This window comes from Pleurodeles waltl, chromosome 10, assembly GCF_031143425.1.
Source record: "Pleurodeles waltl isolate 20211129_DDA chromosome 10, aPleWal1.hap1.20221129, whole genome shotgun sequence".
NCBI classification, from domain to species: Eukaryota; Metazoa; Chordata; class Amphibia; order Caudata; family Salamandridae; genus Pleurodeles; species Pleurodeles waltl.
In genome coordinates, this window is record NC_090449.1 from 1,070,140,165 (window position 1) to 1,070,284,343 (window position 144,179).

The 144,179-nt window shown below is 46.3% G+C and overlaps 2 protein-coding genes across 3 annotated transcripts; both read left to right on the forward strand.

The window, feature by feature from the left end:
* Positions 1 to 58,715: 58,715 nt before the first annotated feature.
* LOC138262248 (uncharacterized) lies at positions 58,716 to 110,400 on the forward strand. 2 transcript variants are annotated; one of them, XM_069212112.1, is made up of 2 exons: positions 58,716 to 61,619; positions 99,568 to 110,400. In XM_069212112.1, exon 2 carries the CDS (start codon positions 105,349 to 105,351, stop codon positions 107,407 to 107,409), a length of 2,061 nt encoding a protein of 686 aa, XP_069068213.1. In that variant the 5' UTR covers positions 58,716 to 61,619; positions 99,568 to 105,348; the 3' UTR covers positions 107,410 to 110,400. The 2 variants fall into 2 exon arrangements, with proteins under 2 accessions (XP_069068213.1, XP_069068214.1); XM_069212113.1 differs by lacking the exon at positions 58,716 to 61,619 and adding an exon at positions 96,116 to 99,486.
* On the forward strand, positions 61,632 to 85,210 carry LOC138262249 (uncharacterized). Its single transcript, XM_069212114.1, has 2 exons — positions 61,632 to 64,109; positions 80,455 to 85,210. Exon 2 carries the CDS (start codon positions 83,418 to 83,420, stop codon positions 84,336 to 84,338), a length of 921 nt encoding a protein of 306 aa, XP_069068215.1. The 5' UTR covers positions 61,632 to 64,109; positions 80,455 to 83,417; the 3' UTR covers positions 84,339 to 85,210.
* Positions 110,401 to 144,179: the final 33,779 nt, after the last annotated feature.

Below are 144,179 nucleotides of genomic sequence, written 5' to 3' on the forward strand. Positions count from 1 at the left end.
CACAGGTTGAATTTATTGCTTTACATGGAGATAAGAATGATGCTTACGAGGAAGCAAAATGACACCAGTCAGTCAGTGAAAAAAGCAGTAATGCAAGTAGGGGGCACATAAGATTTCTGATTGCATTTACTTTTTGAGGGATCTTTCATTTAATGAGTAACAAGGCCAAAAGTGCAAGTCGTGTTCCAGATGGGTGTTGCAGGAGGTGTCTTGTTTTTCTACTCCTAGCAGGAACTTAAAGAAGTGGTGTACTCTATAAAGCGTCACCCCATAGAAGGAGACTTTAGAAGACCCAAGCAGTCCTAGTTCAGGTCTGTTGTTTTTTCAACTCGATCATTTGCAAGATTGATGGGGACTGTGACAATGCATTTCTCTTAAGCTAAATACTGTGCCTTCATAAGCCAGCTGAGAAAATTAACATGAAGCATTTGTGAAGTCTGGGAGGGTTTTGCTCTTGTATAGTAAGGGGATGGGCGGCCAAAACTTTCTTTTGTTGAGACATTTTTCAGAGCAGACGTCGAAGCGCCAAACAAGACCACAAAGAGGCAACTGTGTGTTATGGAAGATACTTTTGCAACACATTGGAATTCTGGATAAAAGTGAGCCCAAATTAAAATCAGATATCACTCAGTTGAAAAGATGCAGTGGTTTGCATTTCCAGCTAACAGTGGTGTGACTGTATAAGCTGTATGACAAATGATCAGAAAGAAATACGTGTGCCTGGTCACGATCACACAAGTTAAAACGATGAAAAGAAAGTGATGAGTGCATCAAAGTCGACATACTTTCAGCGTTATGAGTTGAGAACACTTCACCATCTATCGTTTGAATGGATACGCTCACAAAAGTGGTTGAGAGTAACTACTGCGAATGGATTAGAATCTGTGTGCAACTCTTTGCTTCTGACAGGATTGGGTACCTTTTGGCTTCTGCAAAGCACACTCCACGATTCCAAATCTAGGATATGAAAGCAGCAGTCGTAGGAGAAGAGGTAACTGTTAATAGACGGTAATGTAGTGTTCCATTTTTAGTGGCTTAACTGTGTGGCTTGCTTTCTGTCACCCTGCAAATAAAGTTGAGGGTAGTAAAGCAGATGGGTTGGGTTGATTAAATGCACTTTTGCGTTGTGTGTTTGTGCTTTTTTCTATTCCATACAGAAGCGTGAAGTAGCCCACCTTTTGAATGCTTCGTAATAGTGTGGCACACTGATACTCCATAGAACACTCAAGCCTCTTTAAGAATTGCATCCATGCACTTTTGATGTGTAGTTGAGAGACAAGCCATTTGTATGGGCTACTCGTCCCACAGCTGTACGGAGAGTAACTGGCATTGGTCTGAAAGGTTTTTCAGTGGTGGCAGTGAGTCGGCGTGCAACATGTGCCCAGATAAGTACCTCATTTCAGGGATGGAATAACAATTGCCAGCCTGTGTTAAGCGGGAAGTTGGTTGTGAATGTTTCTCCATGGGGATAGATTGAGTTGGGGGAGACATGTGGTGGGGTTACATTTTGTTCAGTGTTTTCTGTTCACAGCCTCGTGGTATTGTTTGAACTTCACCAAATGACAAGGAAGGGCCATTTGGAGCCTTTTTATTGACGCTTGAAGTAGGTACCTGTGTTCGATGGCATCTGTCGCTGTAGATACACATGGTATGCATGAGCTCGCCATCTGGTGTTGGGTCGGAGTGTTACAAGTTGTTTTTCTTCGAAGAAGTGTTTTCGAGTCACGGGACCGAGTGACTCCACCTTCTGTGCTCATTGCGCATGGGCGTCGACTCCATCTTCGATTGTTTTCTTTCCGCCATCGGGTTCGGACGTGTTCCTGTCGCTCCGAGTTTCGGAACGGAAAGTTAGCTGAAGACGGAAGATTTTCGACGGTATCGTTGCGATCCGGTTAGAGATAGACACATACGACGACGCGTTCAACATCGAAGCGCCTCGGTGCCCTTCGGGGTAGATTTCGGCACCCCGTCGGGGCCTAGTCGGCCCGACCGCGTGGAGGACAACGCCGATGGATCGGACCCCGTTTCGATTCTGCCCCGAATGCCACAACAAATATCCTTATACGGACCTACACTCGGTCTGTAATCTGTGCCTGTCACCCGAGCACAGCGAAGAATCCTGTGAGGCCTGTCGGGCGTTCCGGTCCCGAAAAACTCTGCGCGACCGTCGAGCGAGAAGACTCCAGATGGCGTCCACGCCAAAAGAGCGTCCACAGTTCGAGACAGAAGAGGAACAGGAGGAATCCTTTTCCATCCAGGATTCAGACTCCGACGAGCTACACTCTACAAGAACCGTGAGTAAGACGTCGAGATCAAACCTTAAAAAAGGAAAGAAGGCCCAGGGGACGCCACTGCCAACCGGCCATGGCTCCACCCAAATTCTCGGTGACCAACAATCGGCACCGAAAAAGGCCCATTCAGTGTCGAGATCGTCCGACTTCGGTCGAGACACCGGCACGCAGCCTCCTCGGGACCGAGAGAGTGCTAAACAGAAGCATCGACACCGAGAGTTCGGTGTCGACACCGATCGACGCCGAGACAGTGGCGCCGAAGACCATAGAGGCCAAGAATTTTCGGCACAGAAAAAGAGGAAGGTTACCTCGGAGCCGAAAAAACAATCGACAGGGCTTTCGGAGCCGAAAAAAGCGACATCAGACCCTGTTTCTGGCTCCTATACCGAAGAGCATTCTATGTCTTCTCAAATGAAGAAACATAGATTTGAACAAGAACTGCAATCCACTGACGTGGATCACACGCAAAAGCGTATCTTTATTCAGCAGGGGACTGGGAAGATCAGTACCCTCCCACCTGTCAAACGAAAGAGAACGCTTCAGTTTACTCCTCAGCAACAAACACAAAAGGTAACACCTCCTCCCTCGCCTCCACCTGTAACTCCGGCTTCGCCAACTTACACCCCGTCACATTCGCCAGCTCACACCGCCATGAGCCACGACGACCAAGATCAGGATGCGTGGGACTTGTACGACGCACCAGTGTCTGATAACAGCCCAGACACATACCCAACTAGGCCATCACCACCGGAAGACAGCACAGCCTACTCGCAAGTGGTGGCTAGAGCAGCTCTATTCCATAATGTGGAACTACACTCGGAACAAGTAGAGGATGATTTTTTATTTAACACCCTCTCCTCAACCCACAGCTCCTACCAAAGCCTGCCGATGCTCCCAGGCATGCTACGCCATGCAAAGGACATTTTCAAGGAGCCAGTTAAAAGTAGGGCAGTGACGCCTAGGGTGGACAAAAAGTATAAGGCGCCTCCTACGGACCCTGTCTTCATCACCTCTCAGCTGCCACCAGACTCTGTGGTGGTAGGGGCTGCCAGAAAACGGGCAAACTCACACACTTCTGGGGATGCACCTCCCCCAGATAAAGAAAGTAGGAAGTTCGATGCAGCCGGGAAGAGGGTTGCTGTCCAAGCAGCAAACCAGTGGCGCATCGCAAATTCACAAGCGCTGCTAGCGCGATACGACAGAGCCCACTGGGATGAGATGCAGCATCTCATTGAACATCTCCCAAAAGATCTGCAAAAAAGAGCAAAACAGGTTGTTGAGGAGGGTCAAAACATTTCCAACAATCAAATACGCTCCTCCATGGATGCAGCAGACACGGCCGCAAGAACCATTAATACGTCGGTTACCATCCGTAGGCACGCATGGCTCAGAACGTCTGGATTCAAGCCAGAAATTCAACAGGCAGTGCTTAACATGCCAGTAAACGAGAAACTTCTGTTCGGTCCGGAGGTCGACACAGCTATAGAAAAGCTCAAGAAGGACACTGACACTGCCAAGGCCATGGGCGCACTCTACTCCCCGCAGAGCAGAGGATCTTATAACACCTTCCGCAAAACACCTTTTAGAGGAGGGTTTCGGGGTCAGGCCACACAAGCTAGCACCTCACAGTCCGCACCGCCCACCTACCAGGGACAGTACAGGGGAGGTTTTCGGGGCCAGTATAGAGGGGGGCAATTCCCTAGGAATAGGGGAAGATTTCAAAGCCCCAAAACCACTACCAACAAGCAGTGACTCACATGTCACACACCCCTCCCACACAACACCAGTGGGGGGGAGGATACGTCAATATTACGAAGCATGGGACAAAATAACTACAGACACATGGGTCCTAGCAATTATCCAGCATGGTTATTGCATAGAATTCCTGCAATTCCCTCCAGACATACCACCAAAATCACAAAATTTAACAAAATACCATTCACAGCTTCTAGAGATAGAAGTTCAAGCACTACTGCAAAAAAATGCAATAGAATTAGTACCAAGCACACAAATAAACACAGGAGTTTATTCACTGTACTTCTTGATACCAAAAAAGGACGAAACACTGAGACCAATTCTAGACCTCAGAGTAGTAAACACATTCATCAAATCAGACCACTTTCACATGGTCACACTACAAGAAGTGTTACCATTGCTCAAAAAACACGACTACATGACAACCCTAGACCTCAAGGACGCATATTTCCATATACCAATACATCAATCACACAGGAAATATCTAAGGTTTGTATTCAAAGGAATACATTACCAATTCAAAGTATTGACTTTTGGTTTAACAACCGCTCCAAGAGTATTCACAAAATGCCTAGCAGTAGTCGCTGCACACATCAGAAGGCAGCAAATACATGTGTTCCCGTATCTAGACGACTGGCTAATCAAAACCAGTTCGCTCACACAATGCTCAAACCACACAAATCAAGTCATACAAACCCTCTACAAACTAGGGTTCACCGTCAACTTTGCAAAATCAAACATTCTGCCAAGCAAAGTACAGCAATATCTAGGAGCCATAATAGACACGACAAAAGGAGTAGCAACGCCAACTCCACAAAGGATCCACAATTTCAACAGGGTCATTCAACACATGTCTCCAAACCAAACAATACAAGCAAGAACAATACTACAGCTCCTAGGCATGATGTCCTCATGCATAGCCATTGTCCCAAACGCAAGACTGCACATGAGGCCCTTACAACAGTGCCTAGCCTCACAGTGGTCTCAAGCACAGGGTCACCTTCTAGATCTGGTGTTGCTATACCGCCAAACTTACCTCTCGCTTCTATGGTGGAACAGTATAAATTTAAACATAGGGCGGCCTTTCCAAGACCCAGTGCCAGAGTACGTAATAACAACAGATGCTTCCATGACAGGGTGGGGAGCACATCTCAATCAACACAACATAAGAGGACAATGGAACATACATCAAACAAAACTGCATATAAATCATCTAGAATTATTAGCAGTTTTTCAAGCACTAAAAGCTTTCCAACCAATCATAACCCACAAATACATCCTTGTCAAAACAGACAACATGACAACGATGTATTATCTAAACAAACAAGGAGGAACACATTCAACGCAGTTAAGCTTGTTAGCTCAAAAAATATGGAAGTGGGCAATCCACCATCAGATTGGTCTAATAGCACAGTTTATTCCGGGGATCCAGAATCAGCTGGCAGACAATCTCTCTCGAGATCACCAGCAAGTCCACGAATGGGAAATCCACCCACAGATTCTGTACACCTACTTCACACTCTGGGGAACACCACAAATAGACTTATTTGCAACAAAAGAGAACGCAAAATGCCAAAACTTCGCGTCCAGATACCCACACAAGCAATCCCAAGGCAATGCCCTATGGATGAACTGGTCAGGAATATTTGCTTACGCTTTTCCTCCTCTCCCTCTCCTTCCTTACCTAGTAAACAAATTGAGTCAAAACAAACTCAAACTCATTTTAATAGCACCAACTTGGGCAAGACAACCCTGGTACACAACACTGCTAGATCTGTCTGTAGTACCACACATCAAACTGCCCAACAAACCAGATCTGTTAACGCAACACAACCAACAGATCAGACACCCGGACCCAGCATCGCTGAATCTAGCAATCTGGCTCCTGAAATCCTAGAATTCGGACACTTACAACTTAGCCAAGAGTGTATGGAAGTCATAAAGCAGGCCAGAAGGCCATCCACTAGACACTGCTACGCAAGTAAGTGGAAAAGATTTGTTTGGTACTGCCATCATAATCAGATACAACCGCTAGATGCAACTCCAAAACATATAGTAAATTACTTGCTCCATTTACAAAAAGCAAAGCTAGCCTTCTCTTCTATTAAAATACACCTTGCAGCAATATCTGCATACCTGCAAACTACCTATTCAACTTCCTTGTATAGGATACCAGTTATCAAAGCATTTATAGAAGGGCTTAAAAGAATTATACCACCAAGAACACCACCTGTTCCTTCATGGAACCTAAACGTGGTTCTAACAAGACTCATGGGCCCACCTTTCGAACCCATGCACTCTTGCGGAATACAATTCCTAACCTGGAAAGTTGCCTTTCTCATCGCCATTACATCTCTAAGAAGAGTAAGTGAAATTCAAGCGTTCACAACACAAGAGCCTTTTATACAAATACATAAAAATAAGGTCGTCCTACGACCTAATCCAAAATTTTTACCAAAAGTTATTTCACCATTCCATCTAAATCAAACGGTAGAACTACCAGTATTTTTCCCACAGCCAGATTCTGTGGCTGAAAGAGCACTACATACATTAGATGTCAAAAGAGCATTAATGTACTACATTGACAGAACAAAGAACATCAGAAAAACTAAACAGCTATTTATTGCATTCCAAAAACCTCATGCAGGTAACCCAATATCAAAACAAGGTATAGCCAGATGGATAGTTAAATGCATCCAAATCTGCTACCTTAAAGCAAAAAGACAACTGCCCATTACTCCCAGGGCACATTCAACAAGGAAAAAAGGTGCTTCAATGGCCTTTTTAGGAAACATCCCAATGCAGGAAATATGTAAGGCAGCCACTTGGTCTACGCCTCACACATTCACCAAACACTACTGTATAGATGTGCTATCCGCACAACAAGCTACAGTAGGTCAAGCTGTATTAAGAACTCTATTTCAGACAACTTCTACTCCTACAGGCTAAACCACCGCTTATGGGGAACTAACTGCTTACTAGTCTATGCATACCATGTGTATCTACAGCGACAGATGCCATCGAACTGAAAATGTCACTTACCCAGTGTACATCTGTTCGTGGCATCAGTCGCTGAGATTCACATGGACCCACCCACCTCCCCGGAAGCCTGTAGCAGTTCAGAAGTTACCTTCAATTTTGTACATTTGTATATATTACTTAATCCTTTAATAGGTACATACTTACATTTTTCATTGCGCGGGCACTATTACTATAGTACAACTCCTACCTCACCCTCTGCGGGGAAAACAATCGAAGATGGAGTCGACGCCCATGCGCAATGAGCACAGAAGGTGGAGTCACTCGGTCCCGTGACTCGAAAACACTTCTTCGAAGAAAAACAACTTGTAACACTCCGACCCAACACCAGATGGCGAGCTCATGCATACCATGTGAATCTCAGCGACTGATGCCACGAACAGATGTACACTGGGTAAGTGACATTTTCATTTTCTTCCCTTCTGGTAAAGCCACAAGTTTCTAGCATCTTTTTTTTACCTTGCGATATTTGTATTTAGATTGTTCTCTCTGAGATTGCTAATTACGTGACCTCTCACATTTAATGTCTGGCTTCTTTGATAGTTGCACCTGGGTTGGGATTTTTTTTGCTTGTTTTTTGTCCTTGGTTGTTTTCCCCTTTATCTCAATAGGGAAAACACAAGGAAAGTAGAGTAAGACTTGTCCTTCACAGGTTGAATTTATTGCTTTACATGGAGATAAGAATGATGCTTACGAGGAAGCAAAATGACACCAGTCAGTCAGTGAAAAAAGCAGTAATGCAAGTAGGGGGCACATAAGATTTCTGATTGCATTTACTTTTTGAGGGATCTTTCATTTAATGAGTAACAAGGCCAAAAGTGCAAGTCGTGTTCCAGATGGGTGTTGCAGGAGGTGTCTTATTTTTCTACTCCTAGCAGGAACTTAAAGAAGTGGTGTACTCTATAAAGCGTCACCCCATAGAAGGAGACTTTAGAAGACCCAAGCAGTCCTAGTTCAGGTCTGTTGTTTTTTCAACTCGATCATTTGCAAGATTGATGGGGACTGTGACAATGCATTTCTCTTAAGCTAAATACTGTGCCTTCATAAGCCAGCTGAGAAAATTAACATGAAGCATTTGTGAAGTCTGGGAGGGTTTTGCTCTTGTATAGTAAGGGGATGGGCGGCCAAAACTTTCTTTTGTTGAGACATTTTTCAGAGCAGACGTCGAAGCGCCAAACAAGACCACAAAGAGGCAACTGTGTGTTATGGAAGATACTTTTGCAACACATTGGAATTCTGGATAAAAGTGAGCCCAAATTAAAATCAGATATCACTCAGTTGAAAAGATGCAGTGGTTTGCATTTCCAGCTAACAGTGGTGTGACTGTATAAGCTGTATGAGAAATGATCAGAAAGAAATACGTGTGCCTGGTCACGATCACACAAGTTAAAACGATGAAAAGAAAGTGATGAGTGCATCAAAGTCGACACACTTTCAGCGTTGTGAGTTGAGAACACTTCACCATCTATCGTTTGAATGGATACGCTCACAAAAGTGGTTGAGAGTAACTACTGCGAATGGATTAGAATCTGTGTGCAACTCTTTGCTTCTGACAGGATTGGGTACCTTTTGGCTTCTGCAAAGCACACTCCACGATTCCAAATCTAGGATATGAAAGCAGCAGTCATAGGAGAAGAGGTAACTGTTAATAGACGGTAATGTAGTGTTCCATTTTTAGTGGCTTAACTGTGTGGCTTGCTTTCTGTCACCCTGCAAATAAAGTTGAGGGTAGTAAAGCAGATGGGTTGGGTTGATTAAATGCACTTTTGCGTTGTGTGTTTGTGCTTTTTTCTATTCCATACAGAAGCGTGAAGTAGCCCACCTTTTGAATGCTTCGTAATAGTGTGGCACACTGATACTCCATAGAACACTCAAGCCTCTTTAAGAATTGCATCCATGCACTTTTGATGTGTAGTTGAGAGACAAGCCATTTGTATGGGCTACTCGTCCCACAGCTGTACGGAGAGTAACTGGCATTGGTCTGAAAGGTTTTTCAGTGGTGGCAGTGAGTCGGCGTGCAACATGTGCCCAGATAAGTACCTCATTTCAGGGATGGAATAACAATTGCCAGCCTGTGTTAAGCGGGAAGTTGGTTGTGAATGTTTCTCCATGGGGATAGATTGAGTTGGGGGAGACGTGTGGTGGGGTTACATTTTGTTCAGTGTTTTCTGTTCACAGCCTCGTGGTATTGTTTGAACTTCACCAAATGACAAGGAAGGGCCATTTGGAGCCTTTTTATTGACGCTTGAAGTAGGTACCTGTTTTTCTTCCCTTCTGGTAAAGCCACAAGTTTCTAGCATCTTTTTTTTACCTTGCGATATTTGTATTTAGATTGTTCTCTCTGAGATTGCTCATTACGTGACCTCTCACATTTAATGTCTGGCTTCTTTGATAGTTGCACCTGGGTTGGGATTTTTTTTGCTTGTTTTTTGTCCTTGGTTGTTTTCCCCTTTATCTCAATAGGGAAAACACAAGGAAAGTAGAGTAAGACTTGTCCTTCACAGGTTGAATTTATTGCTTTACATGGAGATAAGAATGATGCTTACGAGGAAGCAAAATGACACCAGTCAGTCAGTGAAAAAAGCAGTAATGCAAGTAGGTGGCACATAAGATTTCTGATTGCATTTACTTTTTGAGGGATCTTTCATTTAATGAGTAACAAGGCCAAAAGTGCAAGTCGTGTTCCAGATGGGTGTTGCAGGAGGTGTCTTATTTTTCTACTCCTAGCAGGAACTTAAAGAAGTGGTGTACTCTATAAAGCGTCACCCCATAGAAGGAGACTTTAGAAGACCCAAGCAGTCCTAGTTCAGGTCTGTTGTTTTTTCAACTCGATCATTTGCAAGATTGATGGGGACTGTGACAATGCATTTCTCTTAAGCTAAATACTGTGCCTTCATAAGCCAGCTGAGAAAATTAACATGAAGCATTTGTGAAGTCTGGGAGGGTTTTGCTCTTGTATAGTAAGGGGATGGGCGGCCAAAACTTTCTTTTGTTGAGACATTTTTCAGAGCAGACGTCGAAGCGCCAAACAAGACCACAAAGAGGCAACTGTGTGTTATGGAAGATACTTTTGCAACACATTGGAATTCTGGATAAAAGTGAGCCCAAATTAAAATCAGATATCACTCAGTTGAAAAGATGCAGTGGTTTGCATTTCCAGCTAACAGTGGTGTGACTGTATAAGCTGTATGACAAATGATCAGAAAGAAATACGTGTGCCTGGTCACGATCACACAAGTTAAAACGATGAAAAGAAAGTGATGAGTGCATCAAAGTCGACATACTTTCAGCGTTATGAGTTGAGAACACTTCACCATCTATCGTTTGAATGGATACGTGAGTTGAGAACACTTCACCATCTATCGTTTGAATGGATACGCTCACAAAAGTGGTTGAGAGTAACTACTGCGAATGGATTAGAATCTGTGTGCAACTCTTTGCTTCTGACAGGATTGGGTACCTTTTGGCTTCTGCAAAGCACACTCCACGATTCCAAATCTAGGATATGAAAGCAGCAGTCATAGGAGAAGAGGTAACTGTTAATAGACGGTAATGTAGTGTTCCATTTTTAGTGGCTTAACTGTGTGGCTTGCTTTCTGTCACCCTGCAAATAAAGTTGAGTGTAGTAAAGCAGATGGGTTGGGTTGATTAAATGCACTTTTGCGTTGTGTGTTTGTGCTTTTTTCTATTCCATACAGAAGCGTGAAGTAGCCCACCTTTTGAATGCTTCGTAATAGTGTGGCACACTGATACTCCATAGAACACTCAAGCCTCTTTAAGAATTGCATCCATGCACTTTTGATGTGTAGTTGAGAGACAAGCCATTTGTATGGGCTACTCGTCCCACAGCTGTACGGAGAGTAACTGGCATTGGTCTGAAAGGTTTTTCAGTGGTGGCAGTGAGTCGGCGTGCAACATGTGCCCAGATAAGTACCTCATTTCAGGGATGGAATAACAATTGCCAGCCTGTGTTAAGCGGGAAGTTGGTTGTGAATGTTTCTCCATGGGGATAGATTGAGTTGGGGGAGACGTGTGGTGGGGTTACATTTTGTTCAGTGTTTTCTGTTCACAGCCTCGTGGTATTGTTTGAACTTCACCAAATGACAAGGAAGGGCCATTTGGAGCCTTTTTATTGACGCTTGAAGTAGGTACCTGTTTTTCTTCCCTTCTGGTAAAGCCACAAGTTTCTAGCATCTTTTTTTTACCTTGCGATATTTGTATTTAGATTGTTCTCTCTGAGATTGCTCATTACGTGACCTCTCACATTTAATGTCTGGCTTCTTTGATAGTTGCACCTGGGTTGGGATTTTTTTTGCTTGTTTTTTGTCCTTGGTTGTTTTCCCCTTTATCTCAATAGGGAAAACACAAGGAAAGTAGAGTAAGACTTGTCCTTCACAGGTTGAATTTATTGCTTTACATGGAGATAAGAATGATGCTTACGAGGAAGCAAAATGACACCAGTCAGTCAGTGAAAAAAGCAGTAATGCAAGTAGGGGGCACATAAGATTTCTGATTGCATTTACTTTTTGAGGGATCTTTCATTTAATGAGTAACAAGGCCAAAAGTGCAAGTCGTGTTCCAGATGGGTGTTGCAGGAGGTGTCTTGTTTTTCTACTCCTAGCAGGAACTTAAAGAAGTGGTGTACTCTATAAAGCGTCACCCCATAGAAGGAGACTTTAGAAGACCCAAGCAGTCCTAGTTCAGGTCTGTTGTTTTTTCAACTCGATCATTTGCAAGATTGATGGGGACTGTGACAATGCATTTCTCTTAAGCTAAATACTGTGCCTTCATAAGCCAGCTGAGAAAATTAACATGAAGCATTTGTGAAGTCTGGGAGGGTTTTGCTCTTGTATAGTAAGGGGATGGGCGGCCAAAACTTTCTTTTGTTGAGACATTTTTCAGAGCAGACGTCGAAGCGCCAAACAAGACCACAAAGAGGCAACTGTGTGTTATGGAAGATACTTTTGCAACACATTGGAATTCTGGATAAAAGTGAGCCCAAATTAAAATCAGATATCACTCAGTTGAAAAGATGCAGTGGTTTGCATTTCCAGCTAACAGTGGTGTGACTGTATAAGCTGTATGAGAAATGATCAGAAAGAAATACGTGTGCCTGGTCACGATCACACAAGTTAAAACGATGAAAAGAAAGTGATGAGTGCATCAAAGTCGACATACTTTCAGCGTTATGAGTTGAGAACACTTCACCATCTATCGTTTGAATGGATACGCTCACAAAAGTGGTTGAGAGTAACTACTGCGAATGGATTAGAATCTGTGTGCAACTCTTTGCTTCTGACAGGATTGGGTACCTTTTGGCTTCTGCAAAGCACACTCCACGATTCCAAATCTAGGATATGAAAGCAGCAGTCGTAGGAGAAGAGGTAACTGTTAATAGACGGTAATGTAGTGTTCCATTTTTAGTGGCTTAACTGTGTGGCTTGCTTTCTGTCACCCTGCAAATAAAGTTGAGGGTAGTAAAGCAGATGGGTTGGGTTGATTAAATGCACTTTTGCGTTGTGTGTTTGTGCTTTTTTCTATTCCATACAGAAGCGTGAAGTAGCCCACCTTTTGAATGCTTCGTAATAGTGTGGCACACTGATACTCCATAGAACACTCAAGCCTCTTTAAGAATTGCATCCATGCACTTTTGATGTGTAGTTGAGAGACGAGCCATTTGTATGGGCTACTCGTCCCACAGCTGTACGGAGAGTAACTGGCATTGGTCTGAAAGGTTTTTCAGTGGTGGCAGTGAGTCGGCGTGCAACATGTGCCCAGATAAGTACCTCATTTCAGGGATGGAATAACAATTGCCAGCCTGTGTTAAGCGGGAAGTTGGTTGTGAATGTTTCTCCATGGGGATAGATTGAGTTGGGGGAGACGTGTGGTGGGGTTACATTTTGTTCAGTGTTTTCTGTTCACAGCCTCGTGGTATTGTTTGAACTTCACCAAATGACAAGGAAGGGCCATTTGGAGCCTTTTTATTGACGCTTGAAGTAGGTACCTGTTTTTCTTCCCTTCTGGTAAAGCCACAAGTTTCTAGCATCTTTTTTTTACCTTGCGATATTTGTATTTAGATTGTTCTCTCTGAGATTGCTAATTACGTGACCTCTCACATTTAATGTCTGGCTTCTTTGATAGTTGCACCTGGGTTGGGATTTTTTTTGCTTGTTTTTTGTCCTTGGTTGTTTTCCCCTTTATCTCAATAGGGAAAACACAAGGAAAGTAGAGTAAGACTTGTCCTTCACAGGTTGAATTTATTGCTTTACATGGAGATAAGAATGATGCTTACGAGGAAGCAAAATGACACCAGTCAGTCAGTGAAAAAAGCAGTAATGCAAGTAGGTGGCACATAAGATTTCTGATTGCATTTACTTTTTGAGGGATCTTTCATTTAATGAGTAACAAGGCCAAAAGTGCAAGTCGTGTTCCAGATGGGTGTTGCAGGAGGTGTCTTATTTTTCTACTCCTAGCAGGAACTTAAAGAAGTGGTGTACTCTATAAAGCGTCACCCCATAGAAGGAGACTTTAGAAGACCCAAGCAGTCCTAGTTCAGGTCTGTTGTTTTTTCAACTCGATCATTTGCAAGATTGATGGGGACTGTGACAATGCATTTCTCTTAAGCTAAATACTGTGCCTTCATAAGCCAGCTGAGAAAATTAACATGAAGCATTTGTGAAGTCTGGGAGGGTTTTGCTCTTGTATAGTAAGGGGATGGGCGGCCAAAACTTTCTTTTGTTGAGACATTTTTCAGAGCAGACGTCGAAGCGCCAAACAAGACCACAAAGAGGCAACTGTGTGTTATGGAAGATACTTTTGCAACACATTGGAATTCTGGATAAAAGTGAGCCCAAATTAAAATCAGATATCACTCAGTTGAAAAGATGCAGTGGTTTGCATTTCCAGCTAACAGTGGTGTGACTGTATAAGCTGTATGACAAATGATCAGAAAGAAATACGTGTGCCTGGTCACGATCACACAAGTTTAAACGATGAAAAGAAAGTGATGAGTGCATCAAAGTCGACACACTTTCAGCGTTATGAGTTGAGAACACTTCACCATCTATCGTTTGAATGGATACGCTCACAAAAGTGGTTGAGAGTAACTACTGCGAATGGATTAGAATCTGTGTGCAACTCTTTGCTTCTGACAGGATTGGGTACCTTTTGGCTTCTGCAAAGCACACTCCACGATTCCAAATCTAGGATATGAAAGCAGCAGTCATAGGAGAAGAGGTAACTGTTAATAGACGGTAATGTAGTGTTCCATTTTTAGTGGCTTAACTGTGTGGCTTGCTTTCTGTCACCCTGCAAATAAAGTTGAGGGTAGTAAAGCAGATGGGTTGGGTTGATTAAATGCACTTTTGCGTTGTGTGTTTGTGCTTTTTTCTATTCCATACAGAAGCGTGAAGTAGCCCACCTTTTGAATGCTTCGTAATAGTGTGGCACACTGATACTCCATAGAACACTCAAGCCTCTTTAAGAATTGCATCCATGCACTTTTGATGTGTAGTTGAGAGACAAGCCATTTGTATGGGCTACTCGTCCCACAGCTGTACGGAGAGTAACTGGCATTGGTCTGAAAGGTTTTTCAGTGGTGGCAGTGAGTCGGCGTGCAACATGTGCCCAGATAAGTACCTCATTTCAGGGATGGAATAACAATTGCCAGCCTGTGTTAAGCGGGAAGTTGGTTGTGAATGTTTCTCCATGGGGATAGATTGAGTTGGGGGAGACATGTGGTGGGGTTACATTTTGTTCAGTGTTTTCTGTTCACAGCCTCGTGGTATTGTTTGAACTTCACCAAATGACAAGGAAGGGCCATTTGGAGCCTTTTTATTGACGCTTGAAGTAGGTACCTGTTTTTCTTCCCTTCTGGTAAAGCCACAAGTTTCTAGCATCTTTTTTTTACCTTGCGATATTTGTATTTAGATTGTTCTCTCTGAGATTGCTAATTACGTGACCTCTCACATTTAATGTCTGGCTTCTTTGATAGTTGCACCTTAGTTGGGATTTTTTTTGCTTGTTTTTTGTCCTTGGTTGTTTTCCCCTTTATCTCAATAGGGAAAACACAAGGAAAGTAGAGTAAGACTTGTCCTTCACAGGTTGAATTTATTGCTTTACATGGAGATAAGAATGATGCTTACGAGGAAGCAAAATGACACCAGTCAGTCAGTGAAAAAAGCAGTAATGCAAGTAGGTGGCACATAAGATTTCTGATTGCATTTACTTTTTGAGGGATCTTTCATTTAATGAGTAACAAGGCCAAAAGTGCAAGTCGTGTTCCAGATGGGTGTTGCAGGAGGTGTCTTGTTTTTCTACTCCTAGCAGGAACTTAAAGAAGTGGTGTACTCTATAAAGCGTCACCCCATAGAAGGAGACTTTAGAAGACCCAAGCAGTCCTAGTTCAGGTCTGTTGTTTTTTCAACTCGATCATTTGCAAGATTGATGGGGACTGTGACAATGCATTTCTCTTAAGCTAAATACTGTGCCTTCATAAGCCAGCTGAGAAAATTAACATGAAGCATTTGTGAAGTCTGGGAGGGTTTTGCTCTTGTATAGTAAGGGGATGGGCGGCCAAAACTTTCTTTTGTTGAGACATTTTTCAGAGCAGACGTCGAAGCGCCAAACAAGACCACAAAGAGGCAACTGTGTGTTATGGAAGATACTTTTGCAACACATTGGAATTCTGGATAAAAGTGAGCCCAAATTAAAATCAGATATCACTCAGTTGAAAAGATGCAGTGGTTTGCATTTCCAGCTAACAGTGGTGTGACTGTATAAGCTGTATGAGAAATGATCAGAAAGAAATACGTGTGCCTGGTCACGATCACACAAGTTAAAACGATGAAAAGAAAGTGATGAGTGCATCAAAGTCGACATACTTTCAGCGTTATGAGTTGAGAACACTTCACCATCTATCGTTTGAATGGATACGCTCACAAAAGTGGTTGAGAGTAACTACTGCGAATGGATTAGAATCTGTGTGCAACTCTTTGCTTCTGACAGGATTGGGTACCTTTTGGCTTCTGCAAAGCACACTCCACGATTCCAAATCTAGGATATGAAAGCAGCAGTCGTAGGAGAAGAGGTAACTGTTAATAGACGGTAATGTAGTGTTCCATTTTTAGTGGCTTAACTGTGTGGCTTGCTTTCTGTCACCCTGCAAATAAAGTTGAGGGTAGTAAAGCAGATGGGTTGGGTTGATTAAATGCACTTTTGCGTTGTGTGTTTGTGCTTTTTTCTATTCCATACAGAAGCGTGAAGTAGCCCACCTTTTGAATGCTTCGTAATAGTGTGGCACACTGATACTCCATAGAACACTCAAGCCTCTTTAAGAATTGCATCCATGCACTTTTGATGTGTAGTTGAGAGACGAGCCATTTGTATGGGCTACTCGTCCCACAGCTGTACGGAGAGTAACTGGCATTGGTCTGAAAGGTTTTTCAGTGGTGGCAGTGAGTCGGCGTGCAACATGTGCCCAGATAAGTACCTCATTTCAGGGATGGAATAACAATTGCCAGCCTGTGTTAAGCGGGAAGTTGGTTGTGAATGTTTCTCCATGGGGATAGATTGAGTTGGGGGAGACGTGTGGTGGGGTTACATTTTGTTCAGTGTTTTCTGTTCACAGCCTCGTGGTATTGTTTGAACTTCACCAAATGACAAGGAAGGGCCATTTGGAGCCTTTTTATTGACGCTTGAAGTAGGTACCTGTTTTTCTTCCCTTCTGGTAAAGCCACAAGTTTCTAGCATCTTTTTTTTACCTTGCGATATTTGTATTTAGATTGTTCTCTCTGAGATTGCTAATTACGTGACCTCTCACATTTAATGTCTGGCTTCTTTGATAGTTGCACCTGGGTTGGGATTTTTTTTGCTTGTTTTTTGTCCTTGGTTGTTTTCCCCTTTATCTCAATAGGGAAAACACAAGGAAAGTAGAGTAAGACTTGTCCTTCACAGGTTGAATTTATTGCTTTACATGGAGATAAGAATGATGCTTACGAGGAAGCAAAATGACACCAGTCAGTCAGTGAAAAAAGCAGTAATGCAAGTAGGTGGCACATAAGATTTCTGATTGCATTTACTTTTTGAGGGATCTTTCATTTAATGAGTAACAAGGCCAAAAGTGCAAGTCGTGTTCCAGATGGGTGTTGCAGGAGGTGTCTTATTTTTCTACTCCTAGCAGGAACTTAAAGAAGTGGTGTACTCTATAAAGCGTCACCCCATAGAAGGAGACTTTAGAAGACCCAAGCAGTCCTAGTTCAGGTCTGTTGTTTTTTCAACTCGATCATTTGCAAGATTGATGGGGACTGTGACAATGCATTTCTCTTAAGCTAAATACTGTGCCTTCATAAGCCAGCTGAGAAAATTAACATGAAGCATTTGTGAAGTCTGGGAGGGTTTTGCTCTTGTATAGTAAGGGGATGGGCGGCCAAAACTTTCTTTTGTTGAGACATTTTTCAGAGCAGACGTCGAAGCGCCAAACAAGACCACAAAGAGGCAACTGTGTGTTATGGAAGATACTTTTGCAACACATTGGAATTCTGGATAAAAGTGAGCCCAAATTAAAATCAGATATCACTCAGTTGAAAAGATGCAGTGGTTTGCATTTCCAGCTAACAGTGGTGTGACTGTATAAGCTGTATGACAAATGATCAGAAAGAAATACGTGTGCCTGGTCACGATCACACAAGTTTAAACGATGAAAAGAAAGTGATGAGTGCATCAAAGTCGACATACTTTCAGCGTTATGAGTTGAGAACACTTCACCATCTATCGTTTGAATGGATACGCTCACAAAAGTGGTTGAGAGTAACTACTGCGAATGGATTAGAATCTGTGTGCAACTCTTTGCTTCTGACAGGATTGGGTACCTTTTGGCTTCTGCAAAGCACACTCCACGATTCCAAATCTAGGATATGAAAGCAGCAGTCATAGGAGAAGAGGTAACTGTTAATAGACGGTAATGTAGTGTTCCATTTTTAGTGGCTTAACTGTGTGGCTTGCTTTCTGTCACCCTGCAAATAAAGTTGAGGGTAGTAAAGCAGATGGGTTGGGTTGATTAAATGCACTTTTGCGTTGTGTGTTTGTGCTTTTTTCTATTCCATACAGAAGCGTGAAGTAGCCCACCTTTTGAATGCTTCGTAATAGTGTGGCACACTGATACTCCATAGAACACTCAAGCCTCTTTAAGAATTGCATCCATGCACTTTTGATGTGTAGTTGAGAGACAAGCCATTTGTATGGGCTACTCGTCCCACAGCTGTACGGAGAGTAACTGGCATTGGTCTGAAAGGTTTTTCAGTGGTGGCAGTGAGTCGGCGTGCAACATGTGCCCAGATAAGTACCTCATTTCAGGGATGGAATAACAATTGCCAGCCTGTGTTAAGCGGGAAGTTGGTTGTGAATGTTTCTCCATGGGGATAGATTGAGTTGGGGGAGACATGTGGTGGGGTTACATTTTGTTCAGTGTTTTCTGTTCACAGCCTCGTGGTATTGTTTGAACTTCACCAAATGACAAGGAAGGGCCATTTGGAGCCTTTTTATTGACGCTTGAAGTAGGTACCTGTTTTTCTTCCCTTCTGGTAAAGCCACAAGTTTCTAGCATCTTTTTTTTACCTTGCGATATTTGTATTTAGATTGTTCTCTCTGAGATTGCTAATTACGTGACCTCTCACATTTAATGTCTGGCTTCTTTGATAGTTGCACCTTAGTTGGGATTTTTTTTGCTTGTTTTTTGTCCTTGGTTGTTTTCCCCTTTATCTCAATAGGGAAAACACAAGGAAAGTAGAGTAAGACTTGTCCTTCACAGGTTGAATTTATTGCTTTACATGGAGATAAGAATGATGCTTACGAGGAAGCAAAATGACACCAGTCAGTCAGTGAAAAAAGCAGTAATGCAAGTAGGTGGCACATAAGATTTCTGATTGCATTTACTTTTTGAGGGATCTTTCATTTAATGAGTAACAAGGCCAAAAGTGCAAGTCGTGTTCCAGATGGGTGTTGCAGGAGGTGTCTTATTTTTCTACTCCTAGCAGGAACTTAAAGAAGTGGTGTACTCTATAAAGCGTCACCCCATAGAAGGAAACTTTAGAAGACCCAAGCAGTCCTAGTTCAGGTCTGTTGTTTTTTCAACTCGATCATTTGCAAGATTGATGGGGACTGTGACAATGCATTTCTCTTAAGCTAAATACTGTGCCTTCATAAGCCAGCTGAGAAAATTAACATGAAGCATTTGTGAAGTCTGGGAGGGTTTTGCTCTTGTATAGTAAGGGGATGGGCGGCCAAAACTTTCTTTTGTTGAGACATTTTTCAGAGCAGACGTCGAAGCGCCAAACAAGACCACAAAGAGGCAACTGTGTGTTATGGAAGATACTTTTGCAACACATTGGAATTCTGGATAAAAGTGAGCCCAAATTAAAATCAGATATCACTCAGTTGAAAAGATGCAGTGGTTTGCATTTCCAGCTAACAGTGGTGTGACTGTATAAGCTGTATGAGAAATGATCAGAAAGAAATACGTGTGCCTGGTCACGATCACACAAGTTAAAACGATGAAAAGAAAGTGATGAGTGCATCAAAGTCGACATACTTTCAGCGTTATGAGTTGAGAACACTTCACCATCTATCGTTTGAATGGATACGCTCACAAAAGTGGTTGAGAGTAACTACTGCGAATGGATTAGAATCTGTGTGCAACTCTTTGCTTCTGACAGGATTGGGTACCTTTTGGCTTCTGCAAAGCACACTCCACGATTCCAAATCTAGGATATGAAAGCAGCAGTCATAGGAGAAGAGGTAACTGTTAATAGACGGTAATGTAGTGTTCCATTTTTAGTGGCTTAACTGTGTGGCTTGCTTTCTGTCACCCTGCAAATAAAGTTGAGTGTAGTAAAGCAGATGGGTTGGGTTGATTAAATGCACTTTTGCGTTGTGTGTTTGTGCTTTTTTCTATTCCATACAGAAGCGTGAAGTAGCCCACCTTTTGAATGCTTCGTAATAGTGTGGCACACTGATACTCCATAGAACACTCAAGCCTCTTTAAGAATTGCATCCATGCACTTTTGATGTGTAGTTGAGAGACAAGCCATTTGTATGGGCTACTCGTCCCACAGCTGTACGGAGAGTAACTGGCATTGGTCTGAAAGGTTTTTCAGTGGTGGCAGTGAGTCGGCGTGCAACATGTGCCCAGATAAGTACCTCATTTCAGGGATGGAATAACAATTGCCAGCCTGTGTTAAGCGGGAAGTTGGTTGTGAATGTTTCTCCATGGGGATAGATTGAGTTGGGGGAGACATGTGGTGGGGTTACATTTTGTTCAGTGTTTTCTGTTCACAGCCTCGTGGTATTGTTTGAACTTCACCAAATGACAAGGAAGGGCCATTTGGAGCCTTTTTATTGACGCTTGAAGTAGGTACCTGTTTTTCTTCCCTTCTGGTAAAGCCACAAGTTTCTAGCATCTTTTTTTTTACCTTGCGATATTTGTATTTAGATTGTTCTCTCTGAGATTGCTAATTACGTGACCTCTCACATTTAATGTCTGGCTTCTTTGATAGTTGCACCTGGGTTGGGATTTTTTTTGCTTGTTTTTTGTCCTTGGTTGTTTTCCCCTTTATCTCAATAGGGAAAACACAAGGAAAGTAGAGTAAGACTTGTCCTTCACAGGTTGAATTTATTGCTTTACATGGAGATAAGAATGATGCTTACGAGGAAGCAAAATGACACCAGTCAGTCAGTGAAAAAAGCAGTAATGCAAGTAGGTGGCACATAAGATTTCTGATTGCATTTACTTTTTGAGGGATCTTTCATTTAATGAGTAACAAGGCCAAAAGTGCAAGTCGTGTTCCAGATGGGTGTTGCAGGAGGTGTCTTATTTTTCTACTCCTAGCAGGAACTTAAAGAAGTGGTGTACTCTATAAAGCGTCACCCCATAGAAGGAAACTTTAGAAGACCCAAGCAGTCCTAGTTCAGGTCTGTTGTTTTTTCAACTCGATCATTTGCAAGATTGATGGGGACTGTGACAATGCATTTCTCTTAAGCTAAATACTGTGCCTTCATAAGCCAGCTGAGAAAATTAACATGAAGCATTTGTGAAGTCTGGGAGGGTTTTGCTCTTGTATAGTAAGGGGATGGGCGGCCAAAACTTTCTTTTGTTGAGACATTTTTCAGAGCAGACGTCGAAGCGCCAAACAAGACCACAAAGAGGCAACTGTGTGTTATGGAAGATACTTTTGCAACACATTGGAATTCTGGATAAAAGTGAGCCCAAATTAAAATCAGATATCACTCAGTTGAAAAGATGCAGTGGTTTGCATTTCCAGCTAACAGTGGTGTGACTGTATAAGCTGTATGAGAAATGATCAGAAAGAAATACGTGTGCCTGGTCACGATCACACAAGTTAAAACGATGAAAAGAAAGTGATGAGTGCATCAAAGTCGACATACTTTCAGCGTTATGAGTTGAGAACACTTCACCATCTATCGTTTGAATGGATACGCTCACAAAAGTGGTTGAGAGTAACTACTGCGAATGGATTAGAATCTGTGTGCAACTCTTTGCTTCTGACAGGATTGGGTACCTTTTGGCTTCTGCAAAGCACACTCCACGATTCCAAATCTAGGATATGAAAGCAGCAGTCATAGGAGAAGAGGTAACTGTTAATAGACGGTAATGTAGTGTTCCATTTTTAGTGGCTTAACTGTGTGGCTTGCTTTCTGTCACCCTGCAAATAAAGTTGAGTGTAGTAAAGCAGATGGGTTGGGTTGATTAAATGCACTTTTGCGTTGTGTGTTTGTGCTTTTTTCTATTCCATACAGAAGCGTGAAGTAGCCCACCTTTTGAATGCTTCGTAATAGTGTGGCACACTGATACTCCATAGAACACTCAAGCCTCTTTAAGAATTGCATCCATGCACTTTTGATGTGTAGTTGAGAGACAAGCCATTTGTATGGGCTACTCGTCCCACAGCTGTACGGAGAGTAACTGGCATTGGTCTGAAAGGTTTTTCAGTGGTGGCAGTGAGTCGGCGTGCAACATGTGCCCAGATAAGTACCTCATTTCAGGGATGGAATAACAATTGCCAGCCTGTGTTAAGCGGGAAGTTGGTTGTGAATGTTTCTCCATGGGGATAGATTGAGTTGGGGGAGACATGTGGTGGGGTTACATTTTGTTCAGTGTTTTCTGTTCACAGCCTCGTGGTATTGTTTGAACTTCACCAAATGACAAGGAAGGGCCATTTGGAGCCTTTTTATTGACGCTTGAAGTAGGTACCTGTTGTTCGATGGCATCTGTCGCTGTAGATACGCATGTTCTGCAATAGCTCGCCATCTGGTGTTGGGCCGGAGTGTTACAAGTTGTTTTTCTTCGAAGAAGTCTTTCGAGTCACGGGACCGAGTGACTCCTCCTTTTGTCTCCATTGCGCATGGGCGTCGACTCCATCTTCGATTGTTTTTTTTCCGCCATCGGGTTCGGACGTGTTCCTGTCGCTCCGAGTTTCGGAACGGAAAATTAGCTAATTTCGGAAGATTTTCGTCGGTATTGTTGCGTTCGGGATCGGCGTACTTAGATTCCACACCGCATCGAAGATCGAAGAGCTCCGGTGCCCTTCGGGGTAGTTTTTCGATCTCCGTCGGGGCCTGGTCGGCCCGACCGCGTGCTGAAGAACGCCGATGGAACGGACCCCGTTTCGTTTCTGCCCCAAATGCCACAATAAATACCCCTACACAGACCAACACTTGGTCTGCAACCTGTGCCTGTCACCTGAGCACAGCGAAGACACCTGCGAGGCCTGTCGTGCGTTCCGGTCCCGAAAAACACTCCGAGACCGTCGAGCCAGAAGACTTCAAATGGCGTCCGCACCGACAGCCCAACGGGAGTTCGAGGAACAGGAAGAAGAAGGTACCTTCTCGATCCAAGACTCAGACTCCGAAGGATTCGACGATACACAAACCGTGAGTAAGACGTCGAAAACCACACAGAGAAACATTTACAAGGCCCAGGGGACGCCACTGCCACCAGGCCATGGCTCGACCCATAAATTCGGTGACCGACCGTCGGCACCGAAAAAGGCCAAAACAGTGCCGAGATCGTCCGACTCCGGTCGAGACACCGGCACGCAGCCTTCTCGGGACCGAGAAAGTGCTGGAGACAAGCCTCGACACCGAGATGCCGGTGTGGACACGGCTCGACGCCGAGACAGCGGCACCGAAACAGATCGACGCCGAGAGGTTTCGGCCCCGAAAAGGAAAAAAGTCACCTCGGAGCCGAAAAAACACGCAGACAAAGTTTCAACGCCGAAACAAACTGCAAGCGACCCAGCTTCAGGCTCTTATACAGAAGAGCACTCGCTAACCTCCCAAATGCAAAAGCATAGGTTTGAGGAAGAGCTACAAGCAACTGATGTGGACCATACGCAAAAGCGTATCTTCATTCAGCAGGGGACAGGAAAAATAAGCACCCTTCCCCCCATTAGGAGAAAGAGAAGGTTGGAGTTCCAGACGGAACAAGCACCACAACCAAAAGTGGTTAAAAGAATTACACCACCACCCTCTCCTCCGCCCGTGATTAACGTTTCACCAGCACAAACTCCATCTCACTCCCCAGCTCACACCACCATGAGCCAGGGTGACCAAGATCAGGACGCATGGGACCTATACGACGCCCCAGTGTCAGATAACAGCCCGGAGGCCTACCCTACAAAGCCATCTCCACCAGAAGACAGCACCGCGTACTCTCAGGTGGTGGCTAGAGCAGCACAATTTCATAACGTAAGCCTCCACTCAGAACAGGTCGAGGATGATTTCTTGTTCAACACACTCTCCTCCACCCACAGCTCCTACCAAAGCCTGCCTATGCTCCCTGGTATGCTCCGGCACGCAAAAGACATATTTAAGGAGCCGGTCAAAAGTAGGGCAATCACACCAAGGGTGGAAAAGAAGTATAAGCCGCCTCCTACGGACCCGGTTTTCATCACTACACAGCTGCCACCAGACTCTGTTGTTGTAGGAGCAGCTAGGAAAAGGGCCAACTCTCACACATCTGGAGATGCACCACCCCCAGATAAAGAAAGCCGCAAGTTCGATGCAGCTGGTAAAAGAGTCGCAGCACAAGCTGCAAACCAGTGGCGCATCGCGAACTCCCAGGCACTACTTGCGCGCTATGACAGAGCCCACTGGGACGAGATGCAACATCTCATTGAACATCTGCCCAAGGACTTCCAAAATAGGGCGAAACAAGTGGTTGAGGAGGGACAGACCATCTCCAACAACCAGATACGTTCCTCCATGGACGCTGCAGATACAGCTGCACGGACAATTAATACATCTGTAACTATCAGACGGCATGCATGGCTCCGAACGTCTGGATTTAAACCAGAGATTCAACAAGCAGTTCTCAATATGCCTTTTAATGAAAAAGAACTGTTCGGTCCAGAAGTGGACACAGCGATTGAGAAACTCAAAAAAGATACGGACACTGCCAAAGCCATGGGCGCACTCTACTCCCCGCAGAGCAGAGGGAATTACAGCACATTCCGTAAAACGCCCTTTCGAGGGGGGTTTCGGGGTCAAAGCACACAAGCCAGCACCTCACAAGCAACACCGTCCACTTACCAGGGACAGTATAGAGGAGGTTTTCGGGGACAATATAGAGGAGGGCAATTCCCTAGAAATAGAGGGAGATTTCAAAGCCCCAAAACCCCTACTACTAAACAATGACTCACATGTCACTCACCCCCTCCACACAACACCAGTGGGGGGAAGAATAGGTCATTATTACAAAGCATGGGAGGAAATCACTACAGACACTTGGGTTCTAGCAATTATCCAACATGGTTATTGCATAGAATTTCTACAATTCCCTCCAAACATACCACCAAAAGCACAAAATTTAACAACACACCATTCCAATCTCCTGGAGATAGAAGTGCAGGCACTATTGCAAAAGAATGCAATCGAATTAGTGCCAAACACACAAATAAACACAGGAGTTTACTCACTGTACTTTCTGATACCAAAGAAGGACAAAACGCTGAGACCAATCCTAGACCTCAGAGTAGTGAACACTTTCATCAAATCAGACCACTTCCACATGGTCACACTACAAGAAGTATTGCCATTGCTAAAACTACACGACTACATGGCAACTTTAGACCTCAAGGATGCTTATTTCCATATACCAATACACCCATCTCACAGGAAATACCTAAGGTTTGTATTCAAAGGAATACATTACCAATTCAAGGTACTGCCTTTCGGATTAACAACCGCACCAAGAGTCTTTACCAAATGTCTAGCGGTAGTCGCTGCACACATAAGAAGGCAGCAAATACATGTGTTCCCATATTTGGACGACTGGCTAATCAAGGCCCATTCGTTCATACAGTGCTCAAATCACACAAATCAGATCATACAAACCCTCTTCAAACTCGGGTTCACCGTCAATTTCACAAAATCCAAAATTCTGCCACGCAAGGTACAACAATACCTGGGAGCCATAATAGACACATCAAAGGGAGTAGCCACTCCAAGTCCACAAAGAATTCAAAATTTCAACACCATCATACAACGCATGTATCCAACACAAAAGATACAGGCAAAGATGGTATTACAACTCCTAGGCATGATGTCATCATGCATAGCCATTGTCCCAAACGCAAGACTGCACATGAGGCCCTTACAACAATGCCTAGCATCACAGTGGTCTCAAGCACAGGGTCACCTTCTAGATCTGGTGTTAATAGACCGCCAAACTTACCTCTCGCTTCTGTGGTGGAACAACATAAATTTAAACAAGGGGCGGCCTTTCCAAGACCCAGTGCCACAATACGTAATAACAACAGATGCTTCCATGACAGGGTGGGGAGCACACCTCGATCAACACAGCATACAAGGACAATGGAACGTACATCAAACAAAACTGCATATCAATCACCTAGAACTTCTAGCAGTTTTTCAAGCACTAAAAGCTTTCCAACCAATAATAGTTCACAAATACATTCTCGTCAAAACAGACAACATGACAACAATGTATTATCTAAACAAGCAGGGAGGGACGCACTCCACGCAGTTAAGCCTGCTAGCACAAAAAATTTGGCATTGGGCAATTCACAACCAAATTCGCCTAATTGCACAGTTTATACCAGGGATACAAAATCAACTCGCAGACAATCTCTCTCGCGATCACCAACAGGTCCACGAATGGGAAATTCACCCCCAAATTCTGAACACTTATTTCAAACTCTGGGGAACACCTCAGATAGACTTGTTTGCGACAAGGGAGAACGCAAAATGCCAAAACTTCGCATCCAGGTACCCACACAAACAATCCCAAGGCAATGCCCTATGGATGAACTGGTCAGGGATATTTGCTTACGCTTTTCCTCCTCTCCCTCTCCTTCCTTACCTGGTAAACAAACTCAGTCAAAGCAAACTCAAACTCATATTGATAGCACCAACTTGGGCAAGGCAACCCTGGTACACAACGCTGCTAGACCTATCAGTGGTACCCTGCATCAAATTGCCCAACAGGCCAGATCTGTTGACACAGCACAACCAAAAGATCAGACACCCAGATCCAGCATCGCTGAATCTAGCAATCTGGCTCCTGAAATCCTAGAATTCGGGCACTTACAACTTACCCAAGAATGTATGGAAGTCATAAAACAAGCAAGAAGGCCATCCACCAGGCACTGCTATGCAAGTAAATGGAAGAGGTTTGTTTGCTACTGCCATATTAATCAAATACAACCATTACACACAACTCCAGAACATGTAGTGGGTTACTTGCTTCACTTACAAAAATCTAACCTAGCTTTCTCTTCCATTAAGATTCACCTTGCTGCAATATCTGCATACCTGCAGACTACCTATTCAACTTCCCTATATAAAATACCAGTCATTAAAGCATTCATGGAGGGCCTTAGGAGAATTATACCACCAAGAACACCACCTGTTCCTTCATGGAACCTAAATGTTGTCCTAACTAGACTTATGGGTCCACCTTTTGAACCCATGCACTCCTGCGACATACAGTTCCTAACCTGGAAGGTGGCATTTCTCATCGCCATTACTTCCCTGAGAAGAGTAAGCGAGATTCAGGCGTTTACTATACAGGAACCTTTTATACAACTACACAAAAATAAAGTCGTCCTAAGGACCAATCCTAAATTTTTGCCAAAGGTTATTTCACCGTTCCATCTAAATCAAACAGTGGAACTTCCAGTGTTCTTTCCACAGCCAGATACCGTAGCTGAAAGGGCACTACATACATTAGATGTCAAAAGAGCATTAATGTATTACATTGACAGAACAAAAAACATCAGAAAGACTAAACAACTCTTTATTGCATTTCAAAAACCTCACGCAGGAAACCCAATTTCAAAACAAGGTATAGCCAGATGGATAGTTAAATGCATCCAAATCTGCTACCTTAAAGCTAAACGACAGCTGCCCATTACACCAAGGGCACACTCAACCAGAAAGAAAGGTGCTACCATGGCCTTTCTAGGAAACATCCCAATGCAAGAAATATGTAAGGCAGCCACATGGTCTACGCCTCACACATTCACCAAGCACTACTGTGTAGACGTGTTATCCGCACAACAAGCCACAGTAGGTCAAGCCGTATTAAGGACATTATTTCAGACTACTTCCACTCCTACAGGCTGATCCACCGCTTTTGGGGAAATAACTGCTTACTAGTCTATTGCAGAACATGCGTATCTACAGCGACAGATGCCATCGAACTGAAAATGTCACTTACCCAGTGTACATCTGTTCGTGGCATCAGTCGCAGTAGATTCGCATGTGCCCACCCGCCTCCCCGGGAGCCTGTAGCAGTTTGGAAGTTACCTTCAATTATTTCTATATGTATCATCTCAACCTTAAATAGGTGCATACTTAGTCACTCCATTGCATGGGCACTATTACTACAATTCAACTCCTACCTCACCCTCTGCGGGGAAAAACAATCGAAGATGGAGTCGACGCCCATGCGCAATGGAGACAAAAGGAGGAGTCACTCGGTCCCGTGACTCGAAAGACTTCTTCGAAGAAAAACAACTTGTAACACTCCGGCCCAACACCAGATGGCGAGCTATTGCAGAACATGCGAATCTACTGCGACTGATGCCACGAACAGATGTACACTGGGTAAGTGACATTTTCATTTCTTCCCTTCTGGTAAAGCCACAAGTTTCTAGCATCTTTTAATTACCTTGCGATATTTGTATTTAGATTGTTCTCTCTGAGATTGCTAATTACGTGACCTCTCACATTTAATGTCTGGCTTCTTTGATAGTTGCACCTGGGTTGGGATTTTTTTTGCTTGTTTTTTGTCCTTGGTTGTTTTCCCCTTTATCTCAATAGGGAAAACACAAGGAAAGTAGAGTAAGACTTGTCCTTCACAGGTTGAATTTATTGCTTTACATGGAGATAAGAATGATGCTTACGAGGAAGCAAAATGACACCAGTCAGTCAGTGAAAAAAGCAGTAATGCAAGTAGGTGGCACATAAGATTTCTGATTGCATTTACTTTTTGAGGGATCTTTCATTTAATGAGTAACAAGGCCAAAAGTGCAAGTCGTGTTCCAGATGGGTGTTGCAGGAGGTGTCTTATTTTTCTACTCCTAGCAGGAACTTAAAGAAGTGGTGTACTCTATAAAGCGTCACCCCATAGAAGGAGACTTTAGAAGACCCAAGCAGTCCTAGTTCAGGTCTGTTGTTTTTTCAACTCGATCATTTGCAAGATTGATGGGGACTGTGACAATGCATTTCTCTTAAGCTAAATACTGTGCCTTCATAAGCCAGCTGAGAAAATTAACATGAAGCATTTGTGAAGTCTGGGAGGGTTTTGCTCTTGTATAGTAAGGGGATGGGCGGCCAAAACTTTCTTTTGTTGAGACATTTTTCAGAGCAGACGTCGAAGCGCCAAACAAGACCACAAAGAGGCAACTGTGTGTTATGGAAGATACTTTTGCAACACATTGGAATTCTGGATAAAAGTGAGCCCAAATTAAAATCAGATATCACTCAGTTGAAAAGATGCAGTGGTTTGCATTTCCAGCTAACAGTGGTGTGACTGTATAAGCTGTATGACAAATGATCAGAAAGAAATACGTGTGCCTGGTCACGATCACACAAGTTTAAACGATGAAAAGAAAGTGATGAGTGCATCAAAGTCGACACACTTTCAGCGTTATGAGTTGAGAACACTTCACCATCTATCGTTTGAATGGATACGCTCACAAAAGTGGTTGAGAGTAACTACTGCGAATGGATTAGAATCTGTGTGCAACTCTTTGCTTCTGACAGGATTGGGTACCTTTTGGCTTCTGCAAAGCACACTCCACGATTCCAAATCTAGGATATGAAAGCAGCAGTCATAGGAGAAGAGGTAACTGTTAATAGACGGTAATGTAGTGTTCCATTTTTAGTGGCTTAACTGTGTGGCTTGCTTTCTGTCACCCTGCAAATAAAGTTGAGGGTAGTAAAGCAGATGGGTTGGGTTGATTAAATGCACTTTTGCGTTGTGTGTTTGTGCTTTTTTCTATTCCATACAGAAGCGTGAAGTAGCCCACCTTTTGAATGCTTCGTAATAGTGTGGCACACTGATACTCCATAGAACACTCAAGCCTCTTTAAGAATTGCATCCATGCACTTTTGATGTGTAGTTGAGAGACAAGCCATTTGTATGGGCTACTCGTCCCACAGCTGTACGGAGAGTAACTGGCATTGGTCTGAAAGGTTTTTCAGTGGTGGCAGTGAGTCGGCGTGCAACATGTGCCCAGATAAGTACCTCATTTCAGGGATGGAATAACAATTGCCAGCCTGTGTTAAGCGGGAAGTTGGTTGTGAATGTTTCTCCATGGGGATAGATTGAGTTGGGGGAGACATGTGGTGGGGTTACATTTTGTTCAGTGTTTTCTGTTCACAGCCTCGTGGTATTGTTTGAACTTCACCAAATGACAAGGAAGGGCCATTTGGAGCCTTTTTATTGACGCTTGAAGTAGGTACCTGTTTTTCTTCCCTTCTGGTAAAGCCACAAGTTTCTAGCATCTTTTTTTTACCTTGCGATATTTGTATTTAGATTGTTCTCTCTGAGATTGCTAATTACGTGACCTCTCACATTTAATGTCTGGCTTCTTTGATAGTTGCACCTGGGTTGGGATTTTTTTTGCTTGTTTTTTGTCCTTGGTTGTTTTCCCCTTTATCTCAATAGGGAAAACACAAGGAAAGTAGAGTAAGACTTGTCCTTCACAGGTTGAATTTATTGCTTTACATGGAGATAAGAATGATGCTTACGAGGAAGCAAAATGACACCAGTCAGTCAGTGAAAAAAGCAGTAATGCAAGTAGGTGGCACATAAGATTTCTGATTGCATTTACTTTTTGAGGGATCTTTCATTTAATGAGTAACAAGGCCAAAAGTGCAAGTCGTGTTCCAGATGGGTGTTGCAGGAGGTGTCTTATTTTTCTACTCCTAGCAGGAACTTAAAGAAGTGGTGTACTCTATAAAGCGTCACCCCATAGAAGGAAACTTTAGAAGACCCAAGCAGTCCTAGTTCAGGTCTGTTGTTTTTTCAACTCGATCATTTGCAAGATTGATGGGGACTGTGACAATGCATTTCTCTTAAGCTAAATACTGTGCCTTCATAAGCCAGCTGAGAAAATTAACATGAAGCATTTGTGAAGTCTGGGAGGGTTTTGCTCTTGTATAGTAAGGGGATGGGCGGCCAAAACTTTCTTTTGTTGAGACATTTTTCAGAGCAGACGTCGAAGCGCCAAACAAGACCACAAAGAGGCAACTGTGTGTTATGGAAGATACTTTTGCAACACATTGGAATTCTGGATAAAAGTGAGCCCAAATTAAAATCAGATATCACTCAGTTGAAAAGATGCAGTGGTTTGCATTTCCAGCTAACAGTGGTGTGACTGTATAAGCTGTATGAGAAATGATCAGAAAGAAATACGTGTGCCTGGTCACGATCACACAAGTTAAAACGATGAAAAGAAAGTGATGAGTGCATCAAAGTCGACATACTTTCAGCGTTATGAGTTGAGAACACTTCACCATCTATCGTTTGAATGGATACGCTCACAAAAGTGGTTGAGAGTAACTACTGCGAATGGATTAGAATCTGTGTGCAACTCTTTGCTTCTGACAGGATTGGGTACCTTTTGGCTTCTGCAAAGCACACTCCACGATTCCAAATCTAGGATATGAAAGCAGCAGTCATAGGAGAAGAGGTAACTGTTAATAGACGGTAATGTAGTGTTCCATTTTTAGTGGCTTAACTGTGTGGCTTGCTTTCTGTCACCCTGCAAATAAAGTTGAGTGTAGTAAAGCAGATGGGTTGGGTTGATTAAATGCACTTTTGCGTTGTGTGTTTGTGCTTTTTTCTATTCCATACAGAAGCGTGAAGTAGCCCACCTTTTGAATGCTTCGTAATAGTGTGGCACACTGATACTCCATAGAACACTCAAGCCTCTTTAAGAATTGCATCCATGCACTTTTGATGTGTAGTTGAGAGACAAGCCATTTGTATGGGCTACTCGTCCCACAGCTGTACGGAGAGTAACTGGCATTGGTCTGAAAGGTTTTTCAGTGGTGGCAGTGAGTCGGCGTGCAACATGTGCCCAGATAAGTACCTCATTTCAGGGATGGAATAACAATTGCCAGCCTGTGTTAAGCGGGAAGTTGGTTGTGAATGTTTCTCCATGGGGATAGATTGAGTTGGGGGAGACATGTGGTGGGGTTACATTTTGTTCAGTGTTTTCTGTTCACAGCCTCGTGGTATTGTTTGAACTTCACCAAATGACAAGGAAGGGCCATTTGGAGCCTTTTTATTGACGCTTGAAGTAGGTACCTGTTTTTCTTCCCTTCTGGTAAAGCCACAAGTTTCTAGCATCTTTTTTTTACCTTGCGATATTTGTATTTAGATTGTTCTCTCTGAGATTGCTAATTACGTGACCTCTCACATTTAATGTCTGGCTTCTTTGATAGTTGCACCTGGGTTGGGATTTTTTTTGCTTGTTTTTTGTCCTTGGTTGTTTTCCCCTTTATCTCAATAGGGAAAACACAAGGAAAGTAGAGTAAGACTTGTCCTTCACAGGTTGAATTTATTGCTTTACATGGAGATAAGAATGATGCTTACGAGGAAGCAAAATGACACCAGTCGGTCAGTGAAAAAAGCAGTAATGCAAGTAGGTGGCACATAAGATTTCTGATTGCATTTACTTTTTGAGGGATCTTTCATTTAATGAGTAACAAGGCCAAAAGTGCAAGTCGTGTTCCAGATGGGTGTTGCAGGAGGTGTCTTATTTTTCTACTCCTAGCAGGAACTTAAAGAAGTGGTGTACTCTATAAAGCGTCACCCCATAGAAGGAAACTTTAGAAGACCCAAGCAGTCCTAGTTCAGGTCTGTTGTTTTTTCAACTCGATCATTTGCAAGATTGATGGGGACTGTGACAATGCATTTCTCTTAAGCTAAATACTGTGCCTTCATAAGCCAGCTGAGAAAATTAACATGAAGCATTTGTGAAGTCTGGGAGGGTTTTGCTCTTGTATAGTAAGGGGATGGGCGGCCAAAACTTTCTTTTGTTGAGACATTTTTCAGAGCAGACGTCGAAGCGCCAAACAAGACCACAAAGAGGCAACTGTGTGTTATGGAAGATACTTTTGCAACACATTGGAATTCTGGATAAAAGTGAGCCCAAATTAAAATCAGATATCACTCAGTTGAAAAGATGCAGTGGTTTGCATTTCCAGCTAACAGTGGTGTGACTGTATAAGCTATATGAGAAATGATCAGAAAGAAATACGTGTGCCTGGTCACGATCACACAAGTTAAAACGATGAAAAGAAAGTGATGAGTGCATCAAAGTCGACATACTTTCAGCGTTATGAGTTGAGAACACTTCACCATCTATCGTTTGAATGGATACGCTCACAAAAGTGGTTGAGAGTAACTACTGCGAATGGATTAGAATCTGTGTGCAACTCTTTGCTTCTGACAGGATTGGGTACCTTTTGGCTTCTGCAAAGCACACTCCACGATTCCAAATCTAGGATATGAAAGCAGCAGTCATAGGAGAAGAGGTAACTGTTAATAGACGGTAATGTAGTGTTCCATTTTTAGTGGCTTAACTGTGTGGCTTGCTTTCTGTCACCCTGCAAATAAGGTTGAGTGTAGTAAAGCAGATGGGTTGGGTTGATTAAATGCACTTTTGCGTTGTGTGTTTGTGCTTTTTTCTATTCCATACAGAAGCGTGAAGTAGCCCACCTTTTGAATGCTTCGTAATAGTGTGGCACACTGATACTCCATAGAACACTCAAGCCTCTTTAAGAATTGCATCCATGCACTTTTGATGTGTAGTTGAGAGACAAGCCATTTGTATGGGCTACTCGTCCCACAGCTGTACGGAGAGTAACTGGCATTGGTCTGAAAGGTTTTTCAGTGGTGGCAGTGAGTCGGCGTGCAACATGTGCCCAGATAAGTACCTCATTTCAGGGATGGAATAACAATTGCCAGCCTGTGTTAAGCGGGAAGTTGGTTGTGAATGTTTCTCCATGGGGATAGATTGAGTTGGGGGAGACATGTGGTGGGGTTACATTTTGTTCAGTGTTTTCTGTTCACAGCCTCGTGGTATTGTTTGAACTTCACCAAATGACAAGGAAGGGCCATTTGGAGCCTTTTTATTGACGCTTGAAGTAGGTACCTGTTGTTCGATGGCATCTGTCGCTGTAGATACGCATGTTCTGCAATAGCTCGCCATCTGGTGTTGGGCCGGAGTGTTACAAGTTGTTTTTCTTCGAAGAAGTCTTTCGAGTCACGGGACCGAGTGACTCCTCCTTTTGTCTCCATTGCGCATGGGCGTCGACTCCATCTTCGATTGTTTTTTTTCCGCCATCGGGTTCGGACGTGTTCCTGTCGCTCCGAGTTTCGGAACGGAAAATTAGCTAATTTCGGAAGATTTTCGTCGGTATTGTTGCGTTCGGGATCGGCGTACTTAGATTCCACACCGCATCGAAGATCGAAGAGCTCCGGTGCCCTTCGGGGTAGTTTTTCGATCCTCCGTCGGGGCCTGGTCGGCCCGACCGCGTGCTGAAGAACGCCGATGGAACGGACCCCGTTTCGTTTCTGCCCCAAATGCCACAATAAATACCCCTACACAGACCAACACTTGGTCTGCAACCTGTGCCTGTCACCTGAGCACAGCGAAGACACCTGCGAGGCCTGTCGTGCGTTCCGGTCCCGAAAAACACTCCGAGACCGTCGAGCCAGAAGACTTCAAATGGCGTCCGCACCGACAGCCCAACGGGAGTTCGAGGAACAGGAAGAAGAAGGTACCTTCTCGATCCAAGACTCAGACTCCGAAGGATTCGACGATACACAAACCGTGAGTAAGACGTCGAAAACCACACAGAGAAACATTTACAAGGCCCAGGGGACGCCACTGCCACCAGGCCATGGCTCGACCCATAAATTCGGTGACCGACCGTCGGCACCGAAAAAGGCCAAAACAGTGCCGAGATCGTCCGACTCCGGTCGAGACACCGGCACGCAGCCTTCTCGGGACCGAGAAAGTGCTGGAGACAAGCCTCGACACCGAGATGCCGGTGTGGACACGGCTCGACGCCGAGACAGCGGCACCGAAACAGATCGACGCCGAGAGGTTTCGGCCCCGAAAAGGAAAAAAGTCACCTCGGAGCCGAAAAAACACGCAGACAAAGTTTCAACGCCGAAACAAACTGCAAGCGACCCAGCTTCAGGCTCTTATACAGAAGAGCACTCGCTAACCTCCCAAATGCAAAAGCATAGGTTTGAGGAAGAGCTACAAGCAACTGATGTGGACCATACGCAAAAGCGTATCTTCATTCAGCAGGGGACAGGAAAAATAAGCACCCTTCCCCCCATTAGGAGAAAGAGAAGGTTGGAGTTCCAGACGGAACAAGCACCACAACCAAAAGTGGTTAAAAGAATTACACCACCACCCTCTCCTCCGCCCGTGATTAACGTTTCACCAGCACAAACTCCATCTCACTCCCCAGCTCACACCACCATGAGCCAGGGTGACCAAGATCAGGACGCATGGGACCTATACGACGCCCCAGTGTCAGATAACAGCCCGGAGGCCTACCCTACAAAGCCATCTCCACCAGAAGACAGCACCGCGTACTCTCAGGTGGTGGCTAGAGCAGCACAATTTCATAACGTAAGCCTCCACTCAGAACAGGTCGAGGATGATTTCTTGTTCAACACACTCTCCTCCACCCACAGCTCCTACCAAAGCCTGCCTATGCTCCCTGGTATGCTCCGGCACGCAAAAGACATATTTAAGGAGCCGGTCAAAAGTAGGGCAATCACACCAAGGGTGGAAAAGAAGTATAAGCCGCCTCCTACGGACCCGGCTTTCATCACAACACAGCTGCCACCAGACTCTGTTGTTGTAGGAGCAGCTAGGAAAAGGGCCAACTCTCACACATCTGGAGATGCACCACCCCCAGATAAAGAAAGCCGCAAGTTTGATGCAGCTGGTAAAAGAGTCGCAGCACAAGCTGCAAACCAGTGGCGCATCGCGAACTCCCAGGCACTACTTGCGCGCTATGACAGAGCCCACTGGGACGAGATGCAACATCTCATTGAACATCTGCCCAAAGACTTCCAAAATAGGGCAAAACAAGTGGTTGAGGAGGGACAAGCCATCTCCAACAACCAGATCCGCTCCTCCATGGACGCTGCAGATACAGCTGCACGGACAATTAATACATCTGTAACTATCAGAAGGCATGCATGGCTCCGAACGTCTGGATTTAAACCAGAGATTCAACAAGCAGTTCTCAATATGCCTTTTAATGAAAAAGAACTGTTCGGTCCAGAAGTGGACACAGCGATTGAGAAACTCAAAAAAGATACGGACACTGCCAAAGCCATGGGCGCACTCTACTCCCCGCAGAGCAGAGGGAATTACAGCTCATTCCGTAAAACGCCCTTTCGAGGGGGGTTTCGAGGTCAAAGCACACAAGCCAGCACCTCACAAGCCACACCGTCCAGTTACCAAGGACAGTATAAAGGAGGTTTTCGGGGACAATATAGAGGAGGGCAATTCCCTAGAAATAGAGGAAGATTCCAAAGCCCCAAAACCCCTACTACTAAACAGTGACTCACATGTCACTCACCCCCTCCACACAACACCAGTGGGGGGACGAATAGGTCATTATTACAGAGCATGGGAGAAAATCACTACAGACACTTGGGTTCTAGCAATTATCCAACATGGTTACTGCATAGAATTTCTACAGTTCCCTCCAAACATACCACCAAAAGCACAAAATTTAACAACACACCATTCCAATCTCCTAGAGATAGAAGTGCAGGCACTATTGCAAAAGAATGCAATCGAATTAGTGCCAAACACACAAATAAACACAGGAGTTTACTCACTGTACTTTCTGATACCAAAGAAGGACAAAACACTGAGACCAATCCTAGACCTCAGAGTAGTCAACACTTTCATCAAATCAGACCACTTCCACATGGTCACACTACAAGAAGTATTGCCATTGCTAAAGCTGCACGACTACATGGCAACTTTAGACCTCAAGGATGCTTATTTCCATATACCAATTCACCCATCGCACAGGAAATACCTAAGGTTTGTATTCAAAGGAATACATTACCAATTCAAGGTACTGCCTTTCGGATTAACAACCGCACCAAGAGTCTTTACCAAATGTCTAGCGGTAGTCGCTGCACACATCAGAAGGCAGCAAATACATGTGTTCCCATATCTAGACGACTGGCTAATCAAGGCCCATTCGTTAATAGAGTGCTCAAATCACACAAATCATATCATACAAACCCTCTTCAAACTAGGGTTCACCGTCAATTTCACAAAATCCAAAATTCGGCCACGCAAGGTACAACAATACCTGGGAGCCATAATAGACACATCAAAAGGAGTAGCCACTCCAAGTCCACAAAGAATTCAAAATTTCAACACCATCATACAACGCATGTATCCAACACAAAAGATACAAGCAAAGATGGTATTACAACTCCTAGGCATGATGTCATCATGCATAGCCATTGTCCCAAACGCAAGACTGCACATGAGGCCCTTACAACAATGCCTAGCATCACAGTGGTCTCAAGCACAGGGTCACCTTCTAGATCTGGTGTTAATAGACCGCCAAACTTACCTCTCGCTTCTGTGGTGGAACAACATAAATTTAAACAAGGGGCGGCCTTTCCAAGACCCAGTGCCACAATACGTAATAACAACAGATGCTTCCATGACGGGGTGGGGAGCACACCTCGATCAACACAGCATACAAGGACAATGGAACGTACATCAAACAAAACTGCATATCAATCACCTAGAACTTCTTGCAGTTTTTCAAGCACTAAAAGCTTTCCAACCAATAATAGTTCACAAATACATTCTCGTCAAAACAGACAACATGACAACAATGTATTATCTAAACAAGCAGGGAGGGACGCACTCCACGCAGTTAAGCATGTTAGCACAAAAAATTTGGCATTGGGCAATTCACAACCAAATTCGCCTAATTGCACAGTTTATACCAGGGATACAAAATCAACTCGCAGACAATCTCTCTCGAGATCACCAACAGGTCCACGAATGGGAAATTCACCCCCAAATACTGAACACTTATTTCAAACTCTGGGGAACACCTCAGATAGACTTGTTTGCGACAAGGGAGAACGCAAAATGCCAAAACTTCGCATCCAGATACCCACACAAACAATCCCAAGGCAATGCCCTATGGATGAACTGGTCAGGGATATTTGCTTACGCTTTTCCTCCTCTCCCTCTCCTTCCTTACCTGGTAAACAAACTCACTCAAAGCAAACTCAAACTCATATTGATAGCACCAACTTGGGCAAGGCAACCCTGGTACACAACGCTGCTAGACCTATCAGTGGTACCCTGCATCAAATTGCCCAACAGGCCAGATCTGTTGACACAGCACAACCAAAGGATCAGACACCCAGATCCAGCATCGCTGAATCTAGCAATCTGGCTCCTGAAATCCTAGAATTCGGGCACTTACAACTTACCCAAGAATGTATGGAAGTCATAAAACAAGCAAGAAGGCCATCCACCAGGCACTGCTATGCAAGTAAATGGAAGAGGTTTGTTTGCTACTGCCATATTAATCAAATACAACCATTACACACAACTCCAGAACATGTAGTGGGTTACTTGCTTCACTTACAAAAATCTAACCTAGCTTTCTCTTCCATTAAGATTCACCTTGCAGCAATATCTGCATACCTGCAGACTACCTATTCAACTTCCCTATATAAAATACCAGTCATTAAAGCATTCATGGAGGGCCTTAGGAGAATTATACCACCAAGAACACTACCTGTTCCTTCATGGAACCTAAATGTTGTCCTAACTAGACTTATGGGTCCACCTTTTGAACCCATGCACTCCTGCGACATACAGTTCCTAACCTGGAAGGTGGCATTTCTCATCGCCATTACTTCCCTGAGAAGAGTAAGCGAGATTCAGGCGTTTACTATACAGGAACCTTTTATACAACTACACAAAAATAAAGTCGTCCTAAGGACCAATCCTAAATTTTTGCCAAAGGTTATTTCACCGTTCCATCTAAATCAAACAGTGGAACTTCCGGTGTTCTTTCCACAGCCAGATACCGTAGCTGAAAGGGCACTACATACATTAGATGTCAAAAGAGCATTAATGTATTACATTGACAGAACAAAGAACATCAGAAAGACTAAACAACTCTTTATTGCATTTCAAAAACCTCATGCAGGAAACCCAATTTCAAAACAAGGTATAGCCAGATGGATAGTTAAATGCATCCAAATCTGCTACCTTAAAGCTAAACGACAGCTGCCCATTACACCAAGGGCACACTCAACCAGAAAGAAAGGTGCTACCATGGCCTTTCTAGGAAACATCCCAATGCAAGAAATATGTAAGGCAGCCACATGGTCTACGCCTCACACATTCACCAAGCACTACTGTGTAGACGTGTTATCCGCACAACAAGCCACAGTAGGTCAAGCTGTATTAAGGACATTATTTCAGACTACTTCCACTCCTACAGGCTGATCCACCGCTTTTGGGGAAATAACTGCTTACTAGTCTATTGCAGAACATGCGTATCTACAGCGACAGATGCCATCGAACTGAAAATGTCACTTACCCAGTGTACATCTGTTCGTGGCATCAGTCGCAGTAGATTCGCATGTGCCCACCCGCCTCCCCGGGAACCTGTAGCAGTTTGGAAGTTACCTTCAATTATTTATATATGTATCATCTCAACCTTAAATAAGTGCATACTTAGTCACTCCATTGCATGGGCACTATTACTACAATTCAACTCCTACCTCACCCTCTGCGGGGAAAAACAATCGAGGATGGAGTCGACGCCCATGCGCAATGGAGACAAAAGGAGGAGTCACTCGGTCCCGTGACTCGAAAGACTTCTTCGAAGAAAAACAACTTGTAACACTCCGGCCCAACACCAGATGGCGAGCTATTGCAGAACATGCGAATCTACTGCGACTGATGCCACGAACAGATGTACACTGGGTAAGTGACATTTTCAGTTCGGTCCAGAAGTGGACACAGCGATTGAGAAACTCAAAAAAGATACGGACACTGCCAAAGCCATGGGCGCACTCTACTCCCCGCAGAGCAGAGGGAATTACAGCACATTCCGTAAAACGCCCTTTCGAGGGGGGTTTCGGGGTCAAAGCACACAAGCCAGCACCTCACAAGCAACACCGTCCACTTACCAGGGACAGTATAGAGGAGGTTTTCGGGGACAATATAGAGGAGGGCAATTCCCTAGAAATAGAGGGAGATTTCAAAGCCCCAAAACCCCTACTACTAAACAATGACTCACATGTCACTCACCCCCTCCACACAACACCAGTGGGGGGAAGAATAGGTCATTATTACAAAGCATGGGAGGAAATCACTACAGACACTTGGGTTCTAGCAATTATCCAACATGGTTATTGCATAGAATTTCTACAATTCCCTCCAAACATACCACCAAAAGCACAAAATTTAACAACACACCATTCCAATCTCCTGGAGATAGAAGTGCAGGCACTATTGCAAAAGAATGCAATCGAATTAGTGCCAAACACACAAATAAACACAGGAGTTTACTCACTGTACTTTCTGATACCAAAGAAGGACAAAACGCTGAGACCAATCCTAGACCTCAGAGTAGTGAACACTTTCATCAAATCAGACCACTTCCACATGGTCACACTACAAGAAGTATTGCCATTGCTAAAACTACACGACTACATGGCAACTTTAGACCTCAAGGATGCTTATTTCCATATACCAATACACCCATCTCACAGGAAATACCTAAGGTTTGTATTCAAAGGAATACATTACCAATTCAAGGTACTGCCTTTCGGATTAACAACCGCACCAAGAGTCTTTACCAAATGTCTAGCGGTAGTCGCTGCACACATAAGAAGGCAGCAAATACATGTGTTCCCATATTTGGACGACTGGCTAATCAAGGCCCATTCGTTCATACAGTGCTCAAATCACACAAATCAGATCATACAAACCCTCTTCAAACTCGGGTTCACCGTCAATTTCACAAAATCCAAAATTCTGCCACGCAAGGTACAACAATACCTGGGAGCCATAATAGACACATCAAAGGGAGTAGCCACTCCAAGTCCACAAAGAATTCAAAATTTCAACACCATCATACAACGCATGTATCCAACACAAAAGATACAGGCAAAGATGGTATTACAACTCCTAGGCATGATGTCATCATGCATAGCCATTGTCCCAAACGCAAGACTGCACATGAGGCCCTTACAACAATGCCTAGCATCACAGTGGTCTCAAGCACAGGGTCACCTTCTAGATCTGGTGTTAATAGACCGCCAAACTTACCTCTCGCTTCTGTGGTGGAACAACATAAATTTAAACAAGGGGCGGCCTTTCCAAGACCCAGTGCCACAATACGTAATAACAACAGATGCTTCCATGACAGGGTGGGGAGCACACCTCGATCAACACAGCATACAAGGACAATGGAACGTACATCAAACAAAACTGCATATCAATCACCTAGAACTTCTAGCAGTTTTTCAAGCACTAAAAGCTTTCCAACCAATAATAGTTCACAAATACATTCTCGTCAAAACAGACAACATGACAACAATGTATTATCTAAACAAGCAGGGAGGGACGCACTCCACGCAGTTAAGCCTGCTAGCACAAAAAATTTGGCATTGGGCAATTCACAACCAAATTCGCCTAATTGCACAGTTTATACCAGGGATACAAAATCAACTCGCAGACAATCTCTCTCGCGATCACCAACAGGTCCACGAATGGGAAATTCACCCCCAAATTCTGAACACTTATTTCAAACTCTGGGGAACACCTCAGATAGACTTGTTTGCGACAAGGGAGAACGCAAAATGCCAAAACTTCGCATCCAGGTACCCACACAAACAATCCCAAGGCAATGCCCTATGGATGAACTGGTCAGGGATATTTGCTTACGCTTTTCCTCCTCTCCCTCTCCTTCCTTACCTGGTAAACAAACTCAGTCAAAGCAAACTCAAACTCATATTGATAGCACCAACTTGGGCAAGGCAACCCTGGTACACAACGCTGCTAGACCTATCAGTGGTACCCTGCATCAAATTGCCCAACAGGCCAGATCTGTTGACACAGCACAACCAAAAGATCAGACACCCAGATCCAGCATCGCTGAATCTAGCAATCTGGCTCCTGAAATCCTAGAATTCGGGCACTTACAACTTACCCAAGAATGTATGGAAGTCATAAAACAAGCAAGAAGGCCATCCACCAGGCACTGCTATGCAAGTAAATGGAAGAGGTTTGTTTGCTACTGCCATATTAATCAAATACAACCATTACACACAACTCCAGAACATGTAGTGGGTTACTTGCTTCACTTACAAAAATCTAACCTAGCTTTCTCTTCCATTAAGATTCACCTTGCAGCAATATCTGCATACCTGCAGACTACCTATTCAACTTCCCTATATAAAATACCAGTCATTAAAGCATTCATGGAGGGCCTTAGGAGAATTATACCACCAAGAACACCACCTGTTCCTTCATGGAACCTAAATGTTGTCCTAACTAGACTTATGGGTCCACCTTTTGAACCCATGCACTCCTGCGACATACAGTTCCTAACCTGGAAGGTGGCATTTCTCATCGCCATTACTTCCCTGAGAAGAGTAAGCGAGATTCAGGCGTTTACTATACAGGAACCTTTTATACAACTACACAAAAATAAAGTCGTCCTAAGGACCAATCCTAAATTTTTGCCAAAGGTTATTTCACCGTTCCATCTAAATCAAACAGTGGAACTTCCAGTGTTCTTTCCACAGCCAGATACCGTAGCTGAAAGGGCACTACATACATTAGATGTCAAAAGAGCATTAATGTATTACATTGACAGAACAAAAAACATCAGAAAGACTAAACAACTCTTTATTGCATTTCAAAAACCTCACGCAGGAAACCCAATTTCAAAACAAGGTATAGCCAGATGGATAGTTAAATGCATCCAAATCTGCTACCTTAAAGCTAAACGACAGCTGCCCATTACACCAAGGGCACACTCAACCAGAAAGAAAGGTGCTACCATGGCCTTTCTAGGAAACATCCCAATGCAAGAAATATGTAAGGCAGCCACATGGTCTACGCCTCACACATTCACCAAGCACTACTGTGTAGACGTGTTATCCGCACAACAAGCCACAGTAGGTCAAGCCGTATTAAGGACATTATTTCAGACTACTTCCACTCCTACAGGCTGATCCACCGCTTTTGGGGAAATAACTGCTTACTAGTCTATGCAGAACATGCGTATCTACAGCGACAGATGCCATCGAACTGAAAATGTCACTTACCCAGTGTACATCTGTTCGTGGCATCAGTCGCAGTAGATTCGCATGTGCCCACCCGCCTCCCCGGGAGCCTGTAGCAGTTTGGAAGTTACCTTCAATTATTTCTATATGTATCATCTCAACCTTAAATAGGTGCATACTTAGTCACTCCATTGCATGGGCACTATTACTACAATTCAACTCCTACCTCACCCTCTGCGGGGAAAAACAATCGAAGATGGAGTCGACGCCCATGCGCAATGGAGACAAAAGGAGGAGTCACTCGGTCCCGTGACTCGAAAGACTTCTTCGAAGAAAAACAACTTGTAACACTCCGGCCCAACACCAGATGGCGAGCTATTGCAGAACATGCGAATCTACTGCGACTGATGCCACGAACAGATGTACACTGGGTAAGTGACATTTTCATTTCTTCCCTTCTGGTAAAGCCACAAGTTTCTAGCATCTTTTTTTTACCTTGCGATATTTGTATTTAGATTGTTCTCTCTGAGATTGCTAATTACGTGACCTCTCACATTTAATGTCTGGCTTCTTTGATAGTTGCACCTGGGTTGGGATTTTTTTTGCTTGTTTTTTGTCCTTGGTTGTTTTCCCCTTTATCTCAATAGGGAAAACACAAGGAAAGTAGAGTAAGACTTGTCCTTCACAGGTTGAATTTATTGCTTTACATGGAGATAAGAATGATGCTTACGAGGAAGCAAAATGACACCAGTCAGTCAGTGAAAAAAGCAGTAATGCAAGTAGGTGGCACATAAGATTTCTGATTGCATTTACTTTTTGAGGGATCTTTCATTTAATGAGTAACAAGGCCAAAAGTGCAAGTCGTGTTCCAGATGGGTGTTGCAGGAGGTGTCTTATTTTTCTACTCCTAGCAGGAACTTAAAGAAGTGGTGTACTCTATAAAGCGTCACCCCATAGAAGGAGACTTTAGAAGACCCAAGCAGTCCTAGTTCAGGTCTGTTGTTTTTTCAACTCGATCATTTGCAAGATTGATGGGGACTGTGACAATGCATTTCTCTTAAGCTAAATACTGTGCCTTCATAAGCCAGCTGAGAAAATTAACATGAAGCATTTGTGAAGTCTGGGAGGGTTTTGCTCTTGTATAGTAAGGGGATGGGCGGCCAAAACTTTCTTTTGTTGAGACATTTTTCAGAGCAGACGTCGAAGCACCAAACAAGACCACAAAGAGGCAACTGTGTGTTATGGAAGATACTTTTGCAACACATTGGAATTCTGGATAAAAGTGAGCCCAAATTAAAATCAGATATCACTCAGTTGAAAAGATGCAGTGGTTTGCATTTCCAGCTAACAGTGGTGTGACTGTATAAGCTGTATGAGAAATGATCAGAAAGAAATACGTGTGCCTGGTCACGATCACACAAGTTAAAACGATGAAAAGAAAGTGATGAGTGCATCAAAGTCGACATACTTTCAGCGTTATGAGTTGAGAACACTTCACCATCTATCGTTTGAATGGATACGCTCACAAAAGTGGTTGAGAGTAACTACTGTGGATGGATTAGAATCTGTGTGCAACTCTTTGCTTCTGACAGGATTGGGTACCTTTTGGCTTCTGCAAAGCACACTCCACGATTCCAAATCTAGGATATGAAAGCAGCAGTCATAGGAGAAGAGGTAACTGTTAATAGACGGTAATGTAGTGTTCCATTTTTAGTGGCTTAACTGTGTGGCTTGCTTTCTGTCACCCTGCAAATAAAGTTGAGGGTAGTAAAGCAGATGGGTTGGGTTGATTAAATGCACTTTTGCGTTGTGTGTTTGTGCTTTTTTCTATTCCATACAGAAGCGTGAAGTAGCCCACCTTTTGAATGCTTCGTAATAGTGTGGCACACTGATACTCCATAGAACACTCAAGCCTCTTTAAGAATTGCATCCATGCACTTTTGATGTGTAGTTGAGAGACAAGCCATTTGTATGGGCTACTCGTCCCACAGCTGTACGGAGAGTAACTGGCATTGGTCTGAAAGGTTTTTCAGTGGTGGCAGTGAGTCGGCGTGCAACATGTGCCCAGATAAGTACCTCATTTCAGGGATGGAATAACAATTGCCAGCCTGTGTTAAGCGGGAAGTTGGTTGTGAATGTTTCTCCATGGGGATAGATTGAGTTGGGGGAGACATGTGGTGGGGTTACATTTTGTTCAGTGTTTTCTGTTCACAGCCTCGTGGTATTGTTTGAACTTCACCAAATGACAAGGAAGGGCCATTTGGAGCCTTTTTATTGACGCTTGAAGTAGGTACCTGTTTTTCTTCCCTTCTGGTAAAGCCACAAGTTTCTAGCATCTTTTTTTTACCTTGCGATATTTGTATTTAGATTGTTCTCTCTGAGATTGCTAATTACGTGACCTCTCACATTTAATGTCTGGCTTCTTTGATAGTTGCACCTGGGTTGGGATTTTTTTTGCTTGTTTTTTGTCCTTGGTTGTTTTCCCCTTTATCTCAATAGGGAAAACACAAGGAAAGTAGAGTAAGACTTGTCCTTCACAGGTTGAATTTATTGCTTTACATGGAGATAAGAATGATGCTTACGAGGAAGCAAAATGACACCAGTCAGTCAGTGAAAAAAGCAGTAATGCAAGTAGGTGGCACATAAGATTTCTGATTGCATTTACTTTTTGAGGGATCTTTCATTTAATGAGTAACAAGGCCAAAAGTGCAAGTCGTGTTCCAGATGGGTGTTGCAGGAGGTGTCTTATTTTTCTACTCCTAGCAGGAACTTAAAGAAGTGGTGTACTCTATAAAGCGTCACCCCATAGAAGGAAACTTTAGAAGACCCAAGCAGTCCTAGTTCAGGTCTGTTGTTTTTTCAACTCGATCATTTGCAAGATTGATGGGGACTGTGACAATGCATTTCTCTTAAGCTAAATACTGTGCCTTCATAAGCCAGCTGAGAAAATTAACATGAAGCATTTGTGAAGTCTGGGAGGGTTTTGCTCTTGTATAGTAAGGGGATGGGCGGCCAAAACTTTCTTTTGTTGAGACATTTTTCAGAGCAGACGTCGAAGCGCCAAACAAGACCACAAAGAGGCAACTGTGTGTTATGGAAGATACTTTTGCAACACATTGGAATTCTGGATAAAAGTGAGCCCAAATTAAAATCAGATATCACTCAGTTGAAAAGATGCAGTGGTTTGCATTTCCAGCTAACAGTGGTGTGACTGTATAAGCTGTATGAGAAATGATCAGAAAGAAATACGTGTGCCTGGTCACGATCACACAAGTTAAAACGATGAAAAGAAAGTGATGAGTGCATCAAAGTCGACATACTTTCAGCGTTATGAGTTGAGAACACTTCACCATCTATCGTTTGAATGGATACGCTCACAAAAGTGGTTGAGAGTAACTACTGCGAATGGATTAGAATCTGTGTGCAACTCTTTGCTTCTGACAGGATTGGGTACCTTTTGGCTTCTGCAAAGCACACTCCACGATTCCAAATCTAGGATATGAAAGCAGCAGTCATAGGAGAAGAGGTAACTGTTAATAGACGGTAATGTAGTGTTCCATTTTTAGTGGCTTAACTGTGTGGCTTGCTTTCTGTCACCCTGCAAATAAAGTTGAGTGTAGTAAAGCAGATGGGTTGGGTTGATTAAATGCACTTTTGCGTTGTGTGTTTGTGCTTTTTTCTATTCCATACAGAAGCGTGAAGTAGCCCACCTTTTGAATGCTTCGTAATAGTGTGGCACACTGATACTCCATAGAACACTCAAGCCTCTTTAAGAATTGCATCCATGCACTTTTGATGTGTAGTTGAGAGACAAACCATTTGTATGGGCTACTCGTCCCACAGCTGTACGGAGAGTAACTGGCATTGGTCTGAAAGGTTTTTCAGTGGTGGCAGTGAGTCGGCGTGCAACATGTGCCCAGATAAGTACCTCATTTCAGGGATGGAATAACAATTGCCAGCCTGTGTTAAGCGGGAAGTTGGTTGTGAATGTTTCTCCATGGGGATAGATTGAGTTGGGGGAGACGTGTGGTGGGGTTACATTTTGTTCAGTGTGTTCGATGGCATCTGTCGCTGTAGATACACATGGTCTGCATAGCTCGCCATCTGGTGTTGGGTCGGAGTGTTACAAGTTGTTTTTCTTCGAAGAAGTGTTTTCGAGTCACTGGACCGAGTGACTCCTCCTTCTGTGCTCATTGCGCATGGGCGTCGACTCCATCTTCGATTGTTTTCTTTCCGCCATCGGGTTCGGACGTGTTCCTGTCGCTCCGAGTTTCGGAACGGAAAGATAGCTGAAAACGGAAGATTTTCGACGGTATCGTTGCGATCCGGTTCGAGATAAGCACATACGACGACGCATTGAACATCGAAGCGCTTCGGTGCCCTTCGGGGTAGATTTCGGCACACCGTCGGGGCCTAGTCGGCCCGACCGCGTGGAGAACAACGCCGATGGAACGGACCCCGTTTCGATTCTGCCCTGAATGCCACAACAAATATCCCTATACGGACCAACACTCGGTCTGTAACCTGTGCCTGTCACCCGAGCACAGCGAAGAATCCTGTGAGGCCTGTCGGGCGTTCCGGTCCCGAAAAACTCTGCGCGACCGTCGAGCGAGAAGACTGCAGATGCCGTCCACGCCAAAAGAGCATCGTCAGTTCGAGACAGAAGAGGAACAGGAGGAATCCTTTTCCATCCAGGATTCAGACTCCGACGAACTCGACAATACAAAAACTGTGAGTAAGACGTCGAGATCAGAAATTAAAAAAGGCAAAAAGGCCCAGGGGACGCCACTGCCAACCGGCCATGGCTCAACCCAAATTCACGGTGACCAACAATCGGCACTGAAAAAGGCCCATTCAGTGTCGAGATCGTCCGACTCCGGTCGAGACACCGGCACGCAGCCTCCTCGGGACCGAGAGAGTGCTAAAGAGAAGCATCGACACCGAGAGTTCGGTGTCGACACGGATCGACGCCGAGACAGTGGCGCCGAAGACCATAGAGGCCAAGATTTTTCGGCACAGAAGAAGAGGAAGGTTACCTCGGAGCCGAAAAAACAAACAACAGGGTTTTCGGAGCCGAAAAAAGCACCAACAGACCCAGTTTCAGGCTCCTATACTGAAGAACATTCTATGTCTTCACAAATGAAAAGACACAGATTCGAACAAGAACTGCAATCCACTGAAGTGGATCACACGCAAAAGCATATCTTTATTCAGCAGGGGACAGGGAAGATCAGTACCCTTCCACCTGTAAAAAGAAAGAGAACACTTCAGTTTGGAGCACGAGAGGCTCCTCAGCAACAAACAGCAAAGACGGTAACACCTCCTCCCTCGCCTCCACCTGTAACTCCGGCTTCGCCAACTTACACCCCGTCACATTCGCCAGCTCACACCGCCATGAGCCACGACGACCAAGATCAAGACGCGTGGGACTTGTACGATGCACCAGTGTCTGATAACAGCCCAGACACATACCCAACTAGGCCATCACCACCTGAGGACAGCACAGCCTATTCACAAGTGGTGGCTAGAGCAGCTCAGTTCCATAATGTGGAACTACACTCTGAACAAGTAGAGGATGACTTTTTATTTAACACCCTCTCCTCCACCCACAGCTCCTACCAAAGCCTGCCTATGCTCCCAGGCATGCTACGCCATGCAAAGGAGATCTTCAAGGAGCCAGTTAAAAGTAGGGCAGTAACGCCTAGAGTGGACAAAAAGTATAAGGCGCCTCCTACGGACCCTGTATTCATCACCTCTCAGCTGCCACCAGATTCTGTGGTGGTAGGGGCTGCCAGAAAACGGGCAAATTCACACACTTCTGGGGATGCACCTCCCCCAGATAAAGAAAGCAGAAAGTTCGATGCAGCCGGGAAGAGGGTCGCTGTCCAGGCAGCAAACCACTGGCGCATCGCAAACTCACAAGCGCTGCTAGCGCGATACGACAGAGCCCACTGGGATGAGATGCAGCATCTCATTGAACATTTCCCAAAAGATCTACAAAAAAGAGCAAAACAGGTTGTTGAGGAGGGTCAAAACATCTCCAACAATCAAATACGCTCCTCTATGGATGCAGCAGACACAGCCGCAAGGACCATTAATACGTCGGTTACCATCCGTAGGCACGCATGGCTCAGAACGTCTGGATTCAAGCCAGAAATTCAGCAGGCAGTACTTAACATGCCAGTAAACGAAAAACTTCTGTTCGGTCCGGAGGTCGACACAGCCATAGAAAAGCTCAAAAAGGACACTGACACTGCCAAGGCCATGGGCGCACTCTACTCCCCGCAGAGCAGAGGATATTATACCACCTTCCGCAAAACACCTTTTAGAGGAGGGTTTCGGGGTCAGGCCACACAAGCTAGTACCTCACAGTCCGCACCGTCCACCTACCAGGGACAGTACAGGGGAGGCTTTCGGGGCCAGTATAGAGGAGGGCAATTCCCTAGGAATAGAGGAAGATTTCAAAGCCCCAAAACCACTACCAACAAGCAGTGACTCACACGTCACTCACCCCCCCCACACAACACCAGTGGGGGGAAGGATAGGTCAATATTACGAAGCATGGGAGGAAATAACTACAGACACTTGGGTCCTAGCAATTATCCAACATGGTTATTGCATAGAATTCCTGCAATTCCCTCCAGACATACCACCAAAATCACAAAATTTATCAAAACACCATTCACAGCTTCTAGAGATAGAAGTTCAAGCACTACTGCAAAAAGATGCAATAGAATTAGTACCAAGCACACAAATAAACACAGGAGTTTATTCACTGTACTTCTTGATACCAAAAAAGGACAAAACACTGAGACCAATTCTAGACCTCAGAGTAGTAAACACATTCATCAAATCAGACCACTTTCACATGGTCACACTACAAGAAGTGTTACCATTGCTCAAAAAACACAACTACATGACAACCCTAGACCTCAAAGACGCATATTTCCATATACCAATACATCAATCACACAGAAAATATCTAAGGTTTGTATTCAAAGGAATACATTACCAATTCAAAGTATTGCCTTTCGGTTTAACAACCGCTCCAAGGGTATTCACAAAATGCCTAGCAGTAGTCGCTGCACACATCAGAAGGCAGCAAATACATGTATTCCCGTATCTAGACGACTGGCTAATCAAAACCAGTTCGCTCATACAATGCTCAAACCTCACAAATCAAGTCATACAAACCCTCTACAAACTAGGGTTCACTGTCAACTTTGCAAAATCCAACATTCAGCCAAGCAAAGTACAGCAATATCTAGGAGCCATAATAGACACGACAAAAGGAGTAGCAACGCCAACTCCACAAAGAATTCACAATTTCAACAGAGTCATTCAACACATGTCTCCAAATCAAACAATACAAGCAAGAACAATACTACAGCTCCTAGGCATGATGTCCTCATGCATAGCAATTGTCCCAAACGCAAAACTGCACATGAGGCCCTTAAAACAGTGCCTAGCCTCACAGTGGTCTCAAGCACAGGGTCACCTTCTAGATCTGGTGTTAATAGACCGCCAAACTTACCTCTCGCTTCTATGGTGGAACAGTATAAATTTAAACAAAGGGCGGCCTTTCCAAGACCCAGTGCCACAGTACATAATAACAACAGATGCTTCCATGACAGGGTGGGGAGCACATCTCAATCAACACAACATAAGAGGACAATGGAACATACATCAAACAAAACTGCATATAAATCATCTAGAATTATTAGCAGTTTTTCAAGCACTAAAAGCTTTCCAACCAATCATAACCCACAAATACATCCTTGTCAAAACAGACAACATGACAACGATGTATTATCTAAACAAACAAGGAGGAACACATTCAACGCAGTTAAGCTTATTAGCTCAAAACATATGGAAGTGGGCAATCCACCATCAAATTCGCCTAGTAGCACAGTTAATTCCAGGGATCCAGAATCAACTGGCAGACAATCTCTCTCGAGATCACCAGCAAGTCCACGAATGGGAAATCCACCCACAAATTCTGAACACCTACTTCACACTCTGGGGAACACCTCAAATAGACTTATTTGCAACAAAAGAGAACGCAAAATGCCAAAACTTCGCGTCCAGATACCCACACAAGCAATCCCAAGGCAATGCCCTATGGATGAACTGGTCAGGAATATTTGCTTACGCTTTTCCTCCTCTCCCTCTCCTCCCTTATCTAGTAAACAAATTGAGTCAAAACAAACTCAAACTCATTTTAATAGCACCAACGTGGGCAAGACAACCCTGGTACACAACACTGCTAGATCTATCTGTAGTACCCCACATCAAACTGCCCAACAAACCAGATCTGTTAACGCAACACAACCAACAGATCAGACACCCAGATCCAGCATCGCTGAATCTAGCAATCTGGCTCCTGAAATCATAGAATTCGGTCACTTACAACTTAACCAAGAGTGTATGGAAGTCTTAAAGCAGGCCAGAAGGCCATCCACTAGACACTGCTACGCAAGTAAGTGGAAAAGATTTGTTTGGTACTGCCATCATAATCAGATACAACCACTAGACGCAACTCCAAAACATATAGTAAATTACTTGCTCCATTTACAAAAAGCAAAGCTAGCCTTCTCTTCTATTAAAATACACCTTGCAGCAATATCTGCATACCTGCAGACTACCTATTCAACTTCCTTGTATAGGATACACCAGTCATCAAAGCATTCATAGAAGGTCTTAAAAGAATTATACCACCAAGAACACCACCTGTTCCTTCATGGAACCTAAACGTGGTCCTAACAAGACTCATGGGCCCACCTTTCGAACCCATGCACTCTTGCGGAATACAATTCCTAACCTGGAAAGTTGCCTTTCTCATCGCCATTACATCTCTGAGAAGAGTAAGTGAAATTCAAGCGTTCACAACACAGGAACCTTTTATACAAATACATAAAAATAAGGTCGTCCTACGACCTAATCCAAAATTTTTACCAAAAGTTATTTCACCGTTCCATCTAAATCAAACGGTAGAACTACCAGTTTTTTTCCCACAGCCAGATTCTGTGGCTGAAAGAGCACTACATACATTAGATGTCAAAAGAGCATTAATGTACTACATTGACAGAACGAAGTACATCAGAAAGACTAAACAGCTATGTTCGATGGCATCTGTCGCTGTAGATACGCATGTTCTGCAATAGCTCGCCATCTGGTGTTGGGCCGGAGTGTTACAAGTTGTTTTTCTTCGAAGAAGTCTTTCGAGTCACGGGACCGAGTGACTCCTCCTTTTGTCTCCATTGCGCATGGGCGTCGACTCCATCTTCGATTGTTTTTTTTCCGCCATCGGGTTCGGACGTGTTCCTGTCGCTCCGAGTTTCGGAACAGAAAAAATAGTTAATTTCGGAAGATTTTCGTCGGTATTGTTGCGTTCGGGATCGGCGTACTTACATTCAACACCGCATCGAAGATCGAAGAGCTCCGGTGCCCTTCGGGGTAGTTTTTCGATCCTCCGTCGGGGCCTGGTCGGCCCGACCGCGTGCTGAGGAACGCCGATGGAACGGACCCCTTTCCGTTTCTGCCCCAAATGCCACAATAAATACCCCTACACAGACCAACACTTGGTCTGCAACCTGTGCCTGTCACCTGAGCACAGCGAAGACACCTGCGAGGCCTGTCGTGCGTTCCGGTCCCGAAAAACACTCCGAGACCGTCGAGCCAGAAGACTTCAAATGGCGTCCGCACCGACAGCCCGACGGGAGTTCGAGGAACAGGAAGAGGAAGGTACCTTCTCGATCCAAGACTCAGACTCCGAAGGATTCGACGATACACAAACCGTGAGTAAGACGTCGAAAACCACACAAAGAAACATTTACAAGGCCCAGGGGACGCCACTGCCACCAGGCCATGGCTCAACCCATAAAATCGGTGACCGACCGTCGGCACCGAAAAAGGCCCAAACGGTGCCGAGATCGTCCGACTCCGGTCGAGACACCGGCACGCAGCCTTCTCGGGACCGAGAAAGTGCTGGAGACAAGCCTCGACACCGAGATGCCGGTGTGGACACGGCTCGACGCCGAGACAGCGGCACCGAAACAGATCGACGCCGAGAGGTTTCGGCCCCGAAAAGGAAAAAAGTCACCTCGGAGCCGAAAAAACACGCAGACAAAGTTTCGATGCCGAAACAAACTGCAAGCGACCCAGCTTCAGGCTCTTATACAGAAGAGCACTCGCTAACCTCCCAAATGCAGAAGCATAGGTTTGAGGAAGAGCTACAAGCAACTGATGCGGACCATACGCAAAAGCGTATCTTCATTCAGCAGGGGACAGGGAAAATAAGCACCCTTCCCCCCATTAGGAGAAAGAGAAGGTTGGAGTTCCAGACGGAACAAGCACCACAACCAAAAGTGGTGAAAAGAGTTACACCACCACCCTCTCCTCCGCCCGTGATTAACGTTTCACCAGCACAAACGCCATCACACTCCCCAGCTCACACCACCATGAGCCAGGGTGACCAAGACCAGGACGCATGGGACCTATACGACGCCCCAGTGTCAGATAACAGCCCAGAGGCATACCCTACAAAACCATCTCCACCAGAAGACAGCACCGCGTACTCTCAGGTGGTGGCTAGAGCAGCACAATTTCACAACGTAAGCCTCCACTCAGAACAGGTCGAGGATGATTTCTTGTTCAACACACTCTCCTCCACCCACAGCTCCTACCAAAGCCTGCCTATGCTCCCTGGTATGCTCCGGCACGCAAAAGACATATTTAAGGACCCGGTCAAAAGTAGGGCAATCACACCAAGGGTGGAAAAAAAGTATAAGCCGCCTCCTACGGACCCGGCTTTCATCACAACACAGCTGCCACCAGACTCTGTTGTTGTAGGAGCAGCTAGAAAAAGGGCCAACTCTCACACATCTGGAGATGCACCACCCCCAGATAAAGAAAGCCGCAAGTTTGATGCAGCTGGTAAGAGAGTCGCAGCACAAGCTGCAAACCAGTGGCGCATCGCGAACTCCCAGGCACTACTTGCGCGCTATGACAGAGCCCACTGGGACGAGATGCAACATCTCATTGAACATCTGCCCAAAGACTTCCAAAATAGGGCAAAACAATTGGTTGAGGAGGGACAGGCCATCTCCAACAACCAGATCCGCTCCTCCATGGACGCTGCAGATACAGCTGCACGGACAATTAATACATCTATAACTATCAGAAGGCATGCATGGCTCCGAACGTCTGGATTTAAACCAGAGATTCAACAAGCAGTTCTCAATATGCCTTTTAATGAAAAAGAACTGTTCGGTCCAGAAGTGGACACAGCAATTGAGAAACTCAAAAAAGATACGGACACTGCCAAAGCCATGGGCGCACTCTACTCCCCGCAGAGCAGAGGGAATTACAGCTCATTCCGTAAAACGCCCTTTCGAGGGGGGTTTCGGGGTCAAAGCACACAAGCCAGCACCTCACAAGCCACACCGTCCAGTTACCAAGGACAGTATAGAGGAGGTTTTCGGGGACAATATAGAGGAGGGCAATTCCCTAGAAATAGAGGAAGATTCCAAAGCCCCAAAACCCCTACTACTAAACAGTGACTCACATGTCACTCACCCCCTCCACACAACACCAGTGGGGGGACGAATAGGTCATTATTACAGAGCATGGGAGAAAATCACTACAGACACTTGGGTTCTAGCAATTATCCAACATGGTTACTGCATAGAATTTCTACAGTTCCCTCCAAACATACCACCAAAAGCACAAAATTTAACAACACACCATTCCAATCTCCTAGAGATAGAAGTGCAGGCACTATTGCAAAAGAATGCAATCGAATTAGTGCCAAACACACAAATAAACACAGGAGTTTACTCACTGTACTTTCTGATACCAAAGAAGGACAAAACACTGAGACCAATCCTAGACCTCAGAGTAGTCAACACTTTCATCAAATCAGACCACTTCCACATGGTCACACTACAAGAAGTATTGCCATTGCTAAAGCTGCACGACTACATGGCAACTTTAGACCTCAAGGATGCTTATTTCCATATACCAATACACCCATCGCACAGGAAATACCTAAGGTTTGTATTCAAAGGAATACATTACCAATTCAAGGTACTGCCTTTCGGATTAACAACCGCACCAAGAGTCTTTACCAAATGTCTAGCGGTAGTCGCTGCACACATCAGAAGACAGCAAATACATGTGTTCCCATATCTAGACGACTGGCTAATCAAGGCCCATTCGTTAATAGAGTGCTCAAATCACACGAATCATATCATACAAACCCTCTTCAAACTAGGGTTCACCGTCAATTTCACAAAATCCAAAATTCTGCCACGCAAGGTACAACAATACCTGGGAGCCATAATAGACACATCAAAAGGAGTAGCCACTCCAAGTCCACAAAGAATTCAAAATTTCAACACCCTCATACAACGCATGTATCCAACACAAAAGATACAAGCAAAGATGGTATTACAACTCCTAGGCATGATGTCATCATGCATAGCCATTGTCCCAAACGCAAAACTGCACATGAGGCCCTTACAACAATGCCTAGCATCACAGTGGTCTCAAGCACAGGGTCACCTTCTAGATCTGGTGTTAATAGACCGCCAAACTTACCTCTCGCTTCTGTGGTGGAACAACATAAATTTAAACAAGGGGCGGCCTTTCCAAGACCCAGTGCCACAATACGTAATAACAACAGATGCTTCCATGACAGGGTGGGGAGCACACCTCGATCAACACAGCATACAAGGACAATGGAACGTACATCAAACAAAACTGCATATCAATCACCTAGAACTTCTTGCAGTTTTTCAAGCACTAAAAGCTTTCCAACCAATAATAGTTCACAAATACATTCTCGTCAAAACAGACAACATGACAACAATGTATTATCTAAACAAGCAGGGAGGGACGCACTCCACGCAGTTAAGCCTGTTAGCACAAAAAATTTGGCATTGGGCAATTCACAACCAAATTCGCCTAATTGCACAGTTTATACCAGGGATACAAAATCAACTCGCAGACAATCTCTCTCGAGATCACCAACAGGTCCACGAATGGGAAATTCACCCCCAAATACTAAACACTTATTTCAAACTCTGGGGAACACCTCAGATAGACTTGTTTGCGACAAGGGAGAACGCAAAATGCCAAAACTTCGCATCCAGATACCCACACAAACAATCCCAAGGCAATGCCCTATGGATGAACTGGTCAGGGATATTTGCTTACGCTTTTCCTCCTCTCCCTCTCCTTCCTTACCTGGTAAACAAACTCAGTCAAAGCAAACTCAAACTCATATTGATAGCACCAACTTGGGCAAGGCAACCCTGGTACACAACGCTGCTAGACCTATCAGTGGTACCCTGCATCAAATTGCCCAACAGGCCAGATCTGTTGACACAGCACAACCAAAAGATCAGACACCCAGATCCAGCATCGCTGAATCTAGCAATCTGGCTCCTGAAATCCTAGAATTCGGGCACTTACAACTTACCCAAGAATGTATGGAAGTCATAAAACAAGCAAGAAGGCCATCCACCAGGCACTGCTATGCAAGTAAATGGAAGAGGTTTGTTTGCTACTGCCATATTAATCAAATACAACCATTACACACAACTCCAGAACATGTAGTGGGTTACTTGCTTCACTTACAAAAATCTAACCTAGCTTTCTCTTCCATTAAGATTCACCTTGCAGCAATATCTGCATACCTGCAGACTACCTATTCAACTTCCCTATATAAAATACCAGTCATTAAAGCATTCATGGAGGGCCTTAGGAGAATTATACCACCAAGAACACTACCTGTTCCTTCATGGAACCTAAATGTTGTCCTAACTAGACTTATGGGTCCACCTTTTGAACCCATGCACTCCTGCGACATACAGTTCCTAACCTGGAAGGTGGCATTTCTCATCGCCATTACTTCCCTGAGAAGAGTAAGCGAGATTCAGGCGTTTACTATACAGGAACCTTTTATACAACTACACAAAAATAAAGTCGTCCTAAGGACCAATCCTAAATTTTTGCCAAAGGTTATTTCACCGTTCCATCTAAATCAAACAGTGGAACTTCCGGTGTTCTTTCCACAGCCAGATACCGTAGCTGAAAGGGCACTACATACATTAGATGTCAAAAGAGCATTAATGTATTACATTGACAGAACAAAGAACATCAGAAAGACTAAACAACTCTTTATTGCATTTCAAAAACCTCATGCAGGAAACCCAATTTCAAAACAAGGTATAGCCAGATGGATAGTTAAATGCATCCAAATCTGCTACCTTAAAGCTAAACGACAGCTGCCCATTACACCAAGGGCACACTCAACCAGAAAGAAAGGTGCTACCATGGCCTTTCTAGGAAACATCCCAATGCAAGAAATATGTAAGGCAGCCACATGGTCTACGCCTCACACATTCACCAAGCATTACTGTGTAGACGTGTTATCCGCACAACAAGCCACAGTAGGTCAAGCTGTATTAAGGACATTATTTCAGACTACTTCCACTCCTACAGGCTGATCCACCGCTTTTGGGGAAATAACTGCTTACTAGTCTATTGCAGAACATGCGTATCTACAGCGACAGATGCCATCGAACTGAAAATGTCACTTACCCAGTGTACATCTGTTCGTGGCATCAGTCGCAGTAGATTCGCATGTGCCCACCCGCCTCCCCGGGAGCCTGTAGCAGTTTGGAAGTTACCTTCAATTATTTATATATGTATCATCTCAACCTTAAATAAGTGCATACTTAGTCACTCCATTGCATGGGCACTATTACTACAATTCAACTCCTACCTCACCCTCTGCGGGGAAAAACAATCGAAGATGGAGTCGACGCCCATGCGCAATGGAGACAAAAGGAGGAGTCACTCGGTCCCGTGACTCGAAAGACTTCTTCGAAGAAAAACAACTTGTAACACTCCGGCCCAACACCAGATGGCGAGCTATTGCAGAACATGCGAATCTACTGCGACTGATGCCACGAACAGATGTACACTGGGTAAGTGACATTTTCATTATTGCATTCCAAAAACCTCATGCAGGTAACCCAATATCAAAACAAGGTATAGCCAGATGGATTGTTAAATGCATCCAAATCTGCTACCTTAAAGCAAAAAGACAACTGCCCATTACTCCCAGGGCACATTCAACAAGGAAAAAAGGTGCTTCAATGGCCTTTTTAGGAAACATCCCAATGCATGAAATATGTAAGGCAGCCACATGGTCTACGCCTCACACATTCACCAAACACTACTGTATAGATGTGCTATCCGCACAACAAGCTGCAGTAGGTCAAGCTGTATTAAGAACTCTATTTCAGACAACTTCTACTCCTACAGGCTAAACCACCGCTTATGGGGAAATAACTGCTTACTAGTCTATGCAGACCATGTGTATCTACAGCGACAGATGCCATCGAACTGAAAATGTCACTTACCCAGTGTACATCTGTTCGTGGCATCAGTCGCTGAGATTCACATGGGCCCACCCACCTCCCCGGAAGCCTGTAGCAGTTCAGAAGTTACCTTCAATTTTGTACATTTGTATATATATTATTTAAACCTTTAAACCTTTAATAGGTACATACTTACACATTTCATTGCGCGGGCACTATTACTATAGTACAACTCCTACCTCACCCTCTGCGGGGAAAACAATCGAAGATGGAGTCGACGCCCATGCGCAATGAGCACAGAAGGAGGAGTCACTCGGTCCAGTGACTCGAAAACACTTCTTCGAAGAAAAACAACTTGTAACACTCCGACCCAACACCAGACACCAGATGGCGAGCTATGCAGACCATGTGAATCTCAGCGACTGATGCCACGAACAGATGTACACTGGGTAAGTGACATTTTCATTTCTGTTCACAGCCTCGTGGTATTGTTTGAACTTCACCAAATGACAAGGCTAATTACGTGACCTCTCACATTTAATGTCTGGCTTCTTTGATAGTTGCACCTGGGTTGGGATTTTTTTTGCTTGTTTTTTGTCCTTGGTTGTTTTCCCCTTTATCTCAATAGGGAAAACACAAGGAAAGTAGAGTAAGACTTGTCCTTCACAGGTTGAATTTATTGCTTTACATGGAGATAAGAATGATGCTTACGAGGAAGCAAAATGACACCAGTCAGTCAGTGAAAAAAGCAGTAATGCAAGTAGGTGGCACATAAGATTTCTGATTGCATTTACTTTTTGAGGGATCTTGCATTTAATGAGTAACAAGGCCAAAAGTGCAAGTCGTGTTCCAGATGGGTGTTGCAGGAGGTGTCTTATTTTTCTACTCCTAGCAGGAACTTAAAGAAGTGGTGTACTCTATAAAGCGTCACCCCATAGAAGGAGACTTTAGAAGACCCAAGCAGTCCTAGTTCAGGTCTGTTGTTTTTTCAACTCGATCATTTGCAAGATTGATGGGGACTGTGACAATGCATTTCTCTTAAGCTAAATACTGTGCCTTCATAAGCAAGCTGAGAAAATTAACATGAAGCATTTGTGAAGTCTGGGAGGGTTTTGCTCTTCTATAGTAAGGGGATGGGCGGCCAAAACTTTCTTTTGTTGAGACATTTTTCAGAGCAGACGTCGAAGCGCCAAACAAGACCACAAAGCGGCAACTGTTTGTTATGGAAGATACTTTTGCAACACAATGGAATTCTGGATAAATGTGAGCCCAAATTAAAATCAGATATCACTCAGTTGAAAAGATGCAGTGGTTTACATTTCCAGCTAACAGTGGTGTGACTGTATAAGCTGTATGACATGATCAGAAAGAAATACGTGTGCCTGGTCACGATCACACAAGTTAAAACGATGAAAAGAAAGTGATGAGTGCATCAAAGTCGACACACTTTCAGCGTTATGAGTTGAGAACACTTACGCGATCTATCGTTTGAATGGATACGCTCACAAAAGTGGTTGAGAGTAACTACTGCGAATGGATTAGAATCTGTGTGCAACTCTTTGCTTCCGACAGGATTGGGTACCTTTTGGCTTCTGCAAAGCACACTCCACGATTCCAAATCTAGGATATGAAAGCAGCAGTCATAGGAGAAGAGGTAACTATTAATAGTCGGTATTGTAGTGTTCCATTTTTAGTGGCTTAACTGTGTGGCTTGCTTTCTGTCACCCTGCAAATAAAGTTGAGGGTAGTAAAGCAGATGGGTTGGGTTGATTAAATGCACTTTTGCGTTGTGTGTTTGTGCTTTTTTATATTCCATACAGAAGCGTGAAGTAGCCCACCTTGTGAATGCTTCGTAATAGTGTGGCACACTGATACTCCATAGAACACTCAAGCCTCTTTAAGAATTGCATCCATGCACTTTTGATGTGTAGTTGAGAGACAAACCATTTGTATGGGCTACTCGTCCCACAGCTGTACGGAGAGTAACTGGTATTGGTCTGAAAGGTTTTTCAGTGGTGGCAGTGAGTCGGCGTGCAACATGTGCCCAGATAAGTACCTCATTTCAGGGATGGAATAACAATTGCCAGCCTGTGTTAAGCGGGAAGTTGGTTGTGAATGTTTCTCCATGGGGATAGATTGAGTTGGGGGAGAAGTGTGGTGGGGTTACATTTTGTTCAGTGTTTTCTGTTCACAGCCTCGTGGTATTGTTTGAACTTCACCAAATGACAAGGAAGGGCCATTTGGAGCCTTTTTATTGACGCTTGAAGTAGGTACCTGTTTTTCTTCCCTTCTGGTAAAGCCACGAGTTTCTAGCATCTTTTTTTTACCTTGCGATATTTGTATTTAGATTGTTCTCTCTGAGATTGCTAATTACGTGACCTCTCACATTTAATGTCTGGCTTCTTTGATAGTTGCACCTGGGTTGGGATTTTTTTTGCTTGTTTTTTGTCCTTGGTTGTTTTCCCCTTTATCTCAATAGGGAAAACACAAGGAAAGTAGAGTAAGACTTATCCTTCGAGGAAGCAAAATGACACCAGTCACTCAGTGAAAAAAGCAGTAATTTGTATTTAATGAGTAACAAGGCCAAAAGTGCAAGTCGTGTTCCAGATGGGTGTTGCAGGAGGTGTCTTATTTTTCTACTCCTAGCAGGAACTTAAAGAAGTGGTGTACTCTATAAAGCGTCACCCCATAGAAGGAGACTTTTGAAGACCCAAGCAGTCCTAGTTTAGGTCTGTTGTTTTTTCAACTAGTACAACTTCAAGATTAGTGGGGACTGTCACAATGCATTTCTCTTAAGCTAAATACTGTGCCTTTTTGAGCAAACTGAGAAAATTAACATTGGGCATTTGTGAAGTCGGGATTACAATCCTTGTGCAACTATTAATTTTGGTTTCTGCAAAGCACATAGCAAGATTACAAATCTTGGGTGTGAAAGCTACAACTTGGAAATTAAGTAAATATTAATACGTCATCAGTATTCAACAGTGCTGATTGTGTCCCACAGATACGCAAATAATTTTTCTAGCTAACATGTCATGATTTTTCAACAGAGGGGATTATGCTTCTCAGTCTTCACTATTGAAATCACAACAGCCAGTGAACACATTACAGTGTAATAAACTGTTTCCCGTGAACATGCGGTCATCATGGCCCTATCCACCAATCAGGATACCTTCAGTCACTGGTGTATGACACACCATAATGCCACCTCTTTTTGTTTGCTGCCCAGCAGCTGATGTAAGTACTTAAGTTGAAATGTTTTCCTTTGTAGTTGTTTTAACGTTTATTGTGTTAATATGTTTTCTGCTATGTTTCAACAACCTTAATACCATAGTAATTGTTTGATTCATTGTTTGTCTTTTTCCAGAGTGTTTGGACATGTTTTACTTAACAGGCACAAGTGTGGGTCTGTATTGGCACTCGTCGTGCTTGCATTTGTCTTTGAATCAAAATTGCTTAGTGGAGCCTGTACGGCCTTGGAGTGGGAAAATCATCTAAGCCTCTGATCCTCACCATCATTATAAAGAAATGTTTGGTGTGATTTACTGTAACAAGTGTGTATGTTCTCTGATCAACTGTCTGCCTGGGAAGATAAATTAAGTATGCTTAAATGAATATCAGTGTATTTGGTAATTCACTTTGAAATTTAGTAGTCGTGTGAAAGAATGCAATGTTTTTTTTTGTTGGATGGCTTGCTTTCTACTAGCACCTTGCACATAAGGTTGATGGCAGTAAAGCATATTGATTGGGCCTCAAAACGCCTCCCACTCAGTTAATATCTGAAAGTGGCTAGTGTTTGGCTAAATGCAATTCTCCAGTATTGGGGTATCTTTCATAGATTCACATGCTTGAATCATTCCCCGTCGTCGAAGTGGGAGTCCCACGGTACATAGAAAGCAATAAATAGAGAAAAATGTTTTGTTTTTTTTCCATTGAAGTCAATAGGAAAAAACACATTCAATTCTATAACTATCAGCCTCATTAGAAAAAGCCCAAACTTCAGCCAATCAGGCGAGACCACCCCTTTAGAATCCTCAGCACAGAGGCTCAGTCTCTCAGATTTTCTACTGCACGTCGTGTGTAAGGGAGTCTCCCTGAGCTCTGCTCAGTTTTCTTTCTCTTCAAGAGATATTCTTCAATTTTCACTTTTGTTCTTACTGTAGTATTTTTTCCATCATGTCTACAGCAAGAAAAGGTTTGTTTAGACCTTGTGGGACCTGTGGAAAGTTAAGGCTTCACTGTGAGGACCCTCATAAGGAATGCATATACTGTCTCCATCCAGAGCATAAGGTCAAAGACTGTAAGATCTGCAGGACCTTTCCCAACAAGACTCTGAGAGACAGAGAAGCCAGGCTCTTACTTTGGCTTCAGAAAAGAAAGGCCAGAGAAGCTCTTTCTGAGGAGGAGGACAGCGACACATCAGTGGCCTCAAAGAAGAGGAAGAGGTCTGTGGAGAGCTCCCCCAAGAGCAGTAAGTCAGCCAAGAAGCTGCATGCATTTAAGGACAGGCCTGAGGAACAAGCTTCAACATCCAGAGAAATTGGTGGTAAGGTTCGCTCAGAGCCATCTACACCTGCTTCCTCCTCAAAGAAGCTCAAAAGACCTTCGAGTTCCCTGCCACCGTCGACGTCCAGGAGATCCACACCGTCGACGACAGGCCTTCCTTCATCGACAACAGCGACGGCCACGTTTACGGCTCCATCGTCGCCAATGATTGTTACCTCGTCTCCACTGTCATCTACGACTATAACGTCGGTGAGCTTGAAATACGGTCCATCGTCGGCTCACACCTTGAAGATTACAAAGAAACCGCCAACGAGTAAGAAGATGAAATCTCTACCGTCGACGCATTCATCGACGGGTAAATTCAGAGGTTCTTCGTCGACGATCTCACCGACGAAAGCAGCGACGGCGAAACACTCGTTGACGGCAACCCTGTTGCAGCAGCCCCGTCGATGGAAACCTTGTCGACATTAGCACCGTTGACGGCAACTTCGTCGACGCTCGCATCACCGATAACGGCTCCGTCGACGCCTACACCGTCGACAAGAACACCATCGACGGACGCACCGACGACGGCTCAATACCCTGATCCGATACCCAAGCATTTTGGAGCGTCTCCTTACCTGCCTCAGAGAATTCTACCAATAAAGAGCAAGTCTTCTCTCCTACTTCCATCACATACATCACCCAGTAAAGTCACACCAGTACCTCCGCAACATCTCTTTGCTCACGAGGAGGAAGAAGATGATATATATTCGGATGATGGTTTCTTCCCGGTGGCACGTAGCCCCTCTGAACTACGGATTAAGTGTCAGGAGGAGGATGAAGAAGAAAGTGACCAGCCTTAGTCAGATCAGCAGAGACAGAGTCACCTGCAGCCTCAAGAGCAGCAGGAGCAGACGGTTCAGATGCCTGTCTCGTTGATAGCTAACCTACAGCAGATGATGCAGGACTATTATTCTAGATTTCCTCCACCTGGCTCCTCTACCCTGGTGCAACCTCCGCATACACCAGTGTCCACCCCTGCTCGACCATCTGAATTTCCTGATCCTACCCCAGCTCCTTCATCTGGACAGGATATTGCTCCACCTTCACCTGAGGACGAGCAGGAAGAAGGTGAAATTCAGGACACTGACTCAATCATTCCAGAATGGGATGAATATCAAATTCAAACACCATCTTCTTCTACGCCTCTGCCAGTAGACTCTCCACCGCAGGATATTGGTGGTGTAAGGAAATGCCTCCTTGGCATGGTTGCCCCCTGACTTTTTGCCTTTGCTGATGCTATGTTTACAATTGAAAGTGTGCTGAGGCCTGCTAACCAGGCCCCAGCACCAGTGTTCTTTCCCTAACCTGTACTTTTGTATCCACAATTGGCAGACCCTGGCATCCAGATAAGTCCCTTGTAACTGGTACTTCTAGTACCAAGGGCCCTGATACCAAGGAAGGTCTCTAAGGGCTGCAGCATGTCTTATGCCACCCTGGAGACCTCTCACTCAGCACAGACACACTGCTTGCCAGCTTGTGTGTGCTAGTGAGGACAAAACGAGTAAGTCGACATGGCACTCCCCTCAGGGTGCCATGCCAGCCTCTCACTGCCTATGCAGTATAGGTAAGACACCCCTCTAGCAGGCCTTACAGCCCTAAGGCAGGGTGCACTATACCATAGGTGAGGGTACCAGTGCATGAGCATGGTACCCCTACAGTGTCTAAACAAAACCTTAGACATTGTAAGTGCAGGGTAGCCATAAGAGTATATGGTCTGGGAGTCTGTCAAACACGAACTCCACAGCACCATAATGGCTACACTGAAAACTGGGAAGTTTGGTATCAAACTTCTCAGCACAATAAATGCACACTGATGCCAGTGTACATTTTATTGTAAAATACACCCCAGAGGGCACCTTAGAGGTGCCCCCTGAAACCTATCCGACTATCTGTGTAGGCTGACTGGTTCCAGCAGCCTGCCACACTAGAGACATGTTGCTGGCCCCATGGGGAGAGTGCCTTTGTCACTCTGAGGCCAGTAACAAAGCCTGCACTGGGTGGAGATGCTAACACCTCCCCCAGGCAGGAGCTGTAACACCTGGCGGTGAGCCTCAAAGGCTCACCCCTTTGTCACAGCCCAGCAGGGCACTCCAGCTTAGTGGAGTTGCCCGCCCCCTCCGGCCACGGCCCCCACTTTTGGCGGCAAGGCTGGAGGGAACAAAGAAAGCAACAAGGAGGAGTCACTGGCCAGTCAGGACAGCCCCTAAGGTGTCCTGAGCTGAGGTGACTCTGACTTTTAGAAATCCTCCATCTTGCAGATGGAGGATTCCCCCAATAGGGTTAGGATTGTGACCCCCTCCCCTTGGGAGGGGGCACAAAGAGGGTGTACCCACCCTCAGGGCTAGTAGCCATTGGCTACTAACCCCCCAGACCTAAACACGCCCTTAAATTTAGTATTTAAGGGCTACCCTGAACCCTAGAAAAATTAGATTCCTGCAACTACAAGAAGAAGGACTGCCTAGCTGAAAAACCCCTGCAGAGGAAGACCAGAAGACGACAACTGCCTTGGCTCCAGAAACTCACCGGCCTGTCTCCTGCCTTCCAAAGATCCTGCTCCAGCGACGCCTTCCAAAGGGACCAGCGACCTCGACATCCTCTGAGGACTGCCCCTGCTTCGAAAAGACAAGAAACTCCCGAGGACAGCGGACCTGCTCCAAAGAAAAGCTGCAACTTTGTTTCCAGCAGCTTTAAAGAACCCTGCAAGCTCCCCGCAAAAGGCGTGAGACTTGCAACACTGCACCCGGCGACCCCGACTCGGTTGGTGGCGATCCAACACCTCAGGAGGGACCCCAGGACTACTCTAAGACTGTGAGTACAAAAACCTGTCCCCCCTGAGCCCCCACAGCGCCGCCTGCAGAGGGAATCCCGAGGCTTCCCCTGACCGCGACTCTTTGAAACCAAAGTCCCGACACCTGGGAGAGACCCTGCACCCGCAGCCCCCAGGACCTGAAGGACCGGACTTTCACTGGAGGAGTGACCCCCAGGAGTCCCTCTCCCTTGCCCAAGTGGAGGTTTCCCCGAGGAACCCCCCCCTTGCCTGCCTGCAGCGCTGAAGAGATCCCTAGATCTCCCATTGACTTCCATTACAAACCCGACGCTTGTTTCTACACTGCACCCGGCCGCCCCCGCGCTGCTGAGGGTGAAATTTCTGTGTGGACTTGTGTCCCCCCCGGTGCCCTACAAAACCCCCCTGGTCTGCCCTCCGAAGACGCGGGTACTCACCTGCAAGCAGACCGGAACCGGGGCACCCCCTTCTCTCCATTCTAGCCTATGTGTTTTGGGCACCACTTTGAACTCTGCACCTGACCGGCCCTGAGCTGCTGGTGTGGTGACTTTGGGGTTGCTCTGAACCCCCAACGGTGGGCTACCTTGGACCAAGAACTAAGCCCTGTAAGTGCCTTACTTACCTGGTAAAACTAACAAATACTTACCTCCCCTAGGAACTGTGAAAATTGCACTAAGTGTCCACTTTTAAAACAGCTATTTGTGAATAACTTGAAAAGTATACATGCAATTTTGATGATTTGAAGTTCCTAAAGTACTTACCTGCAATACCTTTCGAATGAGATATTACATGTAGAATTTGAACCTGTGGTTCTTAAAATAAACTAAGAAAAGATATTTTTCTATATAAAAACCTATTGGCTGGATTTGTCTCTGAGTGTGTGTACCTCATTTATTGTCTATGTGTATGTACAACAAATGCTTAACACTACTCCTTGGATAAGCCTACTGCTCGACCACACTACCACAAAATAGAGCATTAGTATTATCTATTTTTTCCACTATTTTACCTCTAAGGGGAACCCTTGGACTCTGTGCATGCTATTCCTTACTTTGAAATAGCACATACAGAGCCAACTTCCTACATTGGTGGATCAGCGGTGGGGTACAAGACTTTGCATTTGCTGGACTACTCAGCCAATACCTGATCACACGACAAATTCCAAAATTGTCATTAGAAATTGATTTTTGCAATTTGAAAAGTTTTCTAAATTCTTAAAAGACCTGCTAGGGCCTTGTGTTAGATCCTGTTTAGCATTTCTTTTAGAGTTTAAAAGTTTGGTAAAAGTTTGAATTAGATTCTAGAACCAGTTTTAGTTTCTTAAAAAGTATTCCAACTTTTAGAAGCATAATGTCTAGCACAGATGTGAATGTGGTGGAACTCGACACCACACCTTACCTCCATCTACAGATGAGAGAGCTAAGGTCACTCTGTAAACTAAAGAAAATAGCAATGGGCCCCAAACCTACCAAAGTACAGCTCCAGGAGCTTTTGGCAGAGTTTGAAAAGGCCAACCCCTCTGAGGATGGCAACTCAGAGGATGAAGATAGTGACTTGGAGGGAAATTCCCCCCCTCCAGTCCTACTTAGGGAGAGCAGGGCTTCTCAAGCCCTGACTCCACAAATAATAGTCAGAGATGCTGGTTCCCTCACAGGAGGGACCAACAACTCTGAAATCACTGAGGATAACTCCAGTGAAGAGGACATCCAGTTAGCCAGGATGGCCAAAAGATTGGCTTTGGAAAGACAGATCCTAGCCATAGAGAGGGAAAGACAAGAGATGGGCCTAGGACCCATCAATGGTGGCAGCAACATAAATAGGGTCAGAGATTCTCCTGACATGTTGAAAATCCCCAAAGGGATTGTAACTAAATATGAAGATGGTGATGACATCACCAAATGGTTCACAGCTTTTGAGAGGGCTTGTGTAACCAGAAAAGTGAACAGATCTCACTGGGGTGCTCTCCTTTGGGAAATGTTCACAGGAAAGTGTAGGGATAGACTCCTCACACTCTCTGGACAAGATGCAGAATCTTATGACCTCATGAAGGGTACCCTGATTGAGGGCTTTGGATTCTCCACTGAGGAGTACAGGATTAGGTTCAGGGGGGCTCAAAAATCCTCGAGCCAGACCTGGGTTGACTTTGTTGACTACTCAGTGAAAACACTAGATGGTTGGATTCAAGGCAGTGGTGTAAGTAATTATGATGGGCTGTACAATTTATTTGTGAAAGAACACCTGTTAAGTAATTGTTTCAATGATAAACTGCATCAGCATCTGGTAGACCTAGGACCAATTTCTCCCCAAGAATTGGGAAAGAAGGCGGACCATTGGGTCAAGACAAGGGTGTCCAAGACTTCAACAGGGGGTGACCAAAAGAAAGGGGTCACAAAGACTCCCCAGCAGAAGGGTGATGAGACAACCAAAACTAAAAATAGTAAAGAGTCTTCTACAGGCCCCCAAAAACCTGCACAGGAGGGTGGGCCCAGAGCCTCTTCACAAAACAATGGGTACAAGGGTAAAAACTTTGATCCCAAAAAGGCCTGGTGTCATAGCTGTAAACAGCATGGACACCAAACTGGAGACAAGGCCTGTCCCAAGAAAGGTTCCACTCCAAACTCCCATCCAGGTAACACTGGTATGGCTAGTCTCCAAGTGGGATCAACAGTGTGCCCAGAGCAAATCAGGGTCCACACTGAAGCTACTCTAGTTTCTGAGGGTGGGGTGGATTTAGCCACACTAGCTGTCTGGCCGCCTAACATGCAAAAATACAGACAGCAACTCTTAATTAATGGGACTAGAATAGAGGGCCTGAGGGATACAGGTGCCAGTGTCACCATGGTGACAGAGAAACTGGTTTCCCCTGGCCAATACCTGACTGGAAAAACTTACACAGTCACCAACGCTGACAATCAGAGAAAAGTACATCCCATGGCAATGGTTACTTTAGAATGGGGAGGGGTCAATGGCCTGAAACAGGTGGTGGTCTCCTCAAATATCCCAGTGGACTGTCTGCTTGGAAATGACCTGGAGTCCTCAGCATGGGCTGAGGTAGAGCTAAAAACCCATGCAGCAATGCTGGGTATCCCTGAACTGGTGTGTGTGAAAACAAGAGCACAATGCAAGGCACAGGGTGAAAAAGTAGAGCTGGAGTCTGGAAAAATGGCCCAGCCTACCAAGAGAACAGGAAAGTCAGTTGGGAAACCAACTGCAACACAGCAAAAGAAAGGGAACCTCTCTTCTCAGGAAGAAGTTCTGCCCTCTGAGGGAACTGAGCCTTTGGAGCTTGAACCTTATCAGGTTGAGCTCTTAGGCCCAGGGGGACCCTCAAGGGAAGAGCTGTGTAAGGGACAAGAAACCTGTCCCTCTCTTGAAGGCCTTAGGCAGCAAGCTGCTGAAGAGTCCAAAGGCAAGAAAAATGGAACACATAGGGTCTATTGGGAAGATGGGCTCCTGTACACTGAGGCCAGAGACCCCAAACCTGGTGCCACTAGGAGAGTGGTAGTGCCTCAGCTGTTCAGAGAGTTCATCCTAACATTGGCCCATGACATTCCCCTTGCTGGACATTTGGGACAAACCAAGACGTGGGAGAGGTTAGTCAACCACTTCTACTGGCCCAATATGTCCAACATGGTTAAGGAGTTTTGCCTCTCCTGCCCCACCTGTCAAGCCAGTGGTAAGACAGGTGGGCATCCAAAGGCCCCCCTCATTCCACTTCCAGTGGTGGGGGTGCCCTTTGAAAGAGTGGGTGTGGACATAGTTGGTCCACTGGAACCTCCCACAGCCTCAGGAAATATGTGTTCGATGGCATCTGTCGCTGTAGATACACATGGTATGCATGAGCTCGCCATCTGGTGTTGGGTCGGAGTGTTACAAGTTGTTTTTCTTCGAAGAAGTGTTTTCGAGTCACGGGACCGAGTGACTCCACCTTCTGTGCTCATTGCGCATGGGCGTCGACTCCATCTTCGATTGTTTTCTTTCCGCCATCGGGTTCGGACGTGTTCATGTCGCTCCGAGTTTCGGAACGGAAAGATAGCTGAAGACGGAAGATTTTCGACGGTATCGTTGCGATCCGGTTACAGATAGACACATACGACGACGCGTTGAACATCGAAGCGCTTCGGTGCCCTTCGGGGTAGATTTCGGCACCCCGTCGGGGCCTAGTCGGCCCGACCGCGTGGAGGACAACGCCGATGGATCGGACCCCGTTTCGATTCTGCCCCGAATGCCACAACAAATATCCTTATACGGACCTGCACTCGGTCTGTAATCTGTGCCTGTCACCCGAGCACAGTGAAGAATCCTGCGAGGCCTGTCGGGCGTTCCGGTCCCGAAAAACTCTGCGCGACCGTCGAGCGAGAAGACTGCAGATGGCGTCCACGCCAAAAGAGCGTCGACAGTTCGAGACAGAAGAAGAACAGGAGGAATCCTTTTCCATCCAGGATTCAGACTCCGACGAGCTACACTCTACAAGAACTGTGAGTAAGACGTCGAGATCAAACCCTAAAAAAGGAAAGAAGGCCCAGGGGACGCCACTGCCAACCGGCCATGGCTCCACCCAAATTCTCGGTGACCAACAATCGGCACCGAAAAAGGCCCATACAGTGTCGAGATCGTCCGACTTCGGTCGAGACACCGGCACGCAGCCTCCTCGGGACCGAGAGAGTGCTAAACAGAAGCATCGACACCGAGAGTTCGGTGTCGACACCGATCGACGCCGAGACAGTGGCGCCGAAGACCATAGAGGCCAAGAATTTTCGGCACAGAAAAAGAGGAAGGTTACCTCGGAGCCGAAAAAACAATCGACAGGGCTTTCGGAGCCGAAAAAAGCGACATCAGACCCTGTTTCTGGCTCCTATACCGAAGAGCATTCTATGTCTTCTCAAATGAAGAAACATAGATTTGAACAAGAACTGCAATCCACTGACGTGGATCACACGCAAAAGCGTATCTTTATTCAGCAGGGGACTGGGAAGATCAGTACCCTTCCACCTGTCAAACGAAAGAGAACGCTTCAGTTTACTCCTCAGCAACAAACAACACAAAAGGTAACACCTCCTCCCTCGCCTCCACCTGTAACTCCGGCTTCGCCAACTTACACCCCGTCACATTCGCCAGCTCACACCGCCATGAGCCACGACAACCAAGATCAGGATGCGTGGGACTTGTACGACGCACCAGTGTCTGATAACAGCCCAGACACATACCCAACTAGGCCATCACCACCGGAAGACAGCACAGCCTACTCACAAGTGGTGGCTAGAGCAGCTCTATTCCATAATGTGGAACTACACTCGGAACAAGTAGAGGATGATTTTTTATTTAACACCCTCTCCTCAACCCACAGCTCCTACCAAAGCCTGCCGATGCTCCCAGGCATGCTACGCCATGCAAAGGACATTTTCAAGGAGCCAGTTAAAAGTAGGGCAGTGACGCCTAGGGTGGACAAAAAGTATAAGGCGCCTCCTACGGACCCTGTCTTCATCACCTCTCAGCTGCCACCAGACTCTGTGGTGGTAGGGGCTGCCAGAAAACGGGCAAACTCGCACACTTCTGGGGATGCACCTCCCCCAGATAAAGAAAGTAGGAAGTTCGATGCAGCCGGGAAGAGGGTTGCTGTCCAAGCAGCAAACCAGTGGCGCATCGCAAATTCACAAGCGCTGCTAGCGCGATACGACAGAGCCCACTGGGATGAGATGCAGCATCTCATTGAACATCTCCCAAAAGATCTGCAAAAAAGAGCAAAACAGGTTGTTGAGGAGGGTCAAAACATTTCCAACAATCAAATACGCTCCTCCATGGATGCAGCAGACACGGCCGCAAGAACCATTAATACGTCGGTTACCATCCGTAGGCACGCATGGCTCAGAACGTCTGGATTCAAGCCAGAAATTCAGCAGGCAGTGCTTAACATGCCAGTAAACGAGAAGCTTCTGTTCGGTCCGGAGGTCGACACAGCTATAGAAAAGCTCAAGAAGGACACTGACACTGCCAAGGCCATGGGCGCACTCTACTCCCCGCAGAGCAGAGGATCTTATAACACCTTCCGCAAAACACCTTTTAGAGGAGGGTTTCGGGGTCAGGCCACACAAGCTAGCACCTCACAGTCCGCACCGCCCACCTACCAGGGACAGTACAGAGGAGGTTTTCGGGGCCAGTATAGAGGGGGGCAATTTCCTAGGAATAGAGGAAGATTTCAAAGCCCCAAAACCACTACCAACAAGCAGTGACTCACACGTCACTCACCCCTCCCACACAACACCAGTGGGGGGGAGGATACATCAATATTACGAAGCATGGGACAAAATAACTACAGATACATGGGTCCTAGCAATTATCCAACATGGTTATTGCATAGAATTCATGCAATTCCCTCCAGACATACCACCAAAATCACAAAATTTATCAAAATACCATTCACAACTTCTAGAGATAGAAGTTCAAGCACTACTGCAAAAAAAAATGCAATAGAATTAGTACCAAGCACACAAATAAACACAGGAGTTTATTCACTGTACTTCTTGATACCAAAAAAGGACGAAACACTGAGACCAATTCTAGACCTCAGGGTAGTAAACACATTCATCAAATCAGACCACTTTCACATGGTCACACTACAAGAAGTGTTACCATTGCTCAGAAAACACGACTACATGACAACCCTAGACCTCAAGGACGCATATTTCCATATACCAATCCATCAATCACACAGGAAATATCTAAGGTTTGTATTCAAAGGAATACATTACCAATTCAAAGTATTGCCTTTTGGTTTAACAACCGCTCCAAGAGTATTCACAAAGTGCCTAGCAGTAGTCGCTGCACACATCAGAAGGCAGCAAATACATGTGTTCCCGTATCTAGACGACTGGCTAATCAAAACCAGTTCGCTCACACAATGCTCAAACCACACAAATCAAGTCATACAAACCCTCTACAATTTAGGGTTCACCGTCAACTTTGCAAAATCAAACATTCTGCCAAGCAAAGTACAGCAATATCTAGGAGCCATAATAGACACGACAAAAGGAGTAGCAACGCCAACTCCACAAAGGATCCACAATTTCAACAGGGTCATTCAACACATGTCTCCAAACCAAACAATACAAGCAAGAACAATACTACAGCTCCTAGGCATGATGTCCTCATGCATAGCCATTGTCCCAAACGCAAGACTGCACATGAGGCCCTTACAACAGTGCCTAGCCTCACAGTGGTCTCAAGCACAGGGTCACCTTCTAGATCTGGTGTTGCTAGACCGCCAAACTTACCTATCGCTTCTATGGTGGAACAGTATAAATTTAAACATAGGGCGGCCTTTCCAAGACCCAGTGCCACAGTACGTAATAACAACAGATGCTTCCATGACAGGGTGGGGAGCACATCTCAATCAACACAACATAAGAGGACAATGGAACATACATCAAACAAAACTGCATATAAATCATCTAGAATTATTAGCAGTTTTTCAAGCACTAAAAGCTTTCCAACCAATCATAACCCACAAATACATCCTTGTCAAAACAGACAACATGACAACGATGTATTATCTAAACAAACAAGGAGGAACACATTCAACGCAGTTAAGCTTGTTAGCTCAAAAAATATGGAAGTGGGCAATCCACCATCAAATTGGTCTAATAGCACAGTTTATTCCGGGGATCCAGAATCAGCTGGCAGACAATCTCTCTCGAGATCACCAGCAAGTCCACCAATGGGAAATCCACCCACAAATTCTGAACACCTACTTCACACTCTGGGGAACACCACAAATAGACTTATTTGCAACAAAAGAGAACGCAAAATGCCAAAACTTCGCGTCCAGATACCCACACAAGCAATCCCAAGGCAATGCCCTATGGATGAACTGGTCAGGAATATTTGCTTACGCTTTTCCTCCTCTCCCTCTCCTTCCTTACCTAGTAAACAAATTGAGTCAAAACAAACTCAAACTCATTTTAATAGCACCAACGTGGGCAAGACAACCCTGGTACACAACACTGCTAGATCTGTCTGTAGTACCACACATCAAACTGCCCAACAAACCAGATCTGTTAACGCAACACAACCAACAGATCAGACACCCGGACCCAGCATCGCTGAATCTAGCAATCTGGCTCCTGAAATCCTAGAATTCGGACACTTACAACTTAGCCAAGAGTGTATGGAAGTCATAAAGCAGGCCAGAAGGCCATCCACTAGACACTGCTACGCAAGTAAGTGGAAAAGATTTGTTTGTTACTGCCATCATAATCAGATACAACCACTAGAGGCAACTCCAAAACATATAGTAGATTACTTGCTCCATTTACAAAAAGCAAAGCTAGCCTTCTCTTCTATTAAAATACACCTTGCAGCAATATCTGCATACCTGCAAACTACATATTCAACTTCCTTGTATAGGATACCAGTTATCAAAGCATTCATAGAAGGGCTTAAAAGAATTATACCACCAAGAACACCACCTGTTCCTTCATGGAACCTAAACGTGGTTCTAACAAGACTCATGGGCCCACCCTTCGAACCCATGCACTCTTGCGGAATACAATTCCTCACCTGGAAAGTTGCCTTTCTCATCGCCATTACATCTCTAAGAAGAGTAAGTGAAATTCAAGCGTTCACAACACAAGAGCCTTTTATACAAATACATAAAAATAAGGTCGTCCTACGACCTAATCCAAAATTTTTACCAAAAGTTATTTCTCCATTCCATCTAAATCAAACGGTAGAATTACCAGTATTCTTCCCACAGCCAGATTCTGTGGCTGAAAGAGCACTACATACATTAGATGTCAAAAGAGCATTAATGTACTACATTGACAGAACGAAGAACATCAGAAAAACTAAACAGCTATTTATTGCATTCCAAAAACCTCATGCAGGTAACCCAATATCAAAACAAGGTATAGCCAGATGGATAGTTAAATGCATCCAAATCTGCTACCTTAAAGCAAAAAGACAACTGCCCATTACTCCCAGGGCACATTCAACAAGGAAAAAAGGTGCTTCAATGGCCTTTTTAGGAAACATCCCAATGCAAGAAATATGTAAGGCAGCCACTTGGTCTACGCCTCACACATTCACCAAACACTACTGTATAGATGTGCTATCCGCACAACAAGCTACAGTAGGTCAAGCTGTATTAAGAACTCTATTTCAGACAACTTCTACTCCTACAGGCTAAACCACCGCTTATGGGGAACTAACTGCTTACTAGTCTATGCATACCATGTGTATCTACAGCGACAGATGCCATCGAACTGAAAATGTCACTTACCCAGTGTACATCTGTTCGTGGCATCAGTCGCTGAGATTCACATGGACCCACCCACCTCCCCGGAAGCCTGTAGCAGTTCAGAAGTTACCTTCAATTTTGTACATTTGTATATATATTACTTAATCCTTTAATAGGTACATACTTACATTTTTCATTGCGCGGGCACTATTACTATAGTACAACTCCTACCTCACCCTCTGCGGGGAAAACAATCGAAGATGGAGTCGACGCCCATGCGCAATGAGCACAGAAGGTGGAGTCACTCGGTCCCGTGACTCGAAAACACTTCTTCGAAGAAAAACAACTTGTAACACTCCGACCCAACACCAGATGGCGAGCTCATGCATACCATGTGAATCTCAGCGACTGATGCCACGAACAGATGTACACTGGGTAAGTGACATTTTCAATATCCTGGTAGTAGTGGATCATGCTACCAGATATCCTGAAGCTATTCCCCTTAGGTCGACTACTGCCCCTGCAGTAGCCAAGGCCCTCATTGGTATCTTTACCAGAGTGGGTTTCCCTAAGGAGGTGGTGTCTGACAGAGGTACCAACTTCATGTCAGCATACCTAAAGCACATGTGGAATGAGTGTGGAGTGACTTATAAATTCTCTACCCCTTACCATCCACAAACTAATGGCTTAGTTGAGAGATTCAACAAGACATTAAAGGGCATGATCATGGGGCTCCCAGAAAAACTCAAAAGGAGATGGGATGTCCTCCTGCCATGTCTGCTTTTCGCTTACAGGGAGGTACCACAGAAGGGAGTAGGGTTCTCACCCTTTGAACTTCTGTTTGGTCATCCTGTAAGGGGACCACTTGCCCTTGTTAAAGAAGGCTGGGAGAGACCTCTCCATGAGCCTAAACAAGACATAGTGGACTATGTACTTGGCCTTCGCTCTAGAATGGCAGAGTACATGGAAAAGGCAACCAAAAACCTTGAGGCCAGCCAACAACTCCAGAAGTTTTGGTATGACCAAAAGGCTGCACTGGTTGAGTTCCAACCAGGGCAGAAAGTCTGGGTTCTGGAGCCTGTGGCTCCCAGGGCACTCCAGGACAAATGGAGTGGCCCTTACCCAGTACTAGAAAGGAAGAGTCAGGTCACCTACCTGGTGGACCTGGGCACAAGCAGGAGCCCCAAGAGGGTGATCCATGTGAACCGCCTTAAGCTCTTCCATGACAGAGCTGATGTGAATCTGTTGATGGTAACAGATGAGGATCAGGAGGCAGAGAGTGAACCTCTCCCTGATCTTCTGTCATCAGACCCAAAAGATGGCACAGTAGATGGAGTGATCTACTCAGACACCCTCTCTGGCCAACAGCAGGCTGATTGTAGGAGAGTCCTACAACAGTTTCCTGAGCTTTTCTCCCTAACCCCTGGTCAGACACACCTGTGTACCCATGATGTGGACACAGGAGACAGCATGCCTGTCAAGAACAAAATCTTCAGACAGTCTGACCATGTTAAGGAAAGCATCAAGATGGAAGTCCACAAGATGCTGGAATTGGGAGTGATTGAGCGCTCTGACAGCCCCTGGGCTAGCCCAGTGGTCTTAGTCCCCAAACCTCACACCAAAGATGGAAAGAAAGAGATGAGGTTTTGTGTGGACTACAGAGGGCTCAACTCTGTCACCAAGACAGATGCCCATCCAATTCCAAGAGCTGATGAGCTCATTGATAAGTTAGGTGCTGCCAAATTTCTAAGTACCTTTGACTTGACAGCAGGGTACTGGCAAATAAAAATGGCACCTGGAGCAAAAGAAAAGACAGCATTCTCCACACCTGATGGGCATTATCAGTTTACTGTTATGCCCTTTGGTTTAAAGAATGCCCCTGCCACCTTCCAAAGGTTGGTGAATCAAGTCCTTGCTGGCTTGGAGTCCTTTAGCACAGCTTATCTTGATGATATTGCTGTCTTTAGCTCCACCTGGCAGGATCACCTGGTCCACCTGAAGAAGGTTTTGAAGGCTCTGCAATCTGCAGGCCTCTCTATCAAGGCATCCAAATGCCAGATAGGGCAGGGAACTGTGGTTTACTTGGGCCACCTTGTAGGTGGAGGCCAAGTTCAGCCACTCCAACCCAAGATCCAGACCATTCTGGACTGGGTAGCTCCAAAAACCCAGACTCAAGTCAGGGCATTCCTTGGCTTGACTGGGTACTACAGGAGGTTTGTGAAGGGATATGGATCCATTGTGACAGCCCTCACTGAGCTCACCTCCAAGAAAATGCCCAAGAAAGTGAACTGGACTGTGGACTGCCAACAGGCCTTTGACACCCTGAAACAAGCAATGTGCTCAGCACCAGTTCTCAAAGCTCCAGATTATTCTAAGCAGTTCATTGTGCAGACTGATGCCTCTGAACATGGGATAGGGGCAGTTTTGTCCCAAACAAATGATGATGGCCTTGACCAGCCTGTTGCTTTCATTAGCAGGAGGTTACTCCCCAGGGAGCAGCGTTGGAGTGCCATTGAGAGGGAGGCCTTTGCTGTGGTTTGGTCCCTGAAGAAGCTGAGACCATACCTCTTTGGGACTCACTTCCTAGTTCAAACTGACCACAGACCTCTCAAATGGCTGATGCAAATGAAAGGTGAAAATCCTAAACTGTTGAGGTGGTCCATCTCCCTACAGGGAATGGACTTTATAGTGGAACACAGACCTGGGACTGCCCATGCCAATGCAGATGGCCTTTCCAGGTTCTTCCACTTAGAAAATGAAGACTCTCTTGGGAAAGGTTAGTCTCATCCTCTTTCGTTTGGGGGGGGGTTGTGTAAGGAAATGCCTCCTTGGCATGGTTGCCCCCTGACTTTTTGCCTTTGCTGATGCTATGTTTACAATTGAAAGTGTGCTGAGGCCTGCTAACCAGGCCCCAGCACCAGTGTTCTTTCCCTAACCTGTACTTTGTATCCACAATTGGCAGACCCTGGCATCCAGATAAGTCCCTTGTAACTGGTACTTCTAGTACCAAGGGCCCTGATACCAAGGAAGGTCTCTAAGGGCTGCAGCATGTCTTATGCCACCCTGGAGACCTCTCACTCAGCACAGACACACTGCTTGCCAGCTTGTGTGTGCTAGTGAGGACAAAACGAGTAAGTCGACATGGCACTCCCCTCAGGGTGCCATGCCAGCCTCTCACTGCCTATGCAGTATAGGTAAGACACCCCTCTAGCAGGCCTTACAGCCCTAAGGCAGGGTGCACTATACCATAGGTGAGGGTACCAGTGCATGAGCATGGTACCCCTACAGTGTCTAAACAAAACCTTAGACATTGTAAGTGCAGGGTAGCCATAAGAGTATATGGTCTGGGAGTCTGTCAAACACGAACTCCACAGCACCATAATGGCTACACTGAAAACTGGGAAGTTTGGTATCAAACTTCTCAGCACAATAAATGCACACTGATGCCAGTGTACATTTTATTGTAAAATACACCCCAGAGGGCACCTTAGAGGTGCCCCCTGAAACCTATCCGACTATCTGTGTAGGCTGACTGGTTCCAGCAGCCTGCCACACTAGAGACATGTTGCTGGCCCCATGGGGAGAGTGCCTTTGTCACTCTGAGGCCAGTAACAAAGCCTGCACTGGGTGGAGATGCTAACACCTCCCCCAGGCAGGAGCTGTAACACCTGGCGGTGAGCCTCAAAGGCTCACCCCTTTGTCACAGCCCAGCAGGGCACTCCAGCTTAGTGGAGTTGCCCGCCCCCTCCGGCCACGGCCCCCACTTTTGGCGGCAAGGCTGGAGGGAACAAAGAAAGCAACAAGGAGGAGTCACTGGCCAGTCAGGACAGCCCCTAAGGTGTCCTGAGCTGAGGTGACTCTGACTTTTAGAAATCCTCCATCTTGCAGATGGAGGATTCCCCCAATAGGGTTAGGATTGTGACCCCCTCCCCTTGGGAGGGGGCACAAAGAGGGTGTACCCACCCTCAGGGCTAGTAGCCATTGGCTACTAACCCCCCAGACCTAAACACGCCCTTAAATTTAGTATTTAAGGGCTACCCTGAACCCTAGAAAAATTAGATTCCTGCAACTACAAGAAGAAGGACTGCCTAGCTGAAAAACCCCTGCAGAGGAAGACCAGAAGACGACAACTGCCTTGGCTCCAGAAACTCACCGGCCTGTCTCCTGCCTTCCAAAGATCCTGCTCCAGCGACGCCTTCCAAAGGGACCAGCGACCTCGACATCCTCTGAGGACTGCCCCTGCTTCGAAAAGACAAGAAACTCCCGAGGACAGCGGACCTGCTCCAAAGAAAAGCTGCAACTTTGTTTCCAGCAGCTTTAAAGAACCCTGCAAGCTCCCCGCAAAAGGCGTGAGACTTGCAACACTGCACCCGGCGACCCCGACTCGGTTGGTGGCGATCCAACACCTCAGGAGGGACCCCAGGACTACTCTAAGACTGTGAGTACAAAAACCTGTCCCCCCTGAGCCCCCACAGCGCTGCCTGCAGAGGGAATCCCGAGGCTTCCCCTGACCGCGACTCTTTGAAACCAAAGTCCCGACACCTGGGAGAGACCCTGCACCCGCAGCCCCCAGGACCTGAAGGACCGGACTTTCACTGGAGGAGTGACCCCCAGGAGTCCCTCTCCCTTGCCCAAGTGGAGGTTTCCCCGAGGAACCCCCCCCTTGCCTGCCTGCAGCGCTGAAGAGATCCCTAGATCTCCCATTGACTTCCATTACAAACCCGACGCTTGTTTCTACACTGCACCCGGCCGCCCCCGCGCTGCTGAGGGTGAAATTTCTGTGTGGACTTGTGTCCCCCCCGGTGCCCTACAAAACCCCCCTGGTCTGCCCTCCGAAGACGCGGGTACTCACCTGCAAGCAGACCGGAACCGGGGCACCCCCTTCTCTCCATTCTAGCCTATGTGTTTTGGGCACCACTTTGAACTCTGCACCTGACCGGCCCTGAGCTGCTGGTGTGGTGACTTTGGGGTTGCTCTGAACCCCCAACGGTGGGCTACCTTGGACCAAGAACTAAGCCCTGTAAGTGCCTTACTTACCTGGTAAAACTAACAAATACTTACCTCCCCTAGGAACTGTGAAAATTGCACTAAGTGTCCACTTTTAAAACAGCTATTTGTGAATAACTTGAAAAGTATACATGCAATTTTGATGATTTGAAGTTCCTAAAGTACTTACCTGCAATACCTTTCGAATGAGATATTACATGTAGAATTTGAACCTGTGGTTCTTAAAATAAACTAAGAAAAGATATTTTTCTATATAAAAACCTATTGGCTGGATTTGTCTCTGAGTGTGTGTACCTCATTTATTGTCTATGTGTATGTACAACAAATGCTTAACACTACTCCTTGGATAAGCCTACTGCTCGACCACACTACCACAAAATAGAGCATTAGTATTATCTATTTTTTCCACTATTTTACCTCTAAGGGGAACCCTTGGACTCTGTGCATGCTATTCCTTACTTTGAAATAGCACATACAGAGCCAACTTCCTACAGGTGGTTTTCATAATGTGATGGAAAGAGCTGCAAAAAGATTCCAACTGCCAATAACATCAAAGCAGTCAGACTGTTTTCTATATGACTTCAAGGAGGATTGTAGGAAGTCAGTAAGGGCTATACCCATTGTTGACTTCATTTGGGAAGAGGGCCTTAAGGTCATGCAGACTCCATCCTCCATACCCGCAGTCTTACCGAGACTTGAGAAAAAATATAAAGCACCGGACAATTCTCCAACATGTTTGGTTAGTCACCCTAAACCAGACTCGGTCATATCGCAGGCAGCTCAGAGAAGGTCCAGGAATCCATCTGCATCTCTGACTGCCCCCCAGACCAAGAAGGACGTCGGTTGGATTTGATTGGGAAAAAGTTCTCAACGATGGCGGCCACTACAGTTAGAGCAGCAAATTCCCTAGCAATCCTAGGAAGGTACGACCGCCAGATGTGGTCCGATATGTCGCAGTTTATAGACGTGTTACCTGAAGATAGTAGAGCAGAAGCGCGCAAGATTCTACAGGAGGATGAAAAGATCTCAGCTGAGATCATAGACTGTGCCATAGACGTCTCGTCTACAGGTTTCCGCCAGTTAGCTGGAGCTGCCGTACTCGGGCATCAAGGGTGGCTGAAAGCTACTTCTTTTAGACCAGAGGTACAATTAAAGATCCTGGGCATGCCGTATGATGGTGAACTCTTGTTCGGCAAGCATGTGGATGATGCGTTGCAATCCATTAAAGCAGACACTGAGACAGCCAGATCTCTGGCAACATTGCAATACAAGAGACAGCCCTTTCGGAGAGGGAGAGGGGCCTTTTCTTATAGAGGCGGCGCACATCAGTACAGTCAATACTCCTCTTACCAGGGACAGTTTCGTTCCACCTTTGGCCAGCAACAACCACATTCCTTTCGACAGTCATCCACGCATTTCAGACAGCAAGCGAGAGGAAAGTCGACTTACAAAACCAAAGAGACGGCAAGAAAGCACTGACATTCATTGGATGCCTGCACCCAACCACTATATCAACACTCTAATAGGGGGCAGAATTTCCAAGTTCCTCCACCAGTGGTCCAAAATTACTTCAGACAAATGGGTACTCGATATTGTCAACCGAGGACATACACTAGAATTCAACCAGCCTCCCCCTCATGTACCACCAAGAGGTCCCCCGCCAGCCCATCTCAACGAACTTCTGGCACAGATTACTATCTTAATGAAGAAGGGAGCAATAGAGATCATACCAAGGAGCCAGAGGGGAACAGGTTTTTACTCCTGCTTCTTCCTTATAAGGAAAAAGACAGGAGACTGGAGACCTATTTTATATCTTCGTTCTCTCAACAAATACCTCAAGAAGCAATCTTTTCGCATGATCTCCCTTCAAGACGTCCTGCGCCTACTCAACCAAGGGGACTTTATGACATCCTTAGATCTCCAGGACGCATATGTTCGATGGCATCTGTCGCTGTAGATACGCATGTTTTGCAATAGCTCGCCATCTGGTGTTGGGCCGGAGTGTTACAAGTTGTTTTTCTTCGAAGAAGTCTTTCGAGTCACGGGACCGAGTGACTGCTCCTTTTGTCTCCATTGCGCATGGGCGTCGACTCCATCTTCAATTGTTTTTTTTTTCCGCCATCGGGTTCGGACGTGTTCCTGTCGCTCCGAGTTTCGGAACGGAAAGATAGCTAATTTCTGAAGATTTTCGTCGGTATTGTTGCGTTCGGGATCGGCGTAGTTAGATTCAACACCGCGTCGAAGGATCGAAGAGCTCCGGTGCCCTTCGGGGATAGTTTTTTCGATCCCCCATCGGGGCCTGGTCGGCCAGACCGCGTGCTGAAGAACGCCGATGGAACGAACCCCGTTCCGTTTCTGCCCCAAATGCCACAATAAATACCCCTATACAGACCAACACTTGGTCTGTAACCTGTGCCTGTCACCTGAGCACAGTGAAGACACCTGCGAGGCCTGTCGTGCGTTCCGGTCCCGAAAGACACTCCGAGACCGTCGAGCCAGAAGACTTCAGATGGCGTCCGCGCCGACAGCCCACCGAGAGTTCGAGGAACAAGAAGAGGAGGGAACCTTTTCGATCCAAGAATCGGACTCCGAAGGATTCGACGATACACAAACCGTGAGTAAGACGTCGAAGACCACTCAGAAGAAGATTTACAAGGCCCAGGGGACGCCACTGCCACCAGGCCATGGCTCCACCCATAAATTCGGTGACCGACCGTCGGCACCGAAAAAGGCCCAAACAGTGCCGTGATCGTCCGACTCCGGTCGAGACACCGGCACGCAGCCTTCTCGGGACCGAGAAAGTGCTGGAGACAAGCATCGACACCGAGATGCCGGTGTAGACACGGCTCGACGCCGAGACAGCGGCCCCGAAGAAGATCGGCGCCGACAGGTTTCGGCCCCGAAAATGAAAAAAGTCACCTCGGAGCCGAAAAAGGACGCAGACAGGGTTTCGGTTCCGAAACAAACTGCAACCGACCCAGCTTCAGGCTCTTATACAGAAGAGCACTCGCTAACCTCCCAAATGCAAAAGCATAGGTTTGAGGAAGAGCTACAATCAACTGATGTGGACCATACGCAAAAGCGTATTTTCATACAGCAGGGGACAGGAAAAATAAGCACCCTTCCCCTATTAGAAGAAAGAGAAGGTTGGAGTTCCAAACTGAACAGACACCACAACCAAAAGTAGTGAAAAGAGTTACCCCACCACCCTCTCCTCCGCCCGTGATTAACGTCTCACCAGCACAAACTCCATCACACTCCCCAGCTCACACCACCATGAGCCAGGGTGACCAAGATCAAGACGCATGGGACCTATACGACGCCCCAGTGTCAGATAACAGTCCGGAGGCATACCCTACGAAGCCATCTCCACCAGAGGACAGCACCGCGTATTCTCAAGTGGTGGCTAGAGCAGCACAATTTCACAACGTAAGCCTCCACTCAGAACAGGTCGAGGATGATTTTTTATTCAACACACTCTCCTCCACCCACAGCTCATACCAAAGCCTGCCTATGCTCCCTGGTATGCTCCGGCACGCAAAAGAAATCTTTAAGGAGCCGGTCAAAAGTAGGGCAATCACACCAAGGGTGGAAAAAAAAGTATAAGGCGCCTCCTACAGACCCGGTTTTCATCACTACACAGCTGCCGCCAGACTCTGTCGTTGTAGGAGCAGCTAGGAAAAGGGCCAACTCCCACACATCTGGAGATGCACCACCCCCAGATAAAGAAAGCCGCAAGTTTGATGCAGCTGGTAAGAGAGTCGCAGCACAAGCTGCAAACCAGTGGCGCATCGCGAACTCCCAGGCACTACTTGCGCGCTACGACAGAGCCCATTGGGACGAGATGCAACATCTCATTGAACATCTGCCCAAGGACTTACAAAATAGGGCAAAACAAGTGGTTGAGGAGGGACAGACCATTTCCAACAACCAGATCCGCTCCTCCATGGACGCTGCAGATACAGCTGCACGGACAATTAATACATCTGTAACTATCAGAAGGCATGCATGGCTCCGAACGTCTGGATTTAAACCAGAGATTCAACAAGCAGTTCTCAATATGCCTTTTAACGAAAAAGAACTGTTCGGTCCAGAAGTGGACACAGCGATTGAGAAACTCAAAAAAGACACAGACACTGCCAAAGCCATGGGCGCACTCTACTCCCCGCAGAGCAGAGGGAATTACAGCACATTCCGTAAAACACCCTTTAGAGGGGGGTTTCGGGGTCAGAGCACACAAGCCAGCACCTCGCAAGCAACACCGTCCAGTTACCAGGGACAGTATAGAGGAGGTTTTCGGGGACAATATAGAGGAGGGCAATTCCCTAGGAATAGAGGAAGATTTCAGATCCCCAAAACCCCTACTACTAAACAGTGACTCACATGTCACTCACCCCCTCCACACAACACCAGTGGGGGGAAGAATAAGTCATTATTACAAAGCATGGGAGGAAATCACTACAGACACTTGGGTTCTAGCAATTATCCAACATGGTTATTGCATAGAATTTCTACAATTCCCTCCAAACATACCACCAAAAGCACAAAATTTAACAAAACATTCCAATCTCCTGGAGATAGAAGTACAGGCACTGTTGCAAAAGAATGCAATCGAATTAGTGCCAAACACACAAATAAACACAGGAGTTTACTCACTGTACTTTCTGATACCAAAGAGGGACAAAACGCTGAGACCAATCCTAGACCTCAGAGTAGTGAACACTTTCATCAAATCAGACCACTTTCACATGGTCACACTACAAGAAGTATTGCCATTGCTAAAACTACACGACTACATGGCAACTTTAGACCTCAAGGATGCTTATTTCCATATACCAATACACCCATCGCACAGGAAATACCTAAGGTTTGTATTCAAGGGAATACATTACCAATTCAAGGTACTGCCTTTCGGATTAACAACCGCACCAAGAGTCTTTACCAAATGTCTAGCGGTAGTCGCTGCACACATAAGAAGGCAGCAAATACATGTGTTCCCATATCTAGACGACTGGCTAATCAAGGCCCATTCGTTAATAGAGTGCTCAAATCACACAAATCATATCATACAAACCCTCTTCAAACTAGGGTTCACCGTCAACTTCACAAAATCCCAAATTCTGCCGCGCAAGGTACAACAATACCTAGGAGCCATAATAGACACATCAAAAGGAGTAGCCACTCCAAGTCCACAAAGAATTCAAAATTTCAACACCATCATACAACGCATGTATCCAACACAAAGGATACAAGCAAAGATGGTACTACAACTCCTAGGCATGATGTCTTCATGCATAGCCATTGTCCCAAACGCAAGACTGCACATGAGGCCCTTACAACAGTGCCTAGCATCACAGTGGTCTCAAGCACAGGGTCATCTTCTAGATCTGGTGTTAATAGACCGCCAAACTTACCTCTCGCTTCTGTGGTGGAACAACATAAATTTAAACAAAGGGCGGCCTTTCCAAGACCCAGTGCCACAATACGTAATTACAACAGATGCTTCCATGACAGGGTGGGGAGCACACCTCGATCAACACAGCATACAAGGACAATGGAACGTACATCAAACAAAACTGCATATAAATCACCTAGAACTTCTAGCAGTTTTTCAAGCACTAAAAGCTTTCCAACCAATAATAGTTCACAAATACATTCTCGTCAAAACAGACAACATGACAACAATGTATTATCTAAACAAGCAAGGGGGGACGCACTCCACGCAGCTAAGCCTGCTAGCACAAAAGATTTGGCGTTGGGCAATTCACAACCAAATTCGCCTAATAGCACAATTTATACCAGGGATCCAAAATCAACTCGCAGACAATCTCTCTCGAGATCACCAACAGGTCCACGAATGGGAAATTCACCCCCAAATTCTGAACACTTATTTCAAGCTCTGGGGAACACCTCAGATAGACTTGTTTGCGACAAAGGAGAACGCAAAATGCCAAAACTTCGCATCCAGATACCCACACAAACAGTCCCAAGGCAATGCCCTATGGATGAACTGGTCAGGGATATTTGCTTACGCTTTTCCTCCTCTCCCTCTCCTTCCTTACCTGGTAAACAAACTCAGTCAAAACAAACTCAAACTCATATTAATAGCACCAACTTGGGCAAGACAACCTTGGTACACAACGCTGCTAGACCTATCAGTAGTACCCTGCATCAAATTGCCCAACAGGCCAGATCTGTTGACACAACACAACCAAAAGATCAGACACCCAGATCCAGCATCGCTGAATCTAGCAATCTGGCTCCTGAAATCCTAGAATTCGGGCACTTACAACTTACCCAAGAATGTATGGAAGTCATAAAACAAGCCAGAAGGCCATCCACCAGGCACTGCTATGCAAGTAAATGGAAGAGGTTGTTTGCTACTGCCATATTAATCAACTACAACCATTACACACAACTCCAGAACATGTAGTGGGTTACTTGCTTCACTTACAAAAATCTAACCTGGCTTTCTCTTCCATTAAAATACACCTTGCAGCAATATCTGCATACCTGCAGACTACCTATTCAACTTCCCTATATAAGATACCAGTCATTAAAGCATTCATGGAGGGCCTTAGGAGAATTATACCACCAAGAACACCACCGGTTCCTTCATGGAACCTAAATGTTGTCCTAACTAGACTTATGGGTCCACCTTTTGAACCCATGCACTCCTGCGAAATACAGTTCCTAACCTGGAAGGTGGCATTTCTCATCGCCATTACTTCCCTAAGAAGAGTAAGCGAGATTCAGGCGTTTACAATACAGGAACCTTTTATACAACTACACAAGAATAAGGTCGTCCTAAGGACCAATCCTAAATTTTTGCCAAAGGTTATTTCACCGTTCCATCTAAATCAAACAGTGGAACTTCCAGTGTTCTTTCCACAGCCAGATACCGTAGCTGAAAGGGCACTACATACATTAGATGTTAAAAGAGCATTGATGTATTACATTGACAGAACAAAGAACATCAGAAAGACTAAACAACTATTTATTGCATTTCAAAAACCTCATGCAGGAAACCCAATATCAAAACAAGGTATAGCCAGATGGATAGTTAAATGCATCCAAATCTGCTACCTTAAAGCTAAACGACAGCTGCCCATTACACCAAGGGCACACTCAACCAGAAAGAAAGGTGCTACCATGGCCTTTCTAGGAAACATCCCAATGCAAGAAATATGTAAGGCAGCCACATGGTCTACGCCTCACACATTCACCAAGCACTACTGTGTAGACGTGTTGTAGGAAGTTGGCTCTGTATGTGCTATTTCAAAGTAAGGAATAGCATGCACAGAGTCCAAGGGTTCCCCTTAGAGGTAAAATAGTGGTAAAAAGAGATAATACTAATGCTCTATTTTGTGGTAGTGTGGTCGAGCAGTAGGCTTATCCAAGGAGTAGTGTTAAGCATTTGTTGTACATACACATAGACAATAAATGAGGTACACACACTTAGAGACAAATCCAGCCAATAGGTTTTGTTATAGAAAAATATCTTTTCTTAGTTTATTTTAAGAACCACAGGTTCAAATTTAACATGTAATATCTTGTTTGAAAGGTATTGCAGGTAAGTACATTAGGAACTTTGAATCATTTCAATTGCATGTATACTTTTCAAGTTATTGACAAATAGCTATTTCAAAAGTGGACACAGTGCAATTTTCACAGTTCCTGGGGGAGGTAAGTTTTTGTTAGTTTTACCAGGTAAGTAAGACACTTACAGGGTTCAGTTCTTGGTCCAAGGTAGCCCACCGTTGGGGGTTCAGAGCAACCCCAAAGTTACCACACCAGCAGCTCAGGGCCGGTCAGGTGCAGAGTTCAAAGTGGTGCCCAAAACGCATAGGCTTGAATGGGGAGAAGGGGGTGCCCCGGTTCCGGTCTGCTTGCAGGTAAGTACCCGCGTCTTCGGAGGGCAGACCAGGGGGGTTTTGTAGGGAACCGGGGGGGACACAAGCCCACACAGAAATTTCACCCTCAGCAGCGCGGGGGCGGCCGGGTGCAGTGTAGAAACAAGCGTCGGGTTTGCAATGTTAGTCTATGAGAGATCAACGGATCTCTTCAGCGCTGCAGGCAGGCAAGGGGGGGCTTCCTCGGGGAAACCTCCACTTGGGCAAGGGAGAGGGACTCCTGGGGGTCACTTCTCCAGTGAAAGTCCGGTCCTTCAGGTCCTGGGGGCTGCGGGTGCAGGGTCTTTTCCAGGCGTCGGGACTTAGGTTTCAGAGAGTCGCGGTCAGGGGAAGCCTCGGGATTCCCTCTGCAGGCGGCGCTGTGGGGGCTCAGGGGGGACACGTTTTGGTACTCACAGTCGGAGAGTAGTCCGGGGGTCCTCCCTGAGGTGTTGGTTCTCCACCAGCCGAGTCGGGGTCGCCGGGTGCAGTGTTGCAAGTCTCACGCTTCTTGCGGGGAGTTGCAGGGGTCTTTAAAGCTGCTCCTTGAAACAAAGTTGCAGTCTTTTTGGAGCAGGTCCGCTGTCCTCGGGAGTTTCTGGTCGTTGTCGAAGCAGGGCAGTCCTCAGAGGATTCAGAGGTCGCTGGTCCCTTTGGAAGGCGTCGCTGGAGCAGAGTTCTTTGGAAGGCAGGAGACAGGCCGGTGAGTTTCTGGAGCCAAGGCAGTTGTTGTCTTCTGGTCTTCCTCTGCAGGGGTTTTCAGCTGGGCAGTCCTTCTTCTTGTTGTCGCAGGAATCTAATTTATTAGGGTTCAGGGTAGCCCTTAAATACTAAATTTAAGGGCGTGTTTAGGTCTGGGGGGTTAGTAGCCAATGGCTACTAGCCCTGAGGGTGGGTACACCCTCTTTGTGCCTCCTCCCAAGGGGAGGGGGTCACAATCCTAACCCTATTGGGGGAATCCTCCATCTGCAAGATGGAGGATTTCTAAAAGTTAGAGTCACCTCAGCTCAGGACACCTTAGGGGCTGTCCTGACTGGCCAGTGACTCCTCCTTGTTATTCTCATTATTTTCTCCGGCCTTGCCGCCAAAAGGGGGGGCCGGGGCCGGAGGGGGCGGGCAACTCCACTAGCTGGAGTGTCCTGCGGTGCTGTGACAAAGGGGTGAGCCTTTGAGGCTCACCGCCAGGTGTTACAGCTCCTGCCTGGGGGAGGTGTTAGCATCTCCACCCAGTGCAGGCTTTGTTACTGGCCTCAGAGTGACAAAGGCACTCTCCCCATGGGGCCAGCAACATGTCTCTAGTGTGGCAGGCTGCTGGAACTAGTCAGCCTACACAGATAGTCGGTTAAGTTTCAGGGGGCACCTCTAAGGTGCCCTCTGGGGTGTATTTTGCAATAAAATGTACACTGGCATCAGTGTGCATTTATTGTGCTGAGAAGTTTGATACCAAACTTCCCAGTTTTCAGTGTAGCCATTATGGTGCTGTGGAGTTCGTGTAAAACAGACTCCCAGACCATATACTCTTTATGGCTACCCTGCACTTACAATGTCTAAGGTTTTGCTTAGACACTGTAGGGGTACAGTGCTCATGCACTGGTACCCTCACCTATGGTATAGTGCACCCTGCCTTAGGGCTGTAAGGCCTGCTAGAGGGGTGTCTTACCTATACTGCATAGGCAGTGAGAGGCTGGCATGGCACCCTGAGGGGAGTGCCATGTCGACTTACTCGTTTTGTCCTCACTAGCACACACAAGCTGGCAAGCAGTGTGTCTGTGCTGAGTGAGAGGTCTCCAGGGTGGCATAAGACATGCTGCAGCCCTTAGAGACCTTCCTTGGCATCAGGGCCCTTGGTACTAGAAGTACCAGTTACAAGGGACTTATCTGGATGCCAGGGTCTGCCAATTGTGGATACAAAAGTACAGGTTAGGGAAAGAACACTGGTGCTGGGGCCTGGTTAGCAGGCCTCAGCACACTTTCAATTGTAAACATAGCATCAGCAAAGGCAAAAAGTCAGGGGGCAACCATGCCAAGGAGGCATTTCCTTACACGTGTTATCCGCACAACAAGCCACAGTAGGTCAAGCCGTATTAAGAACATTATTTCAGACTACTTCCACTCCCACAGGCTGATCCACCGCTTTTGGGGAGATAACTGCTTACTAGTCTATGCAAAACATGCGTATCTACAGCGACAGATGCCATCGAACTGAAAATGTCACGTTCTATGGCATCTGTCGCTGTAGATACGCATGTTCCGCAATAGCTCGCCATCTGGTGTTGGGCCGGAGTGTTACAAGTTGTTTTTCTTCGAAGAAGTCTTTCGAGTCACGGGACCGAGTGACTCCTCCTTTTGTCTCCATTGCGCATGGGCGTCGACTCCATCCTCGATTGTTTTTTTTCCGCCATCGGGTTCGGACGTGTTCCTGTCGCTCCGAGTTTCGGAACAGAAAAAATAGTTAATTTCGGAAGATTTTCGTCGGTATTGTTGCGTTCGGGATCGGCATACTTACATTCAACACCGCATCGAAGATCGAAGAGCTCCGGTGCCCTTCGGGGTAATTTTTCGATCCTCCGTCGGGGCCTGGTCGGCCCGACCGCGTGCTGAAGAACGCCGATGGAACGGACCCCGTTCCGTTTCTGCCCCAAATGCCACAATAAATACCCCTACACAGACCAACACTTGGTCTGCAACCTGTGCCTGTCACCTGAGCACAGCGAAGACACCTGCGAGGCCTGTCGTGCGTTCCGGTCCCGAAAAACACTCCGAGACCGTCGAGCCAGAAGACTTCAAATGGCGTCCGCACCGACAGCCCGACGGGAGTTCGAGGAACAGGAAGAGGAAGGTACCTTCTCGATCCAAGACTCAGACTCCGAAGGATTCGACGATACACAAACCGTGAGTAAGACGTCGAAAACCACACAAAGAAACATTTACAAGGCCCAGGGGACGCCACTGCCACCAGGCCATGGCTCAACCCATAAAATCGGTGACCGACCGTCGGCACCGAAAAAGGCCCAAACAGTGCCGAGATCGTCCGACTCCGGTCGAGACACCGGCACGCAGCCTTCTCGGGACCGAGAAAGTGCTGGAGACAAGCCTCGACACCGAGATGCCGGTGTGGACACGGCTCGACGCCGAGACAGCGGCACCGAAACAGATCGACGCCGAGAGGTTTCGGCCCCGAAAAGGAAAAAAGTCACCTCGGAGCCGAAAAAACACGCAGACAAAGTTTCGACGCCGAAACAAACTGCAAGCGACCCAGCTTCAGGCTCTTATACAGAAGAGCACTCGCTAACCTCCCAAATGCAGAAGCATAGGTTTGAGGAAGAGCTACAAGCAACTGATGCGGACCATACGCAAAAGCGTATCTTCATTCAGCAGGGGACAGGAAAAATAAGCACCCTTCCCCCCATTAGGAGAAAGAGAAGGTTGGAGTTCCAGACGGAACAAGCACCACAACCAAAAGTGGTGAAAAGAGTTACACCACCACCCTCTCCTCCGCCCGTGATTAACGTTTCACCAGCACAAACGCCATCACACTCCCCAGCTCACACCACCATGAGCCAGGGTGACCAAGACCAGGACGCATGGGACCTATACGACGCCCCAGTGTCAGATAACAGCCCAGAGGCATACCCTACAAAACCATCTCCACCAGAAGACAGCACCGCGTACTCTCAGGTGGTGGCTAGAGCAGCACAATTTCACAACGTAAGCCTCCACTCAGAACAGGTCGAGGATGATTTCTTGTTCAACACACTCTCCTCCACCCACAGCTCCTACCAAAGCCTGCCTATGCTCCCTGGTATGCTCCGGCACGCAAAAGACATATTTAAGGACCCGGTCAAAAGTAGGGCAATCACACCAAGGGTGGAAAAAAAGTATAAGCCGCCTCCTACAGACCCGGCTTTCATCACAACACAGCTGCCACCAGACTCTGTTGTTGTAGGAGCAGCTAGGAAAAGGGCCAACTCTCACACATCTGGAGATGCACCACCCCCAGATAAAGAAAGCCGCAAGTTTGATGCAGCTGGTAAAAGAGTCGCAGCACAAGCTGCAAACCAGTGGCGCATCGCGAACTCCCAGGCACTACTTGCGCGCTATGACAGAGCCCACTGGGACGAGATGCAACATCTCATTGAACATCTGCCCAAAGACTTCCAAAATAGGGCAAAACAAGTGGTTGAGGAGGGACAAGCCATCTCCAACAACCAGATCCGCTCCTCCATGGACGCTGCAGATACAGCTGCACGGACAATTAATACATCTGTAACTATCAGAAGGCATGCATGGCTCCGAACGTCTGGATTTAAACCAGAGATTCAACAAGCAGTTCTCAATATGCCTTTTAATGAAAAAGAACTGTTCGGTCCAGAAGTGGACACAGCGATTGAGAAACTCAAAAAAGATACGGACACTGCCAAAGCCATGGGCGCACTCTACTCCCCGCAGAGCAGAGGGAATTACAGCTCATTCCGTAAAACGCCCTTTCGAGGGGGGTTTCGAGGTCAAAGCACACAAGCCAGCACCTCACAAGCCACACCGTCCAGTTACCAAGGACAGTATAGAGGAGGTTTTCGGGGACAATATAGAGGAGGGCAATTCCCTAGAAATAGAGGAAGATTCCAAAGCCCCAAAACCCCTACTACTAAACAGTGACTCACATGTCACTCACCCCCTCCACACAACACCAGTGGGGGGACGAATAAGTCATTATTACAGAGCATGGGAGAAAATCACTACAGACACTTGGGTTCTAGCAATTATCCAACATGGTTACTGCATAGAATTTCTACAGTTCCCTCCAAACATACCACCAAAAGCACAAAATTTAACAACACACCATTCCAATCTCCTAGAGATAGAAGTGCAGGCACTATTGCAAAAGAATGCAATCGAATTAGTGCCAAACACACAAATAAACACAGGAGTTTACTCACTGTACTTTCTGATACCAAAGAAGGACAAAACACTGAGACCAATCCTAGACCTCAGAGTAGTCAACACTTTCATCAAATCAGACCACTTCCACATGGTCACACTACAAGAAGTATTGCCATTGCTAAAGCTGCACAACTACATGGCAACTTTAGACCTCAAGGATGCTTATTTCCATATACCAATTCACCCATCGCACAGGAAATACCTAAGGTTTGTATTCAAAGGAATACATTACCAATTCAAGGTACTGCCTTTCGGATTAACAACCGCACCAAGAGTCTTTACCAAATGTCTAGCGGTAGTCGCTGCACACATCAGAAGGCAGCAAATACATGTGTTCCCATATCTAGACGACTGGCTAATCAAGGGCCATTCGTTAATAGAGTGCTCAAATCACACAAATCATATCATACAAACCCTCTTCAAACTAGGGTTCACCGTCAATTTCACAAAATCCAAAATTCGGCCACGCAAGGTACAACAATACCTGGGAGCCATAATAGACACATCAAAAGGAGTAGCCACTCCAAGTCCACAAAGAATTCAAAATTTCAACACCATCATACAACGCATGTATCCAACACAAAAGATACAAGCAAAGATGGTATTACAACTCCTAGGCATGATGTCATCATGCATAGCCATTGTCCCAAACGCAAGACTGCACATGAGGCCCTTACAACAATGCCTAGCATCACAGTGGTCTCAAGCACAGGGTCACCTTCTAGATCTGGTGTTAATAGACCGCCAAACTTACCTCTCGCTTCTGTGGTGGAACAACATAAATTTAAACAAGGGGCGGCCTTTCCAAGACCCAGTGCCACAATACGTAATAACAACAGATGCTTCCATGACAGGGTGGGGAGCACACCTCGATCAACACAGCATACAAGGACAATGGAACGTACATCAAACAAAACTGCATATCAATCACCTAGAACTTCTTGCAGTTTTTCAAGCACTAAAAGCTTTCCAACCAATAATAGTTCACAAATACATTCTCGTCAAAACAGACAACATGACAACAATGTATTATCTAAACAAGCAGGGAGGGACGCACTCCACGCAGTTAAGCATGTTAGCACAAAAAATTTGGCATTGGGCAATTCACAACCAAATTCGCCTAATTGCACAGTTTATACCAGGGATACAAAATCAACTCGCAGACAATCTCTCTCGAGATCACCAACAGGTCCACGAATGGGAAATTCACCCCCATATACTGAACACTTATTTCAAACTCTGGGGAACACCTCAGATAGACTTGTTTGCGACAAGGGAGAACGCAAAATGCCAAAACTTCGCATCCAGATACCCACACAAACAATCCCAAGGCAATGCCCTATGGATGAACTGGTCAGGGATATTTGCTTACGCTTTTCCTCCTCTCCCTCTCCTTCCTTACCTGGTAAACAAACTCACTCAAAGCAAACTCAAACTCATATTGATAGCACCAACTTGGGCAAGGCAACCCTGGTACACAACGCTGCTAGACCTATCAGTGGTACCCTGCATCAAATTGCCCAACAGGCCAGATCTGTTGACACAGCACAACCAAAGGATCAGACACCCAAATCCAGCATCGCTGAATCTAGCAATCTGGCTCCTGAAATCCTAGAATTCGGGCACTTACAACTTACCCAAGAATGTATGGAAGTCATAAAACAAGCAAGAAGGCCATCCACCAGGCACTGCTATGCAAGTAAATGGAAGAGGTTTGTTTGCTACTGCCATATTAATCAAATACAACCATTACACACAACTCCAGAACATGTAGTGGGTTACTTGCTTCACTTACAAAAATCTAACCTAGCTTTCCCTTCCATTAAGATTCACCTTGCAGCAATATCTGCATACCTGCAGACTACCTATTCAACTTCCCTATATAAAATACCAGTCATTAAAGCATTCATGGAGGGCCTTAGGAGAATTATACCACCAAGAACACTACCTGTTCCTTCATGGAACCTAAATGTTGTCCTAACTAGACTTATGGGTCCACCTTTTGAACCCATGCACTCCTGCGACATACAGTTCCTAACCTGGAAGGTGGCATTTCTCATCGCCATTACTTCCCTGAGAAGAGTAAGCGAGATTCAGGCGTTTACTATACAGGAACCTTTTATACAACTACACAAAAATAAAGTCGTCCTAAGGACCAATCCTAAATTTTTGCCAAAGGTTATTTCACCGTTCCATCTAAATCAAACAGTGGAACTTCCGGTGTTCTTTCCACAGCCAGATACCGTAGCTGAAAGGGCACTACATACATTAGATGTCAAAAGAGCATTAATGTATTACATTGACAGAACAAAGAACATCAGAAAGACTAAACAACTCTTTATTGCATTTCAAAAACCTCATGCAGGAAACCCAATTTCAAAACAAGGTATAGCCAGATGGATAGTTAAATGCATCCAAATCTGCTACCTTAAAGCTAAACGACAGCTGCCCATTACACCAAGGGCACACTCAACCAGAAAGAAAGGTGCTACCATGGCCTTTCTAGGAAACATCCCAATGCAAGAAATATGTAAGGCAGCCACATGGTCTACGCCTCACACATTCACCAAGCACTACTGTGTAGACGTGTTATCCGCACAACAAGCCACAGTAGGTCAAGCTGTATTAAGGACATTATTTCAGACTACTTCCACTCCTACAGGCTGATCCACCGCTTTTGGGGAAATAACTGCTTACTAGTCTATTGCAGAACATGCGTATCTACAGCGACAGATGCCATCGAACTGAAAATGTCACTTACCCAGTGTACATCTGTTCGTGGCATCAGTCGCAGTAGATTCGCATGTGCCCACCCGCCTCCCCGGGAGCCTGTAGCAGTTTGGAAGTTACCTTCAATTATTTATATATGTATCATCTCAACCTTAAATAAGTGCATACTTAGTCACTCCATTGCATGGGCACTATTACTACAATTCAACTCCTACCTCACCCTCTGCGGGGAAAAACAATCGAGGATGGAGTCGACGCCCATGCGCAATGGAGACAAAAGGAGGAGTCACTCGGTCCCGTGACTCGAAAGACTTCTTCGAAGAAAAACAACTTGTAACACTCCGGCCCAACACCAGATGGCGAGCTATTGCGGAACATGCGAATCTACTGCGACTGATGCCACGAACAGATGTACACTGGGTAAGTGACATTTTCATTACCCAGTGTACATCTGTTCGTGGCATCAGTCGCAGTAGATTCGCATGTGCCCACCCGCCTCCCCGGGAGCCTGTAGCAGTTTGGAAGTTACCTTCAACTATTTGTATATGTATCATCTCAACCTTAAATAGGTGCATACTTAGTCACTCCATTGCATGGGCACTATTACTACAATTCAACTCCTACCTCACCCTCTGCGGGGAAAAACAATCGAAGATGGAGTCGACGCCCATGCGCAATGGAGACAAAAGGAGGAGTCACTCGGTCCCGTGACTCGAAAGACTTCTTCGAAGAAAAACAACTTGTAACACTCCGGCCCAACACCAGATGGCGAGCTATTGCAAAACATGCGAATCTACTGCGACTGATGCCACGAACAGATGTACACTGGGTAAGTGACATTTTCATTCCACATCCCCAGTCATTGGAAATTCTTACGATTCAGGGTTGCAGGCACTCACTACCAGTTCAGAGTGTTGCCCTTTGGCCTCAGGTCGGCCCCAAGAGTATTCACCAAAGTTTTGGCACCAGTTGCAGCCCACCTCAGGCAACTAGGAATACAGGTGTTCCCGTATTTAGACGACTGGCTAATAAAGGCACGAACAGCGTCAAAAGCTGCCAGGGACACGAAGACGTGTCTATCTCTTTTCGGAACACTAGGCTTGACAGTCAATTACCCCAAGTCTCATCTACATCCTTCCCAGAACATCACCTTTCTAGGAGCCGTCTTGGACACAGTCCAAGCAAAAGCCTTTGCTTCACACGACAGACGAAAGAGACTTCGAGATTTAGCAGCATGTCTCAGCAAAAGAAGGTCCGCTTCTGTTCGGACTTACAAGTCTTTTCTGGGGATGCTTTCGTCTTGCATTCCATTGATAGAAAACTGTCGTCTGCACATGAGAACACTTCAACAGCAGTTAGACAATCAATGGAAACAAATAGAAGGTTCTTTCAACAATGTAATTCGGATAACCCCATCAGCAAAACAAGCTCTCAAATGGTGGAAGGATACGCCCCTCATCTCGGAAGGTCTCTCATTCCTGAAACACAAGCCAGTGCACATTATAACAACAGATGCATCCTTAGAGGGATGGGGCGCACATTTGCAGGATCTTTCAGTGAGAGGGAAATGGTCCACTCAGGAGTCGACTTCACATAAACGTATTGGAGTTAAGGGCAGTTTCCTTGGCACTCAAGTCCTTCCTCACAAACATCAGGGGTTCCTCATTCTTGATAAGAACAGACAATACCACAGTCCTGCATTACCTCAACAAACAGGGGGGCACAAGATCGCAAGCATTATCACTAGAAACGCTGAAGCTGTGGCATTGGGTGATTCAACATCGGATATCCATCAGAGCAGAGCATCTCCCGGGGATCACCAACACCTGGGCAGATGCCTTAAGCAGGACTCGAACCAGCTACCACGAGTGGGAACTCAATCAGTCAGTTCTCGACCGCCTCTTTCGTCATTGGGGCAAACCCAGTCTGGATCTGTTCGCGACCAGAGACAACAATAAATGCCAACACTTCGCAAGCTGGCGACCGCAGAACGGATCAAAGGGGAATGCGTTTTTGATCAGATGGTCAGGGATTTATGCGTACACTTTTCCCCCGCTTCCACTTATCCAGAGACTTCTGCAGAAAACGAAGAGGGAGCCATGCAGACTTCTATTAATTGCTCCCAAATGGCCACGCCAGTTTTGGTTCACAGAACTTCTATTACTCTCGGAGCAGCCTCACATTCGACTGAGAACACTACCGGATTTGTTAACAACGAATCAGGGTCAGGTCCGTCATCCCAACCCGACGTCTCTTCGTTTATCAGCCTGGCTCCTGAATTCTATGAATTTGACGGCCTAGATATTTCTCCGGATTGCAGGGAGGTATTTGCCTGTGCCAGGGCTCAGTCTACAAACAGAACATATAAGTTCAACTGGAAGAGATTTTGCATATGGTGTTCGACTTTAAACGTGCATCCTCTAAAGTCCTCTCCTGAACAGATTCTGCCATATCTGTTGCATTTAGCTAAGTCAGGCCTTTCACATTCGTCTATTAGGGTGCACTTTGCTGGTATATCCCGTTTCCGACGAACATCTCAGTCACCATCTTTATGGTCATCTAGAATAATAAAACAATTTCTTAAGGGCTTGTTCAGGATGTTTCCGCAGATTCACTGTCCTCCACCTCCGTGGCATTTGAATATTGTGCTCTCCCAATTAATGAAGCATCCGTTTGAACCCATTCATAAGGTAGACCTCAAATTCATTTCTTTTAAAACAGCCCTCCTTCTGGCCTTGACATCAGCGAAGAGGGTTAGCGATATCCAGGCTTTTACAATCTCACCACCTTTCCTCCAATTCAAATCAGAGGTGGTCATTTTGAGAACTAATCCAAAATTTATAACTAAGGTTCCATCGTCTTTTCATCTAAATGAGCCGGTGGTTTTGAGAGTGTTCTTTCCAAATCCGCAAACTACAGCGGAGCGCGCATTACATTCTCTAGACATTAAACGATGTTTAAAATTCTATATACAAAGGACTAGCAATTTCCGTAAATCTGAGCAACTGTTTATTAGTTACGGACGGATCAATAAAGGCAAGGCCGTTACTAAGCAGACCATAGCGCGCTGGATCTCTTCTGCCATACAGCTCTGCCACCAGTTAGCAGGGAAACCGTTATCATCCAATGTCAGAGCGCACTCCACTAGAGCGGTATCCACTTGGGCAGCTCTATTCGCAGGAGTCCCTCTGAGCCAGATCTGCAGAGCGGCAACGTGGACGCGTACCCACACCTTCACCCAGCACTACTGCCTGGAAGCTACTGACAGAATGGATGCCGCGGTAGGACAAGCAGTGTTACGTAATTTATTTGCATAAGGTGAGCCAATAATCTCTTTACCCTCCATCCTCTACATATTACCAGACTAATATTTTTTCATGTAAATATATCTATGTGTAGATGTATATATTCATGTATATAATCTTTTAGGAGGTTGATTTGCAAATTTTAATTACCTATATGAGTCCTTATAGGATAAATTATGCTCAGGCATGCTTCTGGTGTTTCAGAACTCAACCATCTTTCTTACTGCTGACTACTCTGATTCAAGCATGTGAATCTATGAAAGATACCCCAATACTGGAGAAGAAAATAAGTTACTTACCTGTAACTGTGGTTCTTCAGTATTGGTATCTTTCATAGATTCACATGCGACCCACCCTCCTCTCCATAGGGGCTCACCTCTTTTACTTTCCTGTAATCACTAGTGCGGAGAAATCTGAGAGACTGAGCCTCTGTGCTGAGGATTCTAAAGGGGTGGTCTCGTCTGATTGGCTGAAGTTTGGGCTTTTTCTAATGAGGCTGATAGTTATAGAATTGAATGTTTTTTCCTATTGACTTCAATGAAAAAAAAAAAAAAATCTCTATATATTGCTTTCTATGTACCGTGGGACTCCCACTTTGACGACGGGGGAAGCATGTGAATCTATGAAAGATACCAATACTGGAGAACCACAGTTACATGTAAGTAACTTATTTTCTTTTACATCGTTTTATACATTTATGATGATAGTCACCAATTTAAACCTTGTTCCTTCATGGCAGGCTTTGAGGCTTAACAGTCTACAACCAGTTATCACCGCAATGTTCAAGAGACCTTCTGCAGAGGGCGGTGCTCAGAGATAGAAATGTTGCCTTGTAGTCCATGAACAGTGGATAAAGGAAAGTGTGGCTGAGATGCAGAAATCACCAAGCAAGGTTCATGTACAAAAAGTTATTTCAATATAATCCAGATGTGAGCCTGATTTCCAAAACATGTACTGAAGCAAATATTATTGGAAGACTTTTTTTACAAGGAAGAAGTTGAGTGATGGATGTGATTGCTGGAAACCAAATTACCTGAAACACTATCATTAGCAGCATAGTTCATGAATCTGCATTGGTGATACTGAAAAACAAAAGTGGTGCTAACAGGTTTGGCTTTGGAGTGCACAGAATGATGATAGCAGCTGCAACTGACAGAGCGAAAAGACTATTAGTGGTTTAATGGCAAATATCCCTGTTTGAGGAGCTAAAGATTCTCAACATTGTGTTGCTAGTGGTGTGGTTGAACACTTCTGTGTTGTCTGTTCAAGAAATCGATGACCAGACAGCTAGAGGACCAGCAAATATGACTTTAAGCTCCTTGAGGCCATAAAAAATGTGATAGTCTCAGAAGAGCACTCTATATCACAAATTGATAAAGTATAAACATTTCTGTGGCAAAAATGTTCATCCTATTCTTCAGTTTCCGATTAGTAACATCAACAAAGCATAAAAGACTGCATGGGTGATAGTAAATATGACTGTTTGTAATGCTGATGCTTTTGCTCCTGCCGTTAAAGATATAAACACTGCCATTGAGCTGTACCATGTGGAAAAGGTTATGTTGACATAAAATGGTCCATCTGTGATGCTGAGTAAGGATAATGGTTTTGCTACTCACCTTAAATAATCCATCCACATCTAGTACATCAGTATTATCACCCACCAAGAAGATTTGAGTGATGATGTCTGGAAGAAGATACTAATGTTCAAAGAGATTGATACCTTATTGAGGAATGTCTACACTTTGTCTTCCCAACCTTTTGCAAGGAAGTACAAGCTGGGTAAAATTGCATTGATATTGAATTTTGCCCATTTCATGAAGTGTGGTGACTTTCTAGACATTTTGCTGTTGGTGCACTAATGCATGATTAAGAGGTTGTTCTGAAGTACTTTAAGCATGAGAAAGTTGAAGAGAATGACCCAGTGCTAAATATTGCTACAACAAGCTATTGGACTTAACCACCCTATTTCCGTTGCAGTACTTAATGACATTCAGGGTGAATTTGCATCTTTCTGTAAATTGTACCCAAAAAAAACTTTGGTCGCTGTTTGGAAGCTGTATAGTATGCGAGAGGAGAGATTGGCCAAATTAAGTAACAGGACTTGGGCAACACTATCTTTTGGGGCAACACAGTCAAAGATCTGATGGCTTTGTACAACGAAGACCAAGAGTTTGAGAGGGGGACTTTTTTGGTCTTTTCTAGTCTTTGTGAGCACATGCAAAAAAGGTCCCCGAAGATGAACTAAATGGATGACGTATATGGTGGAAAAACATGTAAAGGTTGGGTTTCAAAATATGCTGATTTTCACTTTGAGAAGTGCTGATCAATATAATGTGGTGTCTCAGCTTGTAGATGTCTGTGCAATACTTCAGGCATCAGGTGCAGATTGTGAGTAAGGATTCAGTTTTATGAACACTATCAAGTCTGAGTCATAGACTAGACAAGAAGCCTTTGGATGTGCCTATGAGGACAAAGACCTATCACTTGAATGGGAAAGTTGACCTTGACAGAGTTTATCAACACTGGAGAAATGGCGAGAACCAATCTTGCATATCTAGTGACGGCACTTGATTTGTCTGAACTCTTCCCTTCTCCTACACCTCATGTTGGCCTATATGTCATACAGTTCACAAACTACCTCACAGCAGCTCAGCAAGGAGACTGTCATTACATAGAAAGTGCATCAAATTGTAAATGTGTTTTGCAGTTGTGTGCATCAAATTGTAAATGTGTTATGCAGTTGTGCAGATTACTTTGTGTGGTCTTCTAAGGGTTCCCAACATTTCCTTACCTATTTAATTAAGAATGTTTAGAAAAATCTTATAATGGTATAACCTTCGGTGTCCTGTCCTTTTCTAAATCTGGAGTGTACGTGCCTGTGTAAACAATTTGTCCTGTATTTACATGGAACTGTATGTGTGGAAATGCGCCATTTTCACTTGTGTTGTAAACAAATGTTTAGAGTAGTATTTACCACTGATTGTTGGAACAGTGTTCTCTTGGATGGTCGATTTCTTGAGGCACATAGGTGGGGCTGCAGTGCACAGAGACCTTACACTGCTGCACACAGAGGGAAAAATTAAAAGGAACATTGGTAAAAAGCACTGAAGTCCATTACACAAATGAGGCGGTCAAGAAATAAAAACAGCTTCAACAATCACCCTAAAAGGTTCCTTAAAGAAGCCAGCCCTTCTTGAGTATCTGCTCTGGAGTCTGAATCCAGACAATGTTGTATGTCTATCAGGGGAGGGGCTTATATACAGTCCATCTAGATATGGGCTTCTTTATTGACAGTAACTATTTTTTGCTGACGTGTAATTTGTGGAAAGATGATCTGATTGTCTTAATTCTTTTATCTAGGTGAAATGTTAACTTTATTGCATTTAGTGAATGTAAAGATCTCTGTTGGAGCTGACGATTTGGAAAGAACATAGGCAAAGTGAATGTTTAGCTTATTTGAAAATCTGAAACTACAATGGAAAGAAAATGTAGAAGAGTTCTTAATAAATGTTTGTTACTATAAAATGTTGTGTATGGTTTAGTAGAGCATAAGCCATAAATTTCACTGACTGCATGCAGATGTAATGTTAGCTAAGAAGGCAGCTTTCAGAGTAACACATGGTAATGTAGGTGTGTGAATGAGTTCAAAGCAAGGGCCCAACAATTTAGAATGTAGGTGCACTGTTGAATACCCAAGGAGACTGAACAAGAGGGAAACCCTTCTTAATATCGTCTATAAATTCCTTAATCCCAGACTTCCTTAAGGGATGTTGGAAATTTGCCCTTTCTAAAGGGTTACCTCAAAGTGTTTTTTTTTTTTTTTTTTTTTTTTTTTTTTTGGCCTTCTGGCTGAACCCTGTTTTTGCTGGCTGTAGAATTCTGTGCAACTTTCCCCTGCTAACCAGTGGTAATGGGCTTGTGTACTGCCTTCCAACATGATGAAATTAGCATACCCTGGATTAATGCATTTAACTTACCTATGTCACTAGTATATGATTCTCACAGAGTACCTAGGGCTTGTAAGTTAGCTGTTACCAGTGAGCTTAAGCACTCACTGTGCCAACCACTGCTGTGGCAGTCCAAACATTACTGCAGGTCTAAAACTGCAAATTCGACCTGTCAAAATTGCCCCTTTTGATAAGTTTAAAACCTTACTGCCCATTAAGGCAGAGTGCATGGTATTTAAAAGTAGGACATGTAAAGGATTTCTGGTAAACGTTTCATTACAATGAAAAGGCCCTAATAGCCATTTTCACTATAGCCGTGTTTGCTGTTCCGTAGGAGAATATTTAATGGTTTAAGAGTCCTTCAAATATTTCTCTAGCGGGTTCCTTGGTAGTGAACATTTATTAGTTAAACAAAACATGATTAGTAAAGTTAAATTTGATCTATTAGGAAAAGATACATTAGAAAAGTTAGCGTTTGCCTTTCTAAAGTCTCTGCAGGCATTTCTGCAAGTATTCAACTGTCACCTAGCAGTTTGATGGCTCCCCTGTTGTAAGATGTGAACTGCTCCCAGCATCAGACAGTGACATCAGTTCTTTTCTTTCCGTGCCACACGCTGATCCGGAGAAGAGCTACCCTGGCTAGTTGTTGGCCGAATTCAACTGTTTTGTCGAGATTTTCTGTGAAAATTTGGTGCGTCCAGGATGTCCCCGAAGACTGGTTCCAAGCCGTGCGAGGACTGTCATCGTGCGATGTCGATGACGGATCCTCATCGGGTTTTATCTGTGGTGTCTTGAGCGCGACCCCGACCCAAAGCCATGCTCCAAGTGCCGGACCATGCACCCAAAGGCTTTGAGGGAGAGGTCCCTAAAGCTCATGGCGGCCCAGCCCTTAACTCCTCGTAGGTCCCGGTCTTGCTCAAGAGGAAGTCTTGAGATCGGTTGCGAAGTCAAGACCACTTGTCTTCTTCCAAATCCTCTGGTCAAGGTAAGAAGAATTAGAAGAAGTCCCTTCGTTCTCCGACTTCGCCCCTTCGCTCGGCCGACATGATGCGGGACAAGTGTCCAAGCACAAAGCCTCCATCCTCGGAGCCAGCGCCTTGGTCGGTTCCGCGCTTCCCTGAGTTTCCCAGAGCCGGAGCGATCCCCGCCCAGCTTAAAGAGTTTTGAGGCCATGCGCCTCATCTTTGGGCTGTCCGACCATGATACGGCACCTTCGGGCCCAAGGGGTTCGGCTGAGGGGCCTTCAGGTTCCGTGCCCTTGAGACCTTCCTCGGCGCCAGGTCGTTTGTCGACGCTCCTGACATCGGTAGTGCCCACTATCGACGTCGACCCAGTTCTTATCCCCCGATGAGTTGGAGCGATGTAGTCTGACGCCGTCTTCGACTTTGATGGGGCCTATTCGCCCCAGGTCGGATTCTGACCCTTTTTCTTATGGGTACAAATATGGGGAGGGATTAGAGGGATCCTTGGACCCTTATGAATACCAGGATGACCTTTCTATGGACTGGGCTCAGGAATTGGGCTAAGCCAGTGGTGTGGATACTTCTCCTGGCGCTGGCATGCTGTCTCCTCCTACCGTGGCTACAGCGGAGGGAGCAACTTATGGTATGGGGGTCAGTAGGGCAGCTGAGGTCCTTGGTCTCGCTTCCCCACTGTAGAGGTCAGGTCTAATCTCCTGACGGAGGTGCTTAAGCCTGGGGCTTCTACTTTTTCCGTTTAAATGAAGCCCTCACTGATGTCCTTTTTGGGTACCTGGTCCAAACCCAACACAGGGGCTCCTGTGAATAGGACTGTTGCACTCTGCCATCGGCCTGTTCCGAACGACCCTAAATTCCTGTCCCAACACCCCACGCCCGAGAGTCTTGTTATCCAGGCTTCCTCTTCTGCAGGCGCATTCCCTTCGGCACCTGCAGATAGGGAATCCAAAAGTCTGGAACAGTTTGGCAAAAAGTTGTTTTTTTTCCTCCAGTCTCGAGCTGCGGTCTGTGAACGCCGCTATACCCACTCTTTGTGGGATACGGTTGTGAAGGTCCTTCGACGGTGGCCTTACGAAGCCATGCCTGGTTGTGTACTTCTGTTTTTTCTGGGGATGTCCAACAGCCACTCATGGACATGCCCTTTGATGGCTCACATCTCTTTGGCGATAAAGCGGACTCTGCCTTGGAGAGATTCAAGGAGTTCGATGGCATCTGTCGCTGTAGATACACATGGTCTGCATAGCTCGCCATCTGGTGTTGGGTCGGAGTGTTGCAAGTTGTTTTTCTTCGAAGAAGTGTTTTCGAGTCACTGGACCGAGTGACTCCTCCTTCTGTGCTCATTGCGCATGGGCGTCGACTCCATCTTCGATTGTTTTCTTTCCGCCATCGGGTTCGGACGTGTTCCTGTCGCTCCGAGTTTCGGAACGGAAAGATAGCTGAAAACGGAAGATTTTCGACGGTATCGTTGCGATCCGGTTCGAGATAAACACATACGACGACGCATTGAACATCGAAGCGCTTCGGTGCCCTTCGGGGTAGATTTCGGCACACCGTCGGGGCCTAGTCAGCCCGACCGCGTGGAGAACAACGCCGATGGAACGGACCCCGTTTCGATTCTGCCCTGAATGCCACAACAAATATCCCTATACAGACCAACACTCGGTCTGTAACCTGTGCCTGTCACCCGAGCACAGCGAAGAATCCTGTGAGGCCTGTCGGGCGTTCCGGTCCCGAAAAACTCTGCGCGACCGTCGAGCGAGAAGACTGCAGATGGCGTCCACGCCAAAAGAGCATCGGCAGTTCGAGACAGAAGAGGAACAGGAGGAATCCTTTTCCATCCAGGATTCAGACTCCGACGAACTCGACAATACAAAAACTGTGAGTAAGACGTCGAGATCAGAAATAAAAAAAGGCAAAAAGGCCCAGGGGACGCCACTGCCAACCGGCCATGGCTCAACCCAAATTCACGGTGACCAACAATCGGCACCGAAAAAGGCCCATTCAGTGTCGAGATCGTCCGACTCCGGTCGAGACACCGGCACGCAGCCTCCTCGGGACCGAGAGAGTGCTAAAGAGAAGCATCGACACCGAGAGTTCGGTGTCGACACGGATCGACGCCGAGACAGTGGCGCCGAAGACCATAGAGGCCAAGATTTTTCGGCACAGAAGAAGAGGAAGGTTACCTCGGAGCCGAAAAAACAAACAACAGGGTTTTCGGAGCCGAAAAAAGCACCAACAGACCCAGTTTCAGGCTCCTATACTGAAGAACATTCTATGTCTTCACAAATGAAAAGACACAGATTCGAACAAGAACTGCAATCCACTGAAGTGGATCACACGCAAAAGCGTATCTTTATTCAGCAGGGGACAGGGAAGATCAGTACCCTTCCACCTGTAAAAAGAAAGAGAACACTTCAGTTTGGAGCACGAGAGGCTCCTCAGCAACAAACAGCAAAGACGGTAACACCTCCTCCCTCGCCTCCACCTGTAACTCCGGCTTCGCCAACTTACACCCCGTCACATTCGCCAGCTCACACCGCCATGAGCCACGACGACCAAGATCAAGACGCGTGGGACTTGTACGATGCACCAGTGTCTGATAACAGCCCAGACACATACCCAACTAGGCCATCACCACCTGAGGACAGCACAGCCTATTCACAAGTGGTGGCTAGAGCAGCTCAGTTCCATAATGTGGAACTACACTCTGAACAAGTAGAGGATGACTTTTTATTTAACACCCTCTCCTCCACCCACAGCTCCTACCAAAGCCTGCCTATGCTCCCAGGCATGCTACGCCATGCAAAGGAGATCTTCAAGGAGCCAGTTAAAAGTAGGGCAGTAACGCCTAGAGTGGACAAAAAGTATAAGGCGCCTCCTACGGACCCTGTATTCATCACCTCTCAGCTGCCACCAGATTCTGTGGTGGTAGGGGCTGCCAGAAAACGGGCAAATTCACACACTTCTGGGGATGCACCTCCCCCAGATAAAGAAAGCAGAAAGTTCGATGCAGCCGGGAAGAGGGTCGCTGTCCAGGCAGCAAACCAGTGGCGCATCGCAAACTCACAAGCGCTGCTAGCGCGATACGACAGAGCCCACTGGGATGAGATGCAGCATCTCATTGAACATCTCCCAAAAGATCTACAAAAAAGAGCAAAACAGGTTGTTGAGGAGGGTCAAAACATCTCCAACAATCAAATACGCTCCTCTATGGATGCAGCAGACACAGCCGCAAGGACCATTAATACGTCGGTTACCATCCGTAGGCACGCATGGCTCAGAACGTCTGGATTCAAGCCAGAAATTCAGCAGGCAGTACTTAACATGCCAGTAAACGAAAAACTTCTGTTCGGTCCGGAGGTCGACACAGCCATAGAAAAGCTCAAAAAGGACACTGACACTGACACTGACACTGCCAAGGCCATGGGCGCACTCTACTCCCCGCAGAGCAGAGGATCTTATACCACCTTCCGCAAAACACCTTTTAGAGGAGGGTTTCGGGGTCAGGCCACACAAGCCAGTACCTCACAGTCCGCACCGTCCACCTACCAGGGACAGTACAGGGGAGGCTTTCGGGGCCAGTATAGAGGAGGGCAATTCCCTAGGAATAGAGGAAGATTTCAAAGCCCCAAAACCACTACCAACAAGCAGTGACTCACACGTCACTCACCCCCCCCACACAACACCAGTGGGGGGAAGGATAGGTCAATATTACGAAGCATGGGAGGAAATAACTACAGACACATGGGTCCTAGCAATTATCCAACACGGTTATTGCATAGAATTCCTGCAATTCCCTCCAGACATACCACCAAAATCACAAAATTTATCAAAACACCATTCACAGCTTCTAGAGATAGAAGTTCAAGCACTACTGCAAAAAGATGCAATAGAATTAGTACCAAGCACACAAATAAACACAGGAGTTTATTCACTGTACTTCTTGATACCAAAAAAGGACAAAACACTGAGACCAATTCTAGACCTCAGAGTAGTAAACACATTCATCAAATCAGACCACTTTCACATGGTCACACTACAAGAAGTGTTACCATTGCTCAAAAAACACAACTACATGACAACCCTAGACCTCAAAGACGCATATTTCCATATACCAATACATCAATCACACAGAAAATATCTAAGGTTTGTATTCAAAGGAATACATTACCAATTCAAAGTATTGCCTTTCGGTTTAACAACCGCTCCAAGGGTATTCACAAAATGCCTAGCAGTAGTCGCTGCACACATCAGAAGGCAGCAAATACATGTATTCCCGTATCTAGACGACTGGCTAATCAAAACCAGTTCGCTCATACAATGCTCAAACCACACAAATCAAGTCATACAAACCCTCTACAAACTAGGGTTCACCGTCAACTTTGCAAAATCCAACATTCAGCCAAGCAAAGTACAGCAATATCTAGGAGCCATAATAGACACGACAAAAGGAGTAGCAACGCCAACTCCACAAAGAATTCACAATTTCAACAGAGTCATTCAACACATGTCTCCAAATCAAACAATACAAGCAAGAACAATACTACAGCTCCTAGGCATGATGTCCTCATGCATAGCCATTGTCCCAAACGCAAGACTGCACATGAGGCCCTTACAACAGTGCCTAGCCTCACAGTGGTCTCAAGCACAGGGTCACCTTCTAGATCTGGTGTTAATAGACCGCCAAACTTACCTCTCGCTTCTATGGTGGAACAGTATAAATTTAAACAAAGGGCGGCCTTTCCAAGACCCAGTGCAACAGTACATAATAACAACAGATGCTTCCATGACAGGGTGGGGAGCACATCTCAATCAACACAACATAAGAGGACAATGGAACATACATCAAACAAAACTGCATATAAATCATCTAGAATTATTAGCAGTTTTTCAAGCACTAAAAGCTTTCCAACCAATCATAACCCACAAATACATCCTTGTCAAAACAGACAACATGACAACGATGTATTATCTAAACAAACAAGGAGGAACACATTCAACGCAGTTAAGCTTATTAGCTCAAAACATATGGAAGTGGGCAATCCACCATCAAATTCGCCTAGTAGCACAGTTTATTCCAGGGATCCAGAATCAACTGGCAGACAATCTCTCTCGAGATCACCAGCAAGTCCACGAATGGGAAATCCACCCACAAATTCTGAACACCTACTTCACACTCTGGGGAACACCTCAAATAGACTTATTTGCAACAAAAGAGAACGCAAAATGCCAAAACTTCGCGTCCAGATACCCACACAAGCAATCCCAAGGCATTGCCCTATGGATGAACTGGTCAGGAATATTTGCTTACGCTTTTCCTCCTCTCCCTCTCCTCCCTTATCTAGTAAACAAATTGAGTCAAAACAAACTCAAACTCATTTTAATAGCACCAACGTGGGCAAGACAACCCTGGTACACAACACTGCTAGATCTATCTGTAGTACCCCACATCAAACTGCCCAACAAACCAGATCTGTTAACGCAACACAACCAACAGATCAGACACCCAGATCCAGCATCGCTGAATCTAGCAATCTGGCTCCTGAAATCATAGAATTCGGACACTTACAACTTAACCAAGAGTGTATGGAAGTCTTAAAGCAGGCCAGAAGGCCATCCACTAGACACTGCTACGCAAGTAAGTGGAAAAGATTTGTTTGTTACTGCCATCATAATCAGATAAAACCACTAGACGCAACTCCAAAACATATAGTAAATTACTTGCTCCATTTACAAAAAGCAAAGCTAGCCTTCTCTTCTATTAAAATACACCTTGCAGCAATATCTGCATACCTGCAGACTACCTATTCAACTTCCTTGTATAGGATACCAGTCATCAAAGCATTCATAGAAGGTCTTAAAAGAATTATACCACCAAGAACACCACCTGTTCCTTCATGGAACCTAAACGTGGTCCTAACAAGACTCATGGGCCCACCTTTCGAACCCATGCACTCTTGCGGAATACAATTCCTAACCTGGAAAGTTGCCTTTCTCATCGCCATTACATCTCTGAGAAGAGTAAGTGAAATTCAAGCGTTCACAACACAGGAACCTTTTATACAAATACATAAAAATAAGGTCGTCCTACGACCTAATCCAAAATTTTTACCAAAAGTTATTTCACCGTTCCATCTAAATCAAACGGTAGAACTACCAGTTTTTTTCCCACAGCCAGATTCTGTGGCTGAAAGAGCACTACATACATTAGATGTCAAAAGAGCATTAATGTACTACATTGACAGAACGAAGAACATCAGAAAGACTAAACAGCTATTTATTGCATTCCAAAAACCTCATGCAGGTAACCCAATATCAAAACAAGGTATAGCCAGATGGATTGTTAAATGCATCCAAATCTGCTACCTTAAAGCAAAAAGACAACTGCCCATTACTCCCAGGGCACATTCAACAAGGAAAAAAGGTGCTTCAATGGCCTTTTTAGGAAACATCCCAATGCATGAAATATGTAAGGCAGCCACATGGTCTACGCCTCACACATTCACCAAACACTACTGTATAGATGTGCTATCCGCACAACAAGCTGCAGTAGGTCAAGCTGTATTAAGAACTCTATTTCAGACAACTTCTACTCCTACAGGCTAAACCACCGCTTATGGGGAAATAACTGCTTACTAGTCTATGCAGACCATGTGTATCTACAGCGACAGATGCCATCGAACTGAAAATGTCACTTACCCAGTGTACATCTGTTCGTGGCATCAGTCGCTGAGATTCACATGGGCCCACCCACCTCCCCGGAAGCCTGTAGCAGTTCAGAAGTTACCTTCAATTTTGTACATTTGTATATATATTATTTAAACCTTTAATAGGTACATACTTACACAGTTCGATGGCATCTGTCGCTGTAGATACGCATGTTCTGCAATAGCTCGCCATCTGGTGTTGGGCCGGAGTGTTACAAGTTGTTTTTCTTCGAAGAAGTCTTTCGAGTCACGGGACCGAGTGACTCCTCCTTTTGTCTCCATTGCGCATGGGCGTCGACTCCATCCTCGATTGTTTTTTTTCCGCCATCGGGTTCGGACGTGTTCCTGTCGCTCCGAGTTTCGGAACAGAAAAAATAGTTAATTTCGGAAGATTTTCGTCGGTATTGTTGCGTTCGGGATCGGCATACTTAGATTCAACACCGCATCGAAGATCGAAGAGCTCCGGTGCCCTTCGGGGTAGTTTTTCGATCCTCCGTCGGGGCCTGGTCGGCCCGACCGCGTGCTGAAGAACGCCGATGGAACGGACCCCGTTCCGTTTCTGCCCCAAATGCCACAATAAATACCCCTACACAGACCAACACTTGGTCTGCAACCTGTGCCTGTCACCTGAGCACAGCGAAGACACCTGCGAGGCCTGTCGTGCGTTCCGGTCCCGAAAAACACTCCGAGACCGTCGAGCCAGAAGACTTCAAATGGCGTCCGCACCGACAGCCCGACGGGAGTTCGAGGAACAGGAAGAGGAAGGTACCTTCTCGATCCAAGACTCAGACTCCGAAGGATTCGACGATACACAAACCGTGAGTAAGACGTCGAAAACCACACAAAGAAACATTTACAAGGCCCAGGGGACGCCACTGCCACCAGGCCATGGCTCAACCCATAAAATCGGTGACCGACCGTCGGCACCGAAAAAGGCCCAAACAGTGCCGAGATCGTCCGACTCCGGTCGAGACACCGGCACGCAGCCTTCTCGGGACCGAGAAAGTGCTGGAGACAAGCCTCGACACCGAGATGCCGGTGTGGACACGGCTCGACGCCGAGACAGCGGCACCGAAACAGATCGACGCCGAGAGGTTTCGGCCCCGAAAAGGAAAAAAGTCACCTCGGAGCCGAAAAAACACGCAGACAAAGTTTCGATGCCGAAACAAACTGCAAGCGACCCAGCTTCAGGCTCTTATACAGAAGAGCACTCGCTAACCTCCCAAATGCAGAAGCATAGGTTTGAGGAAGAGCTACAAGCAACTGATGCGGACCATACGCAAAAACGTATTTTCATTCAGCAGGGGACAGGAAAAATAAGCACCCTTCCCCCCATTAGGAGAAAGAGAAGGTTGGAGTTCCAGACGGAACAAGCACCACAACCAAAAGTGGTGAAAAGAGTTACACCACCACCCTCTCCTCCGCCCGTGATTAACGTTTCACCAGCACAAACGCCATCACACTCCCCAGCTCACACCACCATGAGCCAGGGTGACCAAGACCAGGACGCATGGGACCTATACGACGCCCCAGTGTCAGATAACAGCCCAGAAGCATACCCTACAAAACCATCTCCACCAGAAGACAGCACCGCGTACTCTCAGGTGGTGGCTAGAGCAGCACAATTTCACAACGTAAGCCTCCACTCAGAACAGGTCGAGGATGATTTCTTGTTCAACACACTCTCCTCCACCCACAGCTCCTACCAAAGCCTGCCTATGCTCCCTGGTATGCTCCGGCACGCAAAAGACATATTTAAGGACCCGGTCAAAAGTAGGGCAATCACACCAAGGGTGGAAAAAAAGTACAAGGCGCCTCCTACGGACCCAGCTTTCATCACAACACAGCTGCCACCAGACTCTGTTGTTGTAGGAGCAGCTAGGAAAAGGGCCAACTCTCACACATCTGGAGATGCACCACCCCCAGATAAAGAAAGCCGCAAGTTTGATGCAGCTGGTAAGAGAGTCGCAGCACAAGCTGCAAACCAGTGGCGCATCGCGAACTCCCAGGCACTACTTGCGCGCTATGACAGAGCCCACTGGGACGAGATGCAACATCTCATCGAACATCTGCCCAAAGACTTCCAAAATAGGGCAAAACAAGTGGTTGAGGAGGGACAAGCCATCTCCAACAACCAGATCCGCTCCTCCATGGACGCTGCAGATACAGCTGCACGGACAATTAATACATCTGTAACTATCAGAAGGCATGCATGGCTCCGAACGTCTGGATTTAAACCAGAGATTCAACAAGCAGTTCTCAATATGCCTTTTAATGAAAAAGAACTGTTCGGTCCAGAAGTGGACACAGCGATTGAGAAACTCAAAAAAGATACGGACACTGCCAAAGCCATGGGCGCACTCTACTCCCCGCAGAGCAGAGGGAATTACAGCTCATTCCGTAAAACGCCCTTTCGAGGGGGGTTTCGGGGTCAAAGCACACAAGCCAGCACCTCACAAGCCACACCGTCCAGTTACCAAGGACAGTATAGAGGAGGTTTTCGGGGACAATATAGAGGAGGGCAATTCCCTAGAAATAGAGGAAGATTCCAAAGCCCCAAAACCCCTACTACTAAACAGTGACTCACATGTCACTCACCCCCTCCACACAACACCAGTGGGGGGACGAATAGGTCATTATTACAGAGCATGGGAGAAAATCACTACAGACACTTGGGTTCTAGCAATTATCCAACATGGTTACTGCATAGAATTTCTACAGTTCCCTCCAAACATACCACCAAAAGCACAAAATTTAACAACACACCATTCCAATCTCCTAGAGATAGAAGTGCAGGCACTATTGCAAAAGAATGCAATCGAATTAGTGCCAAACACACAAATAAACACAGGAGTTTACTCACTGTACTTTCTGATACCAAAGAAGGACAAAACACTGAGACCAATCCTAGACCTCAGAGTAGTCAACACTTTCATCAAATCAGACCACTTCCACATGGTCACACTACAAGAAGTATTGCCATTGCTAAAGCTGCACAACTACATGGCAACTTTAGACCTCAAGGATGCTTATTTCCATATACCAATTCACCCATCGCACAGGAAATACCTAAGGTTTGTATTCAAAGGAATACATTACCAATTCAAGGTACTGCCTTTCGGATTAACAACCGCACCAAGAGTCTTTACCAAATGTCTAGCGGTAGTCGCTGCACACATCAGAAGGCAGCAAATACATGTGTTCCCATATCTAGACGACTGGCTAATCAAGGCCCATTCGTTAATAGAGTGCTCAAATCACACAAATCATATCATACAAACCCTCTTCAAACTAGGGTTCACCGTCAATTTCACAAAATCCAAAATTCGGCCACGCAAGGTACAACAATACCTGGGAGCCATAATAGACACATCAAAAGGAGTAGCCACTCCAAGTCCACAAAGAATTCAAAATTTCAACACCATCATACAACGCATGTATCCAACACAAAAGATACAAGCAAAGATGGTATTACAACTCCTAGGCATGATGTCATCATGCATAGCCATTGTCCCAAACGCAAGACTGCACATGAGGCCCTTACAACAATGCCTAGCATCACAGTGGTCTCAAGCACAGGGTCACCTTCTAGATCTGGTGTTAATAGACCGCCAAACTTACCTCTCGCTTCTGTGGTGGAACAACATAAATTTAAACAAGGGGCGGCCTTTCCAAGACCCAGTGCCACAATACGTAATAACAACAGATGCTTCCATGACAGGGTGGGGAGCACACCTCGATCAACACAGCATACAAGGACAATGGAACGTACATCAAACAAAACTGCATATCAATCACCTCGAACTTCTTGCAGTTTTTCAAGCACTAAAAGCTTTCCAACCAATAATAGTTCACAAATACATTCTCGTCAAAACAGACAACATGACAACAATGTATTATCTAAACAAGCAGGGAGGGACGCACTCCACGCAGTTAAGCCTGTTAGCACAAAAAATTTGGCATTGGGCAATTCACAACCAAATTCGCCTAATTGCACAGTTTATACCAGGGATACAAAATCAACTCGCAGACAATCTCTCTCGAGATCACCAACAGGTCCACGAATGGGAAATTCACCCCCAAATACTGAACACTTATTTCAAACTCTGGGGAACACCTCAGATAGACTTGTTTGCGACAAGGGAGAACGCAAAATGCCAAAACTTCGCATCCAGATACCCACACAAGCAATCCCAAGGCAATGCCCTATGGATGAACTGGTCAGGGATATTTGCTTACGCTTTTCCTCCTCTCCCTCTCCTTCCTTACCTGGTAAACAAACTCAGTCAAAGCAAACTCAAACTCATATTGATAGCACCAACTTGGGCAAGGCAACCCTGGTACACAACGCTGCTAGACCTATCAGTGGTACCCTGCATCAAATTGCCCAACAGGCCAGATCTGTTGACACAGCACAACCAAAAGATCAGACACCCAGATCCAGCATCGCTGAATCTAGCAATCTGGCTCCTGAAATCCTAGAATTCGGGCACTTACAACTTACCCAAGAATGTATGGAAGTCATAAAACAAGCAAGAAGGCCATCCACCAGGCACTGCTATGCAAGTAAATGGAAGAGGTTTGTTTGCTACTGCCATATTAAACAAATACAACCGTTACACACAACTCCAGAACATGTAGTGGGTTACTTGCTTCACTTACAAAAATCTAACCTAGCTTTCTCTTCCATTAAGATTCACCTTGCAGCAATATCTGCATACCTGCAGACTACCTATTCAACTTCCCTATATAAAATACCAGTCATTAAAGCATTCATGGAGGGCCTTAGGAGAATTATACCACCAAGAACACTACCTGTTCCTTCATGGAACCTAAATGTTGTCCTAACTAGACTTATGGGTCCACCTTTTGAACCCATGCACTCCTGCGACATACAGTTCCTAACCTGGAAGGTGGCATTTCTCATCGCCATTACTTCCCTGAGAAGAGTAAGCGAGATTCAGGCGTTTACTATACATGAACCTTTTATACAACTACACAAACATAAAGTCGTCCTAAGGACCAATCCTAAATTTTTGCCAAAGGTTATTTCACCGTTCCATCTAAATCAAACAGTGGAACTTCCGGTGTTCTTTCCACAGCCAGATACCGTAGCTGAAAGGGCACTACATACATTAGATGTCAAAAGAGCATTAATGTATTACATCGACAGAACAAAGAACATCAGAAAGACTAAACAACTCTTTATTGCATTTCAAAAACCTCATGCAGGAAATTAATTTCAAAACAAGGTATAGCCAGATGGATAGTTAAATGCATCCAAATCTGCTACCTTAAAGCTAAACGACAGCTGCCCATTACACCAAGGGCACACTCAACCAGAAAGAAAGGTGCTACCATGGCCTTTCTAGGAAACATCCCAATGCAAGAAATATGTAAGGCAGCCACATGGTCTACGCCTCACACATTCACCAAGCACTACTGTGTAGACGTGTTATCCGCACAACAAGCCACAGTAGGTCAAGCTGTATTAAGGACATTATTTCAGACTACTTCCACTCCTACAGGCTGATCCACCGCTTTTAGGGAAATAACTGCTTACTAGTCTATTGCAGAACATGCGTATCTACAGCGACAGATGCCATCGAACTGAAAATGTCACTTACCCAGTGTACATCTGTTCGTGGCATCGGTCGCAGTAGATTCGCATGTGCCCACCCGCCTCCCCGGGAGCCTGTAGCAGTTTGGAAGTTACCTTCAATTATTTATATATGTATCATCTCAACCTTAAATAAGTGCATACTTAGTCACTCCATTGCATGGGCACTATTACTACAATTCAACTCCTACCTCACCCTCTGCGGGGAAAAACAATCGAGGATGGAGTCGACGCCCATGCGCAATGGAGACAAAAGGAGGAGTCACTCGGTCCCGTGACTCGAAAGACTTCTTCGAAGAAAAACAACTTGTAACACTCCGGCCCAACACCAGATGGCGAGCTATTGCAGAACATGCGAATCTACTGCGACCGATGCCACGAACAGATGTACACTGGGTAAGTGACATTTTCATTTCATTGCGCGGGCACTATTACTATAGTACAACTCCTACCTCACCCTCTGCGGGGAAAACAATCGAAGATGGAGTCGACGCCCATGCGCAATGAGCACAGAAGGAGGAGTCACTCGGTCCAGTGACTCGAAAACACTTCTTCGAAGAAAAACAACTTGTAACACTCCGACCCAACACCAGATGGCGAGCTATGCAGACCATGTGAATCTCAGCGACTGATGCCACGAACAGATGTACACTGGGTAAGTGACATTTTCATTACCAGGCTATGGCTCGATTTCTTGTTCGTTCCTCTTCCCCTCGCCCCCCCAGTCTGCTTTTTGACCCTTTCTGGGCCGCAGAAGATGCTCTCTGTCGCGTCCTCCACCCAGCCACTGTGCCGCCCGGGGACACGGAATCCCACATGGCCGTGGAAAAGGGAACCAGAGGTCTGCCCAGTCCACCTCTGCCCCCACTGCAGCCTCCAAACCCTCCTAGTCCGTCCCCTCACTGCCGTCCAGTTGGTGGCATGATTCGCCATCACCTGCCACACTGGGAAAACATCACCACGGACAGGTGGGTTTTGCAGATAGTTTGAAAGGGCTACTCCCTCCCTTTTTGAATCTGCTCAACCAACCATGCCATCATCCTTCATTCGCCTTCCAGAGGATCATTTGGCGCTTCTCCGCCAGGAAGTCGCAGCTCTCTTGGCCAAGGGATCTATAGAAAAGGTCCCTGTGCGAGAAGTAGGTTGTGGTTGTTATTCCCGCTACTTTCGGATACCAAAAAAAGGACAGGGGCTTACGTCCTATCCTAGACCTCCGGGGCCTTAAACTACTTCTTCAAGAAGGAGAAATTCAAAATGCTCACCCTGCCTCAGGTTCTGTCTGCCTTGGACCCAGGAGACTGGATGGTAGCGTTGGACTTGCAGGACGCTTATTTCCACATCCCCGCCCTCCCTGCCCACAGACGTTACCTACGATTCGTGGTAGGTCACAAGCAATTTCAGTTTACCGTGCTCCCCTTCGGCCTTACCAGCGCCCCTCGGGTGTTCACGAAAGTGATGGCGGTGGTTGCAGCTCATCTGCGCAGGTTAGGGATCTCAGTCTTCCCCTACCTTGACGACTGGCTGTTGAAGGCTAACTCACCCCAGAAAGTCGTCTCCCACCTTCAGACTATGGCGATCCTCCTGCACACGCTGGGGTTCACTATAAATGTGCCGGTCACACCTGACTCCCTCTCAGACGCTCCCTTTCATCGGAGCGGTTCTGGACACAGTGCAGTTTCAAGCTTATCCACCCAACAAGTGAGTCCAAGACATTCAGGCTATGAGTCCGATCTTTCGGTCTTGGGTTTCGGGGAGACTGCCTCTGAGGCTGCCGGGCCTCATGGCCTCCTGCATCCTGCTAGTAACAGATGGCATAAGGCAGGCTCTGCAGTGGGACCTGAAGTTCCAGTGGGCGCAGCATCAGGGGATTCTCTCTAACATGGTCCAGATCTCGGAGGGGACCTGCAGTGGTGGCTTTCAAATCCACATTGGGTCCACCGCAGAGCTCTCTCCCTTCCTCAACCAGATCTCTCTCCCTGCCTCAACCAGATCACTATAGTGACAGATGCATCACTTCTGGGTTGGGGTGGCCACATGGGGGAGGCGGAGATTAGAGGACTCTGGTCTTCGGCGGAGTCTGGGCTCCATATCAACCTTCAGGAGCTCCAGGCGATCAAGCTTGCGTTGAAAGCATTCCTTCCCTCTCTCTGGTATCCAGAGCTATTGAGCAGGTCCATCGATCCTCCATTCAGACTGCCTCTTCGGGTGGATCTTCTGTCGTAGCAATGGGGGATGGTTCTTCACCCAAACCTGTCCAACCTCCACCTTCATGTGTGGAGATTGAGTGGCGACAGTTGACGGCTTTTGAACTTCCACCGAAGTCTGCGATGTTATCTTGGCAGCCAGGCGTCCCTCAACCAAAACTGTTTACACCTGTTGTTGGAATAAAGTTGTGGCATGGTGAACCAACAAATCTGTTGATTTTCCCCTTTCTACCCCTCTTTCATACGTTCTTCTGTTCATTCTTTCTTTGGCTCAGCAGGGCTCTGCTTTGGGCACCCTTAAAGGGTACTTATCTGCCATTTTGGCTTTTCTTAGGCTACCTGATGAGACCTGACTCTTTAAATCTCCCATTGTGAGTAGATTCCTAAAAGGACTCACCCATTTATTTCCTCCCACTCCATTTATCATGCCTCAGTGGGTCCTTAATATTGTACTTACTTATTTGATGTGTACTCCTTTTGAGCCAATGCATAATTGTCCCCTGCGGCTCCTCACCTTCAAAACTGTCTTTCTTGTTGCTATCACCTCTGCTCGCAGGGTGATTGGGCTTCAGGCCCTTTCCTCAAAACCTCCATACTTGTCTGTGCACCCTGACAAGGTAGTGTTGTGAACTAAGGCTTCCTTCCTAAAGTGGACACACGTTTTCATGTAGACCAGTCCATCACTCTGCCTACTTTCTATGCACCCCCACATCCTTCCCATGAGGATGAGAGACTCCACCGTCTGGACCCAAAAAGAGCATTGGCGTTCTACATCAATCGTACTACAGATTTCCAGGTGGACGATCAACTCTTCGTGGGTGCGAAAAAAGGGAAGGGGGTGCAAAAGCATACCATCTCTCGATGGGTGCTTCTTTGCATCAAAATGTGCTATTCTTTGGCCAAGAGGCAACCTCCTGAGGGTTTGCATGCTCATTCCACCAGAGCAACTGCTGCTTCCACTGCATTAGCACGCGGAGTTCCTTTCCTGGATATCTGCCAGGCAGCTACATGGGCGTCCTTGCACATGTTTCTAAGCACTACTGTCTGGACATTCAGATCCGTCAGGGCGGCTACTTTGGTTGTTCGGTCCTGCAGGACTTCCTAGTATAATCTTGGTTCGCTGCTCACCATCAAAGATGGTATTGCTTGGGTATCTATTCTAGGGTAAGGAATCTGCTACTAGTATCTATCAGATGTACAGGTTACTTACCTTCGGTAAAAAAATATTTGGTAGAGACCTATTCTAGTTGCAGATTCCTTACCTCCCACCCATCCTCCTCGCTTGCAAACTGATTTCTAGGGAACCCTTTTCAAGTCCTTAGCTCTGGCGCACCAATCTCAATGTTCTTAGCGGCTCTGCGCTTTGGCGTGGAAAGTCGTTAAAAGAAACTGACATCACTGCGCGAGGGCGGCGTCTATGTACTACTCCTGATGTCATCACGGTGACTACGACGCCTGCAGAGTCGACCAACGCCACCTACTGACGCGCAAGGGTATTGCTCGAAGGAAAATCTCCGGATCCAGTCTGACACCTGGGGGAAATTCTAAGGTAAGGAATCTCCAACTCGAATATGTCTCTATCAGATATTTTGTTACCAACGGTAAGTAACTTGTATGTCGGAATCATACCCCAATATAGTTGCCAGTGTTAGTTGTATGATCCTTGGAGGACCCCCAGCATTGCTCCTACCAGCTTTCTGGGGTTATCCGGGCAGCCCATGCTGCTGCCACCCCTCAGACGGGTTTCTGCCCCCCTGCTGTTTAAACAGCTCAAGCCCAGGAAGGCAGAATAAAGGATTTCCTTTGAGAGAGAGAGACTCAATACCCTCTCCCTTTGCAAAATAGGTGTTACATGGCTTGGAAGGGGTGGCCTCCCCTGGCCACTGGTATGCTTTGAAGGGCACATTTGGTGCCCTCATTGCCTAAACCAGTATGCACTGTTTCAGGGACCTCCAGTCCCTGCTCTGGTGCAAAACTGGACAATGGAAAGGGGAATGAGCACTTCCCTGTCCATCACTACCACAGGGGTGGTACCCAGAGTTCCTCCAGATGGCCCCTTGATTCTGCCACCTTGAATCCAGTGTGGGCAGAGGCCTCTGGGAGCATCTAAGTGGCCAGGTCAAGCAGGTGATGTCACAGCCCCCTCATGATACGTGGTCACCTGGCTGGGTGACCAATCCCCCTTCCAGGGCTATTTAGGGTCTCCCTTTTGGGTGGGTCCTCAGATCCGAAGTGCAACACTCAAGCAGGAATCCTCTGTAAGGTTTACATCAACTTCTGGCCACTGGAACCGCAACTGGACTCCACAAGAACCTACAGTGTGCAGCAACAGCGACAACTCTTGTCTGCAACATTATTTACTCCAGTATTGGAACTTTCATAGATTCACATGCTTGAATCATTCCCCGTCGTCGAGATGGAAGTCTCTGGTGTGTTACAATAGCAATGTTATAACTAAAGTGAATACAGGCCTAAAGCCCATTACATTACTAGTCTATCCATGTCTTTTTGAGGAAAAAAGACCCAAACCAGGTTTCAGCCAATCAGGCTAACCCTAACCCTAGAACACTCCTGTGCGAAGCTCCAGTGCCTCAGATTTTCCCCTGTACGTCATGCTAGGGAGTCTCCACTGAGCTCTGCTCAGTCACACCTTTCTAGAATTTATTGTAGTATTTTTTTTCTCCTCAGAAATTGCTATTTCTAGTCAAAGATTTCCAGGTTTCCTCTCCACACTGCTTTACACTCAATTTGTGTGAATTTTCAGCATGTCTGACAAAGAGAGGAAGAGTCTCTTCAGAGCCTGCAAAACCTGTGGGAAAAAAGAGGCTTCACTTTGAGGACCCCCACAAAGACTGCATTTACTGTCTTTATCCACAACACTCTGCCAAGGACTGTAAGGTATGCAGAACCTTTTCTAACAAGACCCGTAAAGACAGAGAGAGAGTAGGTGTCTTATTTGGCTCCAGATTATTGTATTGTATTGTATTGTTTGTAAATCTTGAACCTGTGGTTCTTAAAATAAACTAAGAAAAGATATTTTTCTATATAAAAACCTATTGGCCTGGAATTTGTCTTTGAGTGTGTGTTCCTCATTTATTGCCTGTGTGTGTACAACAAATGCTTAACACTACCCTCTGATAAGCCTAATGTTCGACCACACTACCAAAAAATAGAGCATTAGAATTATCTCTTTTTGCCACTATCTTACCTCTAAGGGGAACCTTTGGACTCTGTGCACACTGTTTCTTACTTTGAAATAGTATATACAGAGCCAACTTCCTACAGGCACCTATGGAGAACAGGGGTGCTCCGGTTCCAGTCTGCCAGCAGGTAAGTACCTGCGTCCTCTGGGGCAGACCAGGGCTGTTTTGTAGAGCACTGGGGGGGACACAAGTAGGCACACAAAACACACCCTCAGCAGCACAGGGACGGCCGGGTGCAGTGTGCAAAGCAGGCGTTGGGTTTCAGGTAGAAAACAATGGTGGGACCCGGGGGGTCACTCTAGCAGTGCAGGCAAGCACAGGGGGGCTTCTCAGGACAGCCACCACCTGGGCAAGGCAGAGGGTCACCTGAAGGTCACTCCTGCGCTGAAGTTCGGTTCCTTCAGGTCCTGGGGGCTGCGGGTGCATTTTTGGTTCCACGCGTCGGGTCCATTGTTACAGGTAGTCGCGGGCAGGGGAAGCCTCTGGATTCTCTCTGCAGGTGTCGCTGTGGGGGCTCAGGGGGGGTCGTCTTTGGTTACTCACGGGCTCTCAGTCGCCGGGTAGTCATCCCCGAGGTGTTTGTTCTCTAGATCTCGAGCTGGGGGTGTCGGGTGCAGAGTGTGAAGTCTCGCGTTTCCGGCGGGAAACATGCAGTCTTTGAAAGTTGCTTATTTGTTGCAAAGAAGTAGCTGGTTTTGAGCAGGGCCACTGCTCACGGGAGTTTCTTGGTCCTTTAGTCCAGGGCAGTCCTCTGAGGCTTCAGAGGTCGCTGGTCCCTGTCGGATGCGTCGCTGGTTGCAGGTTTTCGAAGTTGGAGACAGGCATGTAGGGCTGGGGCCAAAGCAGTTGTCGTCTTCCTCCTTCGCTGCAGGCTTGTAGGTCAGCAGTCCTTGTTTCTTGAGGTTGCAGGAATCTGATTTCCTGGGATCTGGGGTGCCCCTAAATACTGAATTTTGGGGTGTGTTTATGTCTGGGAGGGTAGTAGCCAATGGCTACTGTCCTTGAGGGTGGCTACACCCTCATTGTGCCTTCTCCCTGTAGGGAGGGGGGCACATCCCTAATCCTATTGGGGGAATCTTCCAAACTCAAGATGGAGGATTTCTAAAGGCAGGGGTAACCTCTGCTCAGGACACCTTAGGGGCTGTCCTGACTGGTGGGTGTCTCCTTCTTGTTTTTCCTCATTATCTCCTCCAGCCTTGCCGCCAAAAGTGGGGGCAGGGGCCGGAGGGGCCGGAGGGGCAGGCATCTCCACTAGCTGGGATGCCTGGGGCGCTGTAACAAAAGGGATGAGCCTTTGAGGCTCACTGCCAGATGGTGCAGTTCCTGCAGGGAGAGGTGAGAAGCACCTTCGCCCAGTACAGGCTTTGTTCCTAGCCACAGAGTGACAAAGGCACTCTCCCCATGTGGCCAGCAACTTGTCTGGTGTGTGGTATGCTGGCAGGAACTGGTCAGCCCACACTAGAAGTCGGATTTGTATTCAGGGGGCATCTCTGAATGCCCTCTGGGTGCATGTTATAATAAGTTACACACTGGCATAAGTACGCATTTATTGTGCTGAGAAGTGTGATACCAAACTTCCCAGATTTCAGTGTAGCCATTATGGAACTGTGGAGTTCATGTTTGACAAACTCCCAGACCATATACTCTTATGGCTACCCTGCACTTACAGTGTCTAAGGTTTTGCTTAGACATTGTAGGGGCATAGCGCTCATGCACATATGGCCTCACCTGTGGTATAGTGCAACCGGCCTTAGGGCTGTAAGGCCTGCTAGAGGGGTGACTTACCTATGCCACAGGCAGTGTGAGGTTGGCATGGCACGCTGAGGGGAGTGCCATGACTTAGGTGGTCATTCCGACCTAGGCGGGCGGCGGTTGCCGCCCGCCCGTCGGAATCCGCCTGAATACCGCCCCGCGGTCAATTGACCGCGAGGGGTATTCTGACTTTCCCGCTGGGCCGGCGGGCGATCTGATTCAGATCGCCCGCCGGCCCAGCGGGAAAGCACCTTCCACAAGGAAGCCGGCTCGGAATCGAGCCGGCGGAGTGGAAGGCGTGCGACGGGTGCAGCAGCACCCGTCGCGCTTTTCAGTGTTTGCATCGCAGACACTGAAAAGCCTAGTTGGGCCCTGTTAGGGGGCCCCTGCCGTGCCCATGCCATGGGCATGGGCACGGCAGGGGCCCCCAGGGGCCCCGCGACCCCCCCTACTGCCATCCTGTTCATGGCGGCTTTCCCGCCATGAACAGGATGGCGGTAGGGGGGGTCAGAATCCCCTCGGCGGCGCAGCGAGCTGCGCCGCCTTGGAGGATTCTAAGGGTCAGTGGAAAACCGGCGGGAGACCGCCGGTTTTCCCGTTCTGACTGCGGCCAAAGCGCCGCGGTCAGAATGACCAAGGGAGCACCGCCGGCCTGTCGGCGGTGCTCCCGCCCCCGTTGGCCCTGGCGGTAGGGAACCGCCAGGGTCAGAATGAGGGCCTTAGTCTTTTTCTCCCCACCAGCACACACAAGCTGTGAGGCAGTGTGCATGTGCTGAGTGAGGGGTCCCCAGGGTGGCAAAAGACATGCTGCAGCCCTTAGAGACCTTCCCTGGTATCAGGGCCCTTGGTACCAGGAGTACCAGTTACAAGGGACTTATCTGAATGCCAGGGCTGTGCCAGTTATGGAAGCAAAGGTACAGTTTAGGGAAAGAACCCTGCTGCTGGGGCCTGGTTAGCAGGCTCCCAGCACACTTTCAATCAAAACTTATCATCAGCAAAGGCAAAACGTTAGGTGGTAACCATGCCAAGGAGGCATTTCCTTACAGATGCACTACCCGAACAAGAGGGGGAAACAGATCCCTGCTGTTACCTCGAGAATCTCAACGTATCTGGTCCATTCTACATGGTGTGCATCTTCGAGCAGAACACGTTCCAGGCTCTCTGAACGTCATTGCAGATTCTCTCAGCAGACCGAAATCATCCAATCATGAATGGGAACTAAATCAAAATGTGCTGGATCGCATCTTCTCTCAGTGGGGAAAACCAAACTCAATCTTTTTGCCACTCCCCAGAATGCAAAATGTCTGTATTATGCAAGTCGGGATCACCATCCGGGTTCTTGGGGGAATTCATTTTCAATAGCATGGTCAGGAATTTATGCTTCCGCTTTTCCTCCCATTCCCCTCATTCCAAGAGTCCTGGCCAAGATCAAGAACGAGAACTGAAGGATGCTTCTTATAGCTCCAGCATGGCCTCGGCAGGAATGGTTTACGGAGTTACTTCTCCTGTCAGAGAGGCGCGGCATACCTCAGCCAGTGATACCTCGTCTGTTAACAATGGACGATGGTCAGGTTCTCCACCTGGATCCAGCATCGCTTCACTTGACTGCCTGGCTCCTGAACACCATGAATTCAAACATGTGAATATTCCTTCCAACTGTAGAGTCATTCTGGCCAGAGCGGCAGCTGATAGCACCATTAAATCATATCTACTTAAATGGAGAAGATTTTGCTTGTGGTGAAAACAAGCACAGGTTCATCGTTTTTCCTCATCACCAGAGCAAGTGTTACCTTATCTCATTCTTTAAGTGAGCCAAGTTTGACAAACTCTTCAATAAGGGTCCACTTAGCTGCTATTTCACGTTCTAGGCGATCAGGAAATTCACCATCCTTGACGAAGCCCATAGTGGAAAATTTGCCCTCGTCAGATGATGACACAGAAGACCGCGAAATCAGAGAAAGAGTTGGATGACTACCTTGTTCCTGCTCCACCATAGGCAGCACCAGTGGATTCTCCACGGATGGATATTGGGGACTTCCGCAATTTGATGGACCGTGCAGCTAAGAGATTTGAACTGCCATTGTTAACGAAAGAAACGCTGTTTTCTTTAGGACTTTAAAGAACAAGCAAGAAAGTTTGTAAGGGCCATAGCTATAGTGGATTTTATCTGGCAGGAGGGTCCAAAAGCCATGAAGAACCCAGCCACTGCGCCTCCACGCATTCCATGTCTGCAGAAAAAAATACAAGGCCTCAGACAATTTCCATCTTGCCTAATAGGTCAGCCAAAACCAGATTCTGTAGTGTTGCAGGCTGCACAGCGACGCTCAAAAAACCCTTCTACGCCAATTACATAGCCTCAGGACAAAGATGGTCGTAGACTGGATAGCATTGGAAAGAGATTTTCCACGATGGCAGCCACTACAGTTAAGGCAGCAAATTCGCTGGCCATTCTAGCCCCCTATGACCACCATATGCGATTGGATATAGCACGGTAAATCGTCTTCCTGCCTAAAGCTGCTAAATCGGAAGCACGTAAGATCTTGCAGGAGGGGGAGGGAGTCTCAGCAGAGATGATTGACTGCACCATAGACATCTCCACTACAGGTTTGAAATAATTAGCAGGATCTGCAGTATTGCGCAGGCAGGGATGGTTAAAATCTACATCCTTTCGCCCTGAGGTCCAAACAAGAATCCTGGATGTGCCATTCGATGGAGAGTCGTTGTTTGGCAAACTTAGATGACGCCCTACAGTCAATAAAAGCAGACACTGACATGGCCAGATCCCTAGGTACACTGCAGTTTCGTAAACAGCCCTTTCGGGGAGCAAGAGGAAGGGGAAATTATTAATTTTGAGCAGGCTATCAACAACACAGGCAGTTCCAGTCTCCACAGTACCCCAGTACAGACAACAGCAGCAGTATTTACTAACCGCCTCCACACAGTATCAGATTGAAGGACGCATTATACATCATCTCCAACAATGGTCCAGTATAACTTCAGACAGGTGGGTTCTGGATGTAATTTTGAGAGGACACTCACTAGAATTTCTTCAGAAACCCCCAAACATCCCACCTTCAAGCCCACCACCGCCTTGATTGAAACAGCTGTTAAAGGAATTATCCAGCATAATAAAGGAAGGAGTGATTGAGACCGTTCCAAAACATCAGAGGAATAGAATTCTACTTGCATTTTTTTCTTGTCAGGAAGCCCTCGGGAGAATGGCGTCCAATACTAGACCTTTGGTAGTTCAACAGTTTTCTAAAGAAGCAAACTTTTTGTATGGTTATGCTACAGGACATATTACAACTCCTGAACCACAGGGATTAAATGGCGTCATTAGATCTCCAGGATGCGTATTTCCATGTACCAATATACCCGGCTCATCGCAGATTCCTACATTTCCAGATAGCAGGAATACACTTTCAGTTCCAAGTATTCCTTTCGGGCTTAAATTTGCCCCCAGAATTTTCACAAAGATGTTGACCCCGGTGGAGGCTCATCTCAGGCAACATGGGATCCAAGTATTACCGTACTTGGATGATTGGCTGATAAAAGCACCTACTTCAAGACAAACAGCGCATGCAACAGCCACCTGACTTTCGTTATTCAACATTCTGGGCCTCACAACAAATTATCAAACGTCACAGCTGAAACCAACAACACGGTTGAATTTCTTGGGAGCCATTCTGGACACAATGCAGGACAAAGCCTTTCCCTTTGAGAACAGACAGGCAAAGATTCTCCAACTTACAACCAAACTTTCCAAAAGAAAGTCAGTTTCTGTCTCAATATACAAATCGTTTATGGGAATGATTTCCTCATGCATTCCCTTGGTCCCAAACTGTTGCTTATGCATGAGGCCCCTTCAACAACAACTCGACGAGCAATGGATCCAGACACAAGGCTCGTTCGACGATCCTATTCACACTACTCCAACAATGAAATCGGAGATATTATGGTGGGCACAACCTCTCAACCTAACGGAGGGTCTCGGATACTTACAAACTATACCAGATTTTGTAATAACAACGGATGCGTTGCTAGAAGGTTTGGGAGCACACCTCCACAAATTGAGGATAAGTGGAAAATGGTCCACAGAAGAGAGAAAACTCCATATCAACCAACTGGAACTCCGGGCTGTTGCCTTAGCATTGAAGGCCTTTCTTCCCATCATCACAGACTGTTCGGTCCTCATTTGAACAGACAATACAACCAGTATGTTCTATCTGAACAAACAGGGAGGAACGGGTTCCCAGACACTATTGACTCAACCTCAAGACATCTGGAACTGGGCGCTTCAACACCGCATATTATTAAAAACGGAACATGTACCAGGAGTACACAATCTCCTTGCCGATTCATTAAGCAGTATCACCATTCCATACCACAAATGGGAATTAAATCAATGGAGGACAAAGGAAATGTTCCATCTCTGGGGAAGACCGAAGCTCGACCTGTTTGCAACGAAAGAGAACAAGAAATACCTGTACCTTGCGAGCTGCCATTCCCAAGAGGGATCATGGGTGTAGGAAGCTGGCCTGGTGTGTGGTGGTGGTATGGTACTTACACCTTATACAAGGTATCCCCTCTCAGTGAAGTGTAGGCAGCGTCTAGAAGCCAGGCTCTCTAGAAGTAGCTGTGGATGAGCAGCCAAGGCTTATCTAGGAGACATGCACAGCTCATGCAATACCACTACAGTCAAACACTACTTACAAGAAAGAAAACGCTTGGTTGTACAAATATATATATATGTGTATATATATATATATATATATATATATATATGTTCGATGGCATGTGTAGCTGCAGATACACATGCTGTGCATTATCCTGCCATCTAGTGTTGGGCTCGGAGTGTTACAAGTTGTTTTTCTTTGAAGAAGTCTTTTCGAGTCACGAGACCGAGGGACTCCTCCCTTTTGCCTCCATTGCGCATGGGCGTCGACTCCATCTTAGATTGTTTTCTTTCCGCCATTGGGTTCGGACGTGTTCCTCTTCGCTCCGTATTTCGAATCGGGAAAGTTAGCTAATCATCGAAAAATCGATGGTATTGTTCGCGCTCGGTACCGGTTTAGTGTTAGGACATCGACGCTGATAGAAGCGCTCTGGCGGCCCTTCGGGGCTTCCACTCTTCAGCGGGGCCTGGTCGGCGCGTCCGTCGTCGAAACTCATGGACCGGACCCCCTTCCGCTTCTGCCCGAATTGCCACGCCAAGTATCCTTATATGGACCAACACTTGGTCTGTAACCTGTGTCTATCACCGGAACACAGGGAGGATACCTGCGAGGCCTGCCGGGCATTTCGATCGAAAAAGACCATACGCGATTGAAGAGCTAGAAGACTTCAGATGGCGTCGACACCGGCCGAACAGATCGACGTCGAGGAGGAGGAGAGAATCTCCATACAAGAATCTGACTATGACGACTCCGAAAGTGAGCTACCGACGGCACAGCAAAAAACTGTGGGTAAAACTACCCCGGCCAAGACTCACTCCAAAATCATAAAGGCCAAAGGGATGCCACCGCCATCAGGCCATGGCTTAACCCGAAAACACGGTGACCAACCATCGGCACCGAAAAAGGCCTCCCAACAGCCAAAGACATCCGACTCTGGTCGAGATACCGGCTCCGAACCATCTCGACACTCAAAGTAAAAAAGGTCTCCTCGGAGCTGAAAATCGGCTCCTACACAGAAGAGCACGGACTTTTCCACTCAAATGCAAGAGCACAGATTTGAGCAGGAATTAAGTATGGGAGAGTCATGCCATACTCAAAGGAGGCTGCACATCCAGAAAGAGACTGGTAAAATTAAAACTCTTCCTCCAATAAAAAGAAAGCAAGCATTTCAGGAGTCGGAAATGCAGCCAAAGGCAAAGGTGGCAAGAGACAAAACACCACCACCAAGGTTTTCGCCACAGCTTTCTCCACTGCACTCACCACAGCTGTCCCCGTTAGCAATACCCCCAAGGCAGTCACCAACACACACAGGGATGACACAGGATGACCCGGATGCATGAGACTTGTATGATGCACCGGTCTCCGACAACAGTCCCGATTTTTACCCGGCAAGGCCGTCACCACCAGAGGACAGCACTGCATATATGCAGGTGTTATCAAGGGCAGCTACTTTCCACAATGTGGCAATGCATGCCGAGCCAATAGAAGATGACTTCTTATTTAACACCTTGGCATCCACTCACAGCTCTTTTCAAAGTTTGCCAATGCTCCCAGGCATGCTAAAGCACGCCAAACCGATGTTCCAGGACCCACTGAAAGGCAGAGCTATCACGCCTAGGGTGGAGAAGAAATATAAACCTCCCCCAAAGGACCCTGTGTTTATAACACAGCAACTGACACCAGATTCGGTAGTCGTGGGAGCGGCCAGGAAAAGGGCAAACTCCCAATCATCTGGAGACGCACCACAGCCCGACAAGGAAAGTCGGAAGTTCGATGCTGCGGGCAAACGGGTGGCAGCCCAGGCAGCCAATCAATGGCGGATTGCCAATTCACAGGCGCTACTGGCTCGCTACGACAGGGCACACTGGGACGAGATGCAATATATAATACAGCACTTGCCCAAGGAACACCAGAAATGTGCCCAACAGGTTGTTGAGGAAGGACAGGCGATTTCCAACAACCAGATATGCTCAGCACTGGCCTCGGCAGACACAGCAGCACGGACAGTGAACACTGCGGTAACCATTCGCAGGCATGCATGGTTACGAAGCTCAGGTTTTAAACCGGAAATCCAGCAAGCTGTGCTCAATATGCCGTTTAACCAGGAACAATTGTTTGGGCCGGAGGTGGACACGGCAATCGAAAAACTAAAAAAGGACACAGACACGGCCAAAGCCATGGGCGCGCTCTACTCCCCACGAAGCAGAGGCACTTTTAGAAGACCACAGTTTAGATGGGGGTTTCGTTCCCAAACTGCAGAGCCTTTCACCTCACAAGCCAAACCCACCTATCAGGGGCAATGTAAGGAAATGGCTCCCTGTTGCAGTTACCCCCCACTTTTTGCCTGATACTGATGCTGACTTGACTGAGAAGTGTGCTGGGACCCTGCTAACCAGGCCCCAGCACCAGTGTTCTTTCACCTAAAATGTACCATTGTCTCCACAATTGGCACAACCCTGGCACCCAGGTAAGTCCCTTGTAACTGGTACTCCTGGTACCAAGGGCCCTGATGCCAGGGAAGGTCTCTAAGGGCTGCAGCATGTCTTATGCCACCCTAGGGACCCCTCACTTAGCACAGACACAATGCTTGCCAGCTTGTGTGTGCTGGTGGGGAGAAAATGACTAAGTCGACATGGCACTCCCCTCAGGGTGCCATGCCAACGTCACACTGCCTGTGGCATAGGTAAGTCAGCCCTCTAGCAGGCCTTACAGCCCTAAGGCAGGGTGCACTATACCACAGGTGAGGGCATAGGTGCATGAGCAATATGCCGCTACAGTGTCTAAGCAAAACCTTAGACATTGTAAGTGCAGGGTAGCTATAAGAGTATATGGTCTGGGAGTCTGTCAAAAACGAACTCCACAGCTCCATAATGGCTACACTGAATACTGGGAAGTTTGGTATCAAACGTCTCAGAATAATAAACCCACACTGATGCCAGTGTTGGATTTATAAAAAAATGCACACAGAGGGCATCTTAGAGATGCCCCCTGTATTTTACCCAATTGTTCAGTGCAGGACTGACTGGTCTGTGCCAGCCTGCTGCTGAGAGACTATTTTCTGACCCCATGTGGTGAGGGCCTTTGTGCTCTCTGAGGACAGAAACAAAAGCCTGCTCTGGGTGGAGGTGCTTCACACCTTCCCCCTGCAGGAACTGTAACACCTTTCAGTGAGCCTCAAAGACTCAGGCTTCGTGTTACAATGACCCAGGGCACTCCATCTAGTGGAGATGCCCGCCCCCTGAACACAGCCCCCACTTTGGCGGCAAGTCCAGGGGAGATAATGAGAAAAACAAGGAGGAGTCACGCACCAGTCAGGACAGCCCCTAAGGTGTCCTGAGCTGAGGTGAACCCTGCCTTCAGAAATCCTCCATCTTGCAGATGGAGGATTCCCCCAATAGGATTAGGGATGTGCCCCCTCCCCTCAGGGAGGAGGCACAAAGAGGGTGTAGCCACCCTCAGGGCTAGTAGCCATTGGCTACTAACCCCCCCCCCCCCAGACCTAAACACGCCCCTAAATCGAGTATTTAGGGGCTCCCAGAACCTAAATAACTAGATTCCTGCAACCTAAGACGAAGAAGGACTGCTGAGCTGAAAAACCTGCAGAGAAGACGGAGACACCAACTGCTTTGGCCCCGGCTCTACCGGCCTGTCTCCCCACTTCAAGAAAAACTGCAACAGCAACGCGTTCCACAGGGTCCAGCGACCTCTGAAGCCTCAGAGGACTACCCTGCATCTAAAAGGACCAAGAAATCCTGAGGACAGCGGCTCTGCTCCAAAGAAGAAACATCTTTGCAACAAAGAAGCAACTTTGAAAGAACACACGTTTCCCGACGGAAGCGTGAGACTTTGCACTCTGCACCCGACGTCCCCGGCTCGACTTGTGGTGAACCAACACTACAGGGAGGACTCCCCGGCGACTGCGAGCTCGTGAGTAGCCAGAGTTGACCCCCCCTGATCCCCCACAGCAACGCCTGCAGAGGGAATCCAGAGGCTCCCCCTGACTGCGACTGTCTGCTTCTAAGAACCCGACGCCTGGTAAGGACACTGCACCCGCAGCCCCCAGGACCTGAAGGATCCGACCTCCAGTGCAGGAGCGACCCCCAGGTGGCCCTCTCCCTTGTCCAGATGGTGGCTAGCCCGGGGAGCCCGCCCCCCCTTGCCTGCCTGCATCGCTGAAGAGACCCCTAGGTCTCCCATTGAACTACTTTGCAAACCTGACGCCTGTTTGCACAGTGCTCCCGGCCACCCCCGTGCCGCTGAGGGTGTACTTTTTGTGCTGACTTGTGTCCACCCCCCCCGGTGCCCTACAAAACCCCCTGGTCTGCCCTCCGAAGACGCAGGTACTTACCTGCTGGCAGACTGGAACCGGGGCACCCCCTTCTCCATTGAAGCCTATGTGTTTTGGGCACCACTTTGACCTCTGCACCTGAGCTGCTGGTGTGGTAACTTTGGGGTTGCTCTGAACCCCCAACGGTGGGCTACCTTGGACCCAACTTTGAACCTTGTAGGTGGTTTACTTGCCTGCAAAACTAACAAACACTTACCTCCCCCTTGGAACTGTTGAAAATTGCACAGTGTCCAGTTTTAAAATAGCGTATTGCCATTGGTGTGAAAACTGTATATGCTATTTTGCTAATTCAAAGTTCCTAAGTGAAATACCTTTCATTTAAAGTATTGTTTGTAAATCTTGAACCTGTGGTTCTTAAAATAAACTAAGAAAATATATTTTTCTATATAAAAACCTATTGGCCTGGAATTGTCTTTGAGTGTGTGTTCCTCATTTATTGCCTGTGTGTGTACAACAAATGCTTAACACTACCCTCTGATAAACCTACTGCTCAACCACACTACCACAAAATAGAGCATTAGAATTATCTCATTTTGCCACTATCTTACCTCTAAGGGGAACCCTTGGACTCTGTGCATGCTATTTCTTACTTTGAAATAGTACATACAGAGCCAACTTCCTACATTGGTGGATCAGCGGTGGGGTACAAGACTTTGCATTTGCTGGACTACTCAGCCAATACGTGATCACACGACTAAATTCCAAAAATTGTCATTACAAAACTGATTTTTGAAATTTGAGCTATTTTTCTAAATTTTTTAAAGTCCTGCTAGGGCCTTGTGTTAGCCCCTGTTAGCATTTCTTTTAGAGTTTAAAAGTTTGGTAAAAGTTTGAATTAAGTTCTAGAGATAGTTTTAGATTCTTAAAAAGTATTCCAACTTTTAGAAACAAAATGTCTGCTGCAGAAGAGATAGTGATGGAACTCAACCTCACCCTTTACCTGCATCTTAGGATGTCAGAGTTAAGGTCTCTCTGCAAAATCAAAAAGATAAAAACTGCTTCTTACCCTACCAAAGTACAGCTCCAGGAGCTTTTGGCAGAGTTTGCTAAAAACAACCCCTCTGATGATGGCCTCACAGAGGGGGACACTAGTGATGTGGAGCATCTCCCACCTCCAGTTCTAGATAGGGAGCACAGGGTTTCTCCAACCCTGACTCCAGAAGTGATAGTCAGAAATGTTGCTTCTCTCACAGGAGAGTCCAACAGCTCTGGAAGCATTGAGAGCAGTCTCAATGAAGATGACCTCCTGCTAGCCAGAATGGCCAAAAGATTGGCTTTAGAGAGACAGCTCCTAGCCATAGAAAGGGAAAGACAAGAGATGGGCTTAGGTCCCATCAATGGTGGCAGCAATCTAAATAGGGTCAGAGATACTCCTGACATCTTAAAAATCCCCAAAGGGATTGTAACAAAATATGAAGATGGTGATGACATCACCAAATGGTTCACAGCGTTTGAGAGGGCTTGTGCAACCAGAAAAGTAAACAGATCTCACTGGGGAGCTCTCCTTTGGGAAATGTTCACTGTAAAGTGTAGGGATAGACACCTCACACTCTCTGGAATAGATGCAGAATCCTATGACCTCATGAAGGCTACCCTGATTGATGGCTTTGAATTCTCCACTGAGGAGTACAGTATTAGGTTCAGGAGGGCTCAGAAATCCCCGAGCCAGACCTGGGTTGATTTTGTAGACTACTCAGTGGATGGTTGGGTAACTGGAAATGAAGTGCATGACTATGTTGGGCTTTACAATTTGTTTATGAAAGAACACATTTTAAGTAACTGCTTCAATGAAAAGTTGCATCAGTATCTGGCAGACCTAGGTCCAATTTCTCCCCAAGAATTGGGAAAGAAGGCAGACCACTGGGTCAAGACTAGGGTAACCAAAACTTCCACTGGGGGTGACCAAAAGAAAGGGGTTACAAAGCCTCCCCAGGAGAAAGTGGGTGACACTAGAAACAAAGAAAAAGAGTCCTCTGTAGGCCCCCAAAAACCAGACCAGGTGGGCCCCAAGACACAACCCAAAACAAAGGTGGGTCCCAGGGTAAGAACTGGGATGCCACTAAGGCATGGTGCCAAAACTGTAGACAGACAGGGCACCACACCAAGGACAATTCTTGTCCCAAAAACAAAACCCCTAGCAAAATCCCAGGGGTGACCACTGTAGCCATTGGGGATGACTCCTCAGATGAGGAGGACTTCATAGCCTTCAACTGGAAGAAGGGCCGAACAGGTGAGTTAGAGATTCCAGAGGGAAATGGACACTTCCACCACCTACTGGTGAATGGAATCCCAGCCACTGCCCTGAGAGAGACTTGTGCCAGTCACACTATTGTGCATGACAGGCTGGTATTCTCAAACCAGTACATCCCAGGTGAGACTGCCAGAGTAAGAGTTAGCCCAGACAGGGTCACTGATAGGCCTGTGGATTTTGTGCCCATAGAAGTGGGTGGGACTTTTAGCTGGAGAAGGGTGGTAGTCAGTACAGACCTCCCCCTTGATTTTCTCCTTGGAAATGACTACCCAGAGGTTAGTCAGAGCCCAAGAGAGGAAATGGTCCAGTGCCAGTCCTCTCCCAAGGACTCTGGAGGTGCTACCTCTGCAGTAACTGCAAGTAGGCACCAGAAGAAAAAGGAAGGAAAACAGAGTAGGAAAGGTGGACAACCTTTAGCCAAGGTTCCAGCAAGCCAAGGAGATTCTGCTCCAGTAGGGGAGAACTCCAAAAATTGGCACTGGTAAAGTCCAACCTGACCCACAAGAAGTCCTGGCTAGTCAGGCAACTGTTAAACCTGAGTGGGTGTCCCCTCAGTTAACAGAAGAAAGAGTGGAAGACAGGTGTTTACTACAAGAGGTAGTAACCCCCCACTCTTACACAGCAGACATGCACCCTGAACCCAAAGAAGCCTGTAACTTAGCTCCTTCCCTTGCAGGTGAAGAGCTAAAGGTGAGGTTCTTGGCACTGATAGCTGTCAGTGGCCTCTGCTGGGTGTTAGCCTTTATGGCTGCACTATCCTTGGCATGGTGGTCTGACCCCATGCCAAATAGCAAGTTAGGTCCCCTGACCCTGTTGGTCATGGTGGGGTTCCTTCAGCTCTGGGTAACCTCTTTGGGTATGCTAGGGGTGACCCTGGCTAAGATAAGATTAGCAGAGGTGGATACCTCTAACCCCAAAATAGAGAGAATGGGTGAAGACATTAAAGGCACAGACAAGAGGCAATTCAGACTAGGTCCTATCACTGTGGAAGTGGGTCAGTTCCCCAGAGGGAATGACCTTAACAGGAGGATGTACGGCAGAGTAGGCCCTGCAACAAACCAGCCTATTTCCTCTACTCTTCCTCGCCTGACAGACTAGGAAGACTCTCCCAGCTTTGGCTGAGTCTCCTGGCCTGTGGGCTGGGGGGGTGGGGGGGGGGGGGGGGGGGGGAAGGCTTTGTGTAAGGAAATGGCTCCCTGTTGCAGTTACCCCCAACTTTTTGCCTGATACTGATGCTGACTTGACTGAGAAGTGTGCTGGGACCCTGCTAACCAGGCCCCAGCACCAGTGTTCTTTCACCTAAAATGTACCATTGTCTCCACAATTGGCACAACCCTGGCACCCAGGTAAGTCCCTTGTAACTGGTACTCCTGGTACCAAGGGCCCTGATGCCAGGGAAGGTCTCTAAGGGCTGCAGCATGTCTTATGCCACCCTAGGGACCCCTCACTCAGCACAGACACACTGCTTGCCAGCTTGTGTGTGCTGGTGGGGAGAAAATGACTAAGTCGACATGGCACTCCCCTCAGGGTGCCATGCCAAGCTCACACTGCCTGTGGCATAGGTAAGTCACCCCTCTAGCAGGCCTTACAGCCCTAAGGCAGGGTGCACTATACCACAGGTGAGGGTATAGGTGCATGAGCATTATGCCGCTACAGTGTCTAAGCAAAACCTTAGACATTGTAAGTGCAGGGTAGCCATAAGAGTATATGGTCTGGGAGTCTGTCAAAAACGAACTCCACAGCTCCATAATGGCTACACTGAATACTGGGAAGTTTGGTATCAAACGTCTCAGAATAATAAACCCACACTGATGCCAGTGTTGGATTTATTAAAAAATGCACACAGAGGGCATCTTAGAGATGCCCCCTGTATTTTACCCAATTGTTCAGTGCAGGACTGACTGGTCTGTGCCAGCCTGCTGCTGAGGGACGAGTTTCTGACCCCATGTGGTGAGGGCCTTTGTGCTCTCTGAGGACAGAAACAAAAGCCTACTCTGGGTTGAGGTGCTTCACACCTCCCCCCCCTGCAGGAACTGTAACACCTTTCAGTGAGCCTCAAAGGCTCAGGCTTCGTGCTACAATGCCCCAGGGCACTCCAGCTAGTGGAGATGCCCACCCCCTGAACACAGCCCCCACTTTTGGCGACAAGTCCAGGGGAGATAATGAGAAAAACAAGGAGGAGTCACCCTCCAGTCAGGACAGCCCCTAAGGTGTCCTGAGCTGAGGTGAACCCTGCCTTCAGAAATCCTCCACCTTCCAATAGGATTAGGGATGTGCCCCCTCCCCTCAGGGAGGAGGCACAAAGAGGGTGTAGCCACCCTCAGGGCTAGTAGCTATTGGCTACTAACCCCCACAGACCTAAACACCCCCCTAAATTGAGTATTTGGGGGATCCCAGAACCTAGGTAACTAGATTCCTGCAACCTAAGACGAAGAAGGACTGCTGAGCTGAAAAACCTGCAGAGAAGACGGAGACACCAACTGCTTTGGCCCCAGCTCTACCGGCCTGTCTTCCCCACTTCAAGAAAAACTGCAACAGCAACTCGTTCCACAGGGTCCAGCGACCTCTGAAGCCTCAGAGGACTAGCCTGCATCTAAAAGGACCAAGAACTCCAGAGGACAGCGGCTCTGCTCCAAAGAAGAAACATCTTTGCAACAAAGAAGCAACTTTGAAAGAACACACGTTTCCCGCCGGAAGCTTGAGACTTTGCACTCTGCACCCGACGCCCCTGGCTCGACTTGTGGAGAACCAACACTACAGGGAGGACTCCCCGGCGACTGCGAGCCCATAAGTAGCCAGAGTTGACCCCCCTGAGTCCCCACAGCGACACCTGCAGAGGGAAATCCAGAGGCTCCCCCTGACCGCGACTGCACCCGCAGCCCCAAGGACCTGAAGGATCCGACCTCCAGTGCAGGAGCGACCCCCAGGTGGCCCTCTCCCTTGTCCAGGTGGTGGCTACCCCGAGGAGCCCCCCCCTTGCCTGCCTGCATTGCTGAAGAGACCCCTAGGTCTCCCATTGAACTACATTGGATACCCAACGCCTGTTTGCACATTGCACCCGGCCGCCCTGTGCCGCTGAGGATGTACTTTTTGTGCTGACTTGTGTCCCCCCCCGGTGCCCTACAAAACCCCCCTGGTCTGCCCTCCGAAGACGCAGGTACTTACCTGCTGGCAGACTGGAACCGGGGCACCCCCTTCTCCATTGAAGCCTATGTGTTTTGGGCACCACTTTGACCTCTGCACCTGAGCTGCTGGTGTGGTAACTTTGGGGTTGCTCTGAACCCCCAACGGTGGGCTACCTTGGACCCAACTTTGAACCCTGTAGGTGGTTTACTTGCCTGCAAAACTAACAAACACTTACCTCCCCCTTGGAACTGTTGAAAATTGCACAGTGTCCAGTTTTAAAATAGCGTATTGCCATTGGTGTGAAAACTGTATATGCTATTTTGCTAATTCAAAGTTCCTAAGTGAAATACCTTTCATTTAAAGTATTGTTTGTAAATCTTGAACCTGTGGTTCTTAAAATAAACTAAGAAAAAATATTTTTCTATACAAAAAACTATTGGCCTGGAATTGTCTCTGAGTGTGTGTTCCTCATTTATTGCCTGTGTGTTTACAACAAATGCTTAACACTACTCCTTTGATAAGCCTACTGCTCGACCACACTACTACAAAATACAGCATTAGAATTATCTCTTTTTGCCACATTCTTACCTCTAAGGGGAACCCTTGGACTTTGTGCATACTATTCCTTCCTTTGAAATAGTACATACAGAGCCAACTTCCTACAGGGACCCCTTCCCTTTTGCGAATGAGTTACCACCCACTTCAAGTGGGTGGTAACTGCGAGTTGGTTTGCGACCGCATTCGCGGTCACAAAGCAACTCAGCATGGCGATGCGGTCGCAAATAGGAAGGGAACATCCCTTCCTATTTGCGAGCCGCATCCTCAAATTGCGAGTCGGTACCGAATCGCAATTTGAGTTTGTGCATCGCGTTCGGCCTTTTCCATGCCGCAAACTGCGTTTTTCGCAGTTTGCGACATGCAAAAGTCTCCCTACATCTGGCCCTTTGACCTTACACAAGAATGTATGGAGGTCATTAAACAAGCTAGGAAACCTACTACAAGACATTGTTATGCAAACAAATGGAAAAGATTTGTTTACTACTGCCACAATAATCAAATTCAACCACTACATGCTTCCGCAAAAAACATTGTAAGTTACTTATTACACTTACAAAAATCTAAACTAGCATTCTCTTCTATTAAAATACACCTCACAGCAATATCTGCCTATCTGCAGATTACACATTCTACATCGCTTTTTAGAATCTCAGTTATCAAAGCATTTATGGAGGGATTAAAGAGAATCATACCCCCGAGAACACCACCGGTACCTTCGTGGAACCTTAACATTGTATTAACACGACTCATGGGACCACCATTTGAACCCATGCACTCTTGTGAAATGCAATACTTAACTTGGAAGATATCCTTCCTAATAGCTATCACATCTCTTAGAAGAGTAAGTGAGATACAAGCATTCACTATACAAGAACCCTTTATACAAATACATAAACATAAAGTGGTTCTCCGTACAAATCCCAAATTCTTACCAAAAGTTATATCACCATTCCACCTAAACCAAACAGTGGAACTCCCAGTCTTCTTTCCACAACCAGACTCAGTAGCCGAAAGAGCCTTACATACCTTAGACATAAAAAGAGCACTAATGTATTACATTGACAGAACAAAACAGTTTCGCAAAACAAAACAATTGTTTGTAGCCTTCCAAAAACCTCATGCAGGAAATCCTATATCCAAACAAGGCATTGCCAGATGGATAGTGAAATGTATTCAAACCTGCTATATTAAAGCAAAAAGAGATCTACCTATTACACCAAAGGCGCATTCCACTAGGAAAAAAGGCACCACAATGGCTTTTCTAGGGAATATACCTATGACAGAAATTTGTAAGGCAGCCACATGGTCTACGCCTCATACATTCACAAAACATTACTGTGTAGATGTGTTAACAACACAACAAGCCACAGTAGGACAGACAGTATTACAAACATTATTTCAGACAACTTCAACTCCTACAGGCTAAGCCACCGCTTTTGGGGAGATTACTGTTTACTAGTCTATGCACAGCATGTGTATCTGCAGCTACACATGCCATCGAATGGAAAATGTCACTTACCCAGTGTAGGAAGTTGGCTCTGTATGCACTATTTCAAAGTAAGGAATAGTATGCACAGAGTCCAAGGGTTCCCCTTAGAGGTAAGATAGTGGCAAAAAGAGATAATACTAATGCTCTATTTTGTGGTAGTGTGGTCGAGCAGTAGGCTTATCAAAGGAGTAGTGTTAAGCATTTGTTGTACATACACACAGGCAATAAATGAGGAACACACACTCAGAGACAATTCCAGGCCAATAGGTTTTTGTATAGAAAAATATATTTTCTTAATTTATTTTAAGAACCACAGGTTCAAATTCTACATGTAATATCTCATTTGAAAGATATTGCATGTAAGTACTTTAGGAACTTTGATTAATCACAATAGCATATATACTTTTTACATAAAACACATATAGCTATTTTAAAAGTGGACACTGCAATTTTCACAGTTCCTGGGGGAGGTAAGTTAATGTTAGTTCTTGCAGGTAAGTAAACCACCTATGGGGTTCAAATTGGGGTCCAAGGTAGCCCACCGTAGGGGGTTCAGAGCAACCCCAAAGTTACCACACCAGCAGCTCAGGGCCGGTCAGGTGCAGAGTTCAAAGTGGGGCCCAAAACACATAGGCTTCAATGGAGAAGGGGGTGCCCCGGTTCCAGTCGGACAGCAGGTAAGTACCCGCGTCTTCGGAGGGCAGACCAGGGGGGTTTTGTAGGGCACCGGGGGGGACACAAGTCTGCACAGAAAGTACACCCTCAGCAGCACGGGGGCGGCCGGGTGCAGTGTACAAACATGCGCCGGGTTTTCAATAGGTTTCAATGAGAGACCAAGGGGTCTCTTCAGCGATGCAGGCAGGCAAAGGGGGGGCTCCTCGGGGTAGCCACCACCTGGGCAAGGGAGAGGGCCTCCTGGGGGTCACTCCTGCACTGGAGTTCCGATCCTTCAGGTCCTGGGGGCTGCGGGGGCAGGGTCTTTTCCAGGCGTCGGGACTTTGGATTCAGACAGTCACAGTCAGGGGGAGCCTCAGGATTCCCTCTGCAGGTGTCGCTGTGGGGGCTCAGGGGGGACAACTTTGGTTACTCACAGTCTTGGAGTCGCCAGGGGGTCCTCCCTGTAGCGTTGTTTCTCCACCAGTTGAGTCGGGGTCGCCGGGTGCAGTGTTGCAAGTCTCACGCTTCTGGCGGGGATTGCAGGGGTCTTTAAAGCTGCTCCTCTGGAAACAAAGTTGCAGTCTTTGTTGAACAGGGCCGCTGTTCTCGGGAGTTTCTTGGTCTTTTTAGAGCAGGGCAGTCCTCTGAGGATTCAGAGGTCGCTGGTCCTGGGGAAAGCGTTGCTGGAGCAGTTTTCTTCCGAAAGGGGGAGACAGGCCGGTAGGGCTGGGGCCAAAGCAGTTGGTGTCTCCGTCTTCTCTGCAGGGTTTTTCAGCTCAGCAGTCCTCTTCTTCTTAAGTTGCAGGAATCTGAGTTCCTAGGTTCTGGGGAGCCCCTAAATACAGAATGTAGGGGTGCCAATGGCTACTAGCCCTGAGGGTGGCTACACCCTCTTTGTGCCTCCTCCCAAGGGGAGGGGGGTCACAGTCCTATCCCTATTGGGGGGATCCTCCATCTGCAAGATGGAGGATTCCTAAAAGTCAGAGTCACTTCATCTCAGGTTGCCTTAGGGGCTGTCCTGACTGGTCAGTGACTCCTCCTTGTTTTTCTCATTATCTCCTCCGGCCTTGCCGCCAAAAGTGGGGCCGTGGCCGGAGGGGGCGGGCAACTCCACTAGCTGGAATGCCCTGTGGTGCTGGAACAAAGGGGGTAAGCCTTTGAGGCTCACCGCCAGTTGTTACAGCTCCTGCCTGGGGGAGGTGATAGCATCTCCACCCAGTGCAGGCTTTGTTACTAGCCACAGAGTGACAAAGGCACTCTCCCCATGTGGCCAGCAACATGTCTCGAGTGTGGCAGGCTGCTAGAACCAGTCATCCTACACAGGTAGTCGGATAAGTTTTCAGGGGGCATCTCTAAGGTGCCCTCTGGGGTGTATTTTACAACAAAATGTACACTGGCATCAGTGTGCATTTATTGTGCTGAGAAGTTTGATACCAAACTTCCCAGTTTTCAGTGTAGCCATTATGGTGCTGTGGAGTTCGTGTTTGACAGACTCCCAGACCATATACTCTTTTGGCTACCCTGCACTTACAATGTCTAAGGTTTGTCTTAGACACTGTAGGGGCACGGTGCTCATGCACTGGTGCCCTCACCTATGGTATAGTGCACCCTGCCTTAGGGCTGTAAGGCCTGCTAGAGGGGTGACTTATCTATACTGCATAGACAGTGTGAGGTTGGCATGGCACCCTGAGGGGAGTGCCATGTCGACTTACTCGTTTGGTCCTCACCAGCACACACAAGCTGGCAAGCAGTGTGTCTGTGCTGAGTGAGGGGTCCCCAGGGAGGCATAAGATATGCTGCAGCCCTTAGAGACCTTCCCTGGCATCAGGGCCTTTGGTACCAGGGGTACAAGTTACAAGGGACTTACCTGGATGCCAGGGTGTGCCAATTGTATAAACAAAAGTACAGGTTAGGGAAAGAACACTGGTGCTGGGGCCTGGTTAGCAGGCCTCAGCACACTTTCAAATCAAAACATAGTATCAGCAAAGGCAAAAAGTCAGGGGGTAACCACGCCAAGGAGGCATTTCCTTACACCCAGTGTACATCTGTTTGTGGTATGAGACGCTGCAGATTCACATGCCCCCTCCCACCTCCCCGGGAGCCTGTAGCCGTTATAAGTTGAATGAAAATTGTAAATTTGTAAATAAATACTATTTTAAATAACATTATGTACATACATACTTACTCCATTGCATGGGCACATTTACTATATTCACAACTCCTACCTCACCCTCTGCGGGGAAAACAATCTAAGATGGAGTCGACGCCCATGGGCAATGGAGCCGAAAGTGCGGAGTCCCTCGGTCTCGTGACTCGAAAAGACTTCTTCGAAGAAAAACAACTTGTAACACTCCGAGCCCAACACTAGATGGCAGGATAACGCACAGCGTGTGAATCTGCAGCGTCTCATGCCACGAACAGATGTACACTGGGTAAGTGACATTTGCCATATATATACACACACATATACATACACAGTAAGAGGCATCAAAAGGTTAGAAAACTAGTATCCTAGGGGGAGCCCAAACCATATACTAAAAGTGGAATGCGAACACAGGGCCCCCACCTAGGTAAGTAAATTGTGTAAAGGGGACCTGGGTGTACTAGGAAACCACACAGGTAAGTAATGTAGTTGTAGGAAGCTGGCTCTGTATATACTATCTCAAAGTGAGAGATAGTGTGCACAGAGTCCAAGGGTTCCCCTTAGAGGTTGATAGTGGCAATAATAGATAATACTAATGCTCTATTTTGTGGTAGTGTGGTAGAGCAGTAGGCCTATCAGAGGGTAGTGTTAAGCATTTGACACACAGGCAATAAATGGTAACACATACAGGATTTTATATAGAAAAATATTATTTTCTTAATTTATTTTAGAACCACACGATTCAGAATTAAAGTAAGTTCATAAGTTGTAAGGTACTTGACATGGGTAAATATGGAACTTTGAATTAAAACAGTAATGTACACAGTTTTGTAAAAAATGGCAATAAGCTATTTTAAAAGTGGACACAATGCAAAAATCAACAGTTCCTGGGAGAGTTAAGTACAAGTTAGTTTATCAGGTAAGTAAAGCTCTTACAAGTTCGGTCTCCGGGGCATAGGCACTGTTGGGGGTTCAAGTCAACCCCAAACACCCAGCACCAGAAACACAGGGCCAGTCAAGTGCAGAGGTCAAAGTAGGGGACAAATAACATTGGCGTCTATGGAGACTAGGGGTTCTCCGGTTCCAGTCTGGTAGCAGGTTAAGTACCTGCGTCCTCAGAGAGCAGACCAGGGGGGTTTTGTATAGCACGGGGGGTCACAAGCAGGCACACAAAATACACCCTCAACGGCACGGGCTGCTGGGTGCAGTGTGCGAAGTAGGTGTCGGGTTTTAGATAGAAATCAATGGAGGGTCCCAGGGGCCACTCTGGCGATGCAGGCAGGGCACAGGGGGGCTTCTTGGGCCAGCCACCGACTGGGCAACGATGAGGGCCACCTGCTGGTCACTCCTGCACCGGTAGTTGGTTTCTCTCGGGCCTGGGGTTCTCTCTCAGTGCTTCTTCCAGGCATCGGGTTCTTTGTTACCGGGCAATCGTGGTCAGGGGGAGCCTCTGGATCCTCTCTGCAGGCGTCGCCGTGGTAGTGCAGGGAGGTCGTCTCAGGGTGTCCACGTTGTGGGAGTCGCCTGGGGGTCCTCGCTGCAGTGTTGGTTTCTCTGGACACTAGCCAAGGGCGTTGGTGCAGAGTGTTGGGGACTCACACTTCCGGAGTGAGGCTGGAGTTCCTTTAAAGATGGTTTCTTCTTGGTTGTTTAGACAGAGCTGTTGTGCTCTGGAGTTTCTTGGTCCTTT

Bases quoted from the DNA above. Each gene is read 5' to 3' on its own strand.
- LOC138262248 (XM_069212112.1), top strand. From the start codon at position 105,349: ATGGAACGGACCCCGTTTCGATTCTGCCCTGAATGCCACAACAAATAT.
- LOC138262249 (XM_069212114.1), top strand. From the start codon at position 83,418: ATGATTTTTTATTCAACACACTCTCCTCCACCCACAGCTCATACCAAA.